Genomic DNA, 144,179 nt, shown 5'->3' on the forward strand with positions numbered 1-144,179 from the left:
GCTGTGCCTAGAGCTACCGACTGATGGCGCCATGCCCACGGATGGTAGTTCGGAGGAGGAGGTGGAGGAGGGGTGGGAGGAGGAGGAGGCATAGTAGGTCTGAAACACCTGGACCGAGGTAGGCCCCGCAATCCTCGGCGTCGGCAGTATATGACCAGCCGCAGGGTCAGACTCGGTCCCAGCCTCCACCAAGTTAACCCAATGTGCCGTCAGCGATATATAGTGGCCCTGCCCGGCAGCACTCGTCCACGTGTCCGTGGTCAGGTGGACCTTGTCAGAAACGGCGTTGGTCAGGGCACGGATGATGTTGTCTGACACGTGCTGGTGCAGGGCTGGGACGGCACATCGGGAAAAGTAGTGGCGGCTGGGGACCGAATACCGAGAGGAGGCCGCCGCCATGAGGTTGCGAAAGGCCTCGGTCTCTACTAGCCTATAGGGCAGCATCTCCAGGCTAAGCAATCTGGAGATGTGGACATTAAGGGCTTGGGCGTGCGGGTGGGTTGCACTATATTTGCGTTTCCGTTCCAGCGTCTGGGGTATGGAGAGCTGAACGCTGGTGGATGCTGTGGAGGATCGTGGAGGCGACGATGGGGTTTTTGTGGCAGGGTCCTGGGCAGGGGGCTGACTATCAGCTGACACAGGGGAAGGAGCAGTGGTGTGCACGGCCGGAGGTGAAAGGGCTTGTTGCCACTGAGTGGGGTGTTTAGCATTCATATGCCTGCGCATACTGGTGGTAGTTAAGCTATTAGTGGAGGAACCCCTGCTGATCCTGGTTTGGCAAATGTTGCACACCACAGTCCGTCGGTCATCCGGTGTTTCCTTAAAGAACCTCCAGACTTCTGAAAATCTAGCCCTCGCCGCAGGAGCCCTCGCCACGGGAGCTTCACTAGTTGACACATTTGGCGCTGATGCACCAGCTCTGGCCCTGCCTCTCCGTCTGGCCCCACCACTGCCTCTTCCAACCTGTTCTGATCGAGGACTCTCCTCCGTCTCAGAAGCACTGTGTTCACCCGGCCTATCAACCCAGCTTGGGTCTGTCACCTCATCATCCTCCGATCCCTCAGTCTGCTCCCCCCTCGGACTTCCTGCCCTGACAACAACTTCCCCACTGTCTGACAACCATGTCTCCTCATCGTCGGACACCTCTTTACACACTTCTTCCACTACGTCAAGAAGGTCATCATCACCCACAGACTGCGACTGGTGGAAAACCTGGGCATCGGAAAATTGCTCAGCAGCAACCGGACAAGTGGTTTGTGACTGTGGGAAGGGTCCAGAAAACAGTTCCTCAGAGTATGCCGGTTCAAATGCCAAATTTTCCTGGGAGGGGGCAGATTGGGGGGGAGGAGGCTGAGGTGCAGGAGCTGGAGGAGTGCCGATTTCGGTGACATGGGTGGACTGCGTGGAAGACTGACTGGTGGACAAATTGCTCGAAGCATTGTCGGCAATCCACGACATCACCTGTTCGCACTGTTCTGGCCTCAACAGTGCTCTACCACGAGTCCCAGTAACTTCAGACATGAACCTAGGGAGTGTAGCTCTGCGGCGTTCCCCTGCTCCCTCATAAGCAGGTGGTGTCTCACCCCGCCCAGGACCACGGCCTCTGACCCCTGCAGTAGTTGGACGCCCACGTCCCCGCCCTCGTCCTCTACCCCTAGCCCTCGGGTTAAACATTTTGAAAATGAGAGTTATAACTTTAATTTTTTTTTAACTTTTTTTTGTGTTTTTTGTTTTTTTTTGTGTTTTTTAGTTTTTAAAACCAAACGATGCTATCCTATTGCTATGGCTATTTTCTAGCCAAGTATGAAAGCACACTGCTATGCCAGATGAGATGACGCTGAGTTATTAAAAAAATAAACGTAAAAAAATAAAAAAGGAAATGGCAGACTGTGCCTAATTGAAATCCAACCCCTAATAAATTTTCCCACTTCGGTCTTTGTGATGGATATGTGCGTCGCTAAGCGCAAAACACAGTGGTCGCAAGTCTCACTACAAATTGCTCACAATTTGCTAGTAGATGCACTGCAGCAAGTACAGCCACCAGCAGATCAACCTGAAATCAAATATATATAACGCTACTGTAGGCGTAAGTAAGCCGTTTGGATTCTCCTGTGGCTATTTTCTAGCCAAGTATGAAAGCACACTGCTATGCCAGATGAGATGACACTGAGTTATTAAAAAAATAAACGTAAAATAAAAAGTAAATGGCAGACTGTGCCTAATTGAAATCAAACCCCTAATAAATTTTCCCACTTTGGTGTTTGAGGTGGATATGTGTGTCACTAAGAGCTAAACACAACGGTAGCAAGTCCCCCTGCAAATTCCTCACAATATGGTACTAGCTGCACTACTAGTGCCAGCAAGCCCAGCCACAAGCAAACAAAAAAAAAAAAAGTATAACGTTATTGTAGCCCTAAGAAGGGCTGTTGGGTTCTTGTTGAATCACTCCTGCCTAACACTATTCTAATAGAACACCCTAACGCTTTCCCTGACCAGCAGCAGCTCTCTCCCTAGCGGCATCCAGACACAGAATGATCCGAGCAGCGCGGGCAGCGGCTAGTCTATCCCAGGGTCACCTGATCTGGCCAGCCAACCACTGCTATCGACGTGTAAGGGTACCACGTCATGCTGGGTGGAGTGCAGAGTCTCCTGGCTTGTGATTGGCTCTGTTTCTGGCCGCCAAAAAGCAAAACGGCGGGAGCTGCCATTTTCTCGAGCGGGCGAAGTATTCGTCCGAGCAACGAGCAGTTTCGAGTACGCTAATGCTCGAACGAGCATCAAGCTCGGGAGAGTATGTTCGCTCATCTCTAGTAGGGTCACATATCCAGACACCATTAAATACAGAAGACAGAGCAAGGGAGAGGATACAGCTCTTCATAAGGTCAGTCAAAGATCATCCCAAACAATTAGGTTTATAGATGTATAGAGAAGGCAACTGTTATTAGGCAGATGGTGGAAATCTGAAATAATTGCCCTTTTAAAGGCACTTTGAAGAACTGTTTTAAGAAACTATTAGACTACTATAGTTAATTGATATTATAACTACTTATAGAGTATTATATTATATTATTATTCTTGTCTAGCTTTTCCAATTATACTACTTGGAAAAACTAGACAGGACTAATAGTATTTATTGCATTATCCAGCAGAATTTTAAAGGTTCTGTCTCTATATAGTTTACAGCTGCTGTCAGTGAAAAGCATACAATAATAACTAGATCCTAAAGGTGCTGCTGTCAGTAAATAGTGTAAAGCAATACCTAGATTGTAAAGATGCTGCTGTCAATGAATAGAATACAGTAATTTATTAAGGTGCTGCCGATGGTGAATAGTGTGCAGTAATACCTAGATCCTGAATGTGCGGTTGTCAGTGAATTCTGTAATACCTATATTGTAAAGATGCTGCAGTCAGTGAGGAGTGTTACATAATACCTAGTCCCAAGGGTCCTGCTGTCAGTGAATAGCATGCAGCAATTACTAGATCCTAAAGGTATAATGGGCCACTACACAGGCCGCTCCTTTCAAACACATTAGTTCCCATTGGTTTCCTCACTAGCTGAAGGAGTGTAGTCATCTCTGTTAAATTAATGCTCAGGGAATGTTACCCATTTTTAATGGAAATCCTTAGTGACCTGCCTTATGTTAAGTCTGTGAAGTCTAGGATAAATTTTTATGATGTTAACACAAAATTTTTTCCACCATTCTCCTTACAGCCCGAGGCCAGTGATTGCTTGAATAGCTAGAAGTTTATATATATATTCCCTCTGGCTGTATTTCAGTTCAGTCATTAGGGTGACTCTGCAGTACACCCAGCATCACGTGGTACAATTACATGTCATTAGCAGTGGTTGGCTGGCCTGATCAGATGACCCTGGAACATATTAGCCGCTGGCCGTGGTGCTCGGTCATCCTCTGCCTGAATGCAGTGGCGTAACTACCGCCGTAGCAGCCGTAGCGGTTGCTACGGGGCACGTGAGGTTCAGGGGCCCGGGGATGCACGCTCCCTGCAGTGCTTTGCCATGGCCTGGGGTAAGTGGTCCATTGCTGCACTGCCGGGTGCCTGCCGGATCGTGCCCCCGGGCCCCTCCCTCTCTGTCCAGCTACTGCCCACATCTCTCCTTGCCCACCCTCCTCTTTAGGGATCGCCTGCTCTCCTGCATCTCCTTGACCCGGCCACTCATCTCCCAGACCCGCCCCCACATCTCCCTGACCTGCCCTCACATCTCCCTGACCCGCCCCCACATCTCTCTGATCCGCCCGCCAGCCACCTCTCTGACCCACCCGCTCATCACCCTGCCCCCCCTCCCCCGCTCGCGCCCCCAGCTTTCTCCCCCGCTCGCACACCCCCCTGTCGTCTTAATGCCACCGGACACCCACCTGAACACCTGCCTGAACACCCATACAGCCCCCAAACTTCCTAAAAGGTAAGTATATACAGATGTATTTATCTGTATGTATATATGTATTTATATGCATATTCTGTGTGTATATATATATATATATATATATATACATATATATATATATATATATATATATATATATATATATATATTGTAAATGTATTATATGTATATAATGTGTATACTATATGAGTTTGTATATACTCTGTGTATTAGTGTATAAATGTATATGAGTGCATAAATGTGTGTGTATAAGTGTATGCTTAATGCAGTAAGGTAGGTACCCTGCACTACCCCTTGGGGACAACTCTCTCCTTCAGCGTCCTTCCCCAGTTCGGAAAACAAGCATGCACTGTGATGGTGCTCAGCTGAGCGATGGGATACACCAATGATATCACTGTAATCGAGAGGACAAGAAGCGGCACTCACCAGTCTCGTGCAGGACCTTTATTCAAAAACACAGAGTTCAGACGTTGGACAAGGTGCAGACCGCGGCAAGCGACGGGCCGTTTCGCGCCTGTGTGGCGCTTTCTCAAGCCTAACAATGGCAAGACCATAAGTTTGGTCCATAAATGGTGGAACCCACACCATACAAAACCGTATTTGATTCAAGAACAAAAAGTGGTGTGTAAAGTGGTTCATAAATACAACTACCATATATGAAAAACAATACATTTAATTTGGTCAAAAACACTGTTAAAAATACTTAAAACACATATATATGAACGTGTACAAGCGGGGTTTGGTTACAATAAAACCGAAAGATGAAAACGATGGCACTGGTCACGATCACATTCGGTGACCAGTGTAACACAATGGGGCAGATTTACTTACCCGGTCCGTTCGCGATCCAGCGGCGCGTTCTCTGCACTGGATTCGGGTCCGGCCGGGATTCATCAAAGCAGTTCCTCCGCCGTCCACCAGGTGGCGCTGCTGCGCTGAAGTCCGCTGGAATGCCTCGAAATACACCGGCCTATCCAGGATGAAGGTGAGTGAAATTTTCGCGACACAATTTTTTTTTAAATGCGGCGGTTTTTCCAAATACGTCGGGTTTTCGTTCGGCCACGCCCCACGATTTCTGTCGCACGCATGCCGGCGCCGATGCGGCACAGTTCGATCGCGTGCGCCAAAAACCCGGGGCAATTCAGGTACAATCGTAATGCAAAAGAAAATAGAAACCCGCACAGCAAAAATATGTTCAACAAAGTGCCTTAATAGGCCACCACACTCTAATTACAAGTACAAAGCCAAAGAAGAGACAAAGAGAGTGTGTATAGGCCAACAATATATATATACAAATCTTTATTTATTTATACACATAACAAAACATGCATGTTCTTAAAAACACCTAAAACGTACAAAAAGTACATACAATTTGACCCATGTATATGACCGCAATAGGTCTATACATAACACATAACCCTATATAGACAACAAATGCTGATCGGTTGCCTGTTTTTTGCCCTGTGAAAACAATATCTACAAAAGGGGAGCTGGTATGGCACAAAACAGTGTCAAGGTCAACTACTGATGGTTCCCTCAAGTATAATACACATGTTAAGACACAAACAGGAGCAAATAATGAAAGCACACTCAAGATAAATACATTGTTATGTGTATAAATAAATAAAGATTTGTATATATATATTGTTGGCCTATACACACTCCCTTTGTCTCTTCTTTGGCTAATTCAGGTACAATCGGCGCAAATCGGAAATATTCGGGTAACACGTCGGAAAAACACGAATCGGGCCCTTAGTAAATGACCCCCAATGTGACAATCCAATTAGTAAACACGGCACAAGTAGCCTTCAATAACAATAAAAATAACACTGGTGCAAACCAATACCTAGATGTGAACTTGCCAAAGGGAATAGTGTGGGTGTATATAAGTGTATGCTTGTATGTATATGGGTGCGAGTATACGAGTGTAGAACTTTATGTGTGTGTTTATAAAGGAGATCCCGCTGCTTGCCCTGTTGAAAAACTCTCTGGTCAGCTTTGCGCTCGTCACAAGAGATGGGGGAAGAAGATTCCCTTGTTAATAGCCAGAGCACCCTCCGGTCTGTTTCTCAGCACGTATCGGAGTAGATGGAGAAGGATGAGGAGTAAGAGGAGGAGAATGTCGTTGAGATAGAAGAGTCCTTATTAACTGTTCTGCGTGTATGGTCAGAAGAAGAGGTGTTGGAGGAGGAGGAGGAAAGGGAGAGTCAGGCCAGTGAGGGGAGTGAGTTGTTGGGACTCTGGCACATATGGCAGATTTCATGCTAGGCTGCCTATCCCGTGACCCTCGCATTCAAAGAATTCTTTCCAGCACCGATTACTGGGTATTCATTCTCCTGGACCCACGGTTCAAGCTAAATCTTTCCACTCTCATCCCTGGAGAGGAAAGGAGTGTGAGAATGCATGAATACCAGCAGGCCCTGGTGCACAAGCTGAAACAGTATTTTCCTTCTGACAGCGCTAGCGGCAGAGGGCGTAGTTCTGCGGGACAAGTAGCGAGGGAGAGTAGGTGAGCAGGCAACTTGTCCAGCACTCGCAGGGGTACGCTTTACAAGGCCTTTTCCAGTCTTATGTTACCACAGCAAGACACTGTCACCTGTCCCCAGTCTTGGCAGAGAAGGGGAGATCTTTACATGGAGTATGTAGCTGACCATACCATCGTCCGAGTTGAGCACACAGCTCCCTACAACTACTGGGTTTCAAAGCTGGACATCTGACCCGAACTGGCGCTGTACGTCTTGGAGGTTCTTGCCTGCCCTGCCGCTAGTGTGTTGTCAGAGTGGGTTTTTAGTGCAGCTGGTGGCATCATCACCAATAAGCGTACACGCCTGTCGACTGACAGCGCTGACAGGCTGAAGCATCAAGATGAATCAAGCATGGATTTCTCAAGATTTCCATTCTCCACCAGGTGAAGGCAGCTCAACCTGAATAATTCTCATGTAGGCACACCTCCTCCTCCTTCTCCTCCTCTTTATACACTAAAGCAGAGGCAACTGGCTATTTTTTTCAAGGGCCAACTGGCTCTAGTTATAGTAATGTATGTATTACATTTTTTATGGAGGCCCACATTCGCGGCCCTCAGTATTGCAAATGTTTTGGGAGTGCCACATACAAGTACTCTATCTATTTATTTTTTCTGGAGGGCTACCTACCCGGTCCTCTGTTTTAAAAAAATTTTGGGAGTGCCACATACAGGTACTCTATCTATTTAATTTTTCTGGAGGGCCACCTACACGGTCCTCTGTTTTGAAAACTTTTTTGGACTGCCAAATACAGGCACTATCCAAATTTAATCTCCATAGCAGCCTCCACACGTCGTCTTTATAGCTGCCTCCACACGTTGTCTCTATTGCTGCCTCCACACGTTGTCTCCATTGCTGCCTCCACACGTCATATCCACAGCTGCCTGCAAAAGTCTTCTCCATAGCAGCCTCCACACGCCGTCTCCATAACTGCCTCCACATGTTGTCTCCATAGCAGCAACCACATGTCGTCTCCATAGCTGCCTCCACACATTGTCTCCATAGCTACCACCACACATTGTCTCCATTGTCTCAATTTTTTGTTCACATAGAAAATCATTTCAGCGCTTCTTGCTCACCTCATTTGGTTACTCTCTGCCGCCATAACCAGGCCAAATACTGATACGTACAGTGCTACATGTTATCTTCGCCAAAAGGAATTTTTAAAATTGGTTTGAAGCCTGAGTCCATTTAGGGTATGTCGCCATGCCACTCTCTAGCCTGCCGCTGCTGACGCTGCCTCCGCATGCTGTCCCCTATAGAGTCAGGGTCAATTATTGGGTGTTTTAGATGCTATCTCGCCTCACTCTGTTACTCTGTCATCACCATGCTGTTGCCCATAAGTTTGGCATAATGGCGCGATTAAGCAGCCTCAGAGGCATCCATGCATGCTGCCCCTGCTGTTTCCTGTCCATTTCCGTGGTGTTTCCATCCTTTTCTGAGGTTCCCAGGTGTTTGGCCAAGCTTCCCTGTGCAGAGCCTTGGTCCCCTTGAAAAATGCTCGAGTCTCCCATTGACTTCAATAGGGTTCGTTATTCGAATAACGAGCACTTGAGTATGTTAGTGCTCGCTCATCTCTGAAGTAGATCATATATGTAGACAATGAATCTCAAAAAAGATGATAGTAGAGGAATTTTTGTGTAGTGGCGTCCGCAAGAGACACCAGAGCTACATATGTCTCTAGCAGACACCACTACAATGAAATTGGATTACAAGCACATGTGTCCCAACTGTGAGTAGATATCAGACTCTAATTATATATGCTCCAACTGTGAGTATATATATATATTCTTAATTTATTTCACCTCTGTATCATATAACTGTATAAGAAATGACCAAGTTGGTTGCAAGGGCACTGACAGTTACATATATGGTCCGAACCTGCGACATTCTGAGATGTATTGTCTTTTTATGTGATCTACTGTTTTTATGTGATATATTGTGATTTCGATTACAGTGGTAGGATTCTGTGCAAGCACCCTGCTTCAGCAACTTGAACTTGAAATTTTGACTTTCCATACTCTTGCAACTTAAATGTGAAATTTTCTCTCTCCTTATTGCTAGAATTTTAAATTGAAATTTTGACTTTCTCTATTCCTGGAACTTAAGATATTTTGCATTACCAGAATTTTAAACACAATGATAGAAAGGGCGCCTAATTTTTCCATTTCCACCTACCGTATATACTTCAGTATAAGCCGACCTGAGTATAAGCAGAGACCCCTAATTTTACCATCAAAAACTGGGAAAACCTATTGACTTGAGTATAAGCCGAGGGTGGGAAATGCATTGGTAACAGACCCCCCCAGTATGTATACAGCCTGCCCCCAGTAGTATACAGCCAGTCCCCAGTATTATACAGCCAGTCCCCAGTAGTATACAGCCTGCCACCAGTAGTATACAGCCACTCCCAGTAGTAGGGACACCGGAGGGTGAGTATATAAGTTTATTGTTTTTTTAAATATTTTGTACAACTGTATAATTTGTGTATAAGCCGAGGGGATATTTTTCAGCACATTTTTTGTGCTGAAAAACTCGGCTTTTACACGAGTATATACGGTAAATCCTCTATTTAAATAACTGGGTCTCATTATCCAGAGCGCCTTTAAAGGAAACCTACCACTTGTAGTGGCAGGTTTCCGATGGAAATACCGGGCACCAGCTCAGGGTGAGCTGGTGCCGGAGCTTATTTTAGTTAGTGTTTTAAACCGCGGTATCGCGGTTTAAAACACTTTTTAAACGTTATAGCCGGCGCAGGCAGGTACGCGCTCGGCGCTTACCGTGCACGCGGCTCTCATTCACTTCCTATGTATCAAACAAAAAATAGTGGAGCAGCACAGCTTATAATGAAAAAAGCAATGTGGGTGCTATCCAGAGACTCTTACCCAAAGAGTATGGTTGTCAATAAGCAAAAAAAAACGGCAGCACTCCCAAGCGATAAAGAAAAAGTGAGGTTTTTATTCCACAGTTTTGGCCCTGTAAGGGCGGGAGTCTTGGGGTGATAGGGTAAGACTTTTAGGGTCCATCACCCTCCCTCCTGCCGTGATACGTGACAACAGGATCAGATGGCTCCTGCCTAGCCCTACATCATCTATGGGTATCATATGCTGGTACGGTAAGATATAACACCTACTAGGTGGAGGTATAATGTAAAATAACTTGAGGCCGAAATACTTCTCGGTAATATATCTCTTACCTGCCACGCAGCAGCATGTATCCAGTTCTGTGTTTATCTTGATACAAGCCGTATTAGGTTCACTTTTTCTTTTTGGTGTATTTAATTCTTGACACTGTACTTGGTGGTATTAATTAAGGCGACCTGATTTATTCGCTCTTAAGTGAGTACTAGCGCTTTTTTTTAATAAACTTTGGATTTTATGAATTACCTAGGTGCTGTTTTGCTAAGAATTGTTGACGTTAATAATACCTTGAGATTTTGGGCACTATTTAATTTTTCCCAAAGTCCCATAATGCTTTTGCAGGTTCCCCTTTCCTATTGGCCTCTCCTCAGCAAACATCCCTACTTTCAGAAATTATTTCTACCATGCTGTTTTTAAATCTATAGGTACTGAAACTCAGCATAGCAGGATTCCAGTAAACATCATAGAAATAGGATTGTACATGGTCTATTATTAATTATACTAAACACCTAATAGACATTTTCAGCAGGTGGCCAATTGGGTTGACTGGAGCAGATGACCACAATGGCCACAATGACAACAATGGGGCTTATTTACTAAGGGTCGTGGATTGTACTTTCATCGGACTGTTTGCCGGTTTCTGGTTTTGCACGGCTTTGACAGGTATTTAACATGGTTTTGAGATGGGATTGTGTTGCACAAGACCAGATTGTGACGCAGATGTGCTGACTTTCATACGACAGAAATCGCGGGCGTGCTGTTGAACGATCCAACTAATTCAGACTGAGCGCGGGATTTAAGATTCAAATTGTGTCGCAAGACATACACTCACATGCACCAAGAAGAAGAAGGAGAACTCCTTTGGACCTGAGAGGGGAAGCGACACATGCAGGATTTTGGACCCAGGATCTTAGTGAATTACGGCAGAGTAGATTATCATCAAATAATGCACTTTAGGAGAACTCACGGGTAAGTAAATTTCCCCTAATGAGTCAGGGCAGTGGTTGCTAACGTACAGTATAAAGTAAATTGCTCAAATATTTATAATTAAAGACTTGATTGCAGACTTGGTGATAATGGCACAATATTTGTGTTGGTGGTATCCCAGAACCAAGAGCAAGGTAGATGCCCAAAGCTAAATACAACAGATAATTGATCAAATCATAGACAACACGCAAGACAGTCCAGTCCAGCTTGACTACGCACCTCAGTATAATGACCTCAGTCGACTTCTGTAAACTCTACTACAAGCTACAGTAGATCCCAGGCTTTAAAAGATGCTTAACACAAATATCAGTATTAAAGGGAACCTGTCACCAGGAGACCCATTTTTAGCACTCCCCCAGTCACCACAGGGCATAGTACATACACTGCCAAAGTGTTTTTGTATTAAAAATTGGTTTTACAGAAAAAAAGATATGTTATATTGTACCTTTCATTAGCATCTGCTGTGTGACTAGGCAGTTGCCAAATGGGAGGGGCTGGAAAGGAGAAGTCCCCCCCCCCCACACTTGGGGAACAGCTTCTCCATGGGACCTTTTCAAATATATGAAAACACCCATCACTTGGCTTAGTGACGCCCCCTGCTCCTCTACAGCCAATCCCAATTGTGGGGAGTTATTCATATATTTGAAAAGGTCACATGTTTCCAAAGGGTGGGGGGAACTACTCCTTTCCAGCCCCTCCTATTTGGCAACTGCCTAGTCACACAGCAGATGCTAATGAAAGGTACAATATAACATATCTTTTTTTCTGTAAAACCAATTTTCAATACAAAAACACTTTGGCAGTGTATGTACTACACTCTGTGGGGACTGGGGGAGTGCTAAAAATGGGTCTCCTGGTGACAGGTTCCCATTAAATAGAGTAATGTTTCCATAGCATATATTAATCATGCAGGGCCTCAAATCCCAAAGGTGGATCAAGTTGTTCTGCTTGTTCACCTTGTTATATCTATTATATAAATCTGAGTGTGTGTGTGTATGTATGTATGCCCGCTAAAGGAATCTGGACCGTCATGTTACAGTCCCCAAATTTACTCAGTGAACGTCATAGACTAGGTTTTGAACTGAAATTTTCACCACGCGCTTTCCAAAATACAGTTTACCACCATATAAAGAAACCATTGTCTGCTGCTGCTGTGACGGTTGGAAGCTGTGCTGTAATTGGTTGCTGTTTTTTTTGCCACAGGTCATTAATATGAGCTTTTAGCTTTGATTGGTTACTAAAACAATGATCATAACACAGCTTATGTGTGAGGTAAGATGGTACAATCAGGAACAGAGAGACAGTCAGGTACAGAGAAAGTACAGAGATAGACATTCAAGACCAAACGGAGACAGTGAGTGAGTGAGTGAGAGACAGTCAAGTACAAAGAGAGACAGTGAGAGACAGTCAAGTACAGAGAGAGAAAATCAAATACATAGGGAGACAGTCAAGTACAGAGAGATACAGACAGTGAGAGACAGTCAAGTTGAGAGAGACAGTTAAGTAAAGAGAGAGAGACAGTCAAGTACAGAGTGAGACAGTCAAGTTCTGAGTGACAGAGATAAACAGTTAAGTACAGAGAGACAGTCAGGTACAGAGAGACAATCAGAGACAGTCAGAGAGAGAGACAACCAGAAACCAAGACAGTCAGGTACAGAGAGACAGTCAGTGACACAGACAGTCAGGTACAGAGAGACAGGTACAGAGAGACAGGCAGAGACAAAGACAGTCAGGTACAGAGACAGTCAAGGACATAGACGGCCAGAGGCAGACAGTCATAGACATACAGAGACAGTAAGTATAAGAGAAAGATACATATAGAATATTTTTTGGTAACCGTTTCTATTTTGCTATTTAGCTAAGAGCAGTTATTTAGTATCCCAGGCAACGCCAGAAGCTACAGCTAGTTTTACCATATAATTACCTCGTTTCTATATTGATGAGATATGGATCCTTTACCATCTTTTCTTTCCATTACATGCATGTCATGTATAGCGTGAGCCAGGCTGTATACTGCGCTGTATATATAGTAATGATTAGGATGATGTATACCTGTAAATCCAGGTGGGATCCTAAGATCTAGTCCAGTGCAGTTACGTATGTCTATGGTATATACATATTGAAGGACATGGAGTTTATATGGATCAGAGATATTACAATGTGCAGAATAATACCAGATGTCCTCCAGTATTGGATCTGTTGGGCAATTTTTTGGAGTGAATTTACTTGCAAATATACTCAGCTTTTCAATAATATTTCCTTTATAAGTAAAGGTTAGACTACAATTGCACACTAAGAAGGCTGTTTTTGTTAATCCAATGTGATCATACCACCACAACTGAAATGAAATAAATGTGATATATCGCTGGATAAATACTGATTTGTGCAGCAAAACCGAAAAAGCCATTGAAGTGGTAGCAATTATCACTCGGGTGGTGGCGTTTTCTATGGTGTGTAGTATTTCCTCTTCAGATTGTTTAACACCATAAGGGAAGTAAATAACATACTCAAAGCAGATTCCTTCATTTGTAAAATATTCCTCCACTTCTTTGATTTCTTCTCCATGAAATTCAGCTGATTTAATCAGACCAACCAAATTCCATCCAAAAAATTTCAGATATGAAACAGCAGATTTTATGAGGGCCATGTTATCTTGATGACTCGTGGAAAAAAGATTTATTGGATGATTTCCAGTTGGTGGAGGAACAGCAGCCATATGGTTGATCTCAAGTGAAAAATACAGATGTTTTATTTTATATGTTTGGCAAGAATAAAAAGTTCTTCAGTTTTCATGTGGTATCTATTCTATGATGTAGGGCTACAATCAGCTCCAGTCGTCTAAAAGAGAATCTATCAACAATCAAGTTAATAAGGAGAGGCGGGGCCTCCCGGTCCATTTGTATCCCTGTAATTAGTTGGTATTTCACATATATTTATTTCAACATGGACACATTGGGGGTTATTTATCATTATACCAGCTCCTTGGGATAGTTTTATGTCTACTTTTGGAGCTTTGCTGCCCATGCGATAAGTGGCTTTGGCCCTTTAAAAATTTTTTCTTATGGTATATTTTCTGCCTGGAATTTTTTTTCAAAAAGTCACAAAAAAGTCTCAAAATGCATAAAAAGTCTCAGCACATAGACCAGCAGGGCACTGTAGTAAGTTTGAAACTTTGCAAAAGTCTCCAGTCATGAAGTTGACTTTGCATGGTATTGCACTTGCAGTAGTTTTATGTTTTGGCCAGTTTAATGAAGAGGTGTACATGGTCATGCGAGACTTTTTAGCAGTTAAAAGTCCCAAAAACCCTCAATTAAACTATTTTAAGACTTTTTTACACCACAATAAGCCCAGGAAAACCAATGATAAATAACCCCAACTGTGTACAGGCACCTAAGATGTTTCTTTCTTGACCACCCTTCTAGATGTTTATGTGAAATAAGATAACAGTAGATAACTAAATGAATAAGTAATGCTACACATTCTTAACTATAGCATAACAACCAGTCTGGCCTGATCCCAAAAGCAGTTGCTATTACTGATAGCAATATATAATTTATATAATAGGACTATATAATTATATCAGACATATCATTTCATTGTGTAATATTATATTCAAAAAAACAAAAAAGTAAACTCCATTTTCCATGGCCAGTCTGTTGTGACATAGTAGTAAGCTTGGATTCTGGTGGCAATTGTGCTACTCAATAGTGGAGTTTGGTTGTTATAATATTTCTCTATTTGTGCCCATTTTATTATTCGTTATCCAACCACCAATGTAACATTTGGTCCCAGTTAGAAGCTAAGTAGTAGTATAGGAAAGACTATTCTAAATATTCTAAGACTCATGCTTGTTGGTTTTGTTTTTTGCTATATAATGTTTTGAAAGTTTTTATTGGCTTTTTGCAAAAATTATTTTTTAATTTTCATGGGTAATATGCAAAATAGATACTTGTGCCGCATTAACATTTTATATGTACACTGCTGCTCAAAAGATTGTAGTCACTTAGAAATGTCCTTATTTTTGAAAGAAAAGCACAGTTTCTTTCAATTGAATTGAACATTGAATGAATCATAAATACACTCTATACATTATTAATAGTGGTAAATGAGTAATCTAGCTGCAAATGTCTGGTTTTAATGCAACATCTACAAAGGTGTATATAGGCCCATTTCCAACAACCACCATTCCAGTGGTTTAATGGTAATGTCAGGTTCGCTAGGGAAAATGCTGGGACTTCTGGTTCTTCTGGTGGTGCCAGCAGCGTTCCGAACCCCGGCGCGTATCCGCGCAAACTCCACCTCTCGTCCCGGGCAGCGGCTGCTAAGATCTCGCGCTGTCTAGGAGTTGCTGGAACTTGTGCTACCTCTGCTTGGTGCCTGGTTGTTCTGCAGCATGAGGGGTTAATTCCCAGAAGCTGTCCAGCTCCTATCAGGTTCTGGAGGTGGAGTTCTGGCTGCATAAATTGCAACTTCACTAGTCACCTGTGCCAGTGTTTGAAATCCCTTCTCCACTCGCTCTCAGCATTAGGTTTGACTTGTTCTGTATCTGTATCTGTATCGTTGTGACCTCGGCTCGTTTTTTGACATTGACTCTTTGCCTACTGATTTTGCTATTGACGTACCCTCTCGTTGTGAATCCGGCTAGTTTACTATTCTTTTGTGTTTTATGTTTGTCAGTCTGTTTGTGTTTCCCTTCCCACACTTATCAGTGTATTTCGAGTCTTCAAGCAGTCAGCCCACGGTTTAGCGTGGGGGGGGCTATAGGAAGGGACAGAGGTTGGGGCAAGCTCAGGGCACACTATCCCCTGTCTTTTGTGTTACCCAATCTTAACAGGTAAATTGTGTTTGCTAACTGTGTAAGAAGGCTAATGGATGTCTAGAAAACCCTTGAAAACAACTTTAAGGAAGTTAGCACAGCTGAAAACAGTTTGGCTGATTAAAGAAGCTTTAAATCTGACCTTTCTTTGAGCTAGTTGAGAATCCGAGCATTACATTTTTTGTTCAATGAAACTCGCACAATGTCCAGAATAAAATAACTTTCATGTGAACCTTGTGAACCAGTCTATTCTTGTTCTTAGAAATGAAGGCCATTCCATGCAGCAAAATGTCAAAAACTGAATAATTCCTACAACTCCCTTCAGAGGAGAGCACAAAAAGGCTCTAACCAGAGTAGAAAGAGAAGTAGGAGGCCCTGCTGTACAACTCAGCAACAAGACAAGTACATTAGAGTCTCGCTTGACAAACCAATGAGTTACAGGTCCTCAACTGACAGCTTCATGAAATACCCGCCAAACGCCAGTGCCAACCTCTACAGTGAAGCGGCGACTCCAGGATGCTTCAGAGCAGAGTGGCAAAAAAGCAATATCTGAGACTAACTTATAAAAGGAAAAGATCAATATGGGCGAAAGAACACAAACATTGGACAGAGGAAGATTGGAAAAAAGTGTTATGGACTGACAAATCTAAGTTTGAGTTGTTTGGATTCCATAGAAGAACATTTAGTAAGCAGCTCCTAGTGCTGATAAATTGGGTGACAGGTCCTCTTCAAGGAATCCCGAGAGGGCAACCACCAGAGGCTGTAAATGAAAATCCACCCATGCCCCAAGACGTTCTATCAAGGACCAAATTCCTGCCACAATAGGGCGTAAAGAAGGTGGAAAAATATTTTTATGTTTTAAGTTTTTTTAAAAAAATTATACTAAAAATCATAATCATTTAAATCACCCCCATTCCCTAGAACTGATATAAATAAACAGTAAAAATCATAAACACATTAGCTATTGCCGCATCTGAAATTGCCCGATCTATCAAAACATAATAATGGTTTTTCACTGCATTTAACCCCATAACAGAAAATAGCATCCAAAGTTGAAAATGGCACTTTTTTGCCAATTTGAAAAATATAAAAAATTCAATAAAAAGTGATCAAAAGGTTGCACAGTCTTTAAATTGACAGCATTGAAAACATCATCAAAAGTCACAAAAACTAACAAAACCCACAGCTCAGTACACCAAAGTGTAAAAAAGTTATTAGCGGCAGAAGATGGCAAAATAAAAATTCTACAGGAGTTTTAATTTTTGTTTTAAAACTTTCTTTATTGAAATTTTGACAAATAGGTAGCGTAATGCATTCCATCAGCTATAGATACTTGTTACCCAAAGATTAACTTTTTAGTTTACAGCCACTGGCGTAGCACTTAGCATATATATAAAATCTGCATTACAGCTTTGAAGAAATAGTGCTTCCTATTCTTATAACTTCATAAGGCAACATTTACAATCCATTGACAATAAATGACTTATTCGTTAAGCCTCCCAGAAGTCGATTTATAAAGCATTGTGTATCTGCCTTCTTATATTTCGAGCTTGATATTAGGGAAGATAAGTTCTAAACTAGTCAGCTGAATTGTGGCTGGGTTATCACGTGCTCTGAGTGGCCCACAGTTGCAGCCCCCAGAAATCTCAGCTTGTCCGTGATCTAGCTAATGGAACCAGACAACAGAAATTCCTATCTTCAAATAAAGATAAAAATAATAACAAAATAATAACAAAATAAACCATTAACACTTAAGAACTTGATCTGTCACGTTATAGTTACAGTGCTACTGTGATGTTCCTCCTGGGCAGGAGAGGGGGGGGTAGTTGGTCAGACGGGGGGAAAGGAAGGAAGGAGGGGAGTGGGGATTATATCTTTCTTCACTTCATACATTGGGTCGTATATACGCTCTCCCTGGGCTCCAGATCTTCAAAAAATTTTCTCTATTACCTCTGGCCCAAGCCATTAGTTCCTCTAAGCGGAAGATTTCACCAACTTTGTTTTTCCAGGTTTCTAGGGAGGGGGCTTTATCTTGTTTCCAGAATGCTGGAATTAATAGTCTGGCTGCCATCAAAAGTTGTGTGGGGAGATTGTCTCTTCTTGGTTTGAAGAGCTCCGTCGGCTGCCATAGGAGGGCTAGGCACGGGTCTCTAGGTATACATAGACTACATATGTCCTCTATTTCTTTTAGTGTTTTCTCCCAGAATTCCCTTATGAGGGAACACTCCCACCATATATGTATGTACGAGCCCTCCCCTCTCTTGTATCTCAAGCATAACGGTGATATCTCAGGGTTAATCTTATGCAAAAGACTTGGAGTTTTGTACCACCTGGATAATAGTTTAAAAGAATTCTCTTGGATTCTGATGCATCTAGAGAATCCCAAAGAATTGCCTAGAATGTGCTTTGTGTCCAACTCGGTAAACTCTTCGCCTAGTTCCTGTTCCCACTGTTGGATGAATTTCGTTTTTCTATCTTGAGACCCTGGGGCCATCGTGCGGTGAATCCAGGCTGCCCTCCCTTTTAAGGGCATTCTCCTTGAAATATAATATTCTAATTGTGTCATCGGTTGGAATGGTTGGTGAATTTCCCTAATAGCGGCCACTATCTGATTTATCGCGTGCTTCTGGAGGAAGTCCATTACATTACATTCAAAACTTATTTGGGCCACTATTTCCTCAATGTCCTTGTCTATTGTTAAGATGTCTCTGAGTGTGCTTTCTCTCAACTTATCCCAGAAAGAGGATGCCGGGTGTCGCTTATTGTCTACAAGGTATGGCATAAGAGATGCAGGGGTAAGGGAAGAAAGACCTTGCAGCAGTGGTCTAGTTCTCAAGTTTTCTACCCCCCAGAGAAGTAACTGATTGTTTACCGTTAACTGTGACCTTTCCAGGTCTAGATATAGACTCTTACAAAGGGGCGTGAGTAGTTTAGCCCACCTATTCCTGCATGTGTTCTCATGTTCCTGTCTGCCTTGTACAAAGCCCGTCTGCTCAGGTGATATTAACTTGCGGAGTAACTCTCTTCATCTGGCTGCCATGGCTTTGGCCCACCACTTTACATCCGTATTGAGCAGGGAGATAAGCCTGTAGTTGCCACACACTCTAGGGTCCTTCCTTTCTTTATGTATTACAGAGATATGCGCCTCCAGGGATTGTCTCGGGAGAGCCCCTCCTTTCATTAGACTGTTACATACCGATACAAAGTGGGGGACTAACAGGGTCTGGAGTTTCTTATAGTAAATAATTGGGATCCCGTCGGGACCTGGTGCCTTCCCCACTGGGATCGAAAGTAGTACTTTCCTTAGTTCTTCTGCTGTGAAGAGGGCCCGCAGCTTCTCCTGATCCACTGTGTACAGGGTCGTGACTTTAGTTTTCTCTAGGAACTTATCGATCTCTCTTTCCTCAGGTGCTTCTAAAGATGAGGAAAGATTATATAGGTTCTCATAAAACTCCCTGAAGGTGCTCGCTATCCTGTTTGTATTTTGTGTCTTCGTTCCCTCTGCTGTCTTGATCTCAGCCACATATGTCTTTTCATTTTGCTTCTTGACCCACTGAGGCATCAGTCTCCCCCCTCTATCTCCAAGAGCATAAAATTTACTTTTTGTTGCTAATATTAGTTTGGCTGTTTTAACATTAAGTATGTTCCTGACTTCCTGTCTCAGCTTTGTAAGTTCTGCTAGTGTCTCTTGGCTTTTTGATTTTTTGTGCTGCCTTTCTAGTGAGGAGATTTTTGCTAACATGTCATTCGTCAAGCAAGTCCTCTTTTTCTTTACGTAAGCCCCTATTGAAATAAATTCTCCCCGTAGTGCAGTTTTGTGTGCCTCCCAGAGTAATGTCGGGGTTATATCGTCCTCTTTATGCCTCTGGAAGTACTCTTCCATCCTGTTTTTAATTTGCGTGAAGTGTTGTGTGTCTTCAAAAATAGTATGGTTAAAAGACCATCTCCAGTCACCCTTTGTCAGGCCCGGTATATTAATAGAGCAAAACACAGGGGCATGATTGGATAGCAGAATATTCCCCACTAAGGCCCCTTTCAGTTGTGAGGCATGACGTTGTGAAATAAATATGTAATCTATTCTGCTGTACGTTTGGTGAGTACTAGAGAAATATGGGTATTCTTTCAGTTCTGGATTGAGTAACTGCCATGTGTCTAGAAGTTGTAGTCTAGTTAATGTCCCTGACAGGGCTTTTAGCCTTTTATTAGCTATATGGTGAGAACCTGTAGTGTCTACCACCGGGTTGATGCCCACATTTAGGTCTCCCCCTACCACACTTAACCCTTCTCTAAATAGTTCAAACCTGTTTAAGGCCTCAATCAACCATTGGGTTTGTTCTGTGTTAGGAGCGTACAGATTTGCTATGGAGATCATCTGGTTGCCAATTTTCCCTTTTATAAAAAGAAAACGACCGTAGGGGTCGCCAAGCTCTGCAGATAGAGTAAAAGGAGTGTTTTTGCTAACAGCTATACTAACCCCCTGGACGCTGAAGAATATGTGGTATGGAACAACTTATTATATACAGCCCGAGGAAGAAGCGGGACTCTGCCCTCTTTCAGATGTGTCTCCTGCAGGAGTAAAAAATGTACTTTATATTTTTTAAGGTAGCCCAAAATTTGTCTCCTCTTACATGGTTCATTGAAGCCTCTAACATTATATGTAGCGAATGTAAAATCCGTCATATCAAAACCTTAAAGTGGTGTTTCTCACGGGCCCTAAGATGGGTTGTTCGTCCTGCCCAGGAGATTGTGACAGTCATTACAGAAAAAATTTAACTCATTGACACCGTTAACTTAGGGAGCAGGTGCTCCCTTCTCATTTGAAACTGCGTTTGAAGTGTCCTCTCTTGTCCTAGCGCCAGAGGAAAGATGCCTTACGGGAATTTGCGCAAAATTGAGGAGGGGGGAGGGGTAGAGGGAGAGGAAGTAGGTAAGATGACTTGGTGGGAGTTTGGAAGGCCCAATTCGACCTCTGGCGAAATGCACTTAGATATCACAGCAGTCATTTTAATGCCAATGTTTGAAAGAGAAGTGCCATAGCACAGCTATGGGAGGGTAAAGGGAATTAGTACACGTTGGGATGGTGTTCTTATGTCAAAAATATACGGAGGGGGGGGGGAGGGGAGGGAAATACTTAGGAGAAGAGAGGGAGGAGGGAGGGGACTAAAGGGAGATGGGGGGAGGGGGGTTGTTAAGGGGGGGGGGGGAGGAAGGATAATGATAGAGGAATAGAAAGGGGGGGCAGGTTTGGGGGTGGGGGGGAATAGTGCATATGATTCCTCATCTCCATCCAGAAAGGACGGACAAAAGGAAGAAAAGGAAAAAAAAGAGAAAACATGAGCCTTATTTACCCTACCCATATGTGAACAATTGTTTAGAACCATGGTATATAAATCACTTGTATAACATGTTAGAGTCCATACCTATGCCTTTTTTACATGGGCTACTCACATATCCTGACACCTTGTAATGGTAAGCAGACAAAGTCCTTGTATCTCATCGGGTGGGCTCACTCGCTCCCCTTGCTTCTTGTCTTTTCTGCTTCATTCTTGCTGCTTTAGTGGGACCTTTCTTGTTCCAGGCTTCCACCGCTGGCAGCGCTGGCAGAGATGGGGACGATGGAAGTGGCAACCAAGGGGGGATCTTGAGCTTCGGAAGATGCAGCGCTTCACACGCCGCTTCCATGTCTTCTGGCGTTTTAACAGTAATCGATCCCTCTTCTCCCATGATGAGAATGCTAAAAAATAATTTTAGCTCTCAGTTCATCTGTGAACGGTTTTACAGCTTTCCTCTTGATCAGAGTGGAAGGTGAGATATCTTGATACACTTGCAGTTTAGCGCCTTCAAATTTTACTTCGTTAGCCTCCCTTACTCCTCTCAGAATGGCAGCTGCATCAGTGTATGCTAGCAGCCCGCATATTACATCTCTGGGGGGTCGGCATTCTTTGGTTTCGGTCGCAAGGCCCTGTGTATCCTTTCTATTCTGATGCGGCTCGCTACCTCGTGGCCTAGCAAGCTTGCAAAAATTGCCTCCGCCATTTTAGGTAGAGCCTCGTGGGCCACTGATTCTGGGACCCCTCTGAGCTGGATGTTCTTTCTTCGGCTTCTATTCTCCTGGTCATCCAACCACAGGTGAGCCGAATTAATCTAATCTGTGTGCCTCCTTAGTGTATTTTTACCCCCTTTGCCGAAATCCAGGAGTTCACTTTGCGTTTTCTCTATCTGCTCCATTCGCCCGCCAATGTGGCCCAGATCATCTTTAATGTCAGAGAGTTCTTTTGCTACAGGGGTGAGTGCTTTATATAATGTCTGTTTAATAAAATTCCACGAAACTGGAGCTAACTCCTCCTCTCCGCTCACCTCTTCACCTCCGGTAGTGTTCCCTGCCTCCTCCTCCTCCTCCGCTTCTTCTGGCTCCCTGCGCCTCGCCGCCATCTTGGCCTTGCTTCCCTGCGGAGTTCGGAGCTTCTTGAAAAGAAACTGATTGAGGTCTGACTGGTTCTTAGAAGGTTCTGATAGTGCCTGGTGCTGTCTGGAGCTGCTACCTCCATATTTAACCATGGTTCCAATTTTCTTTCAGTGCTTTCGGGCTAGTTTAGCCAGAACCTGTGTGGAGCTGTAGTCTCAAGCGTCCATCTCTGTTTGCTGCCAGGCTCCACCCCCGGAGTTTTAATTTTTGCAGATGTATAAAAACATTATAAAACCTATACAAATTTGGTATCCCTGTGGTCGTACCAACCCAGAGAATAAAGTAGACCTGTCAATTGGGACGCAAATGCATTTTTTTCACTATTTTCAATGCATTTGGAAATTTTTTCCTGGTTCCCAGTACATGGCATGGAATATTGCATACAACCTTTTTGAAGTGCAATTTGTTATGCAGAAAAGAAGAAAAATAAAAAGTTATAGATTTTTTAAGGTTGGGAGTGAAAACTGAAAACGTAAAAACTAAGGGGCTTGCCGTTAATGGGTTTAAAGGTATTTTCTGCCTGCAGAAAGCCTGTAGGGTATTGAAGAACATTGGGGCACATTTACTTACCCGGTCCATTCGCGTTCCAGCGGCGGCTTCTCCGACGAGTGTTCGGGTCTTCCGGCGATTCATGAAGGTCCTGCGCCCGATGTCCACCAGGTGCCGCTGCTGTGCCGAAGTCCGCCGAGGTGCCCCGGAGTTCATCGTCGTCATCGTGGTGCATGTGAGTATGGCCCGTGCAACCAATTTTTTAAAAAAAATGCGGCGGTTTTTCCGAAACCGTCGGGTTAATGTTCGGCCACGCCCCCCGATTTCCATCGCGTGCATGCCAGCGCCGATGCGCCACACACCGATCGCATGCACCAAAAACCCTGGGGCAATTCAGGGAAAATCGGCGCAAATCGGAAATATTCGGGTAACACGTCGGGAAAATGCGAATCGGGCCCTTAGTAAATGACCCCCATTATGTCATGCCCAAATATGCATAGGGAGCGTGGTTTGGTCTACAAATAATGCTGTGTTTTAGTATGACACGCACATGACAGCCACCACTCTTAGATTCGCTTCACTCTTCACTCCCATGTGCACTTCAGTGGCCAACTTCACCAAATAAGCGAAGCAAGAAAGCAGCCTGACAAGGTAACGTCTGAGCCAGCTCGAAAGTACTGAGCTGAGGGTGGCGAACCTACAACAGTGGTGGCGAAACTTTTAGAGACAAAGTGCACAAACTGCAAACCAAAGTCTATCTAATCATCGCAAAGCGCCAACAGGGGCTGATTTCACCAACAATACCACTCTATAAGGGACATATAATACTGCCCCATGATGATTATTACCAGTACAACAAGATAAATACGGGGCGTGGCTTGGCCGCTGACTGTAATGGCCGCATGAGAGAGGAGCACTGCCTCCACAGCATTTTGACCAGTTCATTACCCCATCTAACCTGCGGACAAACACCCTCCAAGATGCCTGGAGCTTCAGCACAGTGGAGCAGGAGCGGTGCCTGGCAGTAAGCCGATAAAGGACTTTTTTCCGAGCGATGCCACGAGGCAGCAAGATGGCCGCAGCCCGTCTCCACTGCCAACAGACCGCAGACATGCGGCAGAGAAGAGACGCACCAAATCACTTAAGCTGCCAGTATCATCGGACCTCCCGGGTAAGCACCCACAGAATACTCCCTTTCAGATCCCTGAACACTGGTACGCGACCCTGCCACAAGGCCCACGCAATATGGCACCTTCTCCTCCCCATATACAGGAGGAATACAGCATGCCCCCTTTGGCCCTCCAGTTTCCAGAAAATTCCAGCTCCACAAATGGCTCTCACAAAAGCCAGAGCTCGTTGGGGTTCTCCCCTTCTGCTAGCCCGGCCAAGCAAAGACAGAAATTGTCAGATAATGAAACCTCCACGCCCACTCTTCACCCGGGGTCACGGGATGAATTTGCCATATTCCATACCTCAGACAAAGCGGTGTCCGAAGTTAAACTGAAGGAGATGCTAGAGGCCTTCCACACCTCACTCCATAAGGACTTATCCTGTCTATTAGTCCGCATCCTTAAGGAAGTGAATGATCTGGGTGACCGAGTTTCTAAGAACGAAACGAAATTGGAAAATGTGACTATCGCCCACGACAGCCTAGTGGACTCTCATAATATGTTAGAGGACAAAATCTGTGCAATTCAAGCTAAGATAATAGACTCGGAGGACCGCTACAGGAGAAACCATGTCAAACTGAGAGGTATCTCCGAGCTGATCCCAGGCCACATGCTACGCTCATATGTCCAAAAGCTAACCAATACCCTTCTCCAGGATTTAACCGAATATGAGCTCTGTATTGTCAAGGCCCACAGAGTCCCCAAGCCATCCAATCTCTCGGAATCAATTCCGAGAGATGTATTAGCATGTTTTACATTCTTTCATGTAAAAGAGCAGCTGCTTGCACAAGCAAGAGAAAACGCAAACCTTACCTCAACAAGATAAATACCACCATACTGATAATAAAAAGACCACTAAAAAAAGACCATTATCACCAATTATATCACAAAGCAGGAGAAAATACAGTAAGGGACACTACCGCCATACAGAGACGAACACTACCGCCATACAGTGAGGAATACCGCCATACAGTGTGGAATACTACCCCCATACAGTGAAGAACACTACCGCCATACAGTGAGAAACACTACCGCCATACAGTGAGGAACACTACCCCCATACAGTGAGGAACACTACCGCCATACAGTGGAAAGCACTACCCCCATACAGTGAGGAACACTACCTCCATACAGTGAGGAACACTACCCCCATACAGTGAGGAACACTACCGCCATACAGTGAGGAACACTACCCCCATACAGTGAGGAACACTACCTCCATACAGTGAGGAACACTACCCCCATACAGTGAGGAACACTACCTCCATACAGTGAGGAACACAACCCCCATACAGTGAGGAACACTACTACCATACAGTGAGGAATACTACCCCCATACAGTTAGGAACACTACTACCATACAGTGAGGAATACTACCCCCATACAGTGAGGAACACTACCCCCATACAGTGAGGAACACTATCCCCATACAGTGAGGAACACTACCGCCATACAGTGAGGAACACTACCCCCATACAGTGAGAAACACTACCGCCATACAGTGAGGAACACTACCCCCATACAGTGAGAAACACTACCGCCATACAGTGAGGAACACTACCCCCATACAGTGAGAAACACTACCCCCATACAGTGAGGAACACTACCGCCATACAGTGAGGAACACTACCACCATACAGTGAGGAATACTACCCCCATATAGTGAGGAACACTACCCCCATACAGTGAGAAACACTACTACCATACAGTGAGGAATACTACCCCCATACAGTGAGGAACACTACCCCCATACAGTGAGGAACACTACCCCCTTACAGTGAGGAACACTACCCCCATACAGTGAGGAACACTACCCCCATACAGTGAGGAACACTTCTGCCATACAGTGAGGAACACTTCTGCCATACAGTGAGGAACACAACCCCCATACAGTGAGGAACACTACCCCCATACAGTGAGGAACACTACCCCCATACAGTGAGGAACACTACCCCCATACAGTGAGGAACACTACCCCCATACAGTCAGGAACACTACCGCCATACAGTGAGGAACACTACCCCCATACAGTGAGGAACACTACCTCCATACAGTGAGGAACACTACCCCCATACAGTGAGGAACACTACCTCCATACAGTGAGGAACACTACCCCCATATAGTGAGGAACACTACCTCCATACAGTGAGGAACACAACCCCCATACAGTGAGGAACACTACTACCATACAGTGAGGAATACTACCCGCATACAGTGAGGAACACTACTACCATACAGTGAGGAATACTACCCCCATACAGTGAGGAACACTACCCCCATACAGTGAGGAATACTACCCCCATACAGTGAGGAACACTACCCCCATACAGTGAGAAACACTACTACCATACAGTGAGGAACACTACCACCATACAGTGATGAACACTATGGCCACACAGAGGGGGACACTACTGCCACACAGTGAGGAATACAGCCATACAGTTAGGAACACTACCCCCGTACAGTGAGGAGCACTACATCAAGTTAAGCCTGTAGAGGGCGCTCCGGTTGCCTTCTTTGAACTCTCCTTCCTTCCCTGGGTATGCATTGTAATTGCCTAGATTGGTTAAGTCGTTTTGGAGGTTCCATTGCTGGTAAGTCACTGTGGTCAGCTTTTATATATCAGTATAGCTCTTACATGCGGCCGTCCAGCTATGCAACCAGGCCATGCCCCCTTCTTTCTTTATTTCTATATACTGTCTAATAACCTTTTAAAAAAACTATTTTTCCATATGTTGTTATTCCATTTGATTCTGTTCTGATATTGCACATGTATGCATAATTTGCTCTTGTAATTGTTTTAATAGAATATTATTTGTTAATTCTCCAATAATATCTGGAAAAAGCTTGGCTTTCCATTGTTCACCTGTATCATAGTATATAAGGCTAGAAAAAGACCCATTCCATCAAGTCCTACCTTTAAGAACTAAACAAATGTTTTTTTCCCCATAGTCATGATATTTTTGCTCTACAGAAAGTAATCCAGGCAGCTTTTGAACAAGTACATAGATTCCACCATAGCAACGTCCTGCAGAAGATAGTTACATAGTCTCACTGCTCTTACTGTAAAGAATCCCGTCTATGTCGATGGTAGAACTGCCTCTCCTCTAGGCGTAGAGGTTACCCCCTGTCTATGATGATGGTAAAGCTGCCTCTTCTTTAGGTGTAGAGGATGCCTCTTCTCTAGGTGTAGGTGGATAGGGGAGTCTATGGCGATTGTAGTACCGCCTCTCCTCGAGGCGTAGAGGATATCCCCTTGTTGTGGTCACAGGCCTAGGTATAAAAAGATCTTTGTAGAGATTCTTGTACTGCCCATTTAGGTATTAGTATTTTGTAACCTGTCCCTGTATTCTAGTTCCCCATTCCCCTAATAATCTTGGTTGCTCTCCTCTGCACCCATTCCGGTTCTACTATATCCTTTTTATACACTGGTGCCAAAACTGTACACAATATTCTATGTGTGGCCTGACCAGTGATTTGTAAAAGGGCAAAACTATGTCCTTATCAGGAGAATCTATCCCTCTCTTGATACATCCCATAATTTTATTTGCTTTAGCAGAAGCTGCCTGGCCTTGGTCACTAAAATTAAGTTTACTATCCACAATACTCCCAAGTTTTTTTCAGATCCAGTTTTACAAAGTAATTCACTGTTTAGAACATAATTGTACTTTTTGTTTCCATGGCTCAAGTGCATAACTTTATATTTATCTTTATTAAACATCATAATCCATTTCTCTGCCCACTCCTCAAGCTTCCACAAATCCTTCTGTAATTTAAACTATCAACATTAGTATTTATTTCTTGACACAGCTTAGTATTATCTGCAAATATTGAAACTTGACTGTGTAAACCCACTACAAGGTCATTAATAAAAATATTAAAAAGTTCCAGCAGTGTGATTTTATTTACCAACCTTTTATGCGGCACGGTGTAAAATGCCTTGAAAAATTCCAGATATACAACATCCACAGACTCCCCTAGATCAAGTCTGGAACTAAACTCTCCTTAAAAGCCAATCAGATTAGTCTGACAGGACCAATCCCTCATAAACCCATGCTGACGCTGGGTTATAAGGTAAGGAACGGTGAGATACTCCAAGATGGAATCTCTAACAAATCCCTTAGATATTTTCCCCACAACAGAAGTTAGACTCACAGGTCTGTAGTTTCCAGGATCACTTTTTGATCCTTTTTTGTATATTGGTCCTACTTTCGCTATGTGCCACTCCTGTGGAACAGAACCAGTCCTCAGGGGATCTTCAAATATTAAAAATAACGGTCTGACTATCATGCTACATAATAATTTGTCATCAATCTCCAACAATTTAAATGCCACACATAGTATTGGCATTTCCTGTTCACCATCCATGACTAAGCACTTTTTTTCTTTATTCGAAATGTGTTGCATTAGTACCTGATATCAGGATCACTGCTCTCTCCTGGAGATCACTTAGTGCGGTGGTGAGCAGAAAAATTGGGGATTCAGTTACTATTGTTTCTACTGTGTAGATTTACTGTTTATAAAAGGCAGGTGAAGTAAGTATTGAGCATGTCACCAGCTTCTTTACATTTCTCTGAAGGTGCTATTGATGTGAAATTCTCACCAGTAACATCCCAAATCCACACAGGAAAATAAATCACAATATAAAAGTTCATAAATGATGCATCATAATTAGAGATGAGCGAGCACTAAAATGCTCGAGTGCTCGTTACTTGAGTCAAACTTTTTCCGATGCTTGAGTTCTCGTTTTGAATAACGAACTTCGTTGAAGTGAATGGGAGACTCGAGCATTTTTCAAGGGGACCAAGGCTCTGCACAGGGAGGCTTGGCCAAACACCTGGAAACCTCAGAAAATGATGGAAACACCAAGGAAATGGACAGGAAACAGCAGGGGCAGCATGCATGGATGCCTTTGAGGCTTCTTAATTGCACCATTATGCAAAAATTATGGGCAACAGCATGGCGATGACAGAGTGACCGAATGAGGCGAGATAGCATACTAAACACCCAATAATTGACCCTGACACTATAGGGGACGGCATGCGGAGGAAGCGGCAGCAGCGGCAGGCTAGAGAGTGGCATGGCAACATACCCAAAATGGACTCAGGCTTCAAACCAATTAAAAAAATTCCTTTTGGCTAGGATAACGTGTAGCACTGTACTTATAAGTATTTGGCCTGGTTATGGCGGCAGTGAGGAACCAAAGGAGGTGAGCAAAAAGTGCTGAAATGATTTCCTATGTGAACAATAGGTTGACGGTATATTTAGTCGATAACACAGCATGGTGGCGACATAGTGACCAAGTTCCATAACGTATCTGTTGAAGCACCCGAAAAATGAGCCTGACACAGCTCGTTTGCTAAGGGGACGACATGTGGAGGCAGCTATGGAGATGACTTTTGGAGATAGCTATGGAGACGGCGTCTGGAGGCTGCTATGGAGACGACCTGTGGAGGCTGCTATGGAGACAACGTGTGGAGGCAGCTATGGAAACAGAGTGTGGAGGCAGCAATGGAGACGGCATGTGGAGGCTGCTATGGAGACGGCATCTGGAGGCTGCTATGGAGACGACGTGTGGAGGCAGCTATCGAGAAGACGTGTGGAGGCTGCTATTGAGATGACGTGCGGAGGCATGTGGGGGGGGGCTCACTCAGTCATACAGCTTTGCATCAATTATCAAAATGAGTGACCCATATAAAACACCAGAAAATCACAGCCAGTAAACCACCCGAAAATGTAGCCTGACACAGCTCGTTGCATAGGGGATGATGTGCTGTATTTCCTCTTGCGCTCAAGCGTCTGGGGTATAGACAGATGAATGCTGCACATGGAGACATTGGTGGACGCTGTGGAGGATCGTGGGGGCGAAATGGACAGGAAACAGCAGGGGCAGCATGCATGGATGCCTCTGAGCCTGCCTAATCATGGGATAGAGCTGGTGGTTCGCTGCAAGGCGAGCTTTCGCCTGGCCAAGCACCTGCCTCTCGGCTCCTCCCCACAAAAAATGGGCTTGAGGGCCAGAAGCGTTTACTTTGAAAAAATTATCATTTTCAAAGCAGGTGGGGTCGTTTGAATATTTCATCTAGGAATAATGGAATAGCATAGCGGTTCTATTTTTTTTAGTTTTTTCGGAAATGGTTCCATGATTAAGAGCGACAGTATGGGGTATGCATATTGTGCTGCTATGATTGCAACTTCAGGTCTCCAGCATGGCGGTGACAGATGTGCCGAGTTCCATTATGTATCTGGTAACACCCGAAAATTCTGCCTGACACAGCTCGTTTGATAAGGGGGGCAGTATGGAGGCAGTGAACTAGTAGTAGATTAAAGGTGCTGCAGTTAAAACTATGATAGTTGGATCTTGGGATGGAGCTGGCGGGCCGCTGCCAGGCGAGATTTCGTCTGTCCAAGCCCCTGTCTCTCAGCTCCTCCACACCCAAAATGGGCCTGGGGGCCAGAAGCGTTTACGTTGAAAAAATTATAATTTTCAAAGCAAGCAGGCGCTACAATCAGCACTTCTAAGAGCATTTTGTATAAGATCAAGTGTAGTACTGTTCTTATAAGTAACTGGTTTGGTTATGGCGGGGGAGGGGAACGTATACAGATGTGCAAGTAGCGCTGAAATAATATTGGTCGAAGACAAAAGTTTGGCGGTATATTTTGTGGATAACACAGCAGGGTGGTGACAAATTTAACAAGTTTGATGGGGAAGCCAATAAAACAACCCACACAAAGTGCCTGTATGTGGCAGTCCAAAAAAGTTTTCAAAACAGAGGAGCGGGTAGATGGCCCTCCAAAAAAATTAAATAGATTGAGTGCCTGTATGTGGCAGTCAAAAAAATTTTTCAAATCAGAGGAGCGAGTAGGTGGCACTCCAGAAAAATTAAATACATAGAGTACCTGTAGGTGGCACTCCCAAAATTTTTTTAAAACAGTGGACCGGGTAGGTGGCCCTCCAGAAAAATTAAATACTTAGAGTACCTTATGTGGCACTCCCAAAAATTGTTTAAAACAATTATAGGTGGCCCTCCAGAAAAATTAAATAGGTATAATACTATAGCTAGAGCCAGTTGGCCCTGGCAAAAAATAGCCAGTTGCATCTGCTTTTGTGTACAAAGAGGAGGAGAAGGAGGAGAATGAGGAGGGGGAGTGCATACATTATTCAGGTTGAGCTGCTTTCACCTGGTGGAGAATGGAAATCATGAGAAATCCATGCGTGAATCATCTTGATAAGCGTCAGCCTGTCAGCGCTGTCAGTCGACAGGCGTGTATGCTTATCGGTGATGATGCCACCAGCTGCACTGAAAACCCGCACTGACAACACTCTAGCGGCAGGGCAGGCAAGAACCTCCAAGGCGTACAGCGCCAGTTGGGGCCAGATATCCAGCTTTGAAACCCAGTAGTTGTAGGGAGCTGTGTAATCATTTAGGACAATCATATGGTCAGCTACGTACTCCCTCACCATCTTTCTGTAAAGATCAGCCCTACTCTGCCGAGACTGGGGACAGGTAAAAGTGTCTTGCTGGGGTGACATAAAACTGGCAAAGCCCATGTAAATCGTACCCCTGCCAGTGCTGGAGCAGCTGCCTGCTCGACTACTCTCCCTCGCTACTTGTCCCGCAGAAGTACGCCCTCTGCCGCAAGTGCTGTCAGAAGGGAAATAATGTTTCAGCTTGTGCACCAGGGCCTGCTGGTATTCATGCATTCTCACACTCCTTTCCTCTCCAGGGATGAGAGTGGAAAGATTTTTCTTGTACCGTGGGTCCAGCAGAGTGAATTCCCAGTAATCGGTGCTGGAATAAATTCTTTGAACGCGAGGGTCACGGGATAGGCAGCCTAGGATGAAATCTGTCATATGCGCCAGAGTCCCAACGCGCAAGAATTTACTCCCCTCACTGGCCTAACTCTCCATTTCCTCCTCCTCCAACTCCTCTTCTTCTGCCCATACAGGCTGAACAGTTAAGGACTGAGCAATGCTCCCCTCTTCTGTCTCACCAACATTCTCCTCCTCTTCCTCCTCATCCTCCTCCACCTCCTCCGATACATGCGGAGAATAGACCGGAGGGTGCTTTGGCTATCAACAAGGGAATCTTCTTCCCCAGTCTCTTGTGACGAGTGCAAATCTCCCGACTTCATGCAGACCAGAGAGTTTTTCAACAGGCCAAGCAGCGGGATGGTGAGGCTGATGATGGCGACATCGCCACTGACCATCTGTGTTGACATCTGAAAGTTACAAAGCACCTGACAGATATCCACGTCCACTCCTCATTGTAGACTGGAGGAATCTGAATGACCTGACTACCAGTTCTGGTGGAAGTTGACATCTGGCGGTCTACAATCGCTCTGCGCTGCTGGTAAACTCTGGATAACATGGTTAATGTTGAATTCCACCTCGTGGGCACGTTGCGCAACAGTCGGTCAGCGGGCAGTTGGAGGCGGCGCTGCACTGCCCTGAGAGTGGCAGCATTTTCTGAGGACTTTCTGAAATGCGCTCAGATGCGTGCGCAAATCAGACAGATTGGGGTATGTCTTGAGGAACCGCTGAACTCTGAGATTTAACACATGGGCCAGGCATGGCACATGTATCAGTCTGCCGAGTTGCAGAGCCGCCAACAGGTTATGGCCGTTGTCACACACAACTATGCCTGGCTTCAGGTTCAGTGGTGCCAGCCACAGATCGGTCTGCGCCGTGATGCCCTAAAATAGCTCTTGGGCGTTGTGCCTTTTATCACCTAGGCTCAGCAGTTTATGCACCGCCTGCTGTCGCTTATCGACGGCACTTCTGCTGTGCCTAAAGCTACCGACTGATGGCGCCATGCCCACGGATGATAATTCGGAGGAGGAGGTGGAGGAGGGGTGGGAGGAGGAGGAGGCATAGTAGGCCAGAGAGACCTGGTCCGAGGTAGGCCCCGCAATCCTCGGCGTCGGCAGTATATGAGCGGCCCCAGGGTCAGACTCAGTCCCAGCCTCCACCAAGCTAACCCACCAAGCTAACCCAATGCGCCGTCAGTGATATACGGCAGCACTCGTCCACGTGTCTGTGGTCAGGTGGACCTTGTCATAAACAGCGTTGGTCAGGGCACAGATGATGTTGTATGACACATGCTGGTGCAGGGCTGGGACGGCACATCGGAAAAAGTAGTGGCGGCTGAGGACCGAATACCGAGGGGCGGCCGCCGCCATGAGGTTGCGAAAAGGCCTAGGTCTCTACAAGCCTATAGGGCAGCATCTCCAGGCTAAGTAATTTTGAGATGTAGACGTTGAGGGATTGGGATGTGGGTGGGTGGGTGCAATTGTATTTTTCTCTTGCGCACCAGCGTCTGGGGTACATTGAGCTGAACGCTGCGTATGGAGACATTGGTACACACTGTGGAGGATCGTGGAGAAGAAGGTGTGATTTTCGCCCTGGAGGTGTTTGTGCCGGGGTCCTGGGCAGGGGGCTGACTAGCAGAGGCAGCAAATGACACAGAGGAAGGAGCAGTGGTGGACCTGGCCGGAGGTGAACGGCCTTGGTTCCATTGAGTGGTGTGTTTAGCATTCATATGCCTGTGCATACTGGTGGTGGTTAAGCTGGCAGTGGTGGAACCCCTGCTGATCCTGGTGTGGCAAAGGTTGCACACCACAGTCTGTCGGTCATCCGTTGTTTCTTTAAAGAACCTCCAGACTTCAGAAATTCTAGCCCTCCCCACGGAAGCTTCACTACGTGAAACATTTGGCGCTGATGCACCAGCTTGGCCCTGCCTCTCCTTCTGGCCCCTCCACTGCCTCTTCCAACCGTATAGGACTCACCTCCGTCTCACAAGCACTGGGTTCACCCGTCCTATCAACCCAGCTTTGGTCTGTCACCTCATCATCCTCCGATCCCTCAGTCTGCTCCCCCCTCGGACTTCCTGCCCTGTGTGTACTTTAACTTTTGAAAAATGCTAATGTAGCCCTATAAAGGGCTGTTAGGTTCTTGGAGAATCACTCCTGCCTAACAGTAATCTACTAGCACCCTAACGCTATCCTTGACCAGCAATAGCTCTCTCCTTAACGGCATCCAGACAGAGAATTTTACGAGCAGCACGGGCAGGGGCTAGTATATTCCAGGGTCACCTGATCAGGCCAGCCAACCACTGCTATCGACATATAAGTGTACCACATGATGCTGGGTGTACTGCAGAGTCTCCTGGCTTGTGATTGGCTGTGTTTCTGGCCGCCAAAAATCTAAACGCTGTGAGATGCCATTTTCTAGAGTGGGCAAAATACTCAATGAGTATGTTCGCTCATCACTATTCATGAGAAATGACACAAGAAGAAAGTACTGAAAACTTTTACTGAAATGTATTTAATCTTTTTGTACGAAAGCTTTTGTTTGGGAGGAGAGCTTCAAGACACCTCATCAACGAAGAAAATAGTGGCATTCATCGCTCTGTTGGATTGTTGATCCATTATTAGACATAAATAAATTTCACACCTTCAAGGTTCTGTGGGATCCATATATGACCTCAGAGCTTTAGTTTGTTTTTTCCGATTTTCAATTAAGTTTGGGTCAGGTAATTAGCTTAAACATAGGGTCGCACTGCTCAATTTCGTTGGACTGTTCGCCGGTTTAGGGATCAGCGGAGCTTTGACAGGTATTTGTGCTGGGATTGTGTCGCATGCAATCGGATTGTGGCACAGAAATCGGGAGAAGGGCCGACCGGCGGACGATTTGACTGATTCAGACTGAGCGCGGGATTTAATTTTCAGATTGTGTTGCCAGACAATGCACTTACATGCACCAGGAAGAAGAAGGTGAACTCAGGCGGAGCTGACCGGGGAAGCGACACATGCAGGATATCGGGCGCACGATCTTAGTGAATTGCGGTACACTGCATTATAGGTGGGCAATGCACTTTCGGTGAACTCCAGCAACCGGGAATGTAAAGTGTGCCCCAATGTGTCTGCTTAGCGAGTCCCTGCCCACACCCTGGAAAATTACACTGACCATCACTAAGTGATAGCAGCTAAAACAGCAATAAAAAGGAGTAAAATTGTAAAGTAAAGGGTTAAAAATAATCTTTATTGTTTCAACATCACTATGGGATGGGAAATTTGAAAATTTTCTTTCATGGGAAAACCCCTTTAACGGTAAAAGTTAATGATGAATTTAATTTTTATTTCACATATATTTAGATATATTCCACTTACCATTGTGTATCCAAACATGTCCAGAAAATATGCCTGATCAAGTGAATGGACAAGAAACCCAGCCAAGACTTCACGTTTCCTGCAGGAAAAATTTGGAGCTATTATCTCAAAACCAGACATGATTTGTAACATATTCTGGAAGGATTTTATGTCATCATCACATGTGTCAAATATCTGAAAACCCAAAGTCACATTGGGTAGAAGATTTCGGTCCCGGTTTATTTCATTGATAGCAAGTCTAAAAGCCAACATGCCGACATATTTTCTTGTATATGGTCTGTGGTGACACAAATAAATACATTTTATTATAATTTTAAAAAAATTAATAGAAAATAATCATGCAAAAAACAACTTTACACCAAAATGCATAAACTTTTTCTACAATTTTATAGATAATTTTTTTTGTGTTCACACAAACCATCTCCTATCTTTACTGGTGAAGCTGTTTCCTTCCTGCTTCATGAGTTCATGCAGGATGCCAACTGGTGCGTCCAAGAACAAAGCCAGAGAGCGCTGGGTGATGTTTAGGGATGAAAACAATAAACCAACGCACACAATCAAAACCTTGTAACGAGGTAATAATAATAATAATATTCTTTATTTCTATATCGCCATTAAATTCTATAGCGCTTTACAAATCATAAGGGACATATACAAATATAATATTACATTACAGAGAACAAACAGTCATATGGAACAATAGGAGTGAGGGTCCTGATCACAAGAGCTTACAGTCTATGAGGATGAGGGGGGAAGACACAAGAGCTTACAGTCTATGAGGATGAGGGGGGAAGACACAAGAGCTTACAGTCTATGAGGATGAGGGGGGAAGACACAAGAGCTTACAGTCTATGAGGATGAGGCAGGACACAAGAGCTTACAGTCTATGAGCATGAGGGGGTGACACAAGAGCTTACAGTCTATGAGGATGAGGGGGTGACACAAGAGCTTACAGTCTATGAGCATGAGGGGGTGACACAAGAGCTTACAGTCTATGAGGATGAGGGGGTGACACAAGAGCTTACAGTCTATGAGGATGAGGGGGTGACACAAGAGCTTACAGTCTATGAGGATGAGGGGGTGACACAAGAGCTTACAGTCTATGAGGATGAGGGGGTGACACAAGAGCTTACAGTCTATGAGGATGAGGGGGTGACACAAGAGCTTACAGTCTATGAAGATGAGGGGGTGACACAAGAGCTTACAGTCTATGAGGATGAGGGGGTGACACAAGAGCTTACAGTCTATGAGGATGAGGGGGTGACACAAGAGCTTACAGTCTATGAGGATGAGGGGGTGACACAAGAGCTTACAGTCTATGAAGATGAGGGGGTGACACCAGAGCTTACAGTCTATGAGGATGAGGGGGTGACACAAGAGCTTACAGTCTATGAGGATGAGGGTGTTGACACAAGACGTTGTATATTGGTCTAGCCATTCTTTATAAGGGAACAATATAAAATAATTTAATGAATAAAAATTCTACTGCTTGAACCAGCCATTAGCCGACATTTATTTACAGGGTCCAAGGTGAAAAAGACTGCAGATACAGAGAAGCCTGGAACTTGGTATATATATGGTGTTTGCCGGATAACAGACGGGAGATAGGACATAGGATTGATTAGTAAATGGAGAGTTAATGTTTCATGCAGTTAGCGAGTGTGATAGGCTTGCATAAAGAGATGGGTTTTAAGAGCACGTTTGAAGCTTTGGAGGGTGGGTATTAGTCTGAGAGTCCGGGGAAGGGCATTCCAGAGAATTAGAGCGACTCAGGAGAAGTCCTGGATACGTGCATGAGAGGTTCGAATTAAAGTAGAGATTAATCTAATGTCACTGGCAGATTGAAGAGCATGGGAAGAGCGATAGACTGAGATGAGAGAAGAGAGATAGGGAGGTGCAGCATTGCGCAGAGCTTTGTGGTTGAGGGTTATTATTTTAAAGTGAATACGGAAGGAGACAGGTAGCCAGTGCAGTGATTGGCACAAACTGGAGGCATCCGTGTAGCGTTCTGTCTGAAAGATGAGCCCTTCTGCTCTAAGCCATTTTAGGGCCTTAGGACCAGGACAGATTTTTTTAATTTTCCCAATGTCATAATAGAAGGTAATAACTTTGTGAAACTTTAACATATCCAGGGGATTTCGAGATTGTTTTCTCGTCACACATTGTACTTCAAAGTAATAGAAATATTTTGAAGATATCTTTTGTGTTTAGTTATGAAAGTAATGGCAATTTTGCAAAAAATTAAAAAAATGTTTTTGTTTTCAAAGTTCGAAATTTTATGCTTTTTAGGCAGATAGTTGTAGCATCCAAGTAACTTTATAACTAACATTTCCCAAATGTCTGCTTTATATCGGCATGTGGTTTTTATGTACCTTCTCTCTTTTCTAGGTTGCTAGCAAAATCTGAATTTTGATGCAATCTTTCTCATTTTTATGAAAATTGTGAAAACCCTTATTTAGAGGCACCTGCTCAGCTTTAAGTGACTAAGTGAGGCCTAAATAGCAGTAAAACCCCATAAATTATGCTATTTTAGAAACTACATCCTTCAATGTGTGAAAAATCTACTTTCAGAAATCTGTTAAGAAGGAGTTAAAACAAAATGGAGGTGTAATTTACAAGCTGTAATTTTTTTAAAGCCAATACATTAATTTTGGCCAAAAATATACCATCCCAAAGTATTAAATGATAAAAATCCCACATAGTTTGATACCCAATTTCTCCGGATTATGAGGATGCCCCATATGTATGGGCACTCGGCCGGGCATAGAAGGGAAGGAGCCGCCATCCATTTATTTGTAAATTGGAGATATGGGGGATTATTTCTTTGTTTGGATGAGATCCACTTTTCAGGTACATCATTTATGGGGGGGGGGGGGGGTTGATAGCAAATTATCAGATTTTATTAACTCTTTCTTGGTGGTGATTAAAAAATTAACTAATTCTTGTTTATGGTTTTTAGCATTTTTTCCCAGACATTCACCGTGCCAAAAAAATAGTGGGCCTCATTTACTAAGGGTCCGTGGGACCGCGATTCTGTTGGGTTTCGCAGATATTTCCGAATTGCCCCGGGTTTTTGCCGCATGCGACAGGAATTAGGGGCGTAGAGATGGATTCAGACAAACCACAGAATTTAAAAAAAGAATTGTGTCGCAAGATCAGCACTCACATGCACCAGGAAGAAGGAGGTGAACTCCGGCGGACCTCAGCGGGGAATCGATGGATGCAGGAACTCAGGCGCACAGGCTTAGTGAATCCAACTGGACCAGGTAAGTAAATCTGCCCCAATGTGTTAATTTTATTTTATGGGTCATCACTATTATGGCGAAACCCCAATTATAAAGCTTTTTTATGGTCAACTTGTTTTGCAGCATATAGAACTCATTTTGTGAGAAAATCACTTGTTTTGGGCATATTAATGGGCATAACTTTTATAATTTTTTTTTACAGAGCTGTTTTATAGCTTATTTTTTGTGGCACAAGCTATAGCTTTCCTTGGTATCATGTCAGGGTAAATGTTACTTTTTGATCACTTTTTATGCTGTTTTTATGAGGTCAGATGAAAATTTCATAATTTTTGTGTGTTTTTTTACCGTGTTTACTGTACAAGTTCAGTGACATTTTATTGCATTGTACGGGTTGTTACAGTGATTTCCAATATGTTGTGGGTTTTTTGGTGATTTTTTTGTGTTGTATTTGAATTTTACATGGGATGGGACTTCAGGGGACTTTTATTCTTTTTTAATTGCACTTTTTTTACTGTTTTATTTTGTCTCTGGGTGGAACTTGAACAAGTGATCACTTGATCACTTGTTCATTGTAATATATTGCAATAATAATGTATTGCAGTATATTACATAGTCAGCATATATATTCTGCGTAGGCTGACGTTAGCAATGTTAGATTGTGCATTCCACACAATCCTAACAGGCTGCTACTAAAGGCAGCACTGGGGTCCTTATCAGACCTCAGGGTTGCCATGGCAACAATTGGCACCTCTGAGTTGTGATCCCGGCTTTTACTGTGTAACTACCCGCATCCTATGACAGAGAGTTAAGTCAGGGTGCAGGAAAGGGTTGATATCCGAATTTGGCTGCTTGAGATTTTGCGGTGATTTTTATTTATTATTATTTATTATGTTTTCTTGTTAAAGGGAACCTGTCACCTGGAGACCCATTTTAGCACTCCCCCAGACCCCACAGAGCATAGGACATACACTGCCAAAGAGTTTTTGTATAAAAAATAGATTTTACAGAAAGATAGATATGTTATATTGTACCTTTGAATACCAAGTGCTGTTTGACTAGGCACTAGGCACCTGGGAGTGGCTGTAAAGGAGCAGTCCCCCCCCAAAACACACCCTTGGGAAACTGCTCCTCCACGTGTCCTTTTCAAATGTATATGAAAACGCCCATCACTTGGCTTAGTGATGCCCCCTGCTCCTCTACAGCCAATCCCGCGTGAGGGGAGTTATTCCCCTTTGAAAAGGACACATGGAGGAGCGAATTCCCAAGGATGGGAGGAAACTGCTCCTTTACAGCCACTCCCAGGTCACTAGTGCCTAGTCACACAGCACATGGTATTGAAAGGTACTACATAACATATCTTTTTTTCTGTAAAAACCTATTTTTTTATACAAAAACTCTTTGGTGGTGTATGTACTATGCTGTGTGGGGACTGCGGGAGTGCTAACAATGGGTCTCCTGGTTTTTGTAGGTTAATGGCAATGGGAAATTCATTTGTGTTCCCACATTTTAAATTTTTTCCTTGAAACATCTTTTCATCATGTGAAAACCACCTATGATGCCAACTGGACCCATCTGCATTGTCTTGTGATTCCGCCACCAACCACTAAGCAATGGCTTGCCTTTGCCTCTGATTTTTGGGATAAAGCGCAGTTTCTCAACTGTTCTTGATTGGGAGGGCAAGCACATCATTGTGAAGAAGCTACCCCACTAAGGATCCTAGTACCTCAATAACGAACAGTGGCCCACATTTCTTAATGTGTCTACACCAGTTTTATGTCTGACTTTGCACTATAAAGAACATATTAAATCCTTGTACATGTATTAATAAAGTTTTTGCAGAAGTTTTGAGTTGTGGCTGCATTGTGTTTGACAAAACTTCTTGTAAGTTCTTGTTTATATTGGGGCCTATGGAAGTTCGTCGGATGCTGGCATCTTTTGGATTTCAAGAATGAGTCAGATTGAGCACATTGCTATCCCTGAGCCTCATTCTCTGCCTTGATCTACTGGTCCTGCTGTCCCCTTTGATTTTGTGGCTGATGAGGCATTTACATTGACAAACCATTCTTATGCACGTCGTGGCCTTCACGCTGATCAATGCATATTTAACTATCCTTCCCTTGCTCAGAGGTATGTTGAATGTTTGTTTGGCATATTGGCCAATACATGGTAGAAATTCCACGCTACAATCCAGATGTTTCAGCAGTGATAAAAGCAACTGAACTGCTACATAATTTCTGCCGACTATATGATGTCTTAAAAGATTTGATCCCTGTTTATAGGTCTGATGAGGCATCCATAAAGGTGGCAGGTGGTGACGAAGACGTAGAGGTGGTCAGGAAGCCCTAGGCAGCCAGACAAACAAGTTAAAGGTTGCTACTACCAAGGGCACCAAGGGACCCAGGAAACAATGGCTATCCCACAGGGTGCCTGGAGTGTGGCATTCTTTCTCCCAGATTGCAGAAGACAAAACACATGTAATTTGAACACTTTGCCATGAGTCCATAATGCATGGAAAAAGTCTTAACAATTTGAGCATCTCATGTATGACCAGGCACCAGCAAAGTAAATATGAGCTGCAGTGGATAACCGAGAAAACAAAAAACCCTGCAGCCATCTGAAGCTCCTCTGCTGCTTTAGTTGGCTCAGCCTCATATAATAGGTGGTGTCTGGGTAGGCCAAAATTACTCTGCAGTGCAGGTAGGCGAGCAGGGTGTGAAAGCAAATAATGCAAGCACATGGCAAGCCCTACAAGCAGGAATGTACAGGAATCTTTGCTTCACCAAGATGAGCAGATCCGCAAGACATGGAATGTGTGTCAGCTCGGCTCAGCCCAAATATGCTACAAGGTTTGTGCTATTGTTGGACACCACCATGCTGGGCTTGAGGATGAAAAACAGTATCTACTCATCTGTCTGCTTCTGATTTCAGTCAACAGATCCCTGACACCCAAGGCTTCCTGTCAACCTACTATTGGGAATCTTGAAATGTTTTCTGAAATGTATTACTGGGGACGATTCCTTATGAAGAGCCCTTATATGTTCCACATATCACTGAGCCCTATTCTCTGAGAAGAGCACATCCACGTATTACTGTGCACTATTCAGTATAATGAGCACTTCAATGATCCACATGTTAAGGCACACTATTCACTGACAGCAGCAACTTTACAATTAGTGTATAATTGAACAGTGAACAGTGGCAGATTAAGAGTCCCATGGGCGCTGGGCTGTTCACATGACTAGGGCCCCCCAGTGTCGAAACCAACATGTGCCAGAATGTTTGGACTTAAGTGCCACTCTATATCATTAATTTTGTACTGTTCAAAAAGAAATTTAATGATGAACTTCAAATGTGTTCTTATAACCCATTTAATTAGGAAAGCAAGCATTCACTTTTTCCATGTGAAGGAGAAAAATGCCTTAGTGGCTACTTCAGCGTAAAAAGAGTACAGTGTCCCGGCACCAAACGACCAAACACTCCTACTCCGGTCGGCACGGGTGAGATTCCTAGCAGGTGAGGTAAGCCCAATGACGCAGTGTAATAGGTGGTGCTCAGCAGGGATAATATAGCCACATAAATCGATGGTTATGGAGAAAACGAAGCGGCACTCACCAGTAGCGTGAAGAAACTTTTATTTGCGGTGTGTACAGAGGCAGAACGGGGCCTGGCGACGGGCCGTTTCGCGCTAATCTAGCGCATCATCAAGCCGAATGACCCATGATTCGGCTTGATGATGCGCTAGATTAGCGCGAAACGGCCCGTCGCCAGGCCCCGTTCTGCCTCTGTACACACCGCAAATAAAAGTTTCTTCACTCTACTGGTGAGTGCCGCTTCGTTTTCTCCATAACCATCGACTTAGTGGCTACTTCACCTCTAGATCAACTCCAGACTTACCCCTGAGGTTCAAAATCACAGTTTTCAGTGACCTGTCTGCTGCCACGCTGTTAAAGAATAGGGTGTTTCATCGCAGCAATGCCATCCTCTGGGTTCATAACATCTAGTATAGGTGGGGATTCCCCATCAATCTAATCATAACTAGGAATGGCATGGTTTTGCTTATTGCTGTGCAAAAAATGGGATGTCTTCCCTGCAGAGGAGTCTTCTACACTTCAAAAGCACCTGACATCTTCTCAATCCAAAAAAAGTGGAATATGGTAGTCAGAGGAAAGAAAAGAGCCACCAAGATCTCCCTGGAGCATATATGTAAAAGTTATTTCACTGTGGGTGAGACTTTGCCTCGTTGATACTGGGTGATATATCTTTCACCTTTTTTCTTTATGGTCTGAATCAAGGATCAACCACATTTAACATGCCATTGTCGGTCTTAATTGATTCGGTCCCAAAATGAGGGATCTGGGACATTTTTATGTCCATTGTGCACAATATATATTGGATGATTTGAACTGTTTTGTATGACTATGAACTTTGTATTACATGAAAAAGAAATAAAAACTTTAAAGAAAAAACCCAAAATGATACCCAATATGATTGAGTACGGACTATCTGGTCCTTCTGTTATTCTAGTTTGGACACTTTTGTTTGGTTATTTATTGGTTAAGCGAGAGGCAAACCTGCATACTAAGCCTATACCAAGGGGGGTAAAATGTGGATAAACAAGCCACAGCTCAAGGCTGGAAGGGGGGGTTAATGCTATAAATATGTAGACTAACATTTACGCTTACATCAGTAAATGTAAAAGGTCTACTGTTTAGATTGAAGCGGAGGCGGATGTTATTTGTCTCCTGGGAAAAAAAACTCAATGGTGTCCATGGCCGTAGGCTCAAAAAGATAAAGTTCCCCAATTTGTTTCATGCGTCAGTGGTAAAGAAAAAGGGAGGAGTCGTGGTGGTAATAAGGGAGACTGTTGCAGTCCAATTTTGCATAAACTTCTAGATGAAAAAGGGTCTTATGTAATACTAGTATGCACATGTTCCCTATACAGTAGTCTCTCTGTATATCCCTAATGTGAATCAGCAAGCATTTCTTAGAAAGCTTCTTAAAAAGATAAATTGCAACAAGGCCATTTTATAATAACATCTGATTTTAACCACACAATATGGCCTTCCATGGACTCCACTTGTAGCACAATAGTCAAGGAACCTAGCCCTTTTGCCAATAAAATTTTTAGGTACTCTATGACTTTTGGCATTAGTATTACCCATTTGAACATGATTTTATTCTAACTCTCACAGAATTTATACCAGAATTTGTTGTTTTCTGGTCAGTCAGTCGCTGCTGGATCATGTCTCAGACGCCTGCATACGAATTATATCATTTTCGGGCCATGCTCCAATAACTTTATCCATATAGGAACAATTTCTATCTCTCTCTAGCTTTGGCACCTTCATAACCATGTTCTCCCCATTTGCTGTAAAACTATAGGCCCTACGCGGTGCTTCAATTCCCTCTCCCGTGTTTCCCACAGGTAGCTTTATTATCCTCAGGACTAGAGAAGCTAAAAAAATAAAAGAGGGTAGGGGTGCCACCTTCCATAAACTCACATCCACAAGAATTATGAAAGATTATGGAAATCTACTGAGTCCCCCAACTTATAATTTATTATAAGAGAAGTTCAATATAACTACATGAGTGGGTGGGAGATCTGTTACTGTTTACATAGGGAACAGCAATCCGTAAAGGGGGCAATTAGTTATAGCATATTAATGGTGTGAACATGTTGTTCCTCCCACTGTCATTATAAGGTGCTCGGGCTTGATGTACTACAATTGTTATTACAGGTGAAAATGTATACAGGATTTTCTTCATAAACTCAGTTTTGCTTTTTTTTACCCTCCATGAAGCTCTTTCTTCCCCTTATTATTCCCTGCCTGTCCTCCCCTAATTCCCTGTCCATCATCCCCTGGTTTCCCCCTTTTCATTTACATATGTGTAAGTTTATGCGAAGGTGATTCCTGGAGCCCAGGAAATCTCTGTTTGTCGTGTATTTCTTTACTTGTTGTAAAACTATAAAAATTCAATAAAAATCTTGTTGGAAAAAATGTTAAAATAATTGTGAAAAGCTTCAATAGAAAACAAATGCCCAAATATCGGAATTAAATTTTTTTGGCATTTTCCCATCCATAAAATTGAAATAAAAAAAATCATCAAAATATCGTACAATTCAAAATCATTGAAACATAATAAAATATATGAATTTAGAATCACTGTGACTCTACTGACATAGAATAAAGAGGAGGTGTCATTTGAATCGCACAGAAAAAGCTATAAAAAACATAAGAAAATGGTACAATTGTCACCACATTTAGAAAGGTTTCCTGCTTCCCAGTACATTGCCTGGAATATTACAAGGTGCCATTAAAAATTACAATTTGTCCTGCATAAAACAAGTCCTTGTGTATCTCATATATCATTTATTTTATAAACCAATTGAGTTTTTTTATGTATAACAACTTTGTGAGAATTTTAGACTCACACCATCGATAGCTCTTGGCATTGCCCAGTATAGTATACAACTGCTTGACTCTCTCCCTCTTTACTTGACTTTCTCCCTCTGTTTCTCTCTATACTTGACTGTCTCTCGCACACTGTCTCTCTATGGACTTGACTGTCTATCTCAGCTTTATATATTAGATTACTACTATTACACTGCCTAATAAATTTAACAATATACTGACAATCTGTTATTGCGGGGGAGTTTTCTTCCCAGGAATCACCTCATTGATATCACAGACGAGAGCGATGGGATAACAATAGAAGACAACCCCTCTATGGATGACACCTCCTAAACATCATGTAATGTGCCTACTACTAACCCTAATGATGTCACATCTCCCTGCACGGAGCAGGATTAGGGAGCTCTCCCATGGACCTGGATAAGTCTTCTCCAGTCTATTGCTGCCTATAACCACGGAGCTGCTCTAGAGGAAGATCTGGATAAGTGACGTGTCCCATATTGACAAACAGAAAATAAATATTTTTTCCATTTTATGGAAAACAATCAATATATGTGTAATGCACTTGCCTGAAACAGGTGAGTCTTCTGGATAAATGTTTATAAATAACATATTCTCTAAACGGATTATTCACAGTAAACAGTGCTCCGATTATAACGTCTCCTCTCTTGTAATATTTGTATTCATTAAAAGCCCCATGTGAAGTTAGTTTACATGGAGGAGTTGGAATCAGCATCTCATTTCTATATAATGAACACTCAATTAACCATATGATGACTGGAAACAGAAGAGGGACCAGAAGCCGAGGAGACCAGTACATGACGTGTGACGGCTCAGGAGCTCCTCAGCAGCAAGGAGGAAGACTGGAAGATATCTGCAGCTTATATACAGGTTTCCTGATAAACTTAGTAGAGAAGCTAGAATGTAAAATCCCCAAGATATCTCACAGATCCTGAAACGTCTCATGTTCTATAAAATTCAGCTTTTTCTTACTCTTATTATTATTAACACTTAGAGTTTTGCTCCGACATTAATATAAAACAAGTCTCTCTTTATTTCATTGAGAACCAATAAACCGCATCTAAAAGTCTAGGATAATTTATGTGCATAAGTGTTTAACCCTTTAGGATGGAGCTGGTTTTTGAATTAAGGCTCAGCCATTTTTTTTCCTACATCTAACATGTGTCCCTATGTGAGGTGATAACATAACAGAATCACTTGATCCTCCTTATAATGCAAAATATTATTTATATACTTGTAACCACCGGTCCTCTCCAGGTGTAGTGACCTGTATATGGCTGAAAGTGACTTTATGTGGCAATAACTACTGAATACTTTTTTGCTTGGTAAGATAACATTTTATTTGTTACTATTTTGAGTTACCTCCAACTTTATGATTGTGCAACAACCCTGCTGATGCATAGGATAGGTAGTTAATGCGAATAGCGCCCTCTCCATGTAAGGAGCTGTTACGGAGACTGATCACATCTCTAGGAGATCTCCAAACGTGGACAACTTACTAGTAGTGATGAATACATACCTTTCCTCAATCCACCCACTTCCTGAAAGTGACAGCTACCACGCCCCCTTTGATTCATTCCTATTTCCATCCCTTTTTAATGGGGTGCCCTTATGTAATGCGTGGTGTTGTATGGAATGTGTAATGTGAGGGTGCAGGGAGGTTGTAATGTGTGGGTGCATGGACTCTGTGCAGAGTGAACCCCCTTTTATCTAATGCGCTTCTAGTGTTCTTAATTGAAGTATAAATTGAATTCAAGTATAAATTTAATATTAATTGAAATTGTGTGTGATCTGTAGCAGATTCATATTACATTGGATGTAACACAGAGTTTGATTTCAATTTAATTGTGTGTGATCTGTAGCAGATTCATGTTTCGATGTATAGAGCAAAGAATAATAAAATGTATAAAACTATTACAGACAATTGCATTATCTGATACAAAAACAAGGGAATCATCTGTATTCACTACAAACGCTGCAGGCTTTTGAACTCTTTATAAAGTCAGAAGTGCCAGTGCTCTACTCCATATTGAACTTTTATATGCACATGACGATGAGGAATCTCACAACCTCTTCTTTGGTTAGGAATAAAAGATCTCTTTGATTCACCATTCCTCTCTCCGTTTCCACTCACTGGATCGAGATATGGACCCCGCCCACTCCCATGTCCCAAGGTTCACTGTCGACTCTGTGTTGGAAATTATAGACAGATGGTGCAGATCGCCAAGGTAAAGGGTAAAAAGGTTTATTGCATATGCTCACAAAAGAACATTAAAACGCATGTAACAAATCTTTCAAAAGAAGAAACGCCAAACACCTCGCCCAACCTTGGTTTCACCTCTTCAGGCTTCTTCCGGGGCTTGGTATTTGACGAAGATTTCGGTGTTCAAATACAGAATCTTTTACATACTTTTACAAAACATATTACATCAATAGTCAAAGACTTTATGTATACAGGAAACAATCATTCCCATATCCTTTCATCCCACCCTGTTTTGCATTAATAAACTCACAACTGAAATACGCTTTTCCCATGCTCCCGTTATTAGCCTCATTAGATTGTGCAACAACTTACTGCGAATTCATGCCAAATGTTAACTTGATCACCAACATTCTTCTGGTATGTCATAAATAATAAAAATAAAACCTATGGGTTATGCTATGTAGCTGGTTTCTGGGGCGTACACTTAGTCATTCTTCTTGCCAATCTGGAGCTCCAAACTGAGGACCAATCAAAGATCAGCCTCAGCACACACCTCCTCCCCTCCCTTCTTCCAATCACAAGCTTCCCAAATACAGCTACACAGAGGATCCCCGTTGCCAAGGTAAGATTATCCGCAGTGCATAGGGGATCATTCATACTAAATATTAAATAAGTGTTGCGGATTTGCAATCTATATCTCGCACATACCTTATTGCAAAAGGCACTTACTGGTACACATGATCGACATGATTCAGAGTGTCTATGGAGATATTTCTTTTAATCAAATGAACTCCCCGAATGGTTGATGCTTTGTGTGTATTCACTAGATCATGTGAAAACACACCTCTCATAAGCATAATTCATATTGCGTATTCCACCAACAAAAAATGATGTTTTTACACATCACCTCATAGGGTTCTGTTCAGAAAACTCTTCAACTCAAAGTCTATATTGAGACCATGGGCTCCACACCCCTCCAGTTGGCTTTAACGGCGTAAATGACAAAGAAATGCAACCCCTTCGGGTTCTGATTATGCTTTTCCCGAAAGTGTGCCGATAGACTACGGGTTTTTAGTCCTTTTTAAAAATTCCTTAAAAATTATAGGGTAGATATTCGCACAAGTATCGCAATAAATATAATTTTTTATTCTATAAGGGGAAAAGTCCTTTTTCTCTCCAAACTCTTTAACTATGTCCCTGTACTTACACCCTTGGCATTTTTTTCAATTGTAGAAACCCTGTAAGCTAGCTGCCTTGCTATTTTCTTCTTTCACATAAGTTGAGGTGACCAGGTCCTTGATGTTATTAGCTCTCTTGAACACTGTTATAGGTTTGCCCTTCACAATTTTATTTTAAATTGCGTTATTAGTTACAAGGTGCCAGTGTCTCTCTATGATCTTTTTTTACTTCTTACGCTTCCCTGCAATAGTTGGTAACAAAAATTGGGTCCATCGGGTTCCTTTCTCTTTTATTCTTCTATTCCTTGTTCTTGCGGCATTCCAAAACTTCCTTAGATGCCCTATCTAGGATCTTCCCTGTATAATTTCTTTCCCTAAACCTATCCATTACTATTTTGGACTGAATTTCAAAAACCTCCTGATTACTACAATTTCTATTGATTCTTTTAAGTTGACCTTTCAGGATATTCTCAATCCACGGGCGATGGTGGCAACTTCTAAAATCCATGAAGCTATTAACATCTGTGGTCTTAAAATAGTTTTTGTTGAAAATTTGATTTTTTTCTATATAAATCTCAAGATCCAGAAAATTAAATTTTTCGGTATTGCATTCTTATGTGAAAGTAAGATTAAACCCATTTTCATTTAAATACTTTATGAACCCATCAAAATCCTGAATTGAGCCCAGCCACAAAATTATACAGTCATCTATGTATCTTCTGTAGGTGCATAAGTATTTTTTAAAAGGGTTGCTGCTCCTCAAACACCTCCATATAAAGATTAGCAAAGCTGGATGCAAATTTTGCACCCATCGCCGTACTGGTTATCTGATTGTAAAAATTCCTCCCATATAAAAAATAGTTTTTACTAAGACAAAACTTTATTGACTCAACAAGGAAATCCTTATGCCTAGGGGATAATTCCTCCTCTAAATCCAAGCATATCTTTATCACTTCTACACCAATCTCTTGTGGAATAGAGGTGTAGAGGGATGTTACATCACAACTACAAAAAATGGGCATTTCATTGTCTCATTAGCTGAGGTCTTGGATCTTAGTCAGCAGAGTTAGAAAAAGGTCCAATGTGCAGCACCTGCAGAGCTGCTATCCAGACACAGCACAAAGAAGAATAGCTGCTTCAGGCCACTGCCTGACACCATGGGCAAGTCAGGAGACCAATCCCCAGAGCAAAGGTCCTCCATCAGGATTTGGCTCCATCTATACCAGCCCAGCCTGAAGTTAAAACAAGGCTTGAAACAATTCTTTCTGCGGACTAACTATCGCCCTACAGCTTTCCAGCCTGCTGATTATGCTGCTAATGTTTGGCCATTTCCTTTCATTTGAAGTTCAAATAAAGAACGACAAGTTGATTTGCACAATGTGGCTTCCTGTAAACCCTGGATCAGGGTGCTTCACCATCATGAGATCCTTATCCTCCATCACCCAGGCATTCCCATATATAACTCAGGGTTTGTCCCAGGGAGACACCTCTTACATTAGCCTCTTTGGCTACTTTTATTGCACACACCACCTGCACCATGACCATAACGTGACCAAGGCTGCATAAGACAGCCACTCCAGTATTCTGGGCCCTGGCTGTCTACAACAACCGAAGAAAGGCCAGGCCCCAGTGGGGGATATTGTAATTGCTTGTTATTACAAATTTTTCATAGAATCTTAGCAATAAAATGGTAATTTTAGCATATTTTTGCTTTCCCGCAAAATGCAGTACTATTACGTCAAACTTCTGGCCCCGGCTCCTTAACGGAGCCGGGGCCAGAAACTGTGGGTGTCGGCTATATGTTATAGCCAACACCTGGCTCTAACACCCGCGATTGAAGATTTCTCCGATCGCGGGTGTTAACCCCTAACGCGCCGTGGTCGCACTGCACAGCATGGTCCGTGTGATACATTACCCAGTGTAATACATCTGTATTACACTGTGTAATGTGTAGAAGAGCTTTAATGAGCGATCAGTGCATTGCTTGTTCAAGCTTACCTGTAAAAGTAAATAAAAAAAGTTAAAAACATTAAATAAAATCATTTTTTAATAAAAAGAATTAAATAAATAAAGTTAGAGTCCCCTAAACGCAAATATTCCCTAAACACATGCAATAAAGTGAGAAAAACACAAAATCGCCAAAAAACCCCACATATTTGGTATCGTTGCATCCATAATAATCCGTATAATAACTCAGAAACATTATTGGACCCGCTCGGTGAACGACGTAAAAACAAAACCCGAAAAACACGCCAAAAATGTACATTTTCATAAAATCTCTGCACAAAAATGTTCTAAAAAGTGATCAAAAAAAGTTATGTGCACTAAAATGGTACCACTGAAAAGAACAACCCAACACGTAAAAAATAAGCCCTAAACTAGCTCTGTTAACCAAAAAATATTAAAGTTATGTCTCCGAAAAGATGGCGATGCAAAAACAAATGAGATTTCCGTGACAATTTTCTTTTCCTACCATACTTTCATTAGTTAAGAAAATCTCATCAATAAGCTCATGACCCACTAAAATGAAGTATTTGTAAAGTGCATCTCATGTCGCAAAAAATAAGCCCTTATATGTCCAAATTGCCAAAAAAATAAAGATTGTATAGCCAATAAAAACTGACAATGCATAATCTGCTCTGAATGGCGCAGCTTCCCTTTGATGCCCTGGCGTGTGCCCATACAGCAGGTTACCACCACATATGGAGTATTGTTATACGCGGGAGGGATTGGGTTTCAAATTTTGTGGAGTGTTTTGGTATTTTATCCACTGAAAATTTGTACATTTTTTGAAGAACACATTCATTTAGCCAAAAAAATTAAACTTTCAAAATTGCATCCGATTTTGTTTTAACCCCTGTAAAACAATTAAAGGGTTAACAAGCTTCATAAAAGTTGTTTTACGTACGTTGAAGGGTGTAGTTTCTATAATGGGGTAATTTATGGGGTATTACTTTTATTTAGGCCTCTCAAAGTGATTTGAAACCAGAGCAGGTCCCTCAATAGCAGGGTTTTGCGTTTTTTATGAAAATGTGAAAAATCACACCTAAAGTTCAAAGCCCCATAACATCCTACAAAAATAAGAGTATGCATAAAAAACCATGAGGGAATAAAGAAGACATTTGGTGAATGTTAGTTATTAAGTATTTTTGTGGTTATGACTATGTATGGAAAAAGTAGAACATTTTGAAGTTCGAAAATCAAGAATTTTTCCAAATTTTCACCCAATATCTGATTTTCTCATAAATAAATGCAAAACATACCACCAAAATTTTTCAACTAACATGAAGTACAAAGTGTCATGAGAAAACAATTTCAAAAATCACTTGGATATGTTAAAGCGTTCCGAAGTTATAACCACTTATAGTGACACAGGGCAGATTTGAAAAAAATGGGCCGTGTCAGGAAGGTGAAAAGTGGCTTCAGCGTTAAGGGGTTAATTTATTTTTTTTGAATGGCCATCTCATTTGTGATTTAGTTACATAATATCTGCTAAGCCAAGGTCATCATAAATATGGCAATACATATTTTTTGGGGTTTTCTTAGTGTTTGAGCAGTGGACCTTTTTATCAGGGGATAAACTTAGTATGCTTAGCATGCTGGGGTATGGTAATCCTTCCACCAGCAGACACTGGAGAATATAGTGGTTCATTTGGGTAAGGCTACCCAGAGGCAGGGACAAGCCATCTTCAGTTTTAGGAGTCTCTTCCTCCTATTTAACTCCCAAGCCATCTTCCGGTGATGGGGTGAGTTGCTTTATGTCACCATGGTTCTCTCCTCCTTCTCTTCCTCTGCCTTCTGCTCTCAAACTTTTATCTGGGTGGATAGTGCAGTAGCAGACCATTGTCTGGAAAACCACCCTGTGAGCCTTGTGTAAACTGGCCTGACACTTGCTCCTCTTCCTCATTGTTTTGCCACCATTACACTGTCTGTCACAGCCTAGAGCTTTTTTAAGAAAGCAAAAGATGGGATAGTAGAGCTAATGATGGCGTCAGTGCAGCACTGAACTCTAGTTCAAAATACATGGGTGCTCTGGAGCTGGAATTCCTCAATTGCCTACTGCTTGCACAACCTTTCCTGCATATGTAAAATGGAAATCCACCTACTTGGTGCATCACATATCAGGCAGTGTGTGAGCAGGCCAAAGTTGCAGTGAAGATAAGTGAGCAGCAGTATGGTGTGAATGATAAAAATGCAAACACATGGCACACACTGCATGCAGAAGCTCCGGCAGGTCTTTATGTTTGGCCAGCTATTTTGGTGTCTCATGCAGAACATGATTAGACTGCAGGTGCCTGGTCATACAGTACATAAGGTGTTCACATTGCTAAAGCTTTTGCCATGCTTTGTAGACTTTTGTACTGTCCTGTGCATTCTTTGAGATTAGTTGCCACACAGCAGACATCCTGTGGAATGGCTATTGTTTCCTGGGTCCTTGACGGGGCAGTAGCAGTCAATTACATGACTATTTTTTATCTACAAATAATTGTGATCTAATTAAGAGCAATATTAAGAGCATATATTAATGCAGGGTATTCACTGAGAAAGAACTTTTTTGATCCTATTAATACTGTACACTATTCACTATAGTGGACACTTCAATGATCCATGTATTTCTGTGTGCTATTCCAAATTATGAGCACTTTATGACCCATGCATAAGTGTGTGATATTCACTAAGAAGAGCACTTTTATTATCCACATATTACTTCTTGCAGGATACCATGTTATTTAATTTGAGGAGCACTTCTAAGATCCACATATAACTGTGCACTAATAACTGTAACAAGCACTGCAAAGATCCAAGTATTTATGTCTATGTCTATTTATGATCTATTCATACATTATGACACAGTATTCACTATGAAGGGCACTTCAGCGATCCATGTATTACTGCATGCTATTCACTATAAAGAACAATTTTATTATCCACGTATTAATGCATGATATCCCCTGAGTAAAACACTTTTTATCTGCAAATTACTACTTGGTATTCACTATGAAGAGCATTTCCAAGATTAACATATTAATGTGCTTTATTCACTGAGAAGAGCAAGTTTTTATCCATGTATTATTGTGATTTTTGCACTTCTATGATCCATATATTAATGTTCCCTATTGACTGAAAAGAGAAATTTTATTATCTACTTATCAATGAATGCTATTCACTATGATGAGGACTTTAATAATCAACATATTAATGTATGCTATTCTCTGACAGGAGCATCTGTAACAAGTGTGATTGATGATTTTGGTAGTTCTGTAAATCACTGTTCTAGTGGCATGGTGTACTTCTTGCTAAAAAAAATGTTGATCAGTGTACAGTAGATTGCATTATTTCAGAAAAAAATCAAGAAATCATACATTGTTCTCTAATTTTGATTTCCAGTTTAGAATGCAACCAGTGTTACAAAGGTAGTTAGCAGTTCTGCAGCATTAACATAACATATATAATATTATGATAAAACTGTGTGTATGATACTGATAACATTGCACTGGTAAAACTTCATTCATCAATTTCTCTCCCGTAACTGATGGGTTAAGGAAAGATTCAGAGACTAATTCCCACCAGTTGTAAATAACTAAAAGTTTTCTCTTGTTCTCTGGAGTCTATGATGTCAGCGACATTTCGGTTCTATCCTGTAATTATGATTGTGAATGAATAGTAGGAGCAGGATAATTCTACACGGGGCGGCACCGGGGCTGAGATGTGAGGAGGGGGCCGTTCCGCTCCTCGGGTTATTTTTTACTATTAGGTCATTGTCTGTCCTGTGTAATTATGTATCCAGGTAACTGCTGGATGTATTACACATCTATCCGTGTAGCGAGGGAGGGGGAGCGCAGCGACAGCTGGGACCGCAGCTCTCACCTGTCATCTGGTTATACAGAAGGATTCAGTGTAACATCTAATGCAATGTATAATACAATAAACTCATAGATCTGGACTTTATATATTATCATAACATGTAGAATACAATAAACTTACAGGTCTGGACTGTATATATCTTCTTGCAATGTACAATAATCTCATTGACAAGATGTAAAATAATAAAGAATAATAAAAATAATAATAAAATAAAGATGTGTATGGTATATAATATAACATAATAATGTAAAATACAAAATAACATCTTTAGCAGTCAGGATTCTTTAACTGTACAGAAATGCAATGAATAATGCAAAAATGTAATTTTTTTTAAATCAAAAAGATATAGGGGCAGATTTATCAAGTGTCTGAAAGTCAGAATATTTCCAGGTACCCATGGCAACCAATTACAGCTCAGCTTTCATTTTATCAGTGCTCGTGAATATTTTAAAGGGGAGCTGTGATTGGTTGCCATGGGCAACTAGAAATATTCTGACTTTCAGACACTTAATAAATCTGCCCCATAATTTTCAAATTTATACAAACTACAAAGTTTCAGAACTTTTCTTTACTTTTGCTGTAAGTGGACAATCCCTTTAAGGCCCTTTTTTAGAATCTGACATGTGTCACTTTATATGGTTAAACATTTGAATACAAACTTAACTCGATTTTGAGTTTGTATTTGCATGACATGATGTCATTCTTATCATTGTGGATGTTAAAAAATACACCAAAATTTGGCAACATTTTTTTAAAAAATTCCTAATTTTCTAAATTCTGCATGATGGTAACTGATTTTAGTGGTGAAACTATTTCCCCTATCGTAACTTTATGATGTCATTATTTATAACCCCTGTGTGACACAGCCATTTTTTGTTCACATTTCGATTCCCACCTTCAAAAAATCTATAACTTTTCGATCGTTCCATGTACAGAGCTGTGTGAGGGCTTATTTTCTGCATAACAAAATATATTTCTTAGTGATGGTATTTATTGTAACATGACCTATACTGGAAGGCATGAAAAAAGTTCAAAATGAAGGGAAATTGGTGGAAAAACACTTGTGCTCTCCAAATTACATGTCTTCTTTATTCTTTTGCTCAGTACAATCACCGGGATACCAAATGTATACAGGCTTTAAAGTGTTTTAATACATTTTAAAAAATTTAAACTTTGGGGCACATGTATCATAGTTTCAGCTAGCCAAATTGTCTAATTTTAGCGAATTTTCCTGTTTTTTGCGCCATTTTCGTGTCTTTTAACTCTGTTCTTTTTCAAGTATGCCTTGGTCTACACCTTGTGCAGTGTGCCTTATGTATCTTTGTTTTCCAGCTGTTCCGTGCAACATTTTGTCATTTTTGCGCCAATTTTGTCGCAATTCTGCACCTGTTCCAGGGCAAATGCAAAGGATTTTTTTTTTTCATGGACCCGATTTTAACATGTAAATTGGAATTATTACACATGCTTTAACTGTTTAAAATTTTGCATGGTAACCTCTTTTGTCAAAATTTTTAAATTTTTGCATTTTTTTTTATTGGTTACTTCTAAGGGTGAGGTCACACGTAACAGATTAATTGCATTTTTAATGCATTTTGAAACTAATTACAACAGCTTAGGACATTTGCGTTTACAAAACACAATATAAACGCCATGTTAACACATGTGTTAACATTGAGTTTACTATGTGTTTTGTATATTCAAATGTTAACAGTAATGCAATTAGGAAAATCCCCTCTCCTCAGCTGCTATTTTAGGTTTCAAAATGCATTCAAAATGCAACATGTTAAATCCCAAATTAACAGCAGTGTCCACTTCTGCATATAACCCCTCACATGGCTTGTGTCCTCTCCTGTATATATCCCCTCACATGGCTTGTATCCTCTCCTGTATATAACCCCTCACATGGCTTGTATCCTCTCCTGTATATAAACCCTTCACATGGCTTGTATCCTCTCCTGTATATAACCTCTCGCATGGCTTGTATCCTCTCCTGTATATAACCCCTCACATGGCTTGTATCCTCTCCTGTATATAACCCCTCGCATGGCTTGTATCCTCTCCTGTATATAACCCCTCGCATGGCTTGTATCCTCTCCTGTATATAACCCCCTCACATGGCTTGTATCCTCTCCTGTATATAACCCCTCACATGGCTTGTATCCTCTCCTGTATATAACCCGTCACATGGCTTGTATGCTCTCCTGTATATAACACCTCACATGGCTTGTGTCCTCTCCTGTATATAACCTCTCACATGGCTTGTGTCCTCTCTTGTATATAACCTCTCACATGGCTTGTATCCTCTCCTGTATATAACCTCTCATATGGCTTGTGTCCTCTCCTGTATATATCCCCTCTCATGGCTTGTGTCCTCTCCTGCATATAACCCCTCACATGGCTTGTATCATCTCCTGTATATAACCCCTCACATGGCTTGTGTCCTCACCTGCATATAGCCCCTCACATGGCTTGCACCCTCTCCTGTTTATAACCTCCTCACATGGCTTGTATCCACTCCTGTATATAACTCGGTCACATGGCTTGTATCCTCTCCTGTATATAACTCGGTCACATGGCTTGTATCCTCTCCTGTATATAACCCCTCACATGGCTTGTATCCTCTGCTGTATATAACCTCCTCACATGGCTTGTGTCCTCTCCTGTATATAACCTCTCACATGGCTTGTGTCCTCTCCTGTATATAACCCCCTCACATGGCTTGTATCCTCTGCTGTATATAACCTCCTCACATGGCTTGTGTCCTCTCCTGTATATAACCTCTCACATGGCTTGTGTCCTCTCCTGTATATAACCTCTCACATGGCTTGTGTCCTCTCCTGTATATAACCCCCTCACATGGCTTGTATCCTCTCCTGTATATAACCCCCTCACATGGCTTGTATCCTCTCCTGTATATAACTTCTCACATGGCTTGTATCCTCTCCTGCATATAACCTCTCTAATGGCTTGTGTCCTCTCCTGTATATATCCCCTCACATGGCTTGTGTCCTCTCCTGTATATATCCCCTCACATGGCTTGTATCCTCTCCTGTATATAACCCCCTCACATGGCTTGTATCCTCTCCTGTATATAACCTCTCACATGGCTTGTATCCTCTCCTGTATATAACCCCTTACATGGCTTATATCCTCTCTTGTATATAACCCCTCACATGGCTTGTATCCTCTCCTGTATATAACCCCTCACATGGCTTGTATGCTCTCCTGTATATAACACCTCACATGGCTTGTGTCCTCTCCTGTATATAACCTCTCACATGGCTTGTGTCCTCTCTTGTATATAACCTCTCACATGGCTTGTATCCTCTCCTGTATATAACCTCTCATATGGCTTGTGTCCTCTCCTGTATATATCCCCTCATGTGGCTTGTGTCCTCTCCTGCACATAACCCCTCACATGGCTTGTATCATCTCCTGTATACAACCCCTCACATGGCTTGTGTCCTCTCCTGCACATAACCCCTCACATGGCTTGCATCATCTCCTGTATATAACCCCTCACATGGCTTGTGTCCTCACCTGCATATAGCCCCTCACATGGCTTGCACCCTCTCCTGTTTATAACCTCCTCACATGGCTTGTATCCACTCCTGTATATAACTCGGTCACATGGCTTGTATCCTCTCCTGTATATAACTCGGTCACATGGCTTGTATCCTCTCCTGTATATAACCCCTCACATGGCTTGTATCCTCTGCTGTATATAACCTCCTCACATGGCTTGTGTCCTCTCCTGTATAAAACCTCTCACATGGCTTGTGTCCTCTCCTGTATATAACCCCCTCACATGGCTTGTATCCTCTGCTGTATATAACCTCCTCACATGGCTTGTGTCCTCTCCTGTATATAACCTCTCACATGGCTTGTGTCCTCTCCTGTATATAACCCCCTCACATGGCTTGTATCCTCTCATGTATATAACCCCCTCACATGGCTTGTATCCTCTCCTGTATATAACTTCTCACATGGCTTGTATCCTCTCCTGTATATAACCCCTCATGTGGCTTGTGTCCTCTCCTGTATATATCCCCTCACATGGCTTGTGTCCTCTCCTGTATATATCCCCTCACATGGCTTGTATCCTCTCCTGTATATAACCCCCTCATATGGCTTGTATCCTCTCCTGTATATAACCTCTCACATGGCTTGTATCCTCTCCTGTATATAACCCCTCACATGGCTTATATTCTCTCTTGTATATAACCCCTCACATGGCTTGTGTCCTCTCCTGTATATAACCTCTCACATGGCTTGTATCCTCTCCTGTATATAACCCCCTCACATGGCTTGTATCCTCTCCTGTATATAACCTCTCACATGGCTTGTATCCTCTCCTGTATATAACCCCTTACATGGCTTATATCCTCTCTTGTATATAACCCCTCACATGGCTTGTGTCCTCTCCTGTATATAACTTCTCACATGGCTTGTATCCTCTCCTGTATATAACCTCTCATATGGCTTGTTTCCTCTCCTGTATATATCCCCTCATGTGGCTTGTGTCCTCTCCTGCATATAACCCCTCACATGGCTTGTATCACCTCCTGTATATAACCTCCTCACGTGGCTTGTGTCCACTCCTGTATATAACCCCTTACATGGCTTGTGTCCTCTCCTGTATATAACCCCCTCACATTACTTGTATCCTCTCCTGTATATAACCTCTTATATGGCTTGTATCCTCTCCTGTATATAACCTCCGCACATGGCTTGTGTCCTCTCCTGTATATAACCCCCTCACATGGCTTGTATCCTCTCTTGTATATAACCCCTCACATGGCTTGTATCCTCTCCTGTATATAACCCCCTCACATGGCTTGTATCCTCTCTTGTATATAACCCCTCACATGGCTTGTATCCTCTCCTGCATATAACCCCCTCACATGGCTTGTATCCTCTCCTGTATATAACCCCTCACATGGCTTGTATCCTCTCCTGTATATAACCCCCTCACATGGCTTGTGTCCCTCCTGTATATAACCCCTCACATGGCTTGTATCCTCTCCTGTATATAACCCTCTCACATGGCTTGTGTCCTCTCCTGTATATAACCCCCTCACATGGCTTGTACCCTCTCCTGTATATAACCCCTCACATGGCTTGTGTCCTCTCCTGTAAATAACCCCCTCACATGGCTTGTATCCTCTCCTGTATATAACCCCTCACATGGTTTGTATCCTCTCCTGTATATAACCCCCTCACGTGGCTTGTGTCCTCTCCTGTATATAACCCCCTCACGTGGCTTGTGTCCATGTGGATTTGAGACATTTGCAACAAAAAGTCTCAAAAAGAAGCCAAAATTTGTGCCTGCCAGGATACGGAAAACTGAACATTTATCACAAGTCAAAAGACAGGATCATACATAAGGCGCAAAAACTAGCCGCCAAAAGTCTCTAAAATGCACCTCAGAGAGACTAAACTATGATACATGTGCACCTTTGTGTATGAAAAAAACTGTTTCGCCATTTTCGCACACTAATGACTTTTTTATACTTTGGTGTATGGAGCTTATTTTATTGACGAATGTGATGACATTTCCATTGCTATTACAGGCAGTCCCCGGGGTTTTGTACAATATAGGTACTTAAGGTTTGCACTTAATTTGAATTTGTCTGTAAGTCGGAATTGTATATTTTATAATTGGAGCTCCAATTTTTTTATCCCAGTGGCAATTGGATTTTCAGCATTTTTTTGCTGTAATGGGACCAAGGATTATCAATAAAGCTTCATTATAGATACCTTACAGCTGATCATTGCAGTCTGGGACTAAAATAAAGCATTCAGAGATCTTCACTAGAAATTACAGTGGGCTGAGAGGTCCTTCTGTGACTAGGGGTCGTCTGTAAGTCAAGTGTTCTTAATTATGGGACTGCCTGGTAGTTTGAGGACTCTACAACCTTTTTATTAAACTTTTTTATGTGATGCAAATTTGCAAAAAAGCAGCAATTTATGTTACAGGGTTCACCGCCGGGAATAACAGTTTTTATATTTTGATAGGACATGTTTATGAATTTTAAAATGTATTTATTTATATATAATTTTTTATCAAAGGGGGTGATTTGAACTTTTGGATTTAAATTTTTTTTTTATTGTTTAACTTTTTTTTACTGTATTTATAAATCTCATAGGATACTTTAAAGCTATGAAATCAGATCATTCTTCCCATTTATTGCAATACTACTGTATTGCTGTACATGACAGTAGTGGATGTTATCTGTCACTGCTCAACAAGTGACAGGTGCTGGAGTCTTGTACAGACGATAAAAGAAATGCATTATTGTTACCCGATGACTTAATTGGGGGCGATGATCTTCCAAAGGTGACAACACCCACGCCGCTGGCAAAGTTTAAAAGGAAAACCCTCGTAATCGGTGCTAGCACCGATCATGTGTGTTAGTGCTGGGTGTTTGCTGTTTAATGCAGCAAACCCAAGGTATGTATGAAGCATCCTGTGAGCTCTCTTAATTTCTTCATACATTCTTATTGTACAGATATGTCATGGAGAGCTAAGAGATTAAATTGACTTTTATTTTATTATGATGTTAGACGACCTACAAATAAAACAATGATTTTCCAGATTTTCAAAGAAACTTCAGAAGTGAAATTTTTTTAGGATCATTTTGGTTTTAATGAGCTTTGAAATATAAATGAATTACCCCATTTTAAAAACTGCACCCTTCAAGCTAGTAAATCAGCCTCTACGAAAATTGTTAACCTTTGGGGGGTATGTAGTATTTAAAGTAAAATAGAGGTGAAACAATAATAATACCTTTATTTATATAGCGCACACAGATTACACAGCGCTGCACAGAACTTGCCAAATTGGTCCTGTCCCCAATTGTGCTCACAATCTAATTAGCCTACCAGTATGTTTTGGAGTACAGGAGGAAACAGGAGGACCCGGAGGAAACCCACAGAGAGAATATACAACAGAATGGTCTTATTTCTTCAGAAAGACATTTATTTAGCCCTAAAACTAATACATTTACAAAATATTAGAAGTGAAAACCCACAGTGGGGGTGCAGAAGGGAAGAAGGGCTATTGAGCTTTTAAAGGTGAAAGGTAGTTTTTAAGGTAGTTTTGCTTGAACCTCTTCATACAAAGGTGGGGGTTGTTGCATATTGCAGCAAACCCCCACCGCTAATAACCGCGGTCAGTGCTTGCACCGATCTCGGCTATTAACCCATTAGTTGCCGCCGGCAAAGTCGCCGCCGGCATTTAAAAGACGGCGGCGCGCGGGCGCCGCCATCTTTGTTCCGATCGCCGCGCCCCCGAACGTCATCGGGGGCGGCAATCAGTTGCCATGGTAGACTCAGGTCTTCATTTGACCCGAGGCTATCTGGCATCTGCAGATTCGTTACAATGAGCCAGTGGCTCATTGTAATGAATGTGCTGCAAAAATGCCATATATTGCAATACAGAAGTATTTCAGTATATGGTAGGAGCGATCTGACCATCTAGGGTTAATGTACCCTAGATGGTCTAAGAAAGTGGGAAAAAAAAGAAAAAAAAAAGTTTAAAAAATAAAAAAAATTAATATAATATTAAAAATTCAAATCACCCCCCTTTCCCTAGAACTGATATAAAACATAATAAACAGTAAAAATCACAGACACATTAGGTATCGCCACGTCCCAAAATGCCCGATCTATCAAAATATAAAAACTGTTAGGGCCGGCGGTTACCTCCGAGACGGGAAATGGCGCCCAAATGTCCGAAATGCGACTTTTACACCTTTTTACATCACATAAAAAATGGAATAAAAAATGATCAAAATGTTGCACAGACCTAAAAATGGCAGCAATGTAATGTTTTTGCAAAAAAATGACACCTCAGACAGCTCCTTGCGCCAAAGTATGAAAAAGTTATTAGCTTCAGAAGATGTCAATTTTTTTTTTCTTTTTTGTACACATTCGTTTAATTTTTGAAAATGTATTAAAACACAATAAAACCTGTATAAATTTGGTATCACCGCGATCGCAAAGAATAAAGCTGAGGTGTTATTTTTAGTGCACAGTCAAAGTCGTAAAAACTGAGCCCACAAGAACGAGGCGCATGTGCGTTTTTTTTTTCAATTTTTCCACATTTGGAATTTTTTTTCAGCTTTGAAGTACACGGCATGTTAAAATAAATAACATTACAAAATAAGCCCTCACACAGGTCTGTACACGTAAAAATGAAAACGTTATGGATTTTTGAAGGTGGAGAGCGAGAAATGAGCGAAAAAACCCTGCGTCCTTAAGGGGTTAAAGATGTTTAAATGTTATTTTTACCTTTGCAAAGAACCCAAAGTTAAGAAAACAAAGAAAACCCCAGCCTGTGACCCCCATGTTCTTTCTAATAAGTAATAAACAATAGCTGGTGCACAGTAAACAGTTACTTCATTTTAGTGCCCAATATTTTGTACTGAACTGGTAGAAGTATGAAAAGTCAGCATTTAGTTTTTTATGCCTCGTTTCACCCTACATGTCACCCTAACCTTTTACCTAGAAATGCTACTGGAGTGATAGATCACAAAGGGCATTTAGACCTTAGTTTTGGTGGCATAAACAGCATTAGTGGGCAATGGTTAAAGTTTTGAACTGGAATATGAAATTAAACACCTAGAGGTTCCCACGTCCCCAGCAGGGCAGAGAAAGAGAGGCACGCCAGTAAATATGCATAACAGAAAAGTGACCCCCATATTGAAAACTACAGTCTTCTGTAAATCAACAGCAATTATATTGACTGGATTCCATCACCCAGATCTCTAATGGCTACAATGTTTTCAGCTCATCATTGCACTGCCCAGGGGGTGGGTCTTGCCTGAGTCAATTTTTATTTCTTAATGGATGTCATTTGCTGTATTTCGTCCCCCCCCCCCCCCGGATGTATGTGTGCACTTCCAAAGAATTAACTATATGATTCACATTTAGCAAGTTGTGTTGCAGTATGTGCTACACAGTCAGCAGGTAGCATTATATAACACCAGTCCACCATTAAATAAAAAAAATAAAAAAGAGCTAAGTCGTTACAGGGATGAAAACATAACAAACCTATAAAATGATGTGAAAGAACTGACCCAAGGAATAAAAGAGTCATCTGGACAACACAATCGTATCTAAAAACTTAAACACATAAGAAAATGGCAGGAATGCTGTAATATAGGACATGTGGCCATAGAGAGGCTCTCGCCCCTTCTAGTCGTCTCCAGTGCACCCCTCCTTATGCCTGCCTGGCATACATTCGTGTGAATGTAGCCTTACGGCCAGAGGGCATTTAAAGAGATGTACAGAGTAAGTTATATTCCTAATGACTAGGCAATCCCGTTCTACAAGGTGTACACCACCTAATAGTAGTACATAATTATTGGGAAAGGGGGTAATGTGATACCCTGTTTCCCCTAAAATAAGACATCCCCCAAAAATAAGACCTAGTACAATTTTGTTCAGGCTTAGAAATATAAGGCCTCCCCTGAAAATAAGACCTAGCGGCAGTCATTGCGCAGCTCCCCCCGTGCCATATATTAGTATTAGGAAATCTTTTAGATGCTGCACAAGGTTGGGGAAGAATTTATGGAAGTAAATCATTGACTGTTGTGCTGCAAATGTGATACCAGCAGCTACCAGGATAAGAAGGGTCAAGTGTGGAAAGTGTTTTTACTAAACATGAGAGATCGGGGCCAATGATTCTAATAGAAATGGAGTTACAAGAAATACAGCCTGAAATTCAGAGTTTGGAGAGTCATAAGAATGTTAGAAAAGTAGACTTTTTGTTCAACAATGAATGTAAATTCTTGTTCATGGAAAAACAAGACATCACCTGAAAAATAAGACCTAGCGCCTCTTTAGGAGCAAAAATTAATATAAGACGCTGTCTTATTTTGGGGAAACAGGGTATTGCATAAGGGGTAGATAAAATGTCATTTTTATTATTCATACATTAAAATATTTTTTTTCTTTTTCATGAACCATATATTCATATAGATAAACACAAAATGTGAGTACAGGTACACTTTCATTTAAATATTGCAAAAAGTTCGACCTCCGGAAAAAGAACAGGGACGAAAAAGAAGAAATAGAGGAGCTACTGAACCGGCACTCTCCCACTATAGTAACCAATTCACACAGATAAAAAAGGTCAGTGCTCAACTCTTCTAAGTCACAATTCACATTCAGTAGGTAATCTCACCACCTTCACTTTCATTTAGTTTCTGACACATAGAAAGAGAGATAAGATATACCAGAGAGAAGGGATGATGAGATCCATGAGGTGCATATTACACATGACATTCTCAGCTATAACATATACTGTTGGCTTTGCTATATGCCTCCCTCCTCCTCCCCTGGATAAGGACCTTATCTGCCTGTAGCTTTACTCTCCTCACACCACTGGCAGGAAGTCAGTGTGTGTTTGTGTGTGAGCTTGTTTTAGAATGCAATGTCAAAATTTGATTTAACCAGGTTCGCCAAATTTTCCAAAAATTTGATTCGACCCGAATTGAATCATGGCAAATCACGTAAAACAGGTATTTTCTGGCTGCAGAGAGCCTGTAGGATGGTGTAGAACGTTGTGCCATGTTCGAATATGAATAGGGAGTATGGTTTGGTCTTCAAACAGTGCTGTGTTTTAGTATGACATGAACATGACAGCCGTCGCTCTTAGAATTGCTTCACTCTTCAATTCCATGGGCACTTACAGAGGCCAACTTGACCAAAGAAGTAAAGCGGGAACACAGCCTAACAAGATAACGTCTGTGCCAACTCGAAAGGACTGAGCTGATTGCTAAGTTGCAACTGTAACATCAAAGAGTGAACTCTTTTTACACTGACATCAGATGATTCCATAGAACGACAGAACCTGTTCTGTTAAATTCGATACATGTAGAAACCCCCCAATAGAGTGTCTGAGAGGGTCTGGGCAGTAATTCTGCATTGACGTCACTGATCATTTTGCCCTTCTTTTCATCCGTCAGAATCTGCTTTCAATTGGTCAATAATTAGAGATGAGCGAACATGCTCGTCCGAGCTTGATGCTCGGTCGAGCATTAGGGTACTCGAAACTGCTCGTTGCTCGGACGAATACTTCGCCCGCTCGAGAAAATGGCAGCTCCCGCCGTTTTGCTTTTTGGCGGCCAGAAACAGAGCCAATCACAAGCCAGGAGACTCTGCACTCCACCCAGCATGACGTGGTACCCTTACACGTCGATAGCAGTGGTTGGCTGGCCAGATCAGGTGACCCTGGGATAGACTAGCCGCTGCCCGCGCTGCTCGGATCATTCTGTGTCTGGATGCCGCTAGGGAGAGAGCTGCTGCTGGTCAGGGAAAGCGTTAGGGTGTTCTATTAGCTTACTGTTAGGCAGGAGTGATTCTCAAAGAACCCAACAGCCCTTCTTAGGGCTACAATAACGTTCTACTTTTTTTATTTTAATTTGCATCTAGTACCATTTTGTGAGGAATTAGCAGGGGGACTTGCTACCGCTGTGTTTAGCTCTTAGTGGCACACATATCCATAGCAAAGACCGAAGTGGGAAAATTTAGTAGGGGTTGGATTTCAATTAGGCACTAACTCAGTGTCATCTCATCTGGCATAGTAGTGTGCTTTGATACTTGGCTAGAAAATAGCCATAGGAGAATACAAAGAGCTTACTTACGCCTACAGTAGCGTTCTATATATTTGATTTCTGGTTGATCTGCTGGTGGCTGTACTTTCTGCAGTGCATGTACTAGCCAATTCTGAGCAATTTGTAGTGAGACTTGCGACCGCTGTGTTCTGCGCTTAGTGACGCACATATCCATAGCAAAGACCGAAGTGGGAAAATTTAGTAGGGGTTGGATTTCAATTAGGCACTAACTCAGTGTCATCTCATCTGGCATAGTAGTGTGCTTTGATACTTGGCTAGAAAATAGCCATAGGAGAATACAAAGAGCTTACTTACGCCTACAGTAGCGTTCTATATATTTGATTTCTGGTTGATCTGCTGGTGGCTGTACTTTCTGCAGTGCATGTAATAGCCAATTCTGAGCAATTTGTAGTGAGACTTGCGACCGCTGTGTTCTGCGCTTAGTGACGCACATATCCATAGCAAAGACCGAAGTGGGAAAATTTAGTAGGGGTTGGATTTCAATTAGGCACTAACTCAGTGTCATCTCATCTGGCATAGTAGTGTGCTTTGATACTTGGCTAGAAAATAGCCATAGGAGAATACAAAGAGCTTACTTACGCCTACAGTAGCGTTCTATATATTTGATTTCTGGTTGATCTGCTGGTGGCTGTACTTTCTGCAGTGCATGTACTAGCCAATTCTGAGCAATTTGTAGTGAGACTTGCGACCGCTGTGTTCTGCGCTTAGTGACGCACATATCCATAGCAAAGACCGAAGTGGGAAAATTTAGTAGGGGTTGGATTTCAATTAGGCACTAACTCAGTGTCATCTCATCTGGCATAGTAGTGTGCTTTGATACTTGGCTAGAAAATAGCCATAGGAGAATACAAAGAGCTTACTTACGCCTACAGTAGCGTTCTATATATTTGATTTCTGGTTGATCTGCTGGTGGCTGTACTTTCTGCAGTGCATGTACTAGCCAATTCTGAGCAATTTGTAGTGAGACTTGCGACCGCTGTGTTCTGCGCTTAGTGACGCACATATCCATAGCAAAGACCGAAGTGGGAAAATTTAGTAGGGGTTGGATTTCAATTAGGCACTAACTCAGTGTCATCTCATCTGGCATAGTAGTGTGCTTTGATACTTGGCTAGAAAATAGCCATAGCAATAGGATAGCATTGTTTGGTTTTAAAAACTCAAAAAAAAACAAAAAACACAAAAAAAAAAAAAACACAAAAAAAAACAAAAAACACAAAAAAAAACAAAAAACACAAAAAAAAACAAAAAAAAGTTAAAAAAAAAATAAAGTTATAACTCTCATTTTAAAAATGTTTAACCCGAGGGCTAGGGGTAGAGGACGAGGGCGGGGACGTGGGCGTCCAACTACTGCAGGGGTCAGAGGCCGTGGTCCTGGGCGGGGTGAGACACCACCTGCTGATGAGGGAGCAGGGGAACGCCGCAGAGCTACACTCCCTAGGTTCATGTCTGAAGTTACTGGGACTCGTGGTAGAGCACTGTTGAGGCCAGAACAGTGCGAACAGGTGATGTCGTGGATTGCTGACAATGCTTCGAGCAATTTGTCCACCACCAGTCAGTCTTCCACGCAGTCCACCCATGTCACCGAAATCGCTACTCCTCCAGCTCCTGCACCTCAGCCTCCTCCCCCCCAGTCTGCCCCCTCCCAGGAAAATTTGGCATTTGAACCGGCATACTCTGAGGAACTGTTTTCTGGACCCTTCCCACAGTCACAAACCACTTGTCCGGTTGCTGCTGAGCAATTTTCCGATGCCCAGGTTTTCCACCAGTCACAGTCTGTGGGTGATGATGACCTTCTTGACGTAGTGGAAGTGTGTAAAGAGGTGTCCGACGATGAGGAGACACGGTTGTCAGACAGTGGGGAAGTTGTTGTCAGGGCAGGAAGTCCGAGGGGGGAGCAGACTGAGGGATCGGAGGATGATGAGGTGACAGACCCAAGCTGGGTTGAGAGGCCGGGTGAACACAGTGCTTCTGAGACGGAGGAGAGTCCTCGACCAGAACAGGTTGGAAGAGGCAGTGGTGGGGCCAGACGGAGAGGCAGGGCCAGAGCTGGTGCATCAGCGCCAAATGTGTCAACTAGTGAAGCTCCCGTGGCGAGGGCTCTTGCGGCGAGGGCTAGATCTTCAGAGGTCTGGAGGTTCTTTAAGGAAACACCGGATGACCGACGGACTTTGGTGTGCAACATTTGCCAAACCAGGCTCAGCAGGGGTTCCACCACTACTAGCTTAACTACCACCAGTATGCGCAGGCATATGAATGCTAAACACCCCACTCAGTGGCAACAAGCCCGTTCACCTCCGGCCGTGCACACCACTGCTCCTTCCCCTGTGTCAGCTGCTAGTCAGCCCCCTGCCCAGGACCCTGCCACAAAAACCCCATCATCGCCTCCACGATCCTCCACAGCATCCACCAGCGTTCAGCTCTCCATACCCCAGACGCTGGAGCGGAAACGCAAATATAGTGCAACCCACCCGCACGCCCAAGCCCTTAATGTGCACATCTCCAGATTGCTTAGCCTGGAGATGCTGCCCTATAGGCTAGTAGAGACCGAGGCCTTTCGCAACCTCATGGCGGCGGCCGCCCCTCGGTATTCGGTCCCCAGCCGCCACTACTTTTCCCGATGTGCCGTCCCAGCCCTGCACTAGCACGTGTCAGACAACATCATCCGTGCCCTGACCAACGCCGTTTCTGACAAGGTCCACCTGACCACGGACACGTGGACGAGTGCTGCCGGGCAGGGCCACTATATATCGCTGACGGCACATTGGGTTAACTTGGTGGAGGCTGGGACCGAGTCTGACCCTGGGGCTGCTCATATACTGCCGACGCCGAGGATTGCGGGGCCTACCTCGGTCCAGGTGTTTCAGGCCTACTATGCCTCCTCCTCCTCCCACCCCTCCTCCACCTCCTCCTCCGAACTACCATCCGTGGGCACGGCGCCATCAGTCGGTAGCTCTAGGCACAGCAGCAGTGCCGTCGCTAAGCGACAGCAGGCGGTGCTCAAACTGCTGAGCCTAGGCGACAAAAGGCACACCGCCCAAGAGCTATTACAGGGCATCACGGCGCAGACTGATCTGTGGCTGGCACCGCTGAACCTCAAGCCGGGAATGGTTGTGTGTGACAACGGCCGTAACCTGGTGGCGGCTCTGCAACTCGGCAGACTGACACATGAGCCATGCCTGGCCCATGTGTTAAATCTGATAGTTCAGCGTTTCCTCAAGACATACCCCAATCTGTCTGATTTGCTCACGAAGGTGCGCCGCATCTGTGCGCATTTCAGGAAGTCCAGCCCAGATGCTGCCACTCTCAGGGCAGCGCAGCGCCGCCTCCAACTGCCCGCTCACCGACTGTTGTGCGACGTGCCCACGAGGTGGAATTCAACACTGACCATGTTATCCAGAGTTTACCAGCAGCGCAGAGCGATTGTAGACTGCCAGATGTCAACTTCCACCAGAACTGGTAGTCAGGTCAGTCAGCTTCCTCAAGTCTACAATGAGGAGTGGACGTGGATGTCTGATATCTGTCAGGTGCTGAGTAACTTTGAGGAGTCAACACAGATGGTCAGTGGCGATGCCGCCATCATCAGCCTCACCATCCCGCTGCTTGGCCTGTTGAAAAACTCTCTGGTCAGCATGAAGTCGGAAGCTTTGCGCTCGTCACAAGAGACAGGGGAAGAATATTCCCTTGTTGATAGCCAAAGCACCCTCAGGTCTGTTTCTCAGCGCATATCGGAGGAGGTGGAGGAGGATGAGGAGGAAGAGGAGGAGAATGTTGGCGAGACACAAGAGGGGACCATTGTTGAGTCCTTCACTGTTCAGCGTGTATGGGCAGAAGAAGAGGAGTTGGAGGAGTTGGAGGAGGAGGAAATGGACAGTCAGGCCAGTGAGGGGAGTGAATTCTTACGCGTTGGTACTCTGGCGCATATGGCAGATTTCATGCTAGGCTGTCTATCCCGTGACCCTCGCGTTCAAAGAATTTATTCCAGCACCGATTACTGGGTGTTCACTCTCCTGGACCCACGGTACAAGCAAAATCTTCCCACTCTCATCCCTGCAGAGGAAAGGAGTGTGAGAATGCATGAATACCAGCAGGCCCTGGTGCACAAGCTGAAACAGTATTTCCCTTCTGACAGCGCTAGCGGCAGAGTGCGTAGTTCTGCGGGACAAGTAGCGAGGGAGAGTAGGCGAGCAGGCAGCTTGTCCAGCACTGGCAAGGGTACGCTTTACAAGGCTTTTGCCAGCTTTATGTCACCCCAGCAAGACACTGTCACCTGTCCCCAGTCTCGGCAGAGTAGGGCTGATCTTTACAGAAAGATGGTGAGGGAGTACGTAGCTGACCATACCATCGTCCTAAATGATCACACAGCTCCCTACAACTACTGGGTTTCAAAGCTGGACATGTGGCACGAACTGGCGCTGTACGCCTTGGAGGTTCTTGCCTGCCCTGCCGCTAGCGTCTTGTCCGAGCGGGTTTTCAGTGCAGCTGGTGGCATCATCACCGATAAGCGTACACGCCTGTCGACTGACAGCGCTGACAGGCTGACGCTTATTAAAATGAATAAAGGCTGGATTTCTCAGAATTTCCAATCTCCACCAGGTGAAGGAAGCTCAACCTGAATAATTGATCCACTCCTCCTCCTCCTCCTCATTTTCCTCCTTCTCCTCCTCTTTGTACAGTAAAGCAGAGGAAAATGGCTATTTTTTGACAGGGCCCACTGGCTCTTGCTATAGTACTTCATGCATTTAATTTTTCTGGAGGGCCACCTACCCGGTCCTCTGTTTGAAACAATTTTTGTGAGTGCCACATACAGGCACTCAATCTATTCCATTTTACTGCAGGGCCACCTACCTGCTCCTCTGGTTTGAAACATTTTTGGGACTGCCACATACAGGCACTCAATCTATTCCATTTTACTGGAGGGCCACCTACCTGCTCCTCTGGTTTGAAAAATTTTTGGGACTGCCACATACAGGCACTCAATCTATTCCATTTTACTGCAGGGCCACCTACCTGCTCCTCTGGTTTGAAACATTTTTGGGACTGCCACATACAGGCACTCAATCTATTCCATTTTTCTGGAGGGCCACCTACCCGGTCCTCTGTTTTAAAAAATTTTTGGGACTGCCACATACAGGCACTCAATCTATTGCTTTTTACGGGAGGGCCACCTACCTGCTCCTCTGGTTTGAAAAATTTTTGGGACTGCCACATACAGGCACTCAATCTATTCCATTTTACTGGAGGGCCACCTACCTGCTCCTCTGGTTTGAAAAATGTTTGGGACTGCCATATACAGGCACTATCCAAATTAAATTGTCTCCATAGCAGCCTCCACACGTTGTCTCCATTGCTACCTCCAAAAGTCGTCCATATAGCTGCCTCCATACATCGTCCCTTTATAAAACGAGGTGTGTCAGGCAGAAATTTGGGTTGTTTTCATGGATTCCACATCAAAGTTGTTAACTTTGTCGCCACCCTGCTGTGTTATCCACAAAATATACTGGCAAACTTTTACCATTTAGGGATACTATTTCAGCGCTTCTTGCGCATCTGTTTACATTCCCCTCACCCGGCATATCCTAAACTTATAAGAACGCTACTACACTTGATCTTATACAAAAGGTTCTTAGAAGTGCTGTTTGGGGAGTAGCCTAGAGACAGGGGCTTGGATTGGCGAAAGCTCGCCTGGCAGCGGAGCGCCAGCTCCATGCGCATCATGCGCTTCTTGCGCATCTGTTTACATTCCCCTCACCCGCCATATCCCAAACTTATAAGAACGCTACTACACTTAACTTGGTGCAGGCTGGGACCGAGTCTGACCCTGGGGCTGGTCATATACTGCCGACGCAGAGAATTGCGGGGCCTACCTCGGTCCAGGTCTCAAAGGCCTACTATACCTCCTCCCACCCCTCCTCCACCTCCTCCTCCTCCGAATTACCATCCGTGGGCATGGCGCCATCAGTCGGTAGCTCTAGGCACAGCAGCAGTGCCGTCGCTAAGCGACAGCAGGCGGTGCTGAAACTGCTGAGCCTAGGCGATAAAAGGCACACCGCCCAAGAGCTATTACAGGGCATTCCACATCAAAGTTGTTAACTTTGTCGCCACCCTGCTGTGTAATCCACAAAATATACTTGCAAACTTTTACCATTTAGGGATATTATTTCAGCGCTTCTTGCGCATCTGTTTACATTCCCCTCACCCGCCATATCCTAAACTTATAAGAACGCTACTACACTTGATCTTATACAAAAGGTTCTTAGAAGTGCTGTTTGGGGAGTAGCCTAGAGACAGGGGCTTGGATTGGCGAAAGCTCGCCTGGCTGCAGAGCGCCAGCTCCATCCCAAGATCCAACTAACATAGTTGCAGCACCTTTAATCTACTACTAGTTCACTGCCTCCATAATAATAATAATAATAATCTTTATTTATATAGCGTCATCATATTCTGTAGCGCTTTACAAATCATAGGAAACAAATACAAATGTAATGTAACAGAGCACAACATTTGTATGGAACAACAGGAGTGAGGTCCCTGCTCGCCAGAGCTTACGGTTTATGAAGATGATGGGGTAACACGAGGTAAAATAATATTTAATGGTCAAGCCATTCTTCTTAGGGAATAGAAAAAAATATAATAAATGGAATTGCTGTCGCTTGAACCACTCAGCCGTCATCTTATATACCAGGTCCAGGGTGAATGGGACTGCAGAGAAGTCTGGTGCCTGTTGGTTGCTGGATAACAGATGGGAGGACGACACAGGACGGGTTAGTAGAAGAGTTAAAACTTCATGCAGTTAATGAGTGTTATAGGCTTGCCTAAAGAAATGGGTTTTAAGAGCACGTTTGAAACTTTGGAGGTTAGGTATTAGTCTGATAGTCCGGGGCAGAGCATTCCATAGAATTGGTGCAGCTCTAGAGAAGTCTTGGAGACGCGAGTGGGAGGTCCGCACTAGGGTAGAGGTTAATCTAAGATCACTGGCGGATCTAAGAGCACGGGTTGGGCGATAGACTGAGATAAGAGAGGAGAGGTAGGGGGGTGCAGCATTATACAGAGCTTTATGGATGAGGGTTATTATTATTTTAAACTGTATTCGAAAGGAGACTGGCAGCCAGTGCAGCGACTGGCATGAACTGTAAGCATACATGGTCCCCTTATCAAACGAGCTGTGTCAGGCAGAATTTTGGGTTGTTTTCATGGCTTCCATGTTAACTTTGTCGCCACCCTGCTGTGTAATCCACAAAATATACTGGCAAACTTTTATCATGTACCGATATTATTTGAGCGCTTCTTGCTCACCTCCTTTGGTTCCTCTCTGACACCCATTGGTTTGAAGCCTGAGTCCAATTAGGGTATGTCGCCATGCCACTCTCTAGCCTGCTGCCGCTGCCTCTGCATGCCGTCCCCTATAGTGTCAGGGTCAATTATTGGATGTTTTAGATGCTATCTAGCTTCATTCTGTCACTCTGTCATGGCCATGCTGTTGCCCATAATTTTGGCATAATGGTGCGATTAGGCAGCCTCAGAGGCATCCATGCATGCTGCCCCTTCTGTTTCCTGTCCATTTCCGTGGTGTTTCCATCCTTTTCTGAGGTTCCCAGGTGTTTGGCCAAGCTTCCCTGTGCAGAGCCTTGGTCCCCTTGAAAAATGCTCGAGTCTCCCATTGACTTCAATGGGGTTCGTTATTCGAGACGAGCACTCGAGCATCGGGAAAAGTTCGTCTCGAATAACGAGTACCCGAGCATTTTAGTGTTCGCTCATCTCTATCAATAATCCATCATCAGTATTGCTAAAGCCAAAAACAAACAGGAGTTGATCCAAAACACAGCTGACCAGTAAAAGGGATATAAATGGGATATGTCCTCTGTGACCTGTATCCATTAGTGTGTTTGGCTATCAATCCTGAAGCTTTTAATTCCTTCCAAGAGGTGAAATGAAGGGGAAAACTAAACATAGTGGCAATGTCATAGAGTGGTGAAGGGTGTAAACAGCAATATGGAATTAACAGAGTGTTCCAGGGAGACAGCGGTCAGTTGGCAGCAGCATGAGTAGGCCGCAGATTGGCACAATGACAAATTCTGGAGGTGGCAGCAACATGGCAGGCCACAGAGTGGCACACTGACAGAGTATGCCAGGTGGTAGCAACATGGTAAGCCACAATGACAAATTCTGGATAGGTAATTTATCAATCTCACTTTTTCCTTGTGTTAAAATGGGGTTTTTTTTCGTCCGTGGTGGTCTGGAGGATCCAATACCTTGAATCCTGACACATGTATCATAGTTTTTCAGCTGACACTTTTTCATTTTTCCTATAGTTGGCCTTCTAAATCATCGAAATGTATCCTATTTTTTGTTCCCTTTGTGATACTTGTGATAAATTTCCTGTTTAGTCTCACTTTTGTGACTTTTTGTGATATGCGACTTTTTAGTCCCAAATAGAAGCTGCGAAAATAAGTCTGGATCTAGCATGCTCTGTTTTGGGACTTATTAGGTGCAAGAATGGGATAATTCCAAGCCCAAAAGTCTCACAAGTTGAACAAACAGCGGGGCTACAAAGATAAGTAAGGCAACTGCACTAAAAACTTGAGGTAGCTAACTTTGGTATGTTGCTTGATTCTCCAACAAAAAAGTCGCAAACTGCAAAGAGTCACACAAGAAAAAGAAAAAGGAAGCAATAGGAGTGATACATGCCCCTCTTTGTCTGCCATTTAGAAGAGTCATGTAGATGGCCCATGGAATCCTAGTTAGGAGAGTTATCATAAAGCATTAGCCAAGACAGTCTTATTGTTTTTAGGAAGAGGGTGGAGCGGGTTGAAGACAATCCAAGGAACTGTGCAATGAAATTTACCAATGCCTCAACTGTAGCTGACCTTTCTATTCTGACAGCACTATTGTGGTCTACAAGAATATGCTGCAAACCCTGGTACCTACTGGCGCCAGGGAATGTTTTAGCAGGCACAGATGTAAGATGGTACGAGTATACACCCACCATCACTGCCACTGCCCCATAAGAAGGTATGGGAACACACGCATAGAACTTACACTGCCTTGAAAAAGCCAAATATTTAACCCCTTAAGAAGGCAGCCATTACAGATTACCAAAGTGATTTGGAAATAGTTTTTATGTCACATGTTTTACTTGTTTAGGGGCTTTGGGAGTATTTTTAGAGATTTATTAGTTCATTTTTAATTGTTTTCCCCTATGTGGATAATGAAGATATTATTCTATTATTCTGTTCTAATTATAAAATACAATATATCACTATGGGACAGGATATGGCAATTATTTGATTGCTTGATCGTTATAATAGCCTGCATTAAGGACTTTTTTTGAGTTTTCGAAATCATTGTATTGACAGCGTTAATAATATTTTGGCCACTTATTAAAGGCATTGTAAGAAAGCGATGAAACTATTGCTAAAAATGAAAGGTTTGAGGGGATGTCTGTATATTTTAATGCCTTCTCTCACATATTTTTTGTTAATCTTCCTCCCATGGCCTTAGCAGTGATTCCATGGATAAATCTGTATCTGGCTCTGGTGAGACTATATAAGACGCGAGCTGGCTGCCTGCTGGTGCTCAGCTACCCTGAGGCTCCTATGATCTACGCTGATACTTCATTGCTTCTTTCTTTCGTCTGATAATGTGCAGTAAATCTCTCTTTATGACAGTGGTTTTTTTCTGTGTCTTTTCATCATCTCACTGCCAAAAAGTAAGCTCCAGTCCACAATGTTTTATTATCAAAAGATACAATTTATTTAATACGCAATTAGTGCAGGACGGAGACCTGATCATCGGAGGGATTTTTTCTGTGTGTTATTACGGACGTTACTTGAGCAAAAGTCTTGAACATTACTCGATTTTTTGTGGCCTGTAAGTACCTACCTGCGACACATCTGATATTTAAGTTCCATCCATATCGTAAATAATTGCTGCGTGGGATCCTCTTCTGAATTAGGAAGGGGGCAGTATATTACCTGTCATTAGTTTCTAGTACTTTGTTAATTGAATTCATTGTTATGGGCAAACAACAATGGGGGTATTTATTAATTGCTTTCCACCATTTTTTTTGGCTTTTTTTTCGCTTTAATCATCAGAAAAACATTTTTTCAACAAATACATCCTTTTAGTTTTGTGGCACAAATTTTGAAAGATGTGACTTCCTCATATTCTTATATAAACATAACTAAACCCTTTATCTTCGAACTACAGCCCCAAAGCAACTTACTTTAGTATTTTTCTTGCAATACTTCATACTAAAATAAGTTTTAACCTATATGTTATATTATATAGAAATGATATTTTATTTTATTGCAAATGTTTTCCATTGAATACCCTCCTTAGCCTTAAAGGGATTGTCCACTTTCAGCAAATAATTGATATAGTTTGTTTAAGGAAAAGTTTGTTTAAGGAAAAGTTTGTTTAAGGAAAAGGGTTTGCAATGGGATTGTTTTGCACACAATGGATTTTGGCACAGTTGCGCTGGCTTCCAGGCGACGGAAATGAGGGGGGAGGGCGTGCCTTCGGACGATCTGACTGATTTGGACTGAGCGCGGGATTTAACTTTAAATTTGTGTCTGAAGACAATCCACTTACATGCACCAGGAAGAAGAGGGTGAACTCTTGCGGACCTGAGCGGGATAGCAACACCTACAGGATATCGGGAGCACAATCTTGGTGAATCGCAGCAGAGTAGATTATCATTGGACATTGCACTTTAGGTGAACTCAGTTGGACTGGTAAGCAAATCTCCCCCTATATGTTTACTTCCAGTGGATAGAAATCTGTCCATGGTCACACAGGTGCATGGCTCGTTATAGCACACAGCTTTGATAACTCTATATATTATACTAACGACCCGTGCACCTGTGTGACCATGGACAGATTTCTATCCACTGGAAGTAACCATAAAGGTTTCCTACAGCAGGACAGCAAGCAGAGATCTAGTAAACTGTGGGGAATTGATACAGAAAGTATATTGGAAAATTGTATAACTTTTCTTTATAAACTATATCAATTATTTGCTGAAAGTGGACAACCCCTTTAAACCTTCCGTGAAGCTTTAGCGTTGCACTCACACCTCTTCCACAACTCGCTCAATGTTTTGTTTTTTTTTTAATTGGAGGTCATTTATCTTAGGCTTTTCTCTTTTTTTCTCTTATAGTTGCAACATTTTTGGTGCATTTGCATATTTGCCAAAATGTGTGATTTGTCCACTTGCCCGGCAAAGTTAGATGCACAGGAATTTTTCAAAAGTCGTTGTGGAAATATAAAAAGTTGCAATTTTGGTGCAATTTTGCCGCAAATAAACGCCAGTAGTTTGGATGTACGCAAAAGTTAAGAAGAGGGCTGCAGAAAAATGTGCAACTTTTGAGTAACTTTAAAAAAAAAAAAGATGCAAAAAACCAGCGGACGCAGGTGCCTAATATATCACACTTCTAAATAAATGAAACAAGTCCAAAACCCAGAAAAAGCTAAATTAAGACACACACAGACACCCTGTCTAAAGGTAAAAGACCCCCATGATTCCTTGGAAATAGGGACATGAATTGTAAGATGCAGGTATGGTTGCTTACATGCTGTCTAGTAATTAATCCCTACAAGACAAGGTTTTTCCAGATTTTTAAAATTCTTTAAATTTTCTTTAAAAAATGCTTGAATTTTTTACATTTTTAAAACTTCTAAATATATGTAGGGGCTTGCTGTCTACGGGACAAATTGTATTTTTGAGATGCACCATTTAATATTCTATGCAATGTACTGGGAAGCTAATTAAGTTCCACATTTGATGAAATATTTTATGGGTTTTCTTTTTACATCTTTCACTGTGTTGTCCAAATGACACATTGGGGGTCATTTACTAAGGGCCCGATTCGCGTTTTCCCAACGTGTTACCCGAATATTTCCGATTTGCGTCGATTTCCCCTGAATTGCCCCGGGATTTTGGCGCACGTGATCGGATTGTGGCGCATCGGCGCTGGCATGCACGCGACGGAAATCGGGGGTCGAGGCCGAACGAAAAACCCGACGGATTCGGAAAAACCGCCGCATTTAAAAAAAAAAATGTGTCGCGGTGCTTGCACTTACCTTCACTCAGCCTGGCTCGGTGTATTCCAGTGCGTTCCGGGGAACTTCAGCGCAGCAGCGCCACCTGGTGGACGTAGGAGGAACTGCCTTAATAAATCCCAGCCGGACCCGAATCCAGTGCAGAGAACGCCCCGTTGGGGCACATTTACTTACCCGTCCGGAGGAGTTCCCAGAAAATGCATTGTCCGACGATATTGCACTGTGCCGCAATTCACTAAGATCATTCGACTCACGCCCCCTGATTTCTCTCGCAAGCCGGTACAGCTGCGCCAAAAATCTAATCTGATCGCATGCGACACAATCCACAGTTAAATACCTGTCACAGCAGTGCAAAACCTGAAAACAGCAGAAAATCCGGCGAAAGTGTGGCCACTGACCCTTAGTAGATAAGCCCCGATTTGAATAAGTATGATCACAGAAATTTGTATAGCTTGATTATGACTTAATTAGGGTTGAGTGCACCTTAACCGCTATGTTCGGGTGTGTGCCAAAAATTATGTGTTCTTTTGTAGGTGTTTGGTTTCGGCTACCCGAACCAAACTGTTGTTCAAAGTTAAGACGAACTTGCGGAAACTGATCCTGAACAGGTCAGCCTATCAATAGCCATAAAGTGTGACCGCCATTCTGAAAAAAAAAACTAAACAAAACAATATTGCTGCAGGTTTCCATGGGAATCATTCCTCAAAGGGTTTTGCCTCTCAGTCCCCAGCACTTTTTTTGTTCCATATCAACCATGTTTTCTAGCTCTGCAAAGACTTACAATCAGCAAGCTAGAGGGGTGGGACCTGCCTTCGTGACATCATCACTAAGTGAAAAGTTTATTCAATTTATATAATTATTTAAAAAGAAGTTTTTATAACTTTTGCAACTAGAGAAGAGTGTAATAACAAATGGCCCACCCATCCCCTTCATCCATCACACTATCTATCCTATTGTATCTATCTAGCTACTCGCAGAAAGTCCTCCAATAAATACAAGAATAAAATTAGCAGCACTCCATATAAATTCCATGAAAAAGTGATAGATTTTATTCCATAATAGAATGTGACAGCAACTCTTCACCTTTAAAGGAAACCTACCACTTCCGATGGTGCTTCTAAGCTGCAAATGGCGTGCACCAGCTCAGGGTGAGCTGGTGCCGGCGCTTATTTTCGTTATGTTTTTAAACAGATGTAAAGTGTTTGAACGTTTTAGTAATCTAATCTAAGCTGCTTCCAATATAAAGATTACTAAAGCGTTTAAATGATTTATACCTGTTTAAAAACACAACAAAAATAAGCAAACCCTGAGCTGGTGCACGGAATTTGCAGCTTAGAAGCACCATCGGAAGTGGTAGGTTTGCTTTAACTAAGCCTTCTTCAAACAATGTGACAAGTGAAAATATCACATATATACAAAAAAAATTGTGGTAATGTGAGTAATTAAACCCCACCCACTATTTAATTTTCATCAACAAAAAACATGATATGAATGGTCTAATTCACAAAACAAGTACAATCCGATTATACAATAATAGTGTGAATCAATAAATTTAACATTTACAAAAATCAGCTGAGAGCAGTGCAGGAAGAGATGGGGCGTATTTCACATGTACATTCTCACAACGGAATGTGCCTAGCAATGGCCATCTGAGGGATCACTGACAGAGGCTGATAGCAAGGGGAAGGGTGCTGAATGGCATTGAAAGGAGCAAGATTCGCTTAACTGATCCAATTGCTGAAGATTTGGCAGAAATGTCTGAGGTTAAACTCTTCCAGTTGCTCATGGAAACCAATGAGAGATCAGCTGCAATTTTATAAATAGCTGTGCAAAAATGAAACTTGATCTCTGATTGGTTGCCATGGGCAACTAGAAGAGTTCTGCACTAAGACACTTCTCATAAATGCCCCCATAGACAAAGTGACAGAGACAGTCACTGGAATAAGAGTGTCAGAGATAGGCAGTCACTGGAAGAGACTGGCAAAAAATTTTATAAAAAAGGGACGGTCAGGGGCAGAGATGGTCAGTGACAGTCTGACACAGTATATAGATATAGATATAAAAAAAAATACTTTTTAACCTATTCTATTTTGTTGTAGCTGAGAGCAGTTATATACTATCCCAGACAATGCTGGGAGCTACAGCTAGTATGAGAAATATAAAGTGCTGCCAAATAGAATTGGTCTTTCTCGTCTCCATATTTATTCTTTATTAATATTTGTGGAATTGCTATTTTTCTGTATAGCATGGTGATTTTTGGAAGAGGATCAAGTTTTTCTCATGTTTCATTCACATAAGCCGTCATATTTAATCATATGCTATGAATTTGAGGGGCTAGCACCTAGCGTCCACCACCTGTATGGTTTTTATCACTCATTAGGTGTTAATATGTCAACTTCAGGTCTTCTCCTGGGGAGGGGTTGGACAACGATGGCACACCTTATGCCATATTATGCACCATGCAAAGTAATTGTGGTTTATATTTCATTTTAGGTGAGGCTAGTATATCTCTACAGCCATTACACAGCCAAGCCTGGTGCACCCCCCCCCAAACTTGTATATGTACATAATTAAAAAATTATGGCTTTTAAAATAAAAAAATGACAAAAAGAATCCTGAAAGTCAAAACTGTAAGGATTCATTATGTAATCAGTGCTTTATTGTATTTCCTTTCTGGTTTGTATTAAACAAAATTTTTCAACTTCTATGAACCGATGGTTTCCGGGCTTTAGATTGTAAACCACGATAAGGGTATTATTACAGTATAAAAGTATGTCAAAACTATCCAAGTCTCAAATTTTGCCTACTGTATGTCAAGTATCATGACCACATTATATTTCCATCTTCAGGCCTATTCCTCGTTTCTACAGATATGTCATGGCTTTTATCTTTGCCATTGACGAGATAAACAAGAATCCTGATATCTTACCAAATATGACCCTGGGATACCATGTGTATGACTCGTGTAACAATGTGAATAAGGCTATAGACAGTGCTCTGCAGATACTATCTGGCCCTGGAGATCAAATCCCAAATTTCTGCTCTACAGAGTTTGGAAGGTTGGTCGGTGTTATTGGAGATTTGAATGCAGATACATCTTTTAATATAGCGCAGATCCTTCGCATTTACGGATACCCCCAGGTGAGGTGAATTCATACAAATTTGAAATCTATTTTTTTCAGCACATACATCTATTTTTAGGCCTCGTGCACACAACTGTTTGGGGGCAATAGGATAGCATACACCGAGTCTTTATACATCGGGAATGTGCTGAGCTGTTTTATCACAAGCAATAGAGTAGGACCTATTCCTGCCGGGATTTGGGTCGCGGCCAGGCAGTTGTAATGGAAAACTGTAAAATGGGACTGTAGAAGAATTTGATAGAAGATAGACAGATGATAGATTATAAGTAGATTATATATAGATAGCTAGAATGATACAGTAGAAGAGAGAAAGAAAATCGATTGATAGATACTAAATAGGAGATAGATAGGTAGATTGAAGATATATAGATAATAGATATATAGACAAGAGATAGATGACAAGCATCTTTACCCAGGCATCCAAGGGGTATAAAAAGAGCAAGAAATCCACTACCCACAGAAACCCATACGCATGGGGCCCCTTTGGAGAGGGGACCTGGGCAGAATGCCAGTTTTTCACTTCCTAACGCCGGCCCTAGGCCATTATTATGTTAAAGGGAACCTGTCACCAGGAGAGCCATTTTTAGCACTCCCCCAGTCCCCACAGATCATAGTACATACACTGCCAAAGTGTTTTTGTATAAAAAAATTGGTTTTACAGAAAAAAAGATATGTTATATTGTACCTTTCATTAGCATCTGCTGTGTGACTAGGCAGTTGCCCAATAGGAGGGGCTGGAAGGAGCAGTTCCCCCCCACCCTTGGAAAACATGTGACCTTTTCAAATATATGAATAACTCCCCACACTTGGGATTGGCTGTAGGGCAGCAGGTGGCGTTGCTAAGCCAAGTGATGGGTGTTTTCATATATTTGAAAAGGTCACATGGAGGAGCTGTTCCCCAAGGGTGGTGGGGGGGGGGGGGCTGCTCCTTTCCAGCCCCTCCCATTTGGCAACTGCCTAGTCACACAGCAGATGCTAATGAAAGGTACAATATAACATATCTTTTTTTCTGTAAAACCAATTTTTAATACAAAAACACTTTGGCAGCATATGTACTATGCTCTGTGGTGACTGGGGGAGTTCTAAAAATGGCTCTCCTGGTGACAGGTTCCCTTTAAAGTGTTATTATAGTAATTCTTCGGATATGCTTGTCGACTGTCAAGGCACCTTATCAATGACTCCTTAGTGATATCCCAGTGATTGATACCAAGATGGTTTAACCTTTGTTGTTCAATGGCCACAGTCAAGTTACTTGAAGAACGCCATATGCCTGTGATCATTGACAGAATATTTTGTTTAGTGCTTTCATGGTTAAATTCATTTTGTCATTTTGTAATTTAGATAAGCTATGGTGCAGTGGATCCTATTCTAAGCAATATAAAACTGTTCCCTTCCTTCTTCCAAGCTCTTCCCAATTATTCAACCCAACAATTTGCAATTGTTCAATTACTACGACATTATAACTGGACATGGATCGGAGTCATTGCATCTGATGATGATGTAGGTGAGAAGCAGAGCGAAGAGTTAAAGACGATGGCTACTAATTTTGACATTTGCATTGAATACATTATTAAAATACCCGATAAAAGGGCACTAATGAAACATATTTATGGTACTAGAAAACATGTATTTACCAAATCTACTTCACAAGTTGTAGTTATTTGTAGTAAAATTTCTATGACTATTATAGATTTTGTTGAGCAGGAAGGTCAAGAGAAGACGTTCATAATCCCAGCTGGTTGGATTTCTCTCCTACAGCCATCCAAAATGCAAAAACCATCATTTCATGGAAGTCTGATATTTTCACCCCCTCGAAAAGAGATGTCAGATCTAAAAACCTTCCTACAAGATATCAGCCCAAGAAATCGTCCACATGACTTTTTAGTGGAGTATATCTTAGCATATTTTTTTCATTGCTTAACATCAGATGAACTGGTAAATAAACTTTTGAAGTTCCATCACCATCGACTTTATAAATGTAACGAAACAAGAAAATTGGGAGAGCTTGAACTGAACGTGTATGATACAGAGCATTTTAGTATCACTTATCTAGTGTATAAATCTGTCTACACCGTGGCACATTCTCTACATCAGATTCAGTTCCAAATGTCCAAAAATGCAAAAAACAAACAAATTCAAACAGTTTTGCAAAAGGTAATACATTTTTATGTAAAGTTCATGCAGTTCCATCTCCCTGTAGAATGACTCTGTAAAACTGGTTCTTCCATTTGATGACTAAAAGAGATGAGCGAACATACTCGTCCGAGCTTGATGCTCGTTGCTCGGACGAATACTTTGCCCGCTCGAAAAAATGGCATCTCCCGCGTTTTGCTTTTTGGTGGCCAGAAACAGAGCCAATCACAAGCCAAGAGACTCTGCACTCCACCCAGCATGACGTGGTACACTTACACGTCGATAGCAGTGGTTGGCTGGCCAGATCAGGTGACCCTGGAATAGACTAGCCCCTGTCTGCGCTGCTCGGATCATTCTGTGTCTGGATGCCGCTAGGGAGAGAGCTGCTGCTGGTCAGGGAAAGCGTTAGGCTGTTCTATTAGAATAGTGTTAGGCAGGAGTTATTCTACAAGAACCCAATAGCCCTTCTTAGGGCTACAATAACCTTATACATTTTTTTTTTGATTTGCTTGTGGCTCGGCTTGCTGGCACTAGTAGTGCAGCTAGTACCATACTGTGAGGAATTTGCTGGGAGACCTGCGACCGTTGTGTTTAGCTCTTAGTGACACGCATATCCACCTCAAACACCAAAGTGGGACAATTTATTAGGGGTTTGATTAGAATTAGGCAGAGTCTGCTGATTTATTTATTTTTTTTACCTTTATTTCATGTTATAGCTCAAACTCATCTTGCAAAGCAGTGTGCTCTCATTGTAGGCTACAAAATAGCCATAGGAGAACCCCAACGGCTTACTTAGGCCTACAATAGCGTTATATTTTCCTTTTTTTTGTTTGCTTGTGGCTGGGCTTGCTGGCATTAGTTGTGCAGCTAGTACCATACTGTGAGGAATTTGCTGGGAGACCTGCGACCGTTGTGTTTAGCTCTTAGTGACACGCATATCCACCTCAAACACCGAAGTGGGACAATTTATTAGGGGTTTGATTAGAATTAGGCAGAGTCTGCTGATTATTTTTTTTTTTTACCTTTATTTCATGTTATAGCTCAAACTCATCTTGCAAAGCAGTGTGCTCTCATTGTAGGCTACAAAATAACCATAGGAGAACCCCAACGGCTTACTTAGGCCTACAATAGCGTTATATTTTCCTTTTTTTTGTTTGCTTGTGGCTGGGCTTGCTGGCATTAGTTGTGCAGCTAGTACCATACTGTGAGGAATTTGCTGGGAGACCTGCGACCGTTGTGTTTAGCTCTTAGTGACATGCATATCCACCTCAAACACCGAAGTGGGACAATTTATTAGGGGTTTGAGTAAAATTAGGCAGAGTCTGCTGATTTATTTATTTTTTTTACCTTTATTTCATTTTATAGCTCAAACTCATCTTGCAAAGCACAAAATCCAGTTGTGTGCTGTCAGTGTAGGTTAGAAACTAGCCATAGCAATAGGATAGCATCGTTTTGTTAAAAAAATAAAAAAAACTAAAAAAAAACAAACACAAAATTTTTTTTTTTTCAAGTTTACACTTTAATTTGGAAAATGTTTAACCTGAGGGCTAGGGGTAGAGGACGAGGGCGTGGACGTGGGCGTCCAACTACTGCAGGGGTCAGAGGCCGTGGTCCTGGGCGGGGTGAGACACCACCTGCTGATGGGGGAGCAGGGGAACGCCGCAGAGGTACACTCCCTAGGTTCATCATGTCTCAAGTTACTGGGACTCGTGGTAGAGCACTGTTGAGGCCAGAACAGTGCAAACAGGTGATGTCGTGGATTGTGGACAATGCTTCTAGCCATTTGTCCACCAGTCAGTCTTCCACGCAGTCCACCCATGTCACCGAAATCGGCATTCCTCCAGCTCCTCCACCTCAGCCTCCTTCCCCCCAGTCTGCCCCCTCCCACCAAAATTTGGCATTTGAACCGGCATACTCTGAGGAACTGATTTCTGGACCCTTCCCACAGTCACAAACCACTTGTCCTGCTGCTGCTGAGCTATTTTCCGATGCCCAGGTTTTCCACCAGTCGCAGTCTGTGGGTGATGATGACACTATTCACGTAGTGGAAGAAGTGTGTAAAGAGGTGTCGGACGATGAGGAGACACAGTTGTCAGACAGTGGTGAAGTTGTTGTCAGGGCAGGAAGTCCGAGGGGGGAGCAGACTGAGGGATCGGAGGATGATGAGGTGACAGACCCAAGCTGGGTTGATAGGCCGGGTGAACACAGTGCTTCTGAGACGGAGGCGAGTCCTATAGCATAACAGGTTGGAAGAGGCAGTGGTGGGGCCAGACGGAGAGGCAGGGCCAGAGCTGGTGCATCAGCGCCAAATGTTGCCCGTAGTCAAGCTCCCGTGGCGAGGGCTAGATTTTCAGAAGTCTGGAGGTTCTTTAAAGAAACACCGGATGACCGACGGACTGTGCAGTGCAACCTTTGCCAAACCAGGATCAGCAGGGGTTTCACCACTAATAGCTTAACTACCACCAGTATGCGCAGGCATATGAATGCTAAACACCCCACTCAATGGCACCAAGCCCGTTCACCTCCGGCCGGGCACACCACTGCTCCTTCCCCTGTGTCATCTGCTAGTCAGCCCCCTGCCCAGGACCACGGCCCAAACACCTCCCGTGCGAAAACCCCATCTTCGCCTCCACGATCCTCCACAGCATCCACCAGCGTTCAGCTCTCCATACCCCAGACGCTGGAGCGCAAAAGGAAGTATAGCGCAACCCACCCACACGCCCAAGCCCTCAACGTCCACATCTCCAAGTTGCTTAGCCTGGAGATGCTGCCCTATAGGCTGGTAGAGACCGAGGCCTTTCGAAACCTCATGGCGGCGGCTGCCCCTTGGTATTCGGACCCCAGCCGCCACTACTTTTCCCGATGTGCCGTCCCAGCCCTGCACAAGCACGTGTCAGAGAACATCATCCGTGCCCTGACCAACGCCGTTTCTGACAAGGTCCACCTGACCACGGACACGTGGATGAGTGCTGCCGGGCAGGGCCACTATATATCGCTGACGGCACAATAGGTTAACTTGGTGGAGGCTGGGACCGAGTCTGACCCTGGGGCTGCTCATATACTGCCGACGCCGAGGATTGCGGGGCCTACCTCGGTCCAGGTCTCAAAGGCCTACTATGCCTCCTCCTCCTCCCACCCCTCCTCCACCTCCTCCTCTGAATTACCATCCGTGGGCATGGCGCCATCAGTCGCTTCAGCGTTTCCTCAAGACATACCCCAATCTGTCTGATTTGCTCACGAAGGTGCGTCGCATCTGTGCGCATTTCAGGAAGTCCAGCACAGATGCTGCCACTCTCAGGGCAGCGCAGCGCCGCCTCCAACTGCCCGCTCACCGACTGTTGTGCGACGTGCCCACGAGGTGGAATTCAACACTAACCATGTTATCCAGAGTTTACCAGCAGCGCAGATGTCAACTTCCACCAGAACTGGTAGTCAGGTCAGTCAGCTTCCTCAAGTCTACAATGAGGAGTGGACGTGGATGTCTGATATCTGTCAGGTGCTGAGTAACTTTGAGGAGTCAACACAGATGGTCAGTGGTGATGCCGCCATCATCAGCCTCACCATCCCGCTGCTTGGCCTGTTGAAAAACTCTCTGGTCAGCATGAAGTCGGAAGCTTTGCACTTGTCACAAGAGACGGGGGAAGAAGATTCCCTTGTTGATAGCCAAAGTATCCTTAGGTCTGTTTCTCAGCGCATATCGGAGGAGGTGGAGGTGGAGGAGGATGAGGAGGAAGAGGAGGAGAATGTTGGCGAGACAGAAGAGGGGACCATTGTTCAGTCCTTCACTGTTTAGCGTGTATGGGCAGAAGAAGAGGAGTTGGAGGAGGAGGAAATGGACAGTCAGGCCAGTGAGGGGAGTGAATTCTTGCGCGTTGGGACTCTGGCGCATATGGCAGATTTCATGCTAAGCTGCCTATCCCGTGACCCTCGCGTTCAAAGAATTTATTCCAGCACCGATTACTGGGTATTCACTCTCCTGGACCCACGGTACAAGCAAAATCTTTCCACTCTCATCCCTGGAGAGGAAAGGAGTGTGAGAATGCATGAATACCAGCAGGCCCTGGTGCACAAGCTGAAACAGTATTTCCCTTCTGACAGCGCTAGCGGCAGAGTGCGTAGTTCTGCGGGACAAGTAGCGAGGGAGAGTAGGCAAGCAGGCAGCTTGTCCAGCACTGGCAGGGGTACGCTTTACAAGGCCTTTGCCAGTTTTATGTCACCCCAGCAAGACACTGTCACCTGTCCCCAGTCTCGGCAGAGTAGGGCTGATCTTTACAGAAAGATGGTGAGGGAGTACGTAGCTGACCATACCATCGTCCTAAATGATCACACAGCTCCCTACAACTACTGGGTTTCAAAGCTGGACATGTGGCACGAACTGGCGCTGTACGCCTTGGAGGTTCTTGCCTGCCCTGCCGCTAGCGTGTTGTCCGAGCAGGTTTTCAGTGCAGCTGGTGGCATCATCACCGATAAGCGTACACGCCTGTCGACTGACAGCGCTGACAGGCTGACGCTTATCAAGATGAATTAAGCCTGGATTTCTCTGCATTTCCATTCTCCACCAGGTGAAAGAAGCTAAACCTGAATAATGTATGCACTCCTCCTCCTCATTGTCCTCCTTCTCCTCCTCTTTGTACACTAAAGCAGAGGAAACTGGCTATTTTTTTGCCAGGGCCAACTGGCTCTGGCTATAGTGCTCTATGTATTTAATTTTTCTGGAGGGCCAACTACCCTGTCCTCTGTTTTAAACAATTTTTGGGAGTGCCACATACAGGCACTCAATCTATGTAATTTTTCTGGAGGACCAGCAACCTGCTCCTCTGGTTTGAAAACTTTTTTGGACTGCCACATACAGGCACTATCCAAACTAAATTGTCTCCATAGCAGCCTCCACACGTCGTCTTTTTAGCTGCCTTCACACGTTGTCTCCATTGCTACCTCCACACGTCATCGCCATAACTGCCTCCAAAAGTAGTCCATATAGCTGCCTCCATACATGGTCCCCTTATCAAACAAGCTGTGTCAGGCAGAATTTTGGATTGTTTTCATGGCTTCCATGTTAACTTTGTCGCCACCCTGCTGTGTAATCCACAAAATATACTGGCAAACTTTTATCATTTACCAATATTATTTCAGCGCTTCTTGCGCATCTGTTTACATTCCCCTCACCTGCCATATCCTAAACTTATAAGAACGCTACTACATTTGATCTTATACAAAAGGTTCTTAGAAGTGCTGTTTGGGGAGTAGCCTAGAGACAGGGGCTTGGATTGGCAAAAGCTCGCCTGGCAGCGGAGCGCCAGCTCCATCCCAAGATCCAACTAACATAGTTTTAACTGCAGCACCTTTAATCTACTACTAGTTCACTGCCTCCTTACATGGTCCCCTTATCAAACGAGCTGTGTCAGGCAGAATTTTGGGTTGTTTTCATGGCTTCCTCATCAAACTTGTTAACTTTGTCGCCACCCTGCTGTGTAATCCACAAAATATACTGGCAAACTTTTATCATTTACCGATATTATTTGAGCGCTTCTTGCTCACCTCCTTTGGTTCCTCTCTGCCACCCATTGGTTTTAAGCCTGAGTCCATTTAGGGTATGTTGCCAAGACACTCTCTAGCCTGCCGCTGCTGCCGCTGCCTCTGCATAGTCCCCTATAGTGTCAGGGTCAATTATTGCATGTTTTAGATGCTATCTAGCCTTATTCGGTCACTCTGTCATTGCCATGCTGCTGCCCATAGTTTTGGCATAATGGTGCGATTAAGCAGCCTCAGAGGCATCCATGCATGCTGCCCCTGCTGTTTCCTGTCCATTTCCGTGGTGTTTCCATCCTTTTCTGAGGTTCCCAGGTGCTTGGCCAAGCTTCCCTGTGCAGATCCTTGGTCCCCTTGAAAAATGCTCGAGTCTCCCATTGACTTCAATGGGGCTCGTTATTCGAGACGAGCACTCGAGCATCGGGAAAAGTTCGTCTCGAATAACGAGTACCCGAGCATTTTAGTGCTCGCTCATCTCTAATGACTAACAATTAGTGTTGAGCGAATCTGAACAGCAAAGTTCAGTTTCATACCAAACTTTTCAGGTTCAGGTTTGGTTCAACAACCCCCAAAACCATAATGGGGAATTTAGGTCACTTAATTCAAATGGTCCTGGCAACTTTGCCATTTAAACAGGCAACACCCACAATCGGTACACCAATCAGAGGTGTCTCTGGTTGGGGACAAACATGGACCCGAACAGGTTTTTAAGATTCTAAACTTTTTAATCACTACTGACAATGCTAGATGGAGAAAGAAAGAAATGGCCATGAACTTGAACATATAGCAAGAAAACTGAGTCTGCAATGTACCTTTTGGGTTCTTTAAATTTCTTTGAGCATCACAGGGTCTACATTTACTTACCTGTTTTTATTTGTTTAAAATTGTGGAAATTCTTTTGCACTGTAAAATGATAGACTTTTAATTATTAATACCAATTTTTTAAATTAGTTTTATAACCATTTAGTATTAGCGCACATATTTCACCTAGGAAACTAAAGACTCTCGATTATGGAACACATTGCAGTTACAGAAAAAAGATAAAGCAGACACATAAAGCCCAGAATTTTTATTTATTACATTATTTTATACTGCTTCCTTGTCAGAGCTGGATATATATTTTTTTTTTTGGTCAAATAATTAGAAAACAGAAGTTCTTCATTCTTTCATATTTAAACAACATAAACAGTAAAAATACCCCCCGCCCCTGCTTGTTGGGTAAGTATTAATATACAGCAAATACTTATAAAGCAAGTATTTATAGTACTCGGTTCCCATGTTCATCTGATTGGGCTTATGAGTCCCAAGAAAAGTCTATACGGAATGCCTGTAGGCTTTTCCGGCTTCACACATTATACATTGGGTCAAATAACAATATTCATGGGTAGAGAAGAAACATTAGGGATTATTTACTAAGGGTCACTGATTGCACTTTTGTCGGACTGTGCACTTTTTTTGGGATTTGCACAGCTTTGACAGGTATTTAACAGGTGTCTGTGCCGAGATGTGTACATGATCGTTTTTTGGCGAAGTCCCGCTGGCTTTCATGCGACAAGGGGGGTTGTGCTGTAAGACAATGCGACTGATTCGGACTGAGCGCGAGATTTAACGTTCAAATTCTATCACAAGACAATGCACTTGCATGCACCAGGAAGAAGAAGGTGAACTCCAGCGGACCTGAGTAGGGAAGTCACACATGCAGGATCTCAGGCGCATGATCTTAGTGAATCGCGGCTCAGTGCATTATCATCAGACATTGCACTTCTGGTGAACTCCGTGTATCTGGTAAGTAAATGTGCCCCATTTTGACTTAACATCAAATAGCATTTGTTGGAGAATCATAGATCTAGGCCAGCACTGCCTGGCATGGTCTAATAGGAATGATAATGGTGGTTATTTTTCAATACCTTTAATTATTCTATTCCTAGTGAGGGCCAGAGGAGCCAAACCTGGGGCATCAAGCCAGGGACCATTATACAAGCTCTTTTACCTCTTGTGTCGCCCCCTTCATCTTCATAGAATGTGAGCTGGGGGCCTCACTCCTATTGTACCATATGACTGTTTGTAATATTACTAATGTAATATTGCATATGTATATGTCCCCTATGTTTTGTAAAGAGCGCTTGATGGCACTATATAAATAAAGATTATTATTATTAAAAAAGGGTGGATTTTTTGTGGATGTAAAGTCAAAAGAATGAGGTCAGAGGTTTCTAAAGAGCATATAGAATTTTTATCAGTTACCGTATATACTTGAGTATAAACCGACCCAAGTATAAGCCGAGACCCCTAATTTTACCACCAAAAACCGGGAAAACCTATTGACTCGAGTATAAGCCGAGGGTGGGAAATGCATTGGTCACAGACCCAGCCAAGTATATAGCCAGCTAGCCCCCTATAATATACAGCTTGCCCCCAGTAGTATACAGCCTTCCCCCAGTAGTATACAGCCTGCCCCAGCCTGCCCCCAGTAGTATACAGCCTGCCCCCAGTAGTATAGAGCCACCCCACCCTGCCCCCAGTAGTATAGAGCCCCCCCAGCCTGCCCCCGGTAGTATAGAGCCACCCCAGCCTGCCCCCAGTAGTATACAGCCACCCCAGCCTGCCCCCAGTAGTATACAGCCACCCCAGCCTGCCCCCAGTAGTATACAGCCACCCCAGCCTGCCTCCCAGTAGTATACAGCATGCCCCCAGTAGTATACAGCGTGCCCCCAGTAGTATACAGCGTGCGACCAGTAGTATACAGTCAGCCCAGAATTTTTAAAAAAAACTTATTTACTCAGCCTCCGGTGGCCCCGATGCGCAGCGCTGCTCCCCCGATGTCATTGTGGCTCCTCTTCTGGCTTCCCGGCTCTTCTTCTTGCTTCCAAGCCGTCTTCTTTAACATCGTGTTGGGCGCCGCCACTGTTCTCTCCCGTGCGGCGCCTAGCATGACGCGCCGCTGCTGACGTCATACTAGGCGCCACATGGGAGAAGAACATTGGCGGTGCCCAGCACAATGTTAAGGAAGACAGAAGATGGCGCGGAAGCAAGAAGAGGAGCCCGGGAAGCCAGAAGAGGAGCCGCGATGACATCGGGGGAGCAGCGCTGCGCATCGGGGCCACCGGAGGGTGAGCAAATAAGTTTATTTTTTTTAGTCCATTTTTAATTATTTTTTACAAGTATTGACTCATGTATAAGCCGAGGGGACGTTTTTCAGCACATTTTTTGTGCTGAAAAACTTGGCTTATACACGAGTATATACGGTATTCTTTTTTCAGTTATATGTCTATTTTTGGATCTCAGCTGCCCATGAAATTCATCAAAGTGGCTTTGCCCCTTTAATAAATGTTCCTTTTTTTTTTCAAAAAGTCCCAAAAAAGTCTGCAAATGCATTAAGAGACTCAGCACATACACCGGCAGGGGATTGGAGTAACTATGAGACTTTATATGGGACTTTTTGCAAAAGTCCCAAGTCATAAATGTGGCTTTGCACGGCATTGCACTGCCAGTAGTTCTATGTTTACACCATATTAATGAAGAGGGGGAAATAGTCCTGTGAAAAGTGCCAAAAAACCTCAATGTGATTATTTTGAGACCCCGCCCCCCAAAAGCCCTGGAAAAATAATAATAAATATTACATATTACAAGCCATGGGCAGGTAGTAGTTAAAGGACATTTTCTAACCCCCAGCCCAAGAATATATAGTACACAGGTAAGAAAGGTCTTTGTTGATGACTGCAGTGACAATGTGACCAACCGCTCCATGTGATTAATGTAACCAATCACAAGCCTAAGTTACTAGTTGGCACTAGTTGGCTAAAGTTTGGTTGGACTTCAGCTCACCCCATTACCTTTGATATTACAGTTTTCGAAAATCCCCTTAAGTGTAATATTTGCCTTAGGTCCTAAGAAGAATTCACTTCAGAGATCCACTCGGAGAAAATGTTCATTTTAATAAAAAAGGAGAAATGACTACACTCTACTACATCCTGAATTATGAGGCTTTTCCCAACAAACAATTTTCCTTAAAATATGTTGGATACTTCAATATATCATCACAAGAAGGAAATCCGCTGGTCTCAAAAGACCAAGACATATGCTGGAAAAATAAAAATGTAAGATTTTATTTTATTTTTTTACTTGTAAATGAAATTAATATTATCTTGGGAACAATTAAGATGTCTCTTTTTTTACAATAAAAAATAATAAAATACCAGGGGTTTTGTATGTATTTATGCAATACAGAAATCCAAATGACTTGCTAAGTTAAAAATTTCCACTAATATTGCATCTTTACTTGCTTCCTTTCATTAGAGTTGTATAATTCTTGATAATATTTGGAGAATTAGATATACATAAAGATATAGGGGGATATTTATCAGGACCTCTGCGCCCCGCCAGTGGCGCAGAGGCCCTGAAATAATCGCAAATGCTAGCTTATTGCTAGCTTTTGCGATTATTTTTCTCAATCCGCCACCTTCACGCCAGTGGGGCGTGAAGGGGGGGAGCGGCAGGCCGAGTGAGGGGCGCGGCCGGACTGGAGTGGGCCGGCGCGGGGCGTTACTGTCCCCGCGCCTGCGCACTCGCTGCTTCCGGCGATTTTTCATACGTGAAAAGTCGCCGGTTGCGCTTTTTTCTATGCCAGGCCCTGCCTGGCGTAGGAAAAACGCTGCGCAACCGGCAGCCCGATACATCAAGAGGCAGAAGCCTCTTGATGTATCGGGCTGCGAATTTGCAGCGGTGGGGCTATCATACGCTGGCGCACGAGCGCCAGCGTATGATAAATATCCCACAAAGGAGTTATTAATAATTAGATGGCTCCTTGGGACACTTCTATGTCTATTTTTGGAACTCCACTGCCCATCAGATTCATTAAAGTGGCTTTGGCCCTTTAATAAATGTTCTTAAGGTCTATTATCTATATTGTCTGAGATTTTTTTTCAAAAAGTCCCAAAAAAGTCTCAAAATGCATAAAAAGTCCCAGCACATGTATCAGCAGGGGACAGTAGAAACTAGGAGACTTTTCACAAAAGTCTCAAGTCATGATTCTGGCTTTGCATGGTGTTGCACCAGCAGCGGATCTATGTTTACACCAGAATAATGAATAGGTGCATATAGTCCTGTGAGACTTTTCATCAGGGAAAAAAAATACACTGGGGCAGATTTATCAAGCAGTCTGAAAGTCAGAATATTTCCAGTTGCCCATGGCAACCAATCACAGCTCAGCTTTCATTTCACCAGTGCTCATGAATATTTTAAAGGGGAGCTGTGATTGGTTGCCATGGGCAATTGGAAATATTCTGACTTTCAGACTGCTTGATAAATCTGCCCCAATGTAACTACTTTATGGATATCAATGGTGAAATTATCTGCCAGTTTGGACTGCATGAGTTGTGTTGTGGTTGACATTTCATGTCAATTGGATCTTTACTAATAAAATACCAGGACCTGACTGCATCCCACAGGGAACCAGTTATCACTTGGATCATAAAATAATGTCTTTTCAGTAAATCTATATAAAGTTTGAAGTCAGTTCTCATGGGTCACTGCTTGTCTAGTTTCTCTCTCAGATTAAAATCTATAATCCAGTCCCTGTATAACATCATTGTGTTCTATGTTCTTTTCTTATGTCTGCATCTTCAGAATTTATTCATGACATTTGTCCCATTTCTGGTTTTGTGTTGAAGATCCTGGTCTCTACCTGCTCTGCTCCATGTCCTTCTGGATACAAAAGAACTTTAAAGCCGGGAATACATAAATGCTGCTTTGAATGTTTCAAGTGCTCAGAGGGAGAAATAACCGATGAAAAAGGTAACAATCAGTGTTTGTCCCGGACATTTCCAATACTACTGGACATAACTCCGAGGTCTTTCATGTAATCTTTCATCTCTTCCTGTTAATGTCCTTTTTCAATTCTTCTCCTGATCATGGTAAAAACTTATTCTAACTGAGACTTGAGGTATAGTGTAAAGGGTTGGCCATCTTTCAATAAATCTCTACTATCAGACATGTCTTTGCATGTACATGTACTTGTGTCTTTGCCTCCTTTGTAAGCTTCATCTATTTCTGTAGTGAGCTGATGGCTCACTGAACCCAGCCCCTTATCAGCTCGTTATGCAATTAAGTTAAAAGGGGAGTGGTATGGGGTGACTGATTGGCCTGCAGCTCCCTACTATATATTTAATAGGGAACTGTTCAGGAGCCAGAAGAGCTGGCTCTTCTTTGTGAGCTGAGCCTATTGAGCCAGCTCACTAAGAAGAGCTGTAATTCCCATCACCACTCATGGCATCACCCACTGTGTCTCATTTTTCACTGGCCATCCATGATGACAGAGACAAGGGGGGAGGACGAAGCATGAGTCATAATCTTCTCCTATTCAGAGGAGCTCAGACATGTAAATAAAGAATCACAAAGAGTCTGCTACTGCAAAAATAAGTAGCATGAAGGCTGAATAACTTTTTGAACATTGATACCAAATCACTTAATCACTTCAATGACTTCATGCCAAAAAAAAAAAAAACACACCTGAGTTTCCAGATTTCCTGAAACACCTCTGCACACAATGTAATTAAGGGGGCATGTGTGATGAAAAGATGTGAATGTACCTTTCTGCTCAAAATATGCATAAATCAACATCACAGTGCATATAGGAGGGTTAACAAGATTCATTCATGACATTTTCATCACTTTTGTATTTTTACAGTTTTCCCTTTTGCAAAAAATATCTTAGTTGTTACCAAGCAGGTGGCTGGAGACTGGCTGCTATGGTGTCTCCTATCTCCAGTAGAAAGCATACACAGGGTTATAACTGGAAGAGGCAAAATTACAACCTCCATTGTTTAGTGTGTCCGGTCAGATGTTGGGGGCACCTGACACTGCTGGCCCCATAAAAACTGCCATGGCTGTTACCCTTTGCTGTTACACCAATGAGCAAAGGGAAGGAAATGGAGAATTTGCTCTATTACTCGCTCACTCAAGAAGTAGAAGAATCAAACTAAAGAATAACTTACCTGAAATGAGATTATTAAAGAACTTTGAGTTCATAGAAATTTACTTTTATCACCAGCTGCCTTGTTCCGTGCTTTTTGCTTTTTCTCTATCATTTATAAGAATGTGCTTGGACTTACTACAGAGAAATATTGACCAGTACTGATATAAACAAAGCACACACAGTGCAATACAAATGTTATTACTAACTGCAAGAGCCTCTATCTACGCATGTGCTTCTCCAGTCTTTCTCATCGGCAGGATCACTGACACGTATTCACTTGTGTTGAGCTAAGAACTTACTGTTGACTTCAACTGTCTCTGCCTAAGGCTCTGCTTCTCCCATCTCACATAGAAACCCTAGGAGGAATTTATCACGTGATGAGTGCCACACCCACTTGTCACTGAAGAGGCTTAGACCTCCTGATGTATCCATCGGGTAACTGCGCTGCTGGATAAAACAGAGCCTGACATAGTTTTGGGTATAAACCAGTGGACATTCAGTGGTGAATATTCACAGGCTTTAGCGACTGCGCAGACTTGGGGCAGGACAGTCCTGCAATGGCCTGCTACACCGGTGGCAATGTCCCCTATTGGCCCACATGGCATAGAGGAGGTGTAGAATCAAGAGCAAGAAACTGCCATAAATTGTGACTATTTCAGTGCTTCTATGCCCGAAAACTGACGTAGAAGCACTGATAACCCTAATATATTAGGACCACTCCATATGTATCATAAAGAACAAATTAGGGAACTACTAACCTGCACTAATGTGAATAAAGCAGATAGGGTCTGGTAGAAGCTTACAGTTATTTACCTGCATCAGACTCTGACGCTGGCCTTTCTCCACTTTCTCGTAACTGTTTCTCGCTCTTCTACTATTCACAAAAAGTCTAGAGTTATAATTAGTTTTATTTTTGTGAAATTGTTTTTTCGCCAACTTCAATTTGTAAAGAATTAGTAAAGCTAAAATTATATTTTTTTTTACATTTTCTACAGACAGTATATCATGTCACAAGTGTCCTGAAGATCAGTGGCCAAATGATTTTAATCATTGTGTACCTAAACCTATTGAATTTCTGTCCTATAAGAATGACTTAGCAGTTGTCACTGTCTCTGTGATTACTATTTTATGTTTCGGAAAAACATCTATAATATTGGGGATCTTCACTTTATTCCAAGACACTCCCGTGGTCAGAGCAAATAACCAAACCCTGAGCTTCATCCTCCTGGTCTCCATCATGTTGAGCTTCCTCTGTGTATTCCTGTTCCTGGGTTGTCCTACACACGTCACCTGTATGCTCCGTCAGACATCATTTGGGGTCATCTTCTCAGTAGCTATCTCTTCTATTCTGGCTAAAACCATCATGGTCTACACGGCCTTCAAAGCCACCAAACCTGGAAGCTCCTGGAGGAGATTTGTTGGTGTGAAAATCCCAAACTCTGTTGTCTTCTTCTGTTCATTTGTCCAGGTTTTACTTAGTGTCATCTGGTTATCTACTTCTCCTCCATTCCCAGAAATGAACACTCACTTATATCAGGACAAGATTATATTCCAGTGTAATGAAGGGTCAATGTTGGCCTTCTTCATGCTCCTGGGATATATGGGACTACTTGCTGCTATTAGCTTCATTGTTGCTTTCTTAGCCAGAAATTTACCAGATAGTTTTAATGAAGCTAAGAACATCACGTTCAGCATGCTGGTGGTCTGCAGTGTTTGGGTGGCGTTTATCCCGGCCTACATGAGTGTTACCGGGAAAAATACTGTTCTTGTAGAAATATTTGCAATAATTTCTTCAATTGTTGGTATTTTGGGCTGCATATTTTTCCCTAAATGTTATATTATACTGGTCAGACCTGATTTAAACTCTAGAAGTCAATTATCGAGGCAAATACAATCAACAATGTTAAATTCATAGTTATTGCAATTGGAACACATATACAGGAGGGTTAATGAATGTTTACAAAAATGTTGTCATTACATGAGAATCTGCAAGTTTCTAGATCTTAAAGTACTGTTATTAAGTTCACCTCTGGGTAAGGTGTATAATATTTATATTACAGTCAGTCCCCGGGTTACATACAAGATAGGTTCTTTAGGTTTGCTCATAAGTTAAATTTCTATGTAAGTCGGAACTGTTTATTTTATCATTGTAGCTCCAGACAAACTTTTGTTTGACCCAGTGTCAATAGGATGTTCAAAATCTTATTTTGTACCAGGAAGAAGAGGTAGCAAAAAAAGCTTCACAGACACCCTACAGCTAATCAGTAAATCCAGGGACTAAAGTAAAGCATCCAGAGAGCTTCACCATAGGTCACAGTGGGCTGAGAGGTCCGTCTGTAACTTGGGGTTGTCTGTAAGTTGGCTGTTCTAAGAAGGGGACCGCCTGTATAGTTATATGGTATATATGAGTAATGTCCCAGGGCAGTTACTTCTTTCAATAAATTTACCGACCATACAATTTCAGAAAATATTAATAAAAAATGCACTAAGATAGATTGCAATCTAAGCTTATGTCATATGGCCACCATGAGAGACATACAATATTATTTGTAGCACAGAATGGACCAGCCCATAGTTAGGAGAAGACTAGACGTCTACTGAAACAGATTTATCACTGTGAGTCCTACTATGCACCTTCTGATGGTCTAGTGTCTGCACCACAATGTGACAAAACTTCCTTTTTATTGTTTCCTTTTTCCATTTTAATTTGATTCTTGAGGGATAATATAATGTTGCTGGTTCAATGACGTCACAACGCAGCTTTCAGCTCTGGGTCAACCTGGTGTTAACCATTTAAATGCCACAGAAAATCCTGCTGATAACAACACAGTCGTCATTCCATTCCCATGAAAGCCGGCAGTGTTCTGAGACTTTATCCTGTAGGATCCATAATGGTCTACCAGAGGCAGTGTATAGAGTATATGGTATTAGCGATCAGATTGTGAGAATACTGTTAGAAAGGATTTAAAAAACCTAAGTTCAGATCACTGTCTATCCCCTTCATTAGAATATATATTATACCTGATGGTAAACCCCATAATACAAAACAGCATCCAAATTGCCATTTTTGACCATTTCACAACACACATCAATGAAATTGTCAACTTTATTTTAAAATAATAAAACTTGCATTAACCTGTTAACGACCTGGCCTTTTTTTTTTTTTCGTTTCCATTTTTCACTCCCCACTTTCAAAAATTTCATGCCGTGTACAAGTAAACGGGAAAAAAAAAATTCCAAATGCAGTCAAAATGTGTCAGTATGGCAGTATATGGGGATTTTACACCTCCTTCATTAAAATGTGCAAATCATACATTGTAATGAATGGGTTAAAACGAGACATCCTCAGGTCTTTGGTTGTTACCGGTAAGTCTTTGCTGCAATATGCAGCAAAGACTTACCAGCTATGGAGAGAGCTCAACCCGTGAGCCCTCTCCATGCACAAGACTCGACGTGTGCTGTATTATTACGGCACTCATGGGGCAGAGGTTAACCAAGTAACTCCATGATGGTTCCAACCCATAGAATAAAGGGGATGTGTCATTTGGACTGTGGCACAAATATCTTATTACTTCACCATAATTTAGTTTAGAGCCTCCGAGTATATTGTACGTGATATCATATGCTGACAGCCCTCATACAGCTCCGTAAATAGAAAAATCAAAGACTTATATAAGCTACTGAAAATATTTTATAATTAGGGCTAGAGATATGAAAACTTTTTCAAAATTTCAGCCAGTAGCTAAAAATTACACAGCTTTCAGCAGCCAACAGTCAAGCACCCCCCCCCCCCATTCAAATGGTCACCCTGCCCCCTAATAGTCAAGAGTAGCACCCAAATGTGCAAATAGGCACTTTTTTAAAATTTAGCAAAATATAAAATGAAATAAAAAGGAATGAAAAGGTCATGCACTCCCCAATAAGGTATCTATAACCCTTTTTATTCATCTATTAAGTGGTATGGCCGCTTCATAGATGATTTGTTATGGGTCTGGAAGGGTACAGAAACAGATTTTTTACAGTTTGTGGAATACATTAATACCAACGATATGAATCTAAAATTTACCCACAAATATGGGGGAAAAGAGATAGACTTTTTAGATGTCACCTTATCTAGCTATAACATGAAGGTAGAAGTTTCTCCTTATCGTAAACCAGTGGCTAGAAATTTGATACTATTAGCTACTTCATGTCACCCTGCGCATGTTATTGATAATATCCCGTATGGTGAACTTATTAGATTGCGCAGGAATTGTACATCCCAACGGGTGTTTGAGAATCAAACTGTACAGTGGGAGAAAAGATTAAACCATAGAAAATATAGACCTAAAGCCATAGAATCAGCTAAAAAAAGAATATCTAAGGTCAATAGAGCTGAGTTGTTAAGGGATAGAAAGAGATTGACCGATACGAAGAGGAATAATGCAATTACATTTGTAACTTACTATAGCAACCAGTTTTATAGCATTAAGAAAATCATAAAAAAGTTTCTTCCAATTTTGGAACAGGAGCCAGATCTGAAAAAATGTTTGACAGAAGGAGTCAATATAATATCTAGAAGGGCCCCAACAATTGGGTCCATGGTGTCCCCAAGTTTATTTTCTAGCAAGGGAGAGTCACAGGACAATAAATACACATGGTTAAAATACCCGGGAACCCACAAATGTGGACATAAAATTTGTTTAGTATGTGGCCATATCCGCACCTCAGAGGTCATTACTTCGTGTACAACCATGAAAACATACAATACAACTACATATATCAATTGTAATACGACATATGTGGTGTATATTATTACATGCATAACATGCCAGAAACAGTATGTGGGATGTACGTCCAACTCTTTAAAAACTCGTATAAGAAAACACATATTGGACGTAAAAAAAACACTAACTTACTTAACATCTCTGCTGTATCACGTCATTTTCGTGAGGTTCCCCGAGGAGATGTTAGCTCCCTTGAATGGCAAGGCATAGAGAGGAGGGGATTATAGAAAAAAACTTCTCGATAGAGAAACATATTGGATGTTTGTTTTAAACACAAGGCAACCTCAGGGTCTAAATATAAGGCAGGACTTGATCCTATGTTATTATCCTCTATCCTTAATTCTCCCTTCATGTATGCCCATACATTAGTTTTAGTGTGCACAATATATGGGCACAGCGCTAGACTTCATGCGCTTACCCCATGATTGCCGCACAATATTGGTTCCGTCATATATACTATAGCTAGGAAACCCAATTTCTTACGGTTTGAAATTATGCATTTAGCATCAGGGTTTTTCATTCATTGATATATTAGTGTACATTGACCTGATTGACACACTATTTTTAGAAGTTACATATGTTTTTAGAATGTATTTTGATTAGTCGGACTTCGTTTGACCCCGTGACCCAATCCAGGTGAAGATTACATCACCTCCCTGATTTGGTCTGCGGGGTTACAAATGGAGTTGAGACTAAGTAACTTTAGACCATGAATAAGCTTTAAAGATGAGCGAACACACTCGTCCGAGCTTGATGCCCGTTCGAGCATTATCGTACTCGAAATTGCTCGTTGCTCGGACGAGTATTTCGCCAGCTCGAGAAAATGTCATCTCCCGCCGTTGTGATTTTTGGCGGCCAGAAACAGAGCCAATCACAAGCCAGGAGACTCTGCACTCCACCCAGCATGACGTGGTACCCTTACACGTCAATAGCAGTGGTTGGCTGGTCTGATCAGGTGACCCTGGAATAGACTAGCCCCTGCCCGCGCTGCTCGGATCATTCTGTGTCTGGATGCCGTTAGGGAGAGAGCTGCTGCTGCTGCAGGGATAGCTTTAGGGTGTTATATTAGAATAGTGTTAGGCAAAAGTGATTCTACAAGAACCCAACAGCCCTTCTTAGGGCTACAATAATGTTATATATTTTCTTTTTTATTTGCTTGTGGCTGGGCTTGCTGGCACTAGTAGTGCAGCTTGTACCATATTGTGAGGAATTTGCAGGGAGACTAGCGACCGTTGTGTTTAGCTCTTAGTGACACACATATCCACCTCAAACACCGCAGTGGGACAATTTATTAGGGGTTTGATTTGAATTAGGCAGAGTCTGCTGATTTATTATTTTTTACGTTTATTCTTTTTTATAACTCAAAGTCATCAGGCAAAGCAGTGTGCTTTCAGTGTAGGCTAGAAAATAGCCATAGGAGAACCCAACTGCTTACTTAGGCCTACAATAGCGTTATATTTTACTTTTTTTTGTTTGCTTGTGGATGGGCGTGCTGGCATTAGTAGTGCAGCTAGTCCATATTGTGAGGAATTTGCAGGGAGACTTGCGACCGTTGTGTTTAGCTCTTAGTGACACGCATATCCACCTCAAACACCGAAGTGGGACAATTTATTAGGGGTTTGATTTGAATTAGGCATAGTCTGCTGATTTTGTTTTTTTTTTTACGTTTATTTACTTTTATAACTCAAAGTCATCAGGCACAGCACAAAATCCAGTTGTGTGCTGTCAGTGTAGGTTAGAAACTAGCCATAGCAATAGGATAGCGTCGTTTTGTTTAAAAAAAAAAAAAAACACAAAAAAAAAAAAAAAAATTAGAGTTTACACTTTAATTTTGAAAATGTTTAACCCGAGGGCTAGGGTTAGAGGACGAGGGCGTGGATGTGGACATCCAACTACTGCAGGGGTCAATGCCGCAGAGCTACACTCCCTAGGTTCATCATGTCTCAAGTTACTGCGACTCGTGGTAGAGCACTATTGAGGCCAGAACAGTGCGAAGAGGTAATGTTGTGGATTGCGGACAAAGCTTCTAGCCATTTGTCCACCAGTCAGTTTTCCACGCAGTCCACCCATGTCACCGAAATCAGCACTCCTCCAGCTCCTCCACCTCAGCCTCCTTCCCCCCAGTCTGCCCCCTCCCAGCAAAATTTGGCATTTGAACCGGCATACTCTGAGGAACTGTTTTCTGGACCCTTCCCACAGTCACAAACCACTTGTCCGGTTGCTGCTGAGCTATTTTCCGATGCCCAGGTTTTCCACCGGTCGCAGTCTGTGGGTGATGATGACATTATTGACGAAGTGGAGGAAGTGTGTAAAGAGGTGTCGGATGATGAGGAGACACGGTTGTCAGACAGTGGTGAAGTTGTTGTCAGGGCAGGAAGTCCGAGGGGGGAGCAGACTGAGGGATCGGAGGATGATGAGGTGACAGACCCAAGCTGGGTTGATAGGCCGGGTGAACACAGTGCTTCTGAGACGGAGGCGAGTCCTATACCAGAGCAGGTTGGAAGAGGCAGTGGTGGGGCCAGACGGAGAGGCAGGGCCAGAGCTGGTGCATCAGCGCCAAATGTTGCCCGTAGTCAAGCTCCCGTGGTGAGGGCTAGATTTTCAGAAGTCTGGAGGTTCTTTAAAGAAACACCGGATGACCGACAGACTGTGGTGTGCAACCTGTGCCAAACCAGGATCAGCAGGGGTTCCACCACTACTAGCTTAACTACCACCAGTATGCGCAGGCATATGAATGCTAAACACCCCAGTCAATGGCACCAAGCCCGTTAACCTCCAGCCGGGCACACCACTGCTCCTTCCCCTCTGTCATCTGCTAGTCAGCCCCCTGCCCAGGACCCAGGCTCAAACACCTCCCTTTGCGGAAACCCCATCTTCGCCTCCACGATCCTCCACAGCATCCACCAGCGCTCATCTCTTCATACCCCAGGCGCTGGAGCGCAAAAAGGAAGTATAGTGCAACCCACCCACACACCCATGCCCTCAACATCCACATCTCCAAACTGCTTAGCCTGGAGATGCTGCCCTATTGGCTGGTTGAGACCGAGGCCTTTCGAAAACTCATGGCGGCGGCCGCCCCTCTATATTCGGTCCCCAGCCGCCACTACTTTTCCTGATGTGCCGTCCCAGCCCTGCACAAGCACGTGTCAGACAACATCATCTGTGCCCTGACCAACGCCGTTTCTGACAAGGTCCACCTGACCACGGACATGTGGACGAGTGCTGCCGGGCAGGGCCACTATATATCGCTGACGGCACATTGGGTTAACTTGGTGGAGGCTGGGACCGAGTCTGACCCTGGGGCAGGTCATATACTGCGGATGCCGAGGATTGCGGGGCCTATCTTGTTCCAGGTCTCTCAGGCCTACTATGCCTCCTCCTCCTCCCACCCCTCCTCCACCTCCTCCTCCGAATTACCATCCATGGGCATGGCGCCATCAGTTGGTAGCTCTAGGCACAGCAACAGTGCCGTCGCTAAGCGACAGCAGGCGGTGCTCAAACTGCTGAGCCTAGGTGATAAAAGGCACACCACCCAAGAGCTATTACAGGGCATCACGGCGCAGACTGATCTGTGGCTGGCACCGCTGAACCTGAAGCCAGGCATGGTTGTGTGTGACAATGGCCGTAACCTGGTGACGGCTCTGCAACTCGGCAGACTGACACATGTGCCATGCCTGGCCCATGTGTTAAATCTCATAGTTCAGCGGTTCCTCAAGACATACCCCAATCTGTCTGATTTGATCATGAAGGTGCGCCGCATCTGTGCACATTTAAAGAAGTCAAGCACAGATGCTGCCACTCTCAGGGCAGCGCAGCGCCGCCTCCTTCTGCCCGCTCACCGACTGTTGTGCGACGTGCCCACGAGGTGGAATTCAACAATAACCATGTCATCCAGAGTTTACCAGCAGCGCAGAGCGATTGTAGACTGCCATATGTCAACTTCCACCAGAACTGGTAGTCAGGTCAGTCAGCTTCCTCAAGTCTACAATGAGGAGTGGACGTGGATGTCTGATATCTTTCAGGTGCTGAGTAACTTTGAGGAGTCAACACAGTGGCGATGCCGCCATCATCAGCCTCACCATCCCGCTGCTTTGCCTGTTGAAAAACTCTCTAATCAGCATGAAGTCGGAAGCTTTGCGCTAGTCACAAGAGACGGGGGAAGAAGATTCCCTTGTTGATAGCCAAAACACCCTCAGGTCTGTTTCTTAGCGCATATCGGAGGAGGTGGAGGAGGATGAGGAGGAAGAGGAGGAGAATGTTGGCGAGACAGAAGAGGGGAGCATTGTTCAGTCCTTCACTGTTCAGCGTGTATGGGCAGAAGAAGAGGAGTTGGAGGAGTTGGAGGAGGAGGAAATGGAGAGTCAGGCCAGTGAGGGGAGTGAATTCTTGCGCGTTGGGACTCAGGCGCATATGGCAGATTTCATGCTAGGCTGCCTATCCCGTGACCCTCGCGTTCAAAGAATTTATTCCAGCACCGATTACTGGCTATTCACTCTCCTGGACCCACGGTACAAGCAAAATCTTTCCACTCTCATCCCTGGAGAGGAAAGGAGTGTGAGAATGCATGAATACCAGCAGGCCCTGGTGCACAAGCTGAAACAGTATTTCCCTTTTGACGGCGCTAGTGGCAGAGGGCGTACTTCTGCGGGACAAGTAGCGAGGGAGAGTAGGCAAGCAGGAAGCTTGTCTAGCACTGGCAGGGGTACGCTTTACAAGGCCTTTGCCAGTTTTATGTCACCCCAGCAAGACACTGTCACCTGTCCGCAGTCTCGCCAGAGTAGGGCTGATCTTTACAGAAATATGGTGAGGCAGTACGTAGCTGACCATACCATCGTCCTAAATGATCACACAGCTCCCTACAACTACTGGGTTTTAAAGCTGGACATGTGGCACGAACTGGTGCTGTACGCCTTGGAGGTTCTTGCCTGCCCTGCCGCTAGCATGTTGTCCGAGCGGGTTTTCAGTGCAACTGGTGGCATCATCACCGATAAGTGTACAAGCCTGTCGACTGACAGCGCTGACAGGCTGATGCTTGTCAAGATGAATAAAGCCTGGATTTCTCAGGATTTCCATTCTCCACCAGGTGAAGGAAGCTCAACCTGAACAATTTATGCACTCCTCCTCCTCATTTTCCTCCTTCTCCTCCTCTTTGTACACTAAAGCAGAGGAAACTGGCTATTTTTTGCCAGGGCCAACTTGCTCTAGCTATAGTACTCTATGTATTTAATTTTTCTGGAGGGCCACCTACCTGGTCCTCTGTTTTAAACAATTTTTGGGAGTGCCACATACAGGCACTCAATCTATTTAATTTTTCTGGAGGACCACCTACCTGCTCCTCTGGTTTGAAAACTTTTTTGGACTGCCACATACAGGCACTCAATCTATTTAATTTTTCTGGAGGACCACCTACCTGCTCCTCTGGTTTGAAAACTTTTTTGGACTACCACATAAAGGCACTATCCAAATTAAATTATCTCCATAGCAGCCTCCACACGTCGTCTTTTTAGCTGCCTCCACACGTTGTCTCCATTGCTATCTCCACACGTCATCGCCATAGCTGCCTCCAAAAGTCGTCCATATAGCTGCCTCCATACATCGTCCCCTTAGCAAACGAGCTGTGTCAGGCATAATTTTGGGTTGTTTTCATGGCTTCCACATCAAACTTGTTAAATTTGTCGCCACAATGCTGTGTTATCCACAAAATATACTGGCAAACTTTTATTATTTACCGATATTATTTCAACGCTTCTTGCGCATCTGTTTACATTCCCCTCACCCGCCATTACCCAAACTTATAAGAACACTACTACACTTGATCTTATACAAAAGGTTCTTAGAAGTGCTGTTTGGGGAGTAGCCGAGAGAAAGGGGCTTGGATAGGCGAAAGCTCGCCTGGCAGCGGAGCACCAGCTCCATCCCAAGATCCAACTAACATAGTTTTAACTGCAGCACCTTTAATCTACTACTAGTTCACTGCCTCCATACATCGTCCCCTTATCAAACGAGCTGTGTCAGGGAGAATTTTGGGTTGTTTTCATGGCTTCCACATCAAACGTGTTAACTTTGTCGCCACCCTGCTGTGATATCCACAAAATATACTGGCAAACTTTTATCATTTACCAATATTATTTCAGCGCTTCATGCACATCTGTTTACATTCCCCTCACCCGCCATAACCCAAACTTTTAAGAACACTACTACACTTGATCTTATACAAAAGGTTCTTAGAAGTGCTGTTTGGGGAGTAGCCGAGAGACTGGGGCATGGATAGGCGAAAGCTTGCCTGGCAGCGGAGCATCAGCTCCATCCCAAGATCCAACTAACATAGTTTTAACTGCAGCACCTTTAATCTACTACTAGTTCACTGCCTCCATACATCAACCCCTTATCAAACGAGCTGTGTCAGGCAGAATTTTCAGGTGTTTCACCAGATACATAGTGGAACTCGGCCCATCAGTCGCCGCCATGCTGGAAACCTTAAGTTGCAATCATAGCAGCGCAATATGGATGCCCCATGCTGTCGCTCTTAATCATGGAACCATTTCCAAAAAAACTATTAAAAATAGAACCACTATGTTATTTCATTATTCCTAGGTGAAATATTCAAATTATAATTTTTTCAAAGTAAACGCTTCTGGCCCCCAAGCCCATTTTGGGTGGGGAGGAGCCGAGAGCCGAGACAGGGGCTTGGACAGGCGAAAAGTCGCCTGGCAGCGGACCGCCAGCTCCATCCCAAGATTAAGCAGCCTCAGAGGCATCCATGCATGCTGCCCCTGCTGTTTCCTGTCCATTTTGCCTCCACGATCCTCCACAGTGTCCACCAATGTCTCCATGCGCAACTTTCAACTCTCCATACCCCAGACGCTGGAGTACGAGAGGATATGCAGCGCATCATCCCCTTATCAAACGAGCTGTGTCAGGCAGAATTTTCAGGTGTACATAGTGTTCCAGATACATAGTGGAACTCGGCCCATCTGTCGCCGCCATGCTGGAGACCTGAAGTTCAATCATAGCAGCGCAATATGGATGCCCCATACTGTCGCTCTTAATCATGGAAGTTGTCTCCATGGCTGCCTCCACATGTCGTCCCCTTATCAAAAGAGCTGTGTCAGGTTCATTTTTCGGGTGTTTCACCAGATACGTTATGGAACTTGGTCACTATGTCGCCACCATGCTGTGTTATTGACTAAATATACCGTCAACCTTTTGTTCACATAGGAAATCATTTCAGCGCTTCTTGCTCACCTCCTTTGGTTCCTCTCTGCCACCCATTGGTTTGAAGCCTGAGTCCATTTAGGGTATGTCGCCATGACACTCTCTAGCCTGCCGCTGCCTCTGCATGCCGTCCCCTATAGTGTCAGAGTCAATTATTGCATGTTTTAGATGCTATCGAGCCTCATTCGGTCACTGTCATGGCCACGCTGTTGCCCATAATTTTGGCATAATGGTGTGATTAAGCAGCCCCAGAGGCATCCATGCATGCTGCCCCTGCTGTTTCCTGTCCATTTCCGTGGTGTTTCCATCCTTTTCTGAGGTTCCCAGGTGTTTGGCCAAGCTTCCCTGTGCAGAGCCTTCGCCCCTTTGAAAAATGCTCGAGTCTCCCATTGACTTCAATGGGGCTCGTTATTCGAGATGAGCACTCGAGCATTGGGAAAAGTTTGTCTCGAATAACGAGCACCCGAGCATTTTAGTGCTCGCTCATCTCTATTGATGTCACAACTTCATGAATATCTGAATATGATTTTATAAGAAGGGATGATACATATTTCAGGCTATATCTAATGTTAGTTAGAAGCCAGCAGTATGATACATGAATTGTTGGAATAGTTGTTAAACAACTTTACATTTGAGCTTTAAGAAATGTTTATGTTTAAATGTGACTTGAACAAGTCAATGGATCATATGAAAATCTCAAAAATGTGCTTTTTTACGTTCCTGTGTCAAAATGCTCACCATACTTTGTTCCAGGTTAAAGAAGAGTCTCCAACAACGTAATATATAAATGTTGTTTTAACTGTGTCCAATGTCTACATGGAGAAGTCTCACATATAGGTAAATAAAATCCAGATCCAAACTAACTCTTCTGTAGACTTTAATAATTGCTCTCCGGATTGAGATGGCAGACATGGTTTGTTATTCTCTCTCCCTTTCAGATGGCTGTTTATGTACTTGGCAGTTTTATCCTTACAATAACATTATTTATTAAAATAGATGGCTTAGATTACAGGCTTAGTATCCCTAACATGAACATGTTCACATCTCAGGTGGCTATCGATTTTCCAATTTACTGTTGTTTACAGCCTATGTTCATTAACTTGTGCTCACGCACCAATAACAATGGTAAAAGATTTTCCAGGTCAGCAAAACCCAGGAAGGAATAGGATCTGCCCTTTCCTTTACGACCAGGTTGCTGAAGTGTGTAACAGCCACTAACACATGACCTTATACAGCCATTGTATGCATGAGGGTTTACTCACTGCAGGTATGTGTATATTCACTGAGCCTGCAAGCAAATTAATCCTTTTCCTGCAAAGGACATATCACACACATTCTCACAGTATGAGATATATCCTGGACTCTAGGAGCCATAACTTTGGATACCTGGTACCTAGATTCTCCTAGAATCTCCCCTTTCATAACAATCAAAATTGTATTTCTAGGTGCTGGGCTCCAGAGATAGTTATGTTTAAAGTTACAATTGTGGATGCAAAAATTTGACACTTATGACAGTTTTGAGAACACAAACCAACGGCTTATACACGTGTTCATTTCAGTTAATGAATCACATGATTGGACTTATTAGTTTGACTTTACTGTTTCATTTTTTTGCTTTGTTTTCATCTTGTATTATAATTATCCTACAGCAGTGACCCAATAACTGTTGTCATCTCCAGCACCTCTCTATTTTTCTTTGCTATTGCCTCAATAATTCAGGGGATACTTTTTGTCTATAGAGAAACCCCAATCATTAAAGCCAATAACCAGAACCTGAGCTTTGCTCTATTAGTCTCTATTATGTTGAGTTTCCTCTGTGTTCTGCTCTTCATAGGTCGTCCTCTACATGTCACCTGCATGTTCCGCCAGACATCATTTGGGATCATCTTCGCAATAGTTTGTTTCTTGTATCTTGGGCAAGGTTATTCTGGTCTACTTGGCCTTCAAAGCAACACAACCTGGAAGCTCCTAGAAGAAATTCATTAGTGGAAAACTCTCCAGTTCTATTGTTATTATCTGCACTTTAATTCTCATTAGTTCTCATTAGTACAATCTGGTTATCTGTGTCCCCTCCGTATCAAGAGAGAAATACTGAAATCTACCAAGATAAAACTATTCTTCTCTGTAATGAGGGATCAATGTTAGCATTTTACATCTCTCTGGGTTACATGGGTCTTCTCGCTGTTGTCAGTTTCCTATTGTCTTATTTGTCCAGAAATTTACCAGACTGTTTTAATGAAGCCAAAAACATCACGTTCAGCATGTTGGTTTTCTGCAGCGTCTGGGTGGCTTTTATCCCGGCACATCTTAGTGTTACTGGGAAAAATACTGTTCTTGTAGAAATTTTCGCATTTTGTCTTCAAGTGTTAACGTTTTAGGCTGCATATTCTTCCCTAAATGTTTTATTATCCTAGTCAAACCACAGTTAAGTTCTAAGCACAGTCTACTCAGATAATTTGTATCCAATAGATGCATGTTATAAAATATAGGATTAAATTTTAATAGATCTGCAATTATTTATCATGAACCAAGCATTAAAAGCACTATTTTAAAGCAATCGGAAAATATTTGTATATTTTAATCACTGTACAGAGCTGGAACATGCAGATCCTAGCGTATTGGAGTGGAAACATTTACTGAGCCACCACGAGCCACATAATACAGCCTGCCTTAAGCCATTGGTTATGCAGCCCCCAGAAGTCAATGATCAGGGATTCCCCAGTAGCCAACAACTACTTGGAAAAAAAGGTAAAGCCAAATTTGATGAAGTAATTAAGTATAATCCAGTAGTGTATTATCCCCACTTAAAATGTGGAAATTGTTGGAAAGGTGTACTGTCCACCACATGGAAAGGGAGAGGCTGAAAGCAGTTGGTTCCCCATCAATTGCCTCTGTAGTTGATTGTAGTGTGGTATGTAGTAAAGGGCAAAAGGAGGAGGAGAAGGTATGTATGTAAAGTAAAGTATGTAACCTGTTGTGTGGGCACATGGCAAGGAAGAAGCACAATCAAACTTTTGTAGGGCAGATTTTTGTTGGCAGAGGCCCTGAGGCTGCATTCATAAGTGGCATCTTGGTTGTGTTTTTGCAATCTCAAGGCTCCACCTGCGATTGTATGTTGAGGTAAGATTGCATTTCCTTCATGTTTAGTTAACATGTTGGAAACACAATGTTACCAAAACATGTGATTTCTAATAGAGCCTTTGGATTGCGTTTCAAATTGTAACCAAAATGTCACGTGTGAACGTGGCCTCAGTTACCACAAATCCCTTATCCCAGAGAATTTGGCACAAAGCAATCACACTTTGGGATTCCGTAAAGAGAAGGAGCCCCCTCCCTCAGCAGGTATGTAGATCATGTGGTCACAGCATTGACCACAGGATCTAAAGGGTTAAAAGGGCTGGATCAGAACTCATTCCAACCCGGACTGTTAGAGCAGGGGCTCGGCTTTCATATGACACTGCTTTTCCCTGCTCAGGTCCTGGGGAAAAACACGTCGACCCAGCCCAAGGCTCCATAGTGATGGACGTAGAAACCAGTATGGGTGGTCACTAAGGGGTTGATATCTGTAAAATGCATCTCATGTGCTTACAAGATGTCACAGACCACTGGGCAGGTAAGTTGACTCCAAAATCATAGCTACAATATATATGATGTTAAGAGGCCAAGGACAACAGTGCCATATTGAACAACTCCCTACAGTATTACTGGGCTTATTGCATCATATATAAGTATGCTTTGGGGGTAATGTTATTTGCAGAGAGCAAGGGTTGTGTAACAAAACTAAAGCCTCCAGAAGGTGCTTATCCAGGGAAAGGGGCATAGGCAACCACTCTTACCAGCCTGATGGACCTCCACTCCATCCTATGGTGTCCTTTTCCCATAAACCAGAACAAATTCCTGCCCACAGCTACGCCTTAACACTTGTGGTCCCACTAGCTTTCTCTGAGCATAAGTGTCGTGGTGCCAGTTTCATAGGCTGCTGGGCTGCTGTATTTGCCCACTTATAGGGACCCTTAATATTTGCCACCCTCTTATATCTGACTGATATGTTGGATGCTCTGCATCATCTCTGGCCACAAATACTCCTAAAGTGCCTGGCACTTTTACTCATTCTACTGTACTCCATCACTGGTTGTAGACACAATGGCATGTAGAAACAGCTCTGGCACTTCCTGTACTGCCCCGAAAGAGCACACTTTTTATTTTTGATGCACCTTTAACATAGGCTGTACAACACATTTCTGTCAGACTTTGTATGATAAATATGAGAACACCCGTTTCAGTGCAGAATTTTGTATTGTGTGAATAATCGTGCAGCCACGCCACAAAACTGTTGCACGTGACACTAATTTGGTGAGGACACTTCTTAAATACCTGTGGAAGCGGTTTGTACCTAAAAGAACGTGAAAAGTCCGACAGAAAACTGACGCGTGACCCTTAGTTAATATGCCCCAATGAATGTGATAGAAGCTAAGAGAAGGGAAGTGAAGGAGGAGGCGGCAGAAGAAGTCTTCACTACAAAAGGAACACTGGCAAAGTGAGCATGGCACATTGTGGAATGCCACGTGCACTTCTCCTTGATCTCCACCTAAATCGGATTGAGCATTTTGATCACTTTTTATAGAATTTTCATATTTTGCAAAATGGCAAAAAAAGTGACATTTTCGATTTTGGCCTCTATTTTCTGTTACGGGGTTAAGCACTGGAAATAACTGTTATTATATTTTGATAGATCAGACATTTTGGGATGTGGCGATACCTAACATGTTTGTGATTTTTACTGTTTATTTATATTTATATAAGTTTTAGGGAGGGGGGGTGATTTGAATTTTAACGTTTTTTTTTTTACTGTTTTTGTTATTTCATTTTTTGCAGTTTTTCATACTCTCTAGGATACTTTAACCCTAGGTTGTCTGATTGATCCTAACATATATTGCCTTACTAAAGTATAGCAGTATATGGGGATTTTACTAATCATTCATTACCATATGCAAATCACACAATGTAATCAATAAGTTAAATTAGTTATGTGGTTAACACCCGCAATTTTTATTATTATAGTTTCATAGTTTATACGGTTGAAAAAAGACACTTGTCCATCAAGTTCAACCAAGGAAGGGTAGGGATTGGATGAGGAAGGGATTTAGGGAAAACAATTCTATATAACATAACCATCAATGTTATTTAGGTGTAAAAAGACATCTAGACCCTTCTTGAAGCTCTCCGCTGTCCCTGCTGTGACCAGCGCCTGAGGCAGGCTATTCAACAGATTGACAGTTCTCATAGTAAAAAAGCCCTTTCGCTTCTGGTGATTAAACCTTGGTTTCTCCAAATGGAGACAGTGCCCCCTCGTCTTTTGATTTGATTTAATCTGAAACAACTTACCACCATATTTTTTGTATGGACCATTCATATATTTATTTAATTAATCATGTACCCTCGTTGTCGTCTCTTTTCCAGACTAAATAAATCTAGTTGTTTTAATCTTTCCTCATAACTAAGGCCCTCCATACCCCTTATCAGTTTTGTGGCTCTATGTTGAACCCTCTCCAGCTCCAGGGCATCCTTTTATGTTTAATAATTATTTATATTTTTATCTTGTGTTATTATTTAAAGTACTTTCGGTCTTCCATTGTGGTCAGGGCAACTGTTCTGTTATTCCCACAATTTTTTTAGCCCTCTAGCCATTACTAGCCCCATTTCACCACCATTTTGTGGTGTTAAAGTCTGGGCCCATATTGACTTCAACAGAGTTTGCAAAATTGAGACAAAACCATCAAATCTGGCTAGCCCAGTTATCTCTATTTTTATTCACTATCTTTTTTTTTTTTTTTAATTAGATGCCAAGTGAAAAAACAATGATGAATTACACTGCATTCACACGGGAAAAAACGCTTGTCGGAGCAGCCAATTTAAGAAGTGTTTTCTTAAACAGAGAATTAAATAAGATGTTGAAGCCATGCAGGACTGGTTTTTGCCTTTTAGGCTTGCATTAAATTACTATTGTCCAGATAGTTGTCCAGATAGGGAATGAAGTGTAAGCCCTGAGCTTTCCATACTCTCTATCCCTTCCTACTTGTTGGACCTGTGCTAAATCTCAGGTGACAACTGAACATCAATCCCTATTCTACCCCTACATTGTACAAAAGTGTAAGGCAAAAGAATAGCCTAGGTTTAGCCAATAGGTCAGGATTACAGCAAAACACAAAGGAGTACTTAGAATATCGCCAAGGAGCCAGAGATAGAAGTCATAAATGGCCGGAAGCTATAAATGTAGTGACCAGATGCTTCCCCCAGTAGTCAATTGGTGTAACCAGCCAGCATCCCAGTCAACTGTTCGCACATGTATTCAGGGTTTATTTGTGGATGTGCATTAATGTGCTGCTGGGTATAATTATTGATGTGATCATGCTGCCATTTTGTCACTGCTTTAGAGATAGAGCTCAAGCTGTGAATTGCAAGAGTTAATTTCCAAGGATGAATTAACTGATGGATCCACCGTGGATTATGAATTCACATTGGCAGGCAGTTTCTACTGCAGATTATTGTGGTGTGGGACATTATTACAGAATGCATGTACAATAACTGGAATATAGAGATAGTTTGGTGGAAAAATAAAGGTTTGGCCCAAAATAACTTTGCAGGGCAGAAATAACAACAAAAACACTCAAAAATATAAAGAAAAATATAAAATAATGAGGCAAAGTCATATTAAGAATAAAGTATTTTAGCTTTATTTATATTTTAATGCAGTACTTGCAACAATTATGTTTTTTTATCTTCTAGTCAGTTGTTTTTTCTTATTGAATTCAGGCTTGAGGAAAATAATGTAGCACTTTGGGAAAAATATAAAACCCAAAAGTCCGGCACTTGATGCTAATATGGAAAAGATTTCCACGGCCACCATGTCTTTTCCCTTGGTGCTCAGATAAGAAGGGACCATAGTGATCCAGACACTACAGAACACCAGCATGCTGAAGGTGATGTACTTGGCTTCATTAAAACGATCGGGTAATGTTCTAGCCAAATACGCTACACAAAAACTAACAGCTGCCAGGAGGAATAAATAACCTAGAACAGCAAAGAAACCAACTTGGGATCCTTCATTACACTGAATGACAATCTTTCTCTGATAGGAATGTGTGTCCTGCTCCAGATACGGGGGTGAGAAGTACAACCACACAACGCTTATAATAACCTCAACGGATGAGGCCACCACAACTATAGAGTTGGGCACTTTCTTTCCAATCAGTCTCTTCCATGGACTTCCAGGCCTGGGGGTTTTAAAAGCCACATATACTATGATGGTCTTGGCCAAAACAGAAGATACAGAGATGGAGAAGATGATGCTAAAAATGATTTGTCGTAATTTGCAGGTTCTATCAACAGGACGACCAATAAATAGAAAGACACAGAGAAAACACAATGAGAGTGAGACGAGGAGGATGAAGCTCAGGTCCTTGTTATTAGCCTTTACTATGGGTGTATCCTTATGTGATATAAATATTCCTAAAATCAGTACAGAAATTGTCCAAAGCAGAATGGCAACAGCTGATAAAGCCATAGATAGACTGTCAAAGTAGGAAAGAAATTCTTCAGACTTGGGAAAACATTGATCTCTTTTATTACTTGACCATTCTGTAGGCAAACACTTTATGCAGTTTTCACTATCTGGAATAATAGAATGGTAAATATGAGAAAATTTTCTCAAAATCGTAGGGTAGGGTTTTTTCTTGTATAGGATGGTGCTGGATAATTCAGTTCAATACATTAATGTTTAGTCAAGGTTGACTGTTTCATTGATTAGTACACAGCGTGTTTCGACTCCTGTCCACAATACAAGTATTTTCACCCGACAAAGGCTGCTGTACGAAGACACTGGTGTTGCGCAGAGGTCCTGATAAAAATGCCCCTGTATGTGTATATGGTATGTGGTGTATAGAGATGAGCGAGCACTAAAATGCTCGAGTGCTTGTTACTTGAGTCAAACTTTTTCCGATGCTCGAGTGCTCATATCGAATAACGAACCCCATTGAAGTCAATGGGAGACTCGAGCATTTTTCAAGGGGACCAAGGGGACCAATAAAATGTGTCATTTTATGGAGAAATAAGGAAGTCAGACCTGTTTCTTCGTTTTTTTTATTCAATGGAATATTTGTGGAACTTCAAAAAGGAGAATGACCCGTGTTAAACATCTGCAATGTGTTCTTCACTGTGTTCACTGTGTTCTTCACTGTGTTCTTCACTTAAATGATCCTAAATGATCCTTAAATGATCCTGTGTTCACTTTTTTCTTCACTGTTCTTCACTTAAATGATCCTTAAGTGAAAGCTCGTTCTCGAGCTGGCGAAATACTCGTCCGAGCAACAAGCCGTTTCGAGTACACTAATACTCGAACGAGCATCAAGCTTGGACGAGTATGCTTGCTCATCTCTAGTGGTGTATTTATACTATGTGTGTGTTTATTTGCTGTACATGACACTCAAGGTGTGTATTTGTGATGTTTAAATACTTAAATACAGCATAGGTACTCCCGCTTTATTGTTTCTATAACTTCTATTTTTTCAAAATCAAAACAGTCATCTACATCTGAGAGCCATAGAGACAAGTCATACTCACCTAGGGGGTTAATACCAGTGAAACTCCATGAAGTTTTATTTCAGGCCCTCTATTTTGATATGTGTATATATTACATTTTTATTTTGTCTCTCAACTCATACTGTGGAAATGTCTCAAACATTCTAAGATGAGACTGCCCATGTGAGTTGAGTTACATATTTGTTATTGGAGATGAGCTGATCAGTTTGAGTTTGCAAAGTCGGCCTAAACCTTGAACCAAAGTCCAATTTGGTTACCTGAACCCGGAACCGAATGAGAACCCTCACTAAAGCCACTTGTGGCATTTAGCAGTGTGTTGCCATTTTTTCTAGGACCATCGACCCCCTTGATGTCATAGGGAATATGACTGTCAACATCCATTACCGGTGCTAGCACCAATCTCAGGTGTTGTTTGTGCGGGTGAACCATAACTCTGAACTGGAAATTTAATTTATGGCTGAAGCCTGAACCCACAAAGTTTGGCATGGACCTGAACATGTTGTTTTGGTTATGCTCAACCCTGCTTAATATCTGTCATGTTAAACTCTCTCTTGGTTTGATATTTTATTTGGAATTCAAATTTGTTTTACCGGTGATGTTGGATATTTCTCCCTCAGAGCAAATAACACAGGCATAACAGCAGATGGGCCTCCCAGTTATCTTGATTTTTCTGCTGCCAGGTAGACAATTTTCTGAGCACTGAGATCTTGGTACCTAGAATTAGAAGTAAGCTATAAAAATGATGATAAAAAACAAATGCAATATTTGACCGATAGCTAAAAAGATCTGGGACATATTTCAAGAGACCATAAGATAATATTTACAAAATAAAATATGAAGAGTGTTGAGATGTTTTTAGTTCCTCACCTTTTCATTCTTCCAGGTGATCACTGACGTGTTAATATAAAGCTGTTTTTCAGGTGGGGCCCATAGTGTCAAAGAACCCACATAGTTAATATTAACAGATTTGGTGAATTTTAACCAATTGAAGATCATATATTTTGTACTCATTTCCCCCTTATCATCATAGTATAATCGCATTGTTGATCCATCATTATACTGAACCTTCCTTAAGTATTGGTGAAGCTTTCAGGAAAAGATAAATTATATGTTAGAGAGTAGAAAACTATTGGATTTTGTTTACTCTTAACCCTTTCAGGAACAGATTTTTGAGGTTTTTTGAGTTTGCATTTTTTACTCTCCTCCTTCTACGAGTCATATGTTTCAGATTTTTCCACTGAAAATGGTCTTAGGGCAAATAGTACTTTCTGTGCAATTTATGTAGTGGAACTCGTAAAAAAAAAGCAGATATGTGCACTTCAGTTTTCTGGAACTACCAGGTTTTGTGATTATTATGCCCTTTTTACCACCTGCAAGTCAAGAGGGGAGTAAGGGGTAGTGATGGAGTAGGCCTGTGCCCACTGAGTGAAAGTTCACAGGCTGTGGAGCAATTCTAATACCATAGAATTGTATGCCAACTAGAGATGAGCGAGCACTAAAATGCTCGGGTACTCGTTATTCGAGACGAACTTTTCCCGATGCTCGAGTGCTCGTCTCGAATAACGAGCCCCATTGAAGTCAATGGGAGACTTGAGCATTTTTCAAGGGGACCAAGGCTCTGCACAGGGAAGCTTGGCCAAACACCTGGGAACCTCAGAAAAGGATGGAAACACCACGGAAATGGACAGGAAACAGCAGGGGCAGCATGCATGGATGCCTCTGAGGCTGCTTAAATGCACCATTAAGCCAAAATTATGGGCAACAGCATGGCCATGACAGAGTGACAGAATGAAGCTAGATAGCATCTAAAACATCCAATAATTGACCCTGACACTATAGGAGACGGCATGCAGAGGCAGCGGCAGCAGCGGCAGGCTAGAGAGTGGCATGGCGACATACCCTAAATGGACTCAGGCTTCAAACCAATGGGTGGCAGAGAGGAACCAAAGGAGGTGAGCAAGAAGCGCTCAAATAATATCGGTACATGATAAAAGTTTGCCAGTATATTTTGTGGATTACACAGCAGGGTGGCGACAAAGTTAACATGGAAGCCATGATAACAACCCAAAATTCTGCCTGACACAGCTCGTTTGATAAGGGGACCATGTATGGAGGCAGTGAACTAGTAGTAGATTAAAGGTGCTGCAGTTAAAACTATGTTAGTTGGATCTTGGCATGGAGCTGGCGCTCCGCTGCCAGGCGAGCTTTCGCCAATCCAAGCCCGTGTCTCTAGGCTACTCCCCAAACAGCACTTCTAAGAACCTTTTGTATAAGATCAAGTGTAGTAGCGTTCTTATAAGTTTAGGATATGGCGGGTGAGGGGAATGTAAACAGATGCGCAAGAAGCGCTGAAATAATATTGGTAAATGATAAAAGTTTGCCAGTATATTTTGTGGATTACACAGCAGGGTGGCGACAAAGTTAACAAGTTTGTTGTGGAAGCCATGAAAAAAAACCAAAATTCTGCCTGACACAGCTCGTTTGATAAGGGGACCATGTATGCCTACAGTTCATGCCAGTCGCTGCACTGGCTGCCAGTCTCCTTTCGAATACCGTTTAAAATAATAACCCTCATCCATAAAGCTCTGTATAATGCTGCACCCCCCTACCTCTCCTCTCTTATCTCAGTCTATCGCCCAACCCGTGCTCTTAGATCCGCCAGTGATCTTAGATTAACCTCTACCCTAGTGCGGACCTCCCACTCGCGTCTCCAAGACTTCTCTAGAGCTGCACCAATTCTATGGAATGCTCTGCCCCGGACTATCAGACTAATACCTTACCTTCAAAGTTTCAAACATGCTCTTAAAATCCATTTCTTTAGGAAAGCCTATAACACTCATTAACTGCATGAAGTTTTAACTCTTCTACTAACCCGTCCTGTGTCGTCCTCCCATCTGTTATCCAGCAACCAACAGGCACCAGACTTCTCTGCAGTCCCATTCACCCTGGACCTGGTATATAAGATGACTGCTGAGTGGTTCAAGCGACAGCAATTCCATTTATTATATTTTGTTCTATTCCCTAAGAAGAATGGCTTGACCATTAAATATTCTTTTACCTCGTGTTACCCCATCATCTTCATAAACCGTAAGCTCTGGCGAGCAGGGACCTCACTCCTGTTGTTCCATACAAATGTTGTGCTCTGCTACATTACATTTGTATTTGTTTCCTATGATTTGTAAAGCGCTACGGAAAATGATGGCTCTATATAAATAAAGATTATTATTATTATTATTATTATGGAGGCAGTGAACTAGTAGTAGATTAAAGGTGCTGCAGTTAAAAATATGTTAGTTGGATCTTGGCATGGAGCTGGCGCTCCGCTGCCAGGCGAGCTTTCGCCAATCCAAGCCCCTGTCTCTAGGCTACTCCCCAAACAGCACTTCTAAGAACCTTTTGTAGAAGATCAAGTGTAGTAGCGTTCTTATAAGTTTGGGATATGGCGGGTGAGGGGAATGTAAACAGATGCGCAAGAAGCGCTGAAATAATATCCGTAAATGATAAAAGTTTGCCAGTATATTTTGTGGATTACACAGCAGGGTGGCGACAAAGTTAACAAGTTTGATGTGGAATGCCCTGTAATAGCTCTTGGGCGGTGTGCCTTTTATCGCCTAGGCTCAGCAGTTTGAGCACCGCCTGCTGTCGCTTAGCGACGGCACTGCTGCTGTGCCTAGAGCTACCGACTGATGGTGCCATGCCCACGGATGGTAATTCGGAGGAGGAGGAGGTGGAGGAGGGGTGGGAGGAGGAGGAGGTATAGTAGGCCTTTGAGACCTGGACCGAGGTAGGCCCCGCAATCCTCTGCGTCGGCAGTATATGACCAGCCCCAGGGTCAGACTCGGTCCCAGCCTGCACCAAGTTAAGTGTAGTAGCGTTCTTATAAGTTTGGGATATGGCGGGTGAGGGGAATGTAAACAGATGCGCAAGAAGCGCTGAAATAATATCCGTAAATGATAAAAGTTTGCCAGTATATTTTGTGGATTACACAGCAGGGTGGCGACAAAGTTAACAAGTTTGATGTGGAATGCCCTGTAATAGCTCTTGGGCGGTGTGCCTTTTATCGCCTAGGCTCAGCAGTTTGAGCACCGCCTGCTGTCGCTTAGCGATGGCACTGCTTCTGTGCCTAGAGCTAGCGACTGATGGCGCCATGCCCACGGATGGTAGTTCGGAGGAGGAGGTGGAGGAGGAATGGGAGGAGGAGGAGGCATAGTATGCCTGAAAGACCTGGACCGAGGTAGGCCCCGCAATCCTCGGCGTCGGCAGTATATGACCAGCCCCAGGGTCAGACTCGGTCCCAGCCTGCACCAAGTTAACCCAATGTGCCGTCAGCGATATATAGTGGCCCTGCCCGGCAGCACTCGTCCACGTGTCCGTGGTCAGGTGGACCTTGTCAGAAACGGCATTGGTCAGGGCACGGATGATGTTGTCTGACACGTGCTGGTGCAGGGCTGGGACGGCACATCGGGAAAAGTAGTGGCGGCTGGGGACCGAATACCGAGGGGCGGCCGCCGCCATGAGGTTGCGAAGGGCCTCGGTCTCTACTTGCCTATAGGGCAGCATCTCCAGGCTAAGCAATCTGGAGATGTGGACATTAAGGGCTTGGGTGTGCGGGTGGGTTGCACTATATTTCCGTTTCCGATCCAGCGTCTGGGGTATGGAGAGCTGAACGCTGGTGGATGCTGTGGAGGATCGTGGAGGCGACGATGGGGTTTTTGTGCCAGGGTCCTGGGCAGGGGGCTGACTATCAGCTGACACAGGCGAAGGAGCAGTGGTGTGCACGGCCGGAGGTGAACGTGCTTGGTGCCACTGAGTGGGGTGTTTAGCATTCATATGCCTGCGCATACTGGTGGTAGTTAAGCTAGTAGTGGTGGACCCCCTGCTGATCCTGGTTTGGCAAAGGTTGCACACCACAGTCCGTCGGTCATCCGGTGTTTCTTTAAAGAACCTCCAGACTTCTGAAAATCTAGCCCTCGCCACGGGAGCTTGACAACGGGCAAAATTTGGCGCTGATGCACCTGCTCTGGCCCTGCCTCTCCGTCTGGCCCCACCACTGCCTCTTCCAACCTGTTCTGGTCGAGGACTCTCCTCCGTCTCAGAAGCACTGTGTTCACCCGGCCTCTCAACCCAGCTTGGGTCTGTCACCTCATCATCCTCCGATCCCTCAGTCTGCTCCCCCCTCGGACTTCCTGCCCTGACAACAACTTCACCACTGTCTGACAACCGTGTCTCCTTATCGTCGGACACCTCTTTACACACTTCTTCCACTACGTCAAGAAGGTCATCATCACCCACAGACTGCGACTGGTGGAAAACCTGGGCATCGGAAAATTGCTCAGCAGCAACCGGACAAGTGGTTTGTGACTGTGGGAAGGGTCCAGAAAACAGTTCCTCAGAGTATGCCGGTTCAAATGCCAAATTTTCCTGGGAGGGGGCAGACTGGGGGGGAGGAGGCCGAGGTGCAGGAGCTGGAGGAGTGCCGATTTCGGTGACATGGGTGGACTGCGTGGAAGACTGACTGGTGGACAAATTGCTCGAAGCATTGTCGGCAATCCACGACATCACCTGTTCGCACTGTTCTGGCCTCAACAGTGCTCTACCACGAGTCCCAGTAACTTCAGACATGAACCTAGGGAGTGTAGCTCTGCGGCGTTCCCCTGCTCCCTCATCAGCAGGTGGTGTCTCACCCCGCCCAGGACCACGGCCTCTGACCCCTGCAGTAGTTGGACGCCCACGTCCCCGCCCTCGTCCTCTACCCCTAGCCCTCGGGTTAAACATTTTGAAAATGAAAGTTATAACTTTAATTTTTTTTTTACTTTTTTTTGTGTTTTTTTGTGTTTTTAAAACCAAGCGATGCTATCCTATTGCTATGGCTATTTTCTAGCCAAGTATGAAAGCACACTGCTATGCCAGATGAGATGACGCTGAGTTCTGAAAAAATAAACGTAAAATAAAAAGGAAATGGCAGACTGTGCCTAATTGAAATCCAACCCCTAATAAATTTTCCCACTTCGGTCTTTGCGATTGATATGTGCGTCACTAAGCGCTAAACACAACGGTCGCAAGTCTCACTACAAATTCCTCACAATTTGGTAGTAGATGCACTGCAGCAAGGACAGCCACCAGCAGATCAACCAGAAATAAAATATATATAACGCTATTGTAGGCGTAAGTAAGCCGTTTGGATTCTCCTATGGCTATTTTCTAGCCAAGTATGAAAGCACACTGCTATGCTAGATGAGATGACGCTGAGTTATGAAAAATTAACGTAAAATAAAAAGTAAATGGCAGACTGTGCCTAATTGAAATCAAACCCCTAATAAATTTTCCCACTTTGGTGTTTGAGGTGGATATGTGTGTCACTAAGAGCTAAACACAACGGTAGCAAGTCCCCCTGCAAATTCCTCACAATATGGTACTAGCTGCAAATAAAAAAAAAAAAAGTATAACGTTATTGTAGCCCTAAGAAGGGCTGTTGGGTTCTTGTAGAATCACTCCTGCCTAACACTATTCTAATTGAACAGCCTAACGCTTTCCCTGACCAGCAGCAGCTCTCTTCCTAGCGGCATCCAGACACCGAATGATCCGAGCAGCGCAGGCAGGGGCTAGTTTATTCCAGGGTCACCTGATCTGGCCAGCCAACCACTGCTATCGACGTGTAAGGGTACCACGTCATGCTGGGTGGAGTGCAGAGTCTCCTGGCTTGTGATTGGCTCTGTTTCTGGCCGCCAAAAAGCAAAACGGCGGGAGCTGCCATTTTCTCGAGCGGGCGAAATATTCGTCCGAGCAACAAGCAGTTTCGAGTACGCTAATGCTCGAACGAGCATCAAGCTCGGACGAGTATGTTCGCTCATCTCTAATGCCAATGCATGATAAAAGTGAATGGTGCACGCTTGATCTATACACAGCATGTGTTAGCTGCACTGTGCAGCTAACACCCACGGCTGACATTCGCAATCATTCTGGAATATTATATAAGTGGCAAGACCCCAAGGTGTAAAGTTCCTATAAATACAGTAAAAAAAATTAAACATTTTTGGTATCCCTACGTCCCAAAATACCTGATCTATCAATATTTCCAAATTATTTTGGAATTATTTATGTCAGACGGTTTACAAATTAAACATAAGTTTTCCGTATTTTCATGGAGAGATTGCAGCAGGGCCGGATTATAGGCGGGGCTCCCGGGGCTCAAGCCCCGGGGCCCCCACCATCTTGCCCCCCCTAGGGGCCCCCACCAGATCACGCCTCCCGCTACCCCCTTATCCGCATGCCGTCCGCAGCCTCCCGGCCATCTCTATGAACGACCGTGCCGCGTCCCAGCTCATCCACCCCCCTGCATGGACTCCCCGCCCACCCATCCTGCTGCATTCTAAGCCGTCCGCACTTCGGCACAGGCGACTCCGCCTACGCCTCCGCGCAGGCCCCCCCTCCCCCGGCACAGGTGATGGCTTCCTGGCCCGCCCATCCCGGCGCCGTGTATGCCCGAGCCGGCCCACACAAACAAGCGACACCGCTCGACCCCGCCCCCTGCTCTGCACCGCAACCCGCTCAAACCCCCACCGCCCCCTTCCGCTCCGCGCTCAAACCTTCACCCGCCCCCCGGTCAGCGCTCAAACCCCCACCGGCCCCTACCGCTCCGCGCTCAAACCCCCACCCGCCCCCCGGTCAGCGCTCAAACCCCCACCACCCCCTACCGCTCCGCGCTCAAACCCCCACCCGCCCCCCGCTCCCCGCTCGAACAAGCACCGCCAACCCCCCATTCCCGGCCAAACAAGCAAACAAAGGACCCTCGCCCCCCCCCCCCCGGCGAACAAGCACCGGCAAGACCACCCACCCGCCCAAACAGACACCCGGTCATCATAAAAGGTAAGTATATACATATGTATTTATGTGTGTTTATTTATGTATATACAGTGTGTATATGTGTATTTAAGTATATACAGTGTGTATATGTGTATATACAGTGTATATACAGTGTATATACAGTGTGTATATACAGTGTATATATGTGTATTTATGTATATACAGTGTGTATATGTGTATTACAGTGTATATACAGTGTGTATATGTGTATTTATGTATATACAGTGTGCATATGTGTATTACAGTGTATATACAGTGTGTATATGTGTATTTATGTATATACAGTGTGCATATGTGTATTACAGTGTATATACAGTGTGTATATGTGTATTTATGTATATACAGTGTGCCTATGTGTATTACAGTGTATATACAGTGTGTATATGTGTATTTATGTATATACAGTGTGTATATGTGTATTTATGTATATACAGTGTGCATATGTGTATTACAGTGTATATACAGTGTGTATATGTGTATTTATGTATATACAGTGTGCATATTTGTATTACAGTGCATATACAGTGTGTATGTGTGTATTTATGTATATACAGTGTGTATATGTGTATATACAGTGTATATACAGTGTGTATATGTGTATTTATGTATATACAGTGTGTATATGTGTATATACAGTGTGTATATACAGTGTGTATATGCGTATATAGGCATCTACTGTGTATATATGTAGGAAAAAATTGCGACTCCGTAAGATAAAGTCAAGTGAATTTATTCCACCTTAGTGATGCGACGTTTCGTCTTTTCAATCAAGACAATTGATTGAAAAGACGAAACGTCACATCACTAAGGTGGAATAAATTCACTTGACTTTATCTTACGGAGTGCTGCTTCATCGCGGTTTTTTCCTGGATGTATGGGTCGTGTCGGACCCTCTTCTGAAGACCTGCACCCAATTTTTTCCTTTGTACACGGTGCTGCTCCTTTGCCCTACTTTGGTTTGTGTATATATGCTTCTACTGTGTATATATGTATATACTGTGTATATATGCATCTACTGTGTATATATGCATCTACTGTATTTATACACACATATATTTATATAAGCATATACTGTATGTGTGTACATTTATATATATATATATATATATATATATATATATATGTATATATATGTGTGAATGATGTGGTTTTTGTATATGCTATGTATATGGTATGTATATATATATGCTGTATATACTGAATGTGTGTGTGTATTTCCCGTATGTGTGTGTATATGCTGTATATACTGAATGTGTGTGTATTTGCTGTATGTGTGTATATACTTTATGAGTTTGTATATACTCTGTGTATTAGTGTATAAATGTATATGAGTGCACAAATGTGTGTGTATAAGTCTATACTTGTGATAATATATGCAAGTATTCGAGTGTAGAACTTTATGTGTGTGTATATAAGTATATAAAGGCGTTTATGTATCAGTGTATACATACACTGGGGGCGAGGCGGCTGTATGTAGCTGTGTTACTGGGGATGAGGCGGCTGTATGTAGCGGTGTTACTGGGGATGAGGCGGCTGTATGTAGCTGTGTTACTGGGGGGCGAGGCGGCTGTATGTAGCTGTGTGACAGGGGTGAGGCGGCTGTATGTAGCTGTGTTACTGGGGATGAGGTGGCTGTATGTAGCTGTGTTACTGAGGATAAGGCGGCTGTATGTAGCTGTGTTACTGGGGATGAGGCGGCTGTATGTAGCTGTGTTACTGGGGATGAGGCGGCTGTATGTAGCTGTGTTACTGAGGGTGAGGCGGCTGTATGTAGCTGTGTTACTGGGGATGAGGCGGCTGTATGTAGCTGTGTTACTGAGGGTGAGGCGGCTGTATGTAGCTGTGTTACTGAGGATGAGGCGGCTGTATTTAGCTGTGTTACTGGGGGTGAAGTGGCTGTATCTAGAAGTGTTACTGGGGATGAGGCGGCTGTATGTAGCTGTGTTACTGGGGATGAGGCGGCTGTATGTAGCTGTGTTACTGGGAGCGAGACGGCTGTATGTAGCTGTGTTACTAGGGATGAGGCGGCTGTATGTAGCTGTGTTACTGGGGATGAGGCGGCTGTATGTAGCTGTGTTACTGGGGGTGAGGCAGCTGTATGTAGCTGTGTTACTGGGGATGAAGCGGCTGTATGTAGCTGTGTTACTGGGGATGAGGCGGCTGTATGTAGCAGTGTTATTGGGGCCAGGGGGCTGTATGTAGCTGTGTTACTGGGGGTGAGGCGGCTGTATGTAGCTGTGTTACTGGGGATGAGGCGGCTGTATGTAGCTGTGTTACTGGGGATGAGGCGGCTGTATGTAGCTGTGTTACTGCTGGGATAGTGGGAAGGAAGCAGGAGGACTTGTGTGTACGCTACACTTAGTGGGGGCCTCCACCAGATTTTGCGCCCAGGGGCCCCCACCATCCTTAATCCGGCCCTGGATTGCAGCATTTACTATTTTGGGGAATCATTATTGTTTTTAATAAAAAAATTTATATTAGAAACCCCCTATATATCAACCCATTTTCAAATCTGCACCACTCGAAACTATCAGAAACAACTTTTAGGAATATTGTTAAACCCCTTGAGATCTCAAAATAAAGATGAAATTTGGAATGGTCAAATTTTGTTGGTAATACATTGATTTACCCCTAAAATTTACAGATTTCCAAAATATAAAAAGGGAAGACCCATCGTAAAATTTTTATGCAATTTATCCTGAGACACCCGACAAGTGGATGTTACTTGCTGTAGGGGCACACAGTGAGGCACAGAAGGGAAGGAGCACTTTGCAGCTGCCAGTTGAGTCCTATAGACATTAAGCCCTTTTGTAGGCTATAAAATATTTGTTTTTTGTTAGTGGGGCCATGTCTGGGCAATTTTTTTTTTAATTTTAGTTTTTTTTCTAGTTCCACCATGGGACATGAAGAAGGAACTATCTGAATGCTTGTTCATGATAATACCCTGCAATACTAATATATTGCAGGGTAGTCGCTGTGTCAGCCTATGCACATGCATAGGCTGACACTGTGCCTTCAAGATTATGTCACAGACAGGCACTGCCTGCGGACAGCCCTGAGATCCTGATTGGACCTCTGGGCTGCCGGGAACGATCGGCAACCTCGAAAGACAGCGCTGTGTTAAACTGTTAGTTACAGCCGGCACCCCATGTATCCTGATGCCGGCCCAGCTCAGAGCCCTGATATCTTAAAAACCAGCACTCAGCATCCAATATATCAGATTCAGAGAGCTAAGGGGTTCATTTTTGCTATAAATCCTGTAGAAATTCGGTATGCCCTTAATTGCACCAACCAAAAGAATAAAGCGGAGGTGTCATTTGGAACACACAGTAGAAGCCATAGAAACAGAATAGCAATAACGAGTAAATGTCGCAGAAGCTTTTTTTCCTCAAGTTCACTGGATTTGGATTTTTTTATGCATGGCACATGAAAGTAAAATACTGGCACTTGTAAATACAATTGGCTATGCAGAACACTAATAAAGCTCTGCACATGGAAACATAAAAAAAAGTTATGAATTGTTAAAGAAGGGGAGCATAACAAAAATGCTAGATCAAAAATTGTCATGGGTGAGAAAGAGTTAAAATATACCATCAGTGAGGCCTAATATGTTGATGTTATTAATATGGTGATTTACCCTATGCCTGTATATCTCACTTTTCATTTTATTTCTATAAAAATCTCCCCCCAGAGATTCAAGCATGGCATGCAGGGCATGAGCCAGCGTCAGTATAGTATTGTATACGATGGGAGAACCCATAGAAAATAAGGCATATGGGATGGCTCTTATGTCCTCGTTTCCCGAGCAGTTGTGCAATCTTATTTTGAAAAATATTTCAAAGGCTTTATTCTTATATTCATTTGTTGACAAGCACCAATAATGCATCATCCATAAATCTTCCAGCATCTTATCCTCTGGATAATTGGACGGACAAACATTAGTAAGAAACTGCTGCATATCTCCTGTTTCATATGGATTCTTCAATAGTTCTAGACTGTTATTGTACTCTACATACACATCCATATAATTGATAAATCCAAGGCAGCAGTTAAATGCTTGAAAACAAAGCTGTACTATATTATTATTAGTGAACCAGCTGGGGGGAAGGATAAAAGTTTTTGTACTTAGAACATCATTGGGCAATTGTAAAATGCCCGCGACGTAGAAAGATACTGTTCCACAGATAATGATAATATTAGATGAAGAGTTTGAGATCATCGCCTTGTTTTTTTCGTTAAGAAATGGTATAAAATGGGTAGATACGTCATCATAAGTAAACCTCAAAGATGGAATTTTTACAGTAAATTCTACGCAAATGCCTTGACTATTTAGAAGTGAGAAAAGAGTCTCGCTCTCCTTGTTCCCGCTATCATCTGCACTAGTCACGATGCCGACCCAACTCCACGAAAAATACTTCAGTAATCTTAGAAGGGCCGAAAAGTAGACATGGTCATTATGTGCTGTGCGGAACAGATATGGATATAGAGCTCGGTTACTGAGCATCGGATCTGTAGCTCCATAGCTGATCTGGAAAAAAAGAAAAAAAAAAGAAAATAAAAACAATTTATTTATGTACATTTTTTTAATTAATTAGAAATGAATGAATCATCAGAGATTTGATTCGCTGAAGCACGACCAGATATTTCAGAAGAGTCTATGCTGGTCTGTTTTTGCAGTAGGAGTGTGAAAATCCAGCCTATTACAGGTTTGGTTCATTTTTATGAAGGTGGTGTTATGGACACGGCCAGAAGACAACTTGGTCACTCGGGTTACTAGCGATATACTTTCTTTACTGAGCAGGCAACCAAGGTTAGATACTACTACTTCCACATTTTCAATGCACCCAACTGTTTTTAATGCACACAATTGTATTTGAGATCTATTGTGCATATTTGTAGTACAATGAGCTCATCATGTCTTGTTTCACCATGGCAGAATCAGGCAGCTGCACCAAAAATATATAGCAGTTCTAACCCCCCAAACCATCTCCAGCTAGTAGCTCTTGCATGCCTGGGTCTATTCTATTGTTATGATGGCCTTCTATTCCCCTCATTTACTACTGCTTGACATGGAAATTAGGTTGTCAAAGTCATAGCTGTTTTATAACCTCTATCAAAAGGTTTCAACACCCTGTGGGCATTTTGGAGCACCTTCAATTGTCAGATGTGCAACTGACACATGTTCCCTATCATGGATGATTCTACCCGCTTCATGTCAAAGTCATCCACTGTGTTCTGCTTATGGAGCTGAAGTAGCTTGTGCAATGTTCAAATTCAGCAAGTTGGTACACCATTGATCATATAGGGGTGCATTTACTTACCTGGTCCTGTCACGATCCCCGATCCGGAATGTCAGACGAGGATGAAGTCCAGCGCGATTCACCAAGATCGTGCACCCGATATACTGCATGTGTCGCTTCCCTGCTCAGGTCCGCCGGAGTTCACCTTTTCTTCCTGGTGTATGTGAGTGCATGTCTTGCAACACAATTTGAATTTTAAATCCCGTGCTTAGTCCGAATCAGTAGGGTTGTCAAACAGTCACGCCCCTCGATTTGTGTTGCATGAAAGTCGGTGCCAAAATCTGATTGTGTGTGCCAAAAACGCCTGTTAAATGTGGTGCAAACCGGAAATAGTCGGGAAACCCGACGGAAATGCGGTCCGCTGACCCTTTGTAAATGAGCCCCAGTGTGTAACTGCAGACCATTATAACACTGCAAGTTAAGGAAAGAGTTTTGTGCCATTTGGGAGTGGCTGAAATGTATGAAATGACAGCTTTCTTGACTTTGGGAGACCTTGGGCCAGTGATTTTTTTTAAAAGATGTGTTGTACCATAACATTAAACTAATGTACAATATAGGAAGTATGTTTCCATTGGCCCTGGCATGGCAATTATTTTCTTAACATTGCTGCTCACGTCATTACCGGGTTGGAGCCCAGGGGGAGATATCCAGTGTGCTGTTTAATGGTGGATGTGCTGTTTCAAGCCCACATCTAGGCACATTAGTTCCTATACAGCTTGCAAGAACTTAAATTGGAACATTTGATAGGATGGAGGAAGAGGGGACACTGTGTCCTGCTACTGGAGGGCTCTGAAAGGTGCTCCTGGAGGGGGTGGACGAGAAGGTGGAGAAGTCTAGCCTTGACTGTCATAAATAATGTGTGGGCGTGCCAGAAGGAACATTCAGTCATTGGCATGCACAGTGTTGCCCAGAGATTGGCTGATGTTGTCCACCACATGTGAATAAAGGTTGATGGCTTTTTTGGAGAAATAATTGCAGCTAGGGATGTAACATGAAAAAAACTGAGCATCAGCCAGCAGTTCCCCTATGGATGTTCGGAATTATAAGCAGAAGCTGCACCATCAGAAACTTGGTCAGGACATCTTTGCTTGCATAGCTAACAAATGGATGTTCTGTTGTCTTCTAGCAGAGTACTACTACATTGTGACAACAAAGATTTTCTCCCACTTATTGACTATACTCAGGTCCTACATTCCTAGGGCCTGAGGGCCTAAACCCTAAGGTGTGGTCTAACCTTGCTGTCTATTGCTGACATGCCCCCTGCCTGGAGCTCACAATCCAGTTCCCAGGTCCTTTACAACACACAATCACTATCTCCCCACCACTTTTATAAGATCTTGCTCAGCTGCGGTTCCTTGTTCCACCTTTAGATGCCCTGCTGTGAGCTTACTAAGACCACCACCCTTCTTTTGGTGGGAAAGGTTTCACTCTTCCTTTTGGATGTTGCATCATTCTTCTTTCCAGACAGTAAATGAACAAGACTTGCAGCACCTACACAATGAACTGGAGGTGTTTTTTGTAAATGGCAGCTATACTGTCAGCATCAACAGTCTTCAGGTGTTTTTTTTAATTGGTGGGACTTACCTCTTTTCCTTTAACCTGCCTGGTAGGTTTCACTACACAGCTAGACAGTTCTTGTTCCTGATTCCAGTTGTACTTTATAACATCCCTAGTTATAACTACACTGTCCAATTCTTCTCCTTACTAGACCTTAACCTCTCCCTATTTCTATCCCTGTCTCCAAAGTAAAGTACAATTTGCCGATAGATGAGAGAGTGGGATGGCTGAATCTAGACGTGCGATTGAGCATTACACTTTGCCATGTTGCTTTCAAAGACCCCTAAAAGCACAATAAAACAGTGGTGGCCGCCATTATACGAGTTATGTCCTAAGAAGTTAAGAAATTATTTGGATTCATATTCATTTATAGACAGAAGCTTAAATCTGGTGATGATTTCTTCTGAATTATGTTGTCCCTTTCTACTTCTTCTTCTTAAATTCTATAAAGGACTCGAGTGATATTATAGCACTTCAGGCTTATGAGTAAACCAATATAAATCTGATGTACTCGATCTAACTTACGGCAAAGTTTCTAGAAGGCTTGCCCCATTGATAATTCTTCACAAAAAATAATCAATGTACACCTCCTCTCTCCTAAACACTTCCCTGTTGTAGGACCATGCCAAGGATTTCTACCACCCCTCCACCGATGTCACAGGAAGCCAAGAATTCTTATGCTCTTGACGGCTTACAGAGGTAGCCAACCCCTTTAAAATTCTCATGGAAGAAGTTCAATTACATTTTCGTCTTGCTCTTGTAACATTACTATTCACAAGAAAACAACTGTGTAGCTACGTACGTTTTTTTTTAAAAAAAGTGTCGCTTGACACGCACTTACCTGCACCAAGTAATAGAAGGTGAACTCCGACGAACTTCAGCGGACCTTGGCACAGCAGCGACACCTCGTGGATATCGGCGCATGGACCTTAGTGAATCCCGGCCGGACCCGAATCAGCGTCGGAGAACCCGCCACTGGATCGCGACTGGACCGGGTAAGTAAATATGCCCCAGTGTGTTTGAAGATATACAGTGAAGGACACAGCTGTAGTTCTTTGTGCTTTGTTTCTTACCTGTGTGTATCCATACACATTTAGTATTTGTGCTATGGGCAGTGTCGTTGCAGACAAACCATCTCCAATAAGCCCCGCAATGTTATCTTCCATGCAGTTATAATTTGGTATAGTAACTCTGGCTCCAGATAATATTTGTATCACACTTTTCACAGATTTCTTAGCACTGGCGCAAGAATCAGACACATAATATCCTAAAGTCACATTGGGTAAAAGATGAGGATTTGTATTCACTTCCTCAATGGCATATTGAAAGTCCAAAAAGTATTTGTAATTCGATAGAAGGGGTCTGCAAGGAAATAACATGTTTCTTGAAATCAATCAATGCCATTTTGCAAGTTATAAGTGACATGAAATTACCTCTGTTTCCAAAAAGCTGTCACAGAAGAACCTATGGTCAAAGTTTTCACAGAAGAACCTATGGTCAAGGCTGTGACAGAAGAACCTATGGTCAAGGCTGTCAAGGAAGAACCTATGGTCAAGGCTGTCAAGGAAGAACCTATGGTCAAGGCTTTCAAGGAAGAACCTATGGTCAAGGCTGTCAAGGAAGAACCTATGGTCAAGGCTGTCAAGGAAGAACCTATGGTCAAGGCTGTCAAGGAAGAACCTATGGTCAAGGCTGTCACGGAAGAACCTTTGGTCACATCACTATTGAATGTCACTGCTAACCTTTCTGTGGCTGTTGCGGAAGTCATGTGTTATGCTTAGTCATGGTTTATATTTCATATGCTGGTGCTAGTTGTGCCAGTGTATGATCTAATCCCCACCCCTCCGGCAATTGTACTGTATTTGTAAGTGGAGGATTTGATCCGTCTTTCTTCAAATCTACCAAATCTACCTTATAGATAGGGTTGAATTCAGACTGCAATTTGATGCTATTGTTGGACTATAAGAAGTGTGTAAGAACTAGTGTTCTTTTTTCTGTCTTTTCTTTAGAACCTTCAAAAAAAAAAAAGCTATATTCTGTGAAGTATTGCTGTATGATTTATGAAAATTAGCTAATTTTTATTTGCTTGCTAAATGCTGAAACTAAGATGATGCCAGACTATGGATGCAAGCTGTGCCCTCCTCTGCACTGAGGAATACAAGAATCCCTGGGCTGATGTTTTACATATGCCATCAGTGATTTACAGATACTACCTATTCCAGGCTTCTGCGATGCCCATGTAATAATGTACCAACCAATGAACTATGGACATTACTTCTTTATCCCTAACTAACCAAGCCCAGGTCCTGCACCACTGAAAGTTTCTGTATAATCCATTGTGAAGAATATAAAGCATCTCACATCTGCCTCGTCTTGCATGGAATCTGTTCTTCACAAAGATTAAGATCTTATACTATACTTCTGTTTTGGTGTGATTTCTTTGCGTTCACTGAGCTTCTTTTAATGGATTTAATTAACCATTAGAGAACTCAAGGTTGTGTAAACAGGGGAAGAACTTGACACTTCTCTACAGTGACACCAAAAAGGGATTGTCCAAGAAGTATTTCAATCTCAAATACAGTAGAATTTAGACGAGTTTATTCAATGAATTTCCTGTTGCCACTCACCCATTGCAGTACATCACTGTCTGATATGTATCAGTCAGAAGCTCGTCCATGTTCAGATTCACAGTAAAGATTCCTCCGATTATAATGTCTCCATGTCTATAATAGTCATATTCTTCTATTGCCTTGGTGATTTTTATCTTACATTTTGGTGATGATGCCAGAGTCACACATAGTGTCAGACACAAGATAATCATGGCTGGCATTACAGGAAGACACGGCATTCTAGATTTCTTTTTTTTATTAAATTGATTTAGTCCTTCCAATATGTGTAGATTTCAGTGACGCAGAATTTGTGATATGTCAAGAACATTTTTCAGAAGTGCTGAAAGATTCACAATCTAAGACATTATATATCTACCTGAGAGCCCAAGGATGTAATTAAGTCTAACCAGATGTGTTGTGTCTTCTCTACAAATTGTGTTCACTTTTTTTTTCTTTTTTCTCCTGTGAGGTAATAAAATAGAAGTGATAACCTATTCACAACCAAGACTCACTTATGCTTAAAGTTTAGCAATAAAATTGTTATTTTTAAGGGAACTTAATAATTTTTAAACAAATCTATAAATATTTCCCCAAATGTATGGTCTAATGGGCCCCCTTAATAAATTAACTGTTGTCAACTGTAAAGGATGTATGGCTCCAATATTTGGCGTTCATCTTTCAAATGCTGACAGCTCATTTGTCACCATCTTGGGACTCTACCTAAGTCTCCTACTTCTGTTTACAGTTCTGCAGCAAAATCGGCATATCCTGCAACGCAGTAGTGTTGCAGTATATGCTAGGAAGGATCAGACCCTATAGTATTTAATCATCTTAGGGTTTCAAAAAATACAGTAAAAAAAACCCAAAAGCTAAAAATTCAAATCAACCCCCTTTCCTAGAACTCATATAAAAATAAAAAAAGACATAAACATGAGAGGTATCATAAAATATGTCAAAATATAAAAACAATTGTTCCTAGAGGTGAGCACCATAACAGAAAATAGTGTTCAAATGTCCAAATCACCATTTTATCACCATTTCATAAGACAACATTTTTATAGAAATTGATCAAAAGGTCAGTCCCACCAATTTTACAGATTTTACTTGGCTCTGTACGTGAAAGTATTAATAAGTAATTGGCGTCAGAATATGCCCTGCGACCCATGTTTGGGGTTGCAGGAATACCCGTGTTCCTCCATGCCAGCCCCAGCCTCACTTACATCTCTGCCCTCCAGCGGCACCCCCCGTGGTTCACGGCTCACCATGCGTCCCTCTTCCTAAGGCGTGCGCACCGGCTCTGTAAAATTTAAAGGCCCAGTGCGCTGACCAGCCACTGACCTATTAAAGATTCGGCCTGTTCCTGTGACATCTGTTTTGTTATTTCTTGTTGTGACCCCAGTTCCATTCCTGACTACGCTCCTCTGCTGCCAACCCTGCCATTGCCTTTGATCCCGTGCTACCAGTCTTGACGTCCTGCCTGTCCTTGACCACAATTCTGCTTTATGACTCTGTACTTTACCTTGGCCACCACCGCAAGCACCTGTGGAGCGACCTGGTGGTATCCCGTCACAGAAAGTCCAGGCTCTGGTGAAAACCGGGTGCCACTTACATCCCCCTCTCAGGTATTGGCTTACGTAATCATTTGTGGTAGTACAGTGGTTCCAGAAGCGACCCGGTCACAGCTAACATCACCACATTCCCCGCTGAATTCCGGTCCCTCTTTGTGGAAGCAGCCCGGGCGTCATCTGCTGATATGGCGCTGCTGAACTTGCCCCAAGGGGACTTGTCTGTCGGTGCCTATGAGGTTTAGTTGTGTACCCCAGCTTCTGAACTAGCCTGGAATGAAGCGCCCTGTCTGCACAAGACCTGCCGTTTTCTCTAAGTGGTCTGATCTCCCTTGCCACTCGCATTGACATCCAGTTCTCTGAGTGCTTGGAGGAACAGTGGCTTGAACAAACGCTCACCAGGACTCGTCAACTGGCCCGCTCTGACTGCTGCGCCCTTCATGTCTGCTGCAGAGGAATCTATGCAGGTGGATAAAACTTGTCTGTCACCTCAAGAGTGTCCAGATGAAGACAGAAGAATCTCTGTCTCAATTGTGCCAGCCCAGAGCATTTTCTTGATTTTTTCCAGTCCAGTCCATCCCATCCCCAAACGCACATGCCTGGAGTTCTTGGGAGAAACGTCCCTAAGTGAGAACAAAGCTTCTCCATGCTTGAATATCCTAGTTCTACTCAGCTTTGGAAACTTTGTGGATGCTGCCCTGGTCTCCCAGCATCATTTTCCTGTGATTCATCTAGAGAAGCCGCTGGTCATTTCTTCTGTCAGTGGGCAGATCCTCTGTGATGCGGTCCAGTAACACACCAAGCCCCTGTGCCTACAAGTTGGGGCTGTGCACAAAGAGAGACTGTTGATCTACAGTATGCCCTGTCCCCTTCCATGTCTGGAATGCCAGTTCTGGTGTTTGGAGGCACCTCATCCTTTTTCCACCACAGCTTCCACCTCCAGACTTTTCTCCTTGTGATAGAGTGTGACTGTCTGAAGATTCCAAGCTACAAGCTTTGTCCTTGGCAAGTTGGCCACCTCCTGTTACTGAGGCAGATTCCACCGATCTTTATGCTTTAAAAGAAGTCCTGGATATGAAATTGGTCAGAGGGCAGCGGTTCTTTTTTAGCGACTGGGAGGGGTATGGGCCAGAGGAGAGGTCTTGGTAGCCAGAAGACAACATTCTGGACTGTGGTGTTCTTCAGATGTTCCTTCAGGCCAAGAATTAACTGTGGATATTCCAACTAATTTTAGCAGATGGTACTGTGGTACTAAGACACTGCAGGATGGCCACCCTTGCCCCCTCTCCTAAATGATTAGGCTCCTGGACATCTTAAAGAGTTGGCTCCATGTCAGGTCCAGATAATAGGTCACCAGGGGTGTAAGCACAGTGCCCCCACCAGTGAGCAGGAGTAGGGGGCATCCAACGCAAACTAATCAGTAATAATTAGAGATGAGCGAACATACTCGTCCGAGCTTGATGCTCGTTTGAGCATTAGCATACTCGAAACTGCTCATTGCTCGGACGAGTATTTCGCAAGCTTGAGAAAATGGCATCTCCTGCCATTGTGATTTTTGGCGGCCAGAAACAGAGCCAATCACAAGCCAGGAGACTCTGCACTCCACCCAGCATGATGTGGTACCCTAACATGTCGATAGCAGTGGTTGGCTGGACTGATCAGGTGACCCTGGAATAGACTAGCCCCTGCCCGCGCTGCTCGGATCATTGTCTGTCTGGATGCCGCTAGGGAGAGACCTGCTGATGGTCAGGGAAAGCGTTAGGGTGTTCTATTAGAATAGTGTTAGGCAGGAGTGAATCTACAAGAACCCAACAGCCCTTCTTAGGGCTACAATAACGTTTTATTTTACTTTTTTTTGGTTTGCTGTGGCTGGGCTTGCTGCCATTAGTAGTGCAGCTAGTACCATATTGGGAGTAATTTGCAGGGAGACTTGCGACCGTTGTGTTTAGCTCTTAGTGACACACATATCCACCTCAAACACCGAAGAGGGACAATTTATTAGGGGTTTGATTTGAATTAGGCAGAGTCTGCTGATTTATTTTTTTTTACGTTTATTTCTTTTTATAACTCAAAGTCATCAGGCACAGCACAAAATCCAGTTGTGTGCTGTCAGTGTAGGTTAGAAACTATCCATAGCAATAGGAAAGCATTGTTTTGTTTAAAAAAATAAATAAATAAAGTTCACACTTTAATTTGGAAAATGTTTAACCGAGGGCTAGGGGTAGAGGTGGAACTACTGCACAGGGGTCAGAGGCCGTGGTCCTGGGCGGGGTGAGACACCACCTGCTGATGAGGGAGCAGGGGAACGCCGCAGAGCTACACTACCTAGGTTCATCATGTCTCAAGTTACTGGGACTCGTGGTAGAGCACTGTTGAGGCCAGAACAGTGTGAAGAGGTGATGTCGTGGATTGCGGACAATGCTTCTAGCCATTTGTCCACCAGTCAGTCTTCCACACAGTCCACCCATGTCACCGGAATCAGCACTCCTTCAGCTCCTCCACCTCAGCCTCCTTCCCCCCAGTCTGCCCCCTCCCAGGAAAATTTGGCATTTGAACCGGCATACTCTGAGGAACTGTTTTCTGGACCCTTCCCACAGTCACAAACCACTTGTCCAGTTGCTGCTGAACTATTTTCCGATGCCCAGGTTATCCACCGGTCGCAGTCTCTGGGTAAAGATGACATTATTGACTTAGTGGAAGAAGTGTGTAAAGAGGTGACGGACGATGAGGAGACACGGCTGTCAGACAGTGGTGAAGTTGTTGTCAGGGCAGCAAGTCCAAGGGGGGAGCAGACTGAGGGATCGCTGGATGATGAGGTGACAGACCCAGGCTGGGTTGATAGGCCAGGTGAACACAGTGACTCTGAGACAGAGGCGAGTCCTATAGCAGAACAGGTTGGAAAAGGCAGTGGTGGGGCCAGACGGAGAGGCAGGGCCAGAGCTGGTGCATCAGCACCAAATGTTTCACGTTGTCAAGCTCCAGTGGCGAGGGCTAGATTTTCAGAAGTCTGGAGGTTCTTTAAAGAAACACCGGATGACCGATGGAATGTGGTGTGCAACCTGTGCCAAACCAGGATCAGCAGGGGTTCCACCACTACTACCAGTATGCGCAGGCATATGACCAGTATGCGCAGGCATATGAATGCTAAACACCCCACTCAATGGCACCAAGCCCGTTCACCTCCGGCCGGGCACACCACTGCTCCTTCCCCTGTGTCATCTGCTAGTCAGCCCCCTGCCCAGAACCCTGGCCCAAACACCTCCCGTGCGAAAACCCCATCTTCGCCTCCACGATCCTCCACAGCATCCACCAGCGTTGGATCCCAAAAGGATCCCCAGACGCTGGATCCCAAAAGGAAGTATAGTGCAACCCACCCACACGCCCAAGCCCTCAACGTCCACATCTCCAAACTGCTTAGCCTGGAGATGCTGCCCTATAGGCTGGTAGAGACCGAGGCCTTTCGAAACCTCATGGCGGCGGCCGCCCCTCGGTATTCGGTCCCCAGCCGCCACTACTTTTCCCGATGTGCCGTCCCAGCCTTGCACAAGCACGTATCAGAGTATATCATCCGTGCCCTGACCAACGCCGTTTCTAACAAGGTCCACCTGACCACGGACACGTGGACGAGTGCTGCCGGGCAGGGCCACTATATATCGCTGACGGCACATTGGGTTAACTTGGTGGAGGCTGGGACCAACTCTCACCCTGGAGCTGGTCATATACTGCCGACGCCGAGGATTGTGGGGCCTACCTCGGTCCTGGTCTCAAAGGCTTACTATGCCTCCTCCTTCTCCCACCCCACCCCTCCTCCAGCTCCGCCTCCGAATTACCATCAGTCGGTAGCTATAGGCACAGCAGGCGGTGCTCAAACTGCTGAGCCTAGGCGATAAAAGGCACACCGCCCAAGAGCTATTACAGGTCATCAGACTGATCTTTGGCTGGCACCGCTGAACCTGAAACAAGGCATGGTTGTCTGTGACAATGGCCGTAACCTGGTGACGGCTCTGCAACTCGGCAGACTGACACATATGCCATGCCTGGCCCATGTGTTAAATCTCATAATTCAGCGTTTCCTCAAGACATACCCCAATCTGTCTGATTTGCTCACGAAGGTGTGCCGCATCTGTGCGCATTTCAGGAAGTCCAGCACAGATGCTGCCACTCTCAGGGCAGCGCAGCGCCGCCTCCAACTGCCCGCTCACCGACTGTTGTGCGACGTGCCCACGAGGTGGAATTCAACATTAACCATGTTATCCAGAGTTTACCAGCAGCGCAGAGCGATTGTAGACTGCCAGATGTCAACTTCCACCAGAACTGGTAGTCAGGTCAGTCAGCTTCCTCAAGTCTACAATGAGGAGTGGACGTGGATGTCTGATATCTGTCAGGTGCTGAGTAACTTTGAGGAGTCAACACTGATGGTCAGTGGCGATGCCGCCATCATCAGCCTCACCATCCCGCTGCTTGGCCTGTTGAAAAACTCTCTGGTCAGCATGAAGTCGGAAGCTTTGCGCTCATCACAAGAGACGGGGGAAGAAGATTCCCTTGTTGATAGCCAAAGCACCCTTAGGTCTGTTTCTCAGCGCATATCGGAGGAGGTGGAGGAGGATGAGGAGGAAGAGGAGGAGAATGTTGGCGAGACACAAGAGGGGACCATTGTTCAGTCCTTCACTGTTCAGCGTGTATGGGCAGAAGAAGAGGAGTTGGAGGAGTTGGAGGAGGAGGAAATGGAGAGTCAGGCCAGTGAGGGGAGTGAATTCTTGCGCGTTGGGACTCTGGCGCATATGGCAGATTTCATGCTAGGCTGCCTATCCCGTGACCCTCGCGTTCAAAGAACTTATTTCAGCACCGATTACTGGTTATTCACTCTCCTGGACCCATGGTACAAGAAAAATCTTTCCACTCTCATCCCTGGAGAGGAAAGGAGTGTGAGAATGCATGAATAACACCAGGCCCTGGTGCACAAGCTGAAACAGTATTTCCCTTCTGACAGCGCTAGCCAGGGCCAACTGGCTCTAGCTAAAGTACTCTATGTATTTAATTTTTCTGGAGGGCCACCTACCCGGTCCTCTGTTTTAAACAATTTTTGGGAGTGCCACATACAGGCACTCAATCTATTTAATTTTTCTGGAGGACCACCTACCTGCTCCTCTGGTTTGAATACTTTTTTGGACTGCCACATACAGGCACTCAATTTATTTAATTTTTGTTGAGGACCACCTACCTGCTCCTCTGGTTTGAAAACTTTTTTGGACTGCCACATACAGGCACTCAATCTATTCAATTTTTCTGGAGGGCCACCTACCTGCTCCTCTGGTTTGAAAACTTTTTTGGACTGCCACATACAGGCACTCAATCTATTTCATTTTTCTGGAGGACCACCTACCTGCTCCTCTGGTTTGAAAACTTTTTTGGACTGCCACATACAGGCACTATCCAAATTAAATTGTCTCAAACGAACTGTGTCAGGCAGAATTTTGGGTTGTTTTCATGGCTTCCACATCAAACTTGTTAACTTTGTCGCCACCCTGCTGTGTAATCCACAAAATATACTGGAAAACTTTTATCATTTACCAATATTATTTCAGCGCTTCTTGCGCATCTGTTTACATTCCCCTCACCCGCCATAACCCAAACTTATAAGAACACTACTACACTTGATCTTATACAAAAGGTTCTTAGAAGTGCTGTATGGGGAGTAGCCTAGAGACAGGGGCTTGGATTGGCGAAAGCTCGCCTAGCAGCGGAGCGCTAGCTCCATCCCAAGATCCAACTAACATAGTTTTAACTGCAGCACCTTTAATCTACTACTAGTTCACTGCCTCCATACATGGTCCCCTTATCAAACGAGCTGTGTCAGGCAGAATTTTGGGTTGTTTTCATGGCTTCCACATCAAACTTGTTAACTTTGTCGCCACCCTGCTGTGTAATCCACAAAATATACTGGCAAACTTTTATCATTTACCGATATTATTTCAGCGCTTCTTGCGCATCTATTTACATTCCCCTCACCCGCCATAACCCAAACTTATAAGAACACTACTATACTTGATCTTATACAAAAGGTTCTTAGAAGTGCTGTTTGGGGAGTAGCCTAGAGACAGGGGCTTGGATTGGCGAAAGCTCGCCTAGCAGCGGAGCGCCAGCTCCATCCCAAGATCCAACTAACATAGTTTTAACTGCAGCACCTTTAATCTACTACTACTTCACTGCCTCCATACATCAGCCCCTTATCAAACGAGCTGTGTCAGGCAGAATTTTCAGGTGTTTCACTAGATACATAGCGGAAATCGGCCCATCAGTCGCCACCATGCTGGAGACCTGAAGTAGCAATCATAGCAGCGCAATATGGATGCCCCATACTGTCGCTCTTAATCATGGAACCATTTCCGAAAAAACAATTAAAAATAGAACCACTATGTTATTCCATTATTCCTAGGTGAAATATTCAAATTATAATACTAGTTCACTGCCTCCATACATCGTCCCCTTATCAAACTAGCTGTGTCAGGAAGAATTTTCAGGTGTTTCACCAGATACATAGTGGAACTAGGCCCATCTGTCACCATGCTGGAGACCTGAAGTTTCAATCATAGAAGCAATATGGATGCCCCAGTAGTCACTCTTAATCATGGAAGTCGTCTCTATGGCTGCCTCCACATGTCGACCCTTTATCAAACGAGCTGTGTCAGGCTCATTTTTCGGGTGTTTCACCAGATACGTTATAGAACTTGTCGCCACCATGCTGTGTTATCGACTAAATATGCCGTCAACCTTTTGTTCACATAGGAAATCATTTCAGCGCTTCTTGCTCACCTCCTTTGGTGAAACCTGAGTCCATTTAGGGTATGTCTCCATGACACTCTCTAGCCTGCCACTGCTGCCGCTGCCTCTGCATGCCGTCCCCTATAGTGTCAGGGTCAATTATTGTATGTTTTAGATGCTATCTAGCCTCATTCGGTCACTCTGTCATGGCCATGCTGTTGCCCATAATTTTGGCGTAATGGTATGATTAAGCAGCCTCAGAGGCATCCATGCATGCTGCCCCTGCTGTTTCCTGTCCATTTCCGTGGTGTTTCCATCCTTTTCTGAGGTTCCCAGGTGTTTGGCCAAGCTTCCCTGTGCAGAGCCTTGGTCCCCTTGAAAAATGCTCGAGTCTCCTATTTACTTCAATGGGGATCATTATTCGAGACGAGCACTCGAGCATCGGGAAAAGTTTGTCTCGAATAACGACTACCCGAGCATTTTAGTGCTTGCTCATCTCTAGTAATAATCACATACATGTACTGCTGTTTTAAGCTTCCTGTACATTTCTTTAAATTCCTGAACTCAGTGGTGTGTCTAAAAGGGCCAGAATTTTACAGATGAGTGGGTGGAGTTTCATGGGTGAGTGGGCAGGTCATTATTGTGCATTCCAAGGTATAAACTTAACAGTAAAAATAGAAACAGTCAATTCCATGAGGTGAGAGCAGCAGGGTGGGGTATGCGAGATTCAGCAGTATGTTCTCGGGGGGTGGGGAAGGGTTATTTAAGAGGTTCTGCAGCAGCTGAGTGGTGTATTCAGCAGAGGCTTTCATGTGTATCATGAGTTTATATTTTCATGTAGTGTGGTCCCTTAGCTGTATGTTATGAGGTTCTGCATCAGATGAGGTGTGTATGAAGAGTTTCTGCACCATATGATGTGTTTGAAGGTTTCTGTGGTTTCAGGTGTTTATCAACAGGGTTTCAGCAGTTGAGGTGTGTATGAAAATGGTCTGTGGCAGCTCTGGTGTGTATGAAGAATTTCTGTGGCACCTAGGATGTATATGTGTCAGGATGTGTTCGGGATGAGTGGATCCTCTGGACCACCGCGGGTGGTGGTACTAGCCGACACCTCGGAGCAGAGTTTAAGTGGCACCTGGTTTTCACCAGAGCCTGCCACAAAGCGGGATGGTATTGCAGCGTCAGGGTACCACCAGGTCGTTCCACAGGTGCGACTAGCCCACGATGGCAGCCAAGGTCAAGGTACTTTAGCAGGAGTCAGTCTCGTGGTAAGGTTCAGGCACAGGGTCAGGGCAGGGGGGGAGATGCAAGGTCAAGTCCAATCTGGGGTCAGCAAAGGGAGGTCCAGGCAGTTGAACACAGGAACACAGGCACACAGGAACACAGGAACACAGGAACACAGGAATGCAGGAACACAGGAAAGCAGGTACACAGGACTCCAGAGCAGGAACACACAGGATTGCAGGAATATCGCTGGGGAGCTTTCTCTAAGGTGTAGGCACACAGATCCGGCAGGGAGCACAGGAAGGGGCTGGAGATACGGGAGATGCCGCTGGAACCTGGCTAGGGGGGCACAGCAAGCGTGGCGGGTCACACAGAGGAACATGGGCCCCCCTTTGTCCCCCCCCTCTTCTTGGCGTGAAGGAACCTCTGAAAATCACTACATTCCAGAATGTTGTCTTCTGGCGTCCAAAGTAGGGAGAGATGAGTCTGCTTCCAGATAGACTCAAGATCTCTGACCAATTCCTCCACAGGAGGAAAGTCGGACGTCACAGGCAGAGGGAGAGGTGGACAAGGATGCTGTCCACAGACAATGAATAAGGGGGCAAAGCCAGAAGATTTGAAATCCAAGGAATTATAGGAGAATTCTGCCCAAGGCAACAGAGTGGGCCGTTGTCTTGGTGGGCAGAAACAAAATGATGGAGGTAACTTCCCAGAGTCTGGTTAACCCTCTCAACTTGTCCATTGGACTGAGGGTGGTATGCTGAGGAGAAATCCAACTTTACTTGAAGTTGACTGCAGAGAGAACGCTAGAAGCATGGAACAAACTGGACCCCCCAATCAAAGTCCATGTAGCCGGAAGATGTTGGTGAAGAACAGGCTGGCAAGGCGAGGAGCTGATGGCAGACCGGGCAGAGGCACAAAATGGGACATCTCAGAGAAGCGGTCTGTTACCACCCAGATGACAGTATTACCATAGGAAGAAGGAAGATCCTTTATGAAGTCTATGGCCACATTGGGTATCGGTAACAACAATAGTAAACCGGCTGGTTTGAGGCAAGATGGTTTATTCTGAGCACAGGAAGGGCAGGAACCCACAAAATACTGAACATCTTTGCCCAGGTCCAGCCACTATTAGAGATGGGAGATGAG

General features: G+C 43.4%; 2 protein-coding genes across 2 annotated transcripts; one reads left to right on the forward strand and one right to left on the reverse strand.

The window, feature by feature from the left end:
• Positions 1 to 38,382: 38,382 nt before the first annotated feature.
• Positions 38,383 to 109,541, forward strand: LOC140127258 (vomeronasal type-2 receptor 26-like). Its single transcript, XM_072147748.1, has 6 exons — positions 38,383 to 38,432; positions 80,646 to 80,937; positions 82,281 to 82,874; positions 94,271 to 94,394; positions 96,570 to 97,376; positions 109,390 to 109,541. The coding sequence occupies exons 1-6, from the start codon at positions 38,383 to 38,385 to the stop codon at positions 109,539 to 109,541; spliced, it is 2,019 nt and encodes a 672-aa protein (XP_072003849.1).
• A 4,789-nt stretch (positions 109,542 to 114,330) lies between these two features.
• LOC140127306 (vomeronasal type-2 receptor 26-like) lies at positions 114,331 to 132,252 on the reverse strand. The gene is made up of 4 exons (XM_072147887.1): positions 131,947 to 132,252; positions 128,317 to 128,544; positions 116,744 to 116,867; positions 114,331 to 115,226 (listed from the first exon to the last, which is right to left on the reverse strand). Exons 1-4 carry the CDS (start codon positions 132,250 to 132,252, stop codon positions 114,331 to 114,333), a joined length of 1,554 nt encoding a protein of 517 aa, XP_072003988.1.
• Between the last annotated feature and the right edge of the window lie 11,927 nt (positions 132,253 to 144,179).

The sequence above is a fragment of the Engystomops pustulosus genome, chromosome 1 (genome assembly GCF_040894005.1).
Source record: "Engystomops pustulosus chromosome 1, aEngPut4.maternal, whole genome shotgun sequence".
Lineage (NCBI taxonomy): Eukaryota > Metazoa > Chordata > Amphibia > Anura > Leptodactylidae > Engystomops > Engystomops pustulosus.

Coding starts and splice junctions, on each gene's coding strand:
- LOC140127258 (XM_072147748.1), top strand. CDS start 38,383: ATGGATGCAGGAACTCAGGCGCACAGGCTTAGTGAATCCAACTGGACC. Junction 80,938..82,280: donor GCATTTACGGATACCCCCAG/GTGAGGTGAATT, acceptor TTTGTAATTTAG/ATAAGCTATGGTGCAGTGGA. Junction 82,875..94,270: donor GCTTAACATCAGATGAACTG/GTAAATAAACTT, acceptor TTTGTGTTGAAG/ATCCTGGTCTCTACCTGCTC.
- LOC140127306 (XM_072147887.1), bottom strand. CDS start 132,252: ATGTTATTTCCTTGCAGACCCCTTCTATCGAATTACAAATACTTTTTG. Junction 128,545..131,946: donor ATGTGTATGGATACACACAG/GTAAGAAACAAA, acceptor CTTTTTTTCCAG/ATCAGCTATGGAGCTACAGA. Junction 115,227..116,743: donor AGAAATATCCAACATCACCG/GTAAAACAAATT, acceptor CTATTATTCCAG/ATAGTGAAAACTGCATAAAG.